General features: G+C 48.4%; 1 protein-coding gene, 2 long non-coding RNA genes and 1 other non-coding gene across 10 annotated transcripts; 1 reads left to right on the top strand and 3 right to left on the bottom strand.

Annotated features, from left to right (window-relative positions):
* Window positions 1–8,879: 8,879 nt before the first annotated feature.
* LOC123597417 lies at window positions 8,880–31,556 on the bottom strand. Its single transcript, XR_006712114.1, has 4 exons — window positions 30,556–31,556; window positions 29,565–29,632; window positions 10,110–10,288; window positions 8,880–9,185 (listed from the first exon to the last, which is right to left on the bottom strand). It is a non-coding gene; the product is annotated as an uncharacterized LOC123597417 (long non-coding RNA).
* Window positions 31,557–34,497: 2,941 nt separating this feature from the next.
* RPS6KA1 (ribosomal protein S6 kinase A1) lies at window positions 34,498–87,922 on the bottom strand. Of its 7 annotated transcripts, none has more exons than XM_045476197.1 (22): window positions 87,708–87,921; window positions 67,843–67,887; window positions 59,395–59,511; window positions 59,049–59,130; window positions 57,258–57,338; window positions 56,986–57,065; window positions 55,077–55,183; window positions 54,297–54,334; window positions 53,862–54,004; window positions 53,383–53,453; window positions 52,973–53,061; window positions 51,897–51,961; window positions 51,543–51,645; window positions 49,956–50,086; window positions 48,823–48,948; window positions 48,509–48,598; window positions 47,958–48,116; window positions 37,815–37,976; window positions 37,244–37,320; window positions 36,866–36,983; window positions 35,812–35,949; window positions 34,498–35,472 (listed from the first exon to the last, which is right to left on the bottom strand). In XM_045476197.1, exons 1-22 carry the CDS (start codon window positions 87,756–87,758, stop codon window positions 35,350–35,352), a joined length of 2,196 nt encoding a protein of 731 aa, XP_045332153.1. In that variant the 5' UTR covers window positions 87,759–87,921; the 3' UTR covers window positions 34,498–35,349. The 7 variants fall into 7 exon arrangements, with proteins under 7 accessions (XP_045332153.1, XP_045332152.1, XP_045332154.1 ...); XM_045476196.1 differs by lacking the exon at window positions 87,708–87,921 and adding an exon at window positions 74,040–74,229; XM_045476198.1 differs by lacking the exon at window positions 87,708–87,921 and adding an exon at window positions 62,235–62,406 and having other exon boundaries at window positions 67,843–67,877.
* Window positions 74,376–80,077, top strand: LOC123597418. Its single transcript, XR_006712115.1, has 3 exons — window positions 74,376–74,797; window positions 77,606–77,727; window positions 78,565–80,077. It is a non-coding gene; the product is annotated as an uncharacterized LOC123597418 (long non-coding RNA).
* A 19,475-nt stretch (window positions 87,923–107,397) lies between the features above and the next one.
* LOC123600184 lies at window positions 107,398–107,499 on the bottom strand. Its single transcript, XR_006713557.1, has one exon. It is a non-coding gene; the product is annotated as a U6 spliceosomal RNA (small nuclear RNA).
* Between the last annotated feature and the right edge of the window lie 3,000 nt (window positions 107,500–110,499).

Raw genomic sequence — 110,499 nt, 5'->3', positions numbered from 1 at the left:
GACATTCACTTAGACACCGTAAAAAGAGGAAAAACAATATAACGCACCTCATTGGTTTGTTGAGAAGCACTTAGCACACAGTTATAAGTAATAGCACTCACTAAAAGTCAGCTGCTAATAACATCGATGAAGTTCTAAGATTTAGTCTTTATAAATTTATCAGTGGGAGATTATTTAAGTCTTGTGTTTATAGATCACCTTTTTGGCATTATCAATATTATCCTGAATGGTGGCTTGGGTATCACTTAAGCAACTTTAGGATATCCCGATGCAACTAAAACTTATTTAGTAGCATCCAGGGAGCAATCTTGTGAATTCTACACCGTCAGGATCTTACAAGTTGAATTGTAGCACTATGCTGCGATTCCAGAGGTAAATGATATGATAAGATAATGTGAGGTGACTGTTGGAAGGGTGAAGAAAATAAACTTAATAAAATCTGGCAGACCGAGAGAACTCCAGCAGCACAACTTTGTGTTAATTGTTGAAAAGCAACAGCAGCTGAGGTCAGCCTTACGTTTCACATACAAGACACAGAGGAAATGGCTCATCTTGAGCAAAAGGTGTCACGAAGTCCAAGAAACCAACTGGGAGAGCTGGGTACAGAGACAAAGACAAGCCAACCAGTGATCTGATTACCTGCTTACCCTGGGAAAGTAGTTCTGTAAAAACGTTGCTATGTCACAGAGAATAAGGCTGACCTCAGCAGCATCTTCAACAAAAAGAAAACGTGTGTGACTGCTAAGAAGGACGATGAAGTTGTTTTAGCATCACACTTAATTCCTCTTGGCTCCTCCAACCCCAAAGGGAATGGAGAGGAGGCAGTACAGCTGTAAAGCAGGACAAAGCTGGGGCTAGATGAGTGACTAGAGCCAATGGCTTTACCTCTCCAGGCCTCAGTTTTCCCATCTGTGGAATGGAAATAATAGCATACATAGCATCATTGTGAGGCTTATAGCATTTTTGTGAGGGATTATAGGATAGGTTACATGTAAAATATACTTAGGGCAGTGTCTGACACATAGTAACTAATACATTATCAGAATACAGTTTTATTGGAGAAGGGAAGAAATTGTGGCCACGTGATGGTGTTTGCGATATAGCTTCTGCCATAGAGAGATAGCAACATTATACAAAGGGAATGGAGAGCCACGACCCCCACACACAAACGAACCCTCTCGGCACTAAAGGGCCTAAAGCTTAGAACTTAACATAATTTATAGAAGACCAGCGGAAATAGAATTGCAAGTGTCCTTGCTCCAAATGCAAGGGAAATAATTTCCCTTCTCCCTCCTTTGGTTCTGTTTTTTTTTCTTCATGCTTTAATCATTTTGACACCAAGCTGTACAAAAGTAATGTAAAATTAACATGTCTGACACTTGGTAGCTAGCAGAACCTGATTCTGAACCCTGCCCCCTCTCCAGGGCAGCCAGAAGTCTTCTCTGATTGGCTACTGGTCCTGCAGCAGCTGATGAAGGGCCCAGGAAAACACATCCAACAATTAATTTGCTAATTTAGTTTTCTGTTTAATTTGAAACCAGAAAATCCTCAATCACTCAGGAGCTTGGTTTTCTGGCTCAAGCATTGGCTTCTGAAACTTCTTGTTCGGTAGCGAGCAAAGAAACCGAAGAGAAAGAGAGAATGCTTACCTTTTTAGGTATATGCCATAACCCCATGCCCTTCACTCAAAATGGTTTTCTATAGGATCGCAGCTCACAAATCTTTTTACAAGAAAAATTGAGAGTAATACATTCATGTTCAACGTAAGTAAACTGCTTCTTCAGTTATGGGGAATTTCCAGACCAATATGTATTCAGGATTTAGAAAACTACCTTAGGGCTACAGACAGACTCTTAGAGGGTTTCTACCGCTAGAAAGAAACATTGCTCCGGGGCACCTGGGTGGCTCAGTCGGTTAAGCATCTGACTCTTGATTGCCTGAGTTCGAGTCCTGAGTCCGGCTCTCTGCTGACAGCTCGGGGCCTGCTTGGTATTCTTTCTTTCTCTCTCTCTTAAAATAAATAAACTAAAAAAAAAAAAAAAAAAAAAAAAAAAAAGTGGTATTGCTCTGTTGTGAAGCAGCTTTCAGGTTCCCTGGGAACTTTTCTGTTGATTTTGAAAGGAAGAGGCAAAGGCAATTTGTATTGGAGGTAGAAAAAAATTGTATAAGAGAGTTCAGTGAAAAGATACACACAGGTCTTTCTGGTAGTTTTTTTCCTTTCTGGAGAGAGTTTCAGAATTAAGAGGGGGCCTAGGGGCGCCTGGGTAGCTCAGTTGTTTAAGAGTCTGGCTTCGGCTCAGGTCATGATCTCATGGTTTGGTTCGTGGATTTGAGCCCTGCATCAGACTCTGTGCTGACAGCTCAGAGCCTGGAATCTGCTTCGGATTCTGTGTCTCCCTCCCTCTCTGCCCTTTCTCCACTTGCACTCTGTCTCTCTCTTTCTCTCTCTCTCTCTCTCTTTCTTTCAAAAAATGGATAAACATTAAAAAATTTTTTTTTATTAAAAAAAACACACACAGATTACTGGGTTGTATTCTCCCTGAGATTCTGTTTTGTTCAGTCCAAAATGGGACCCAGGAATCTGTATTTTTTGCAGGTGTTCCAGGTATAGCAGTCTCCTGATGAGAGTTGGAGAATCATTGCTCATAGCAAACAGTGAAAGAGTCACTCGACTTGAGTATGAAAATTTGGGTATAAACAATATATGTACTTATTTACATCACACAGTGACCTTATCAATGGGCATTGCCACTGCCAGACTTACACCTCAGGGCACAAATTGGAAGGCCAGATAACCTGGTTAACCTTTTGTGGCATCTGGTATGTTTGGAATCCAAATCTCCTTTCACCTTATGATTTCTTTGTAATTGCAATTGCAGAGGTCAGGTTGATAGAATTGACAACATTGTAGCTGGTTAGAAACGTGGATTCATTTCCCATCCTTTTCCATTTGTTGCAATCTATAGTATTTGAGGACTGATATTTACAGGCAGGGGGTCTTGGGCATGTGAAAAAAGCTGGTCGGATTCTGCCCCAGGCACAACGGGCAAAATTGGTAAAATGTGCCTGCCCAGTCCTCACCCCATATCCTAAATCCAGCTCAAGTGTTAAATGATGAAGGATTAAGCTGTGATCCCCTCCTGAGGTACTTGTGTTTCAGAGAGAATCCTCTGGAAGTGAGAGGAGAGGATTATCTTAATGACTCCCAACCTTACTTGATAGGCAGAGTGCCAGATCCCAAGATTTGGGGGAGCATTTTCTTAGAAGATGACCCCCTGAGTACCTCTTTGCTACCTTTTGTACTCTACTATCCTCAATAAACAATGACCATGAAAGTTTCCAGTCATTTTTCTCAGAGCTGAGGGAATGGGAGCCTTTTTGTTTAAATGTGGACATGTTGGTCTGCTGTGGCTGGTGTCAGAAGAAGCATCTGGGTCACAGAGTCCCATCGCCGTTTTGTCAAAATGCCATATTCTGAATTTTCCATATTCTTACACTACTAAATTCAAAGAGAGAGCCCATGAAGTGTTTTTTTTATTCATTCAACAAATAAATTTATCAAGTGCTATTTTTTTTAATGTTTTAATGTTTATTTTTGACAGAGAGAGAGAGAGAGTGAGCATGAGTGGGGGAGGGGCAGAGAGAGAGGGAGACACAGAATCTGAAGCAGCCTCCAGGCTCTGAGCGGTCAGCACAGAGCCCAACGTGGGGCTTGAACCCACAAACCGTGAGATCATGACCTGAGCCAAAGTCGGACGCTCAACCGACTGAGCCACCCAGGCACCCCTCAAGTGCTATTTTATCCCAAGTACTGTCCTATATTCTAGAGATACAACAATGAACAGATAAAATTCATGGAAGCTACATTATAGTGGAGGACAAGGATGAGGAAAGGGCAAGATATAAACAAAATAAATAGTTATATGGTTTGTTGAATGATGAATGTTGTGGAGAAGAAAACAGTCATAGAATGGAAATGAGAAGTGTTGGGAGGGGGGAATGTTTAAATTTTAAACTGAATAGGCAGGGAAGCGCTCACTGAGAAGGTGTCACTGGAGTAAAGACCTGGAAGAGGTGAGGGAGCAAGCCAGCCATATAGATATCTGGTTAAAAAAAAAAAAAGGAATTCCTGGGGCACCTGGGTGGCTCAGTTGGTTAAGCTTCTGACTTCGGCTCAGGTCACGATCTCACAGTTCATGGGTTCGAGACCCGCATCGGGCTCTGTGCTGACCGCTCAGAGCCTGAAGCCTGCTTCGGATGCTGTGTCTCCCTCTCTCTCTGCTCTCCCTTGGCTCATGCTCTGCCTCTGTCTCTCAAAAATAAACATTAAAAAAAAAAAAAAAAAAAAGAGTTCCTGATAACTAGTTTAATACCTCTCAGAGCATAGGTTAAGAGTTAGGACTTGCAAATTCTAACCTAACTCTAGTATCTTTGCTAAATGCACAATAATTTCCCCTTTGAAAGTTACTCAACCCTTAAAGCTATGAAGTCTTCTAAGGCTTCGTTGAAATTTTCATATCAAAAAGTAAATTTTATTCCCCCCCCTGAAAGCCAAATAGTACTACTGTAGTCACTTAGAGGTATGGAAATCCACCCAAAAAACAAACAAATAAAACTTCTTGCAGTTTTCAGCCCAAAGATTTTCATTTTGTAAATTTACTTTAACTTAAAACATTATTCACATAAATAATTAGACATTGGACTTTAAATGGATTATTTGTTTAAAACATGAAAAATAGTTTCTTTCATTCGGTTCTCAGAACAAATTGTGAAACGTGCAAGACTAGTATTATGCTCAGTTTACATAAGAGAATGCTAAGGCTCAGAGAGATTAAGTGCCTTGCCTTAGGTCACACAGCCAATAAGTGGTTGAGCCAGTGTTAAAACTCAAGCCTTTTGACTTTAAATCCCATGTTTCTTCCCTCTATCATAGCTGCCACTTCGGTTCCCAATTTAGGAAAACAGCTACACCACAGTATTTACTTACAGAATTTAAGCAGCCTCTAGATGCCCTGTGAAACCACATCTGTCACATAAAAAAGAAAAATATCAACAGTATATTGGAAAAGCTAGTTGCGAAGTTAAACTAAAAACCAAAAGGACAGACAGCTGGCACCAGTTCCTAAGGCCTCAGTTTTAAAGGCTGGAAGTCTAAATCACAGAAGAAATATTATACCTTTCTACCACTGGGCTCTGGTACAAGGAATGCTTTCCACCTTGGTCAGAAGAGATGCTGAGAAGCAGCATAATGTTCCATTAAGTACTAAAATTTATCAATACCCTAGTTCAGGCAAAAGGAGATCTAGATAAAGAAGTGGTTATATTTCTGGAATTTGGTTCTTTCCCCCCATTTCCAAAACCACTATAGTCAGGACCCTTGTCACTTATTCCTCACGTTTCTGTAAAAGCCTGCTATCTGGGTTTCCTAACTCTGTTTCACCTTTTTCTCTGACCTGTTTCTCAAACCTTTGTTGTACATTCTCCAGATTAAGCTTCCTTAAAGTACTGTCATCCTTTTGCGTGAAAACCTTTAATGACCCTAAAATATAATTAATTTCAATAAAAGAGGATTCAGTCTAGCATTCAAGACCTTATCTAATGTAACTTACTAAAACTGACACAAGATGAAAGAAAAAATGTGAATTGCCCTATCTCTATTAAAGAAATTGAATTTGTCATCAATTATGTTCCATAAAGAAAGCTCTAGGCCCAGAAGGTTTCACTGGCAAACTCTAGCAAGCATTTAAGGAAGAAGTGACATCAATCTAACACACATTCTTTCAGAATATAGAAGAAGAGGGCATATTTCCAACTTGTTAGAACTTCTCTAGCCAGCCAGATCTTTGACACTGTGGTCCCAACCACCGAAAACTTTGTGTTCTCTAATTGTCCGACACACAACATGTGGCATGCCTTTGCCGACACTTTCCTTTTCTTGGAATGCCCTCCCCACTCCCTATGCCTCTACAAATACTTTGGATGGATAAGATTCTTAGATGATTTGAAGCTGAGGTCTATCCTTTTGTGTCACCTGCCTGTAAAGACAAATACATCCTTAAGAAGTGAGCACAAAAAAATTGAACCCATCAGTGTTAGTACTATATATATAGACATTAAGCCCAGCATAGTGTACAGAAAAAAAGAGTCAAGGGATTTTCTGATTCAACAGGGAGAAGTGTTTCCACTCAGCAACAAAAGGCACTATAGAACTGTGCAAAATGCAAAGAAAGTGAGATTTTAAAAAAAGAAAAAGAGGGGCACCTGGCTGGCTCAGTCGGTGGAGCAGGTGACTCTTGATCTTGGGGTTGTGAGTTTGAGCCCCACATTGGGTGTAGAGATTACTTAAATAAAATCGTTAAAAAGAAAATTAGAAAGAATAGCAGCAGAATACCAATAAAAGCCTTTTATGTCACTCAGCCTTTCAACAAATATTTATTTTTATTGAGAGCCTACTGGGAGCCAAGCATTCTGCCAGGCATTGAGCACACTCTTGGGGGTCCCTGCCTTCATAGAACTTACCATCTAGTGGAAGAGACGGACGATACACAGGAAAACAGAATTATAAATTGTGATTAGCTTTCCTGATTGGAAAGAACAAACCCTGAAAGAAAGAATAATGGTGGGAACCTGGGAACCTGTTTTTAAATTGATGGTCAGGAAAGGCCACTCTGAGGTAGTAGTTTCTCGCAGGATCAGAAGGCACCAGCCATCCGGGTGAGGGCCATTCCAGGCAGAGAGAGGAGACTATGTGATAGTTCTGAAACTGGAAAGTTGTCAAGTTCTTTATCAGCCAGATAAGAAGGTCAAGGTGGCTGGTGGGTTGGACAGGTAGGTGAGGCTCCACCATGAAGTGTCTTCCTGGATTTGGAAGGAGTTTGGATTTTATTCAAAATACAGTGGGAAGCCAGGTTATAAGTTACAGGTTGTAAGTTAATGAGAAAAGTATTGAGAAGACATTAGATTCATAATATTTCAAGAGGCATCATTTACTCCCAGGATTCAAGGGATGTCTGTTGAGTATTGCTCTACTAGGTATTATTCTAAGAATTTTCACATCCCATTCAATTCTCACCATAGACCTGTGAGAGAGTTATTACTATCATCATCATCACTTTCTTACTGAAGAAACAGATGCTCAAAGAGGTTCAGGGACTTGCCCAAGATCACAAAACCCAGAAGCCATGGATTTGAGATTTCGTTTCCCCTGATTCAAGGCCTCTGCTCATCCCATTAGATTAATAGTTACTCAGGCCCAACCAACATCCACAATCTGCTTGACTCCTCTCTGTTTCTCAAATACCCCCATCATGTCCATCAGCAGTTCCTGGCACCTTTACCTCTAAAATCTAACCACTTGTCACCATCTCCATTGCTGCCACTCTGACCTAAGCCGCCATTGTTTCTTGCTGAGATTCCTGCAATTGCCTCCCATCTGTTGTTCTCCTTGCTTCTGCCCTTGTTCTCCCACCTTCTGTTTTCTACCCAGTGGCCAGAATAAAGCTTTTAAAACATAAATCATATCATAAAATATGTCATTTCTCCAGTAGCTTTCCATCTCAGAGTAAAAGCCTACAGTGACTTACAAATCCTTACGAAGCCTGCCCCGTGCTCTCCCACTTCCTTGACCTGTATCCTACATCTCTCCCTTGGCTGACTCTCTTCAACTACACTGGTCTCCTTCAAAGAGGGAACTCCTGCCTCAGGGCCCTTGCACTTGCTGTACCCTCTGCCTAGAATTCTCCTCCCTGTCATATTTGACTTTCTCCCTTCCTTCTTTTATGTCTCAGCTCAGGGAGTCCTTTCTGTCCATCCTTGCTAAACTAAAAAGCTCCGTTCAAACCATAATCCCCATCTCCCTTAACTCTTCTCTCTGATTCTTTATAATCCCTTTTACTATTTTACTTATTTGTTTATTGTTTGGCACCCCCGCCCCCCCCCCCACCCTTTAGAATCTAAGTCCCATGAGGACAGGAACTTTATTTTCTGTTCTTAGAACATGGTTTTCAGCTACTAGAACACCACCTGGCACATAGTAGGTGCTCAATGAACAGAGGCAGATGACTAAAGAACAAAGCCTATTTGTTCAAAGACTAAGGAAACAGAAAGTCAAAGTCAGTCTTCTGAGGATGGGAAATCACTTTGTAAATTAAGAAGTGGTGTGGAAGTTTATTTCTTCCAGTTGGTTCTTTGAATTCTAAGCCTTAAGAACCACTTCTGAAATCCTTAACTAAATTGAGTGGACCCAAATGATCTTGGTTTATGCAATGCTGCCTTTTGGTAGGCCACCAACTACATAACTGATATTGCCAGGGAATCCTGTCTTGCCCTCCTCGCCTTCACTGGAAAGCCAGCAAGGACCCCTTCTCTTTTCTAAGGCACCCTTGCATGCCTTTGGAGTTTTGGAGTTTTTATTCTGGGCAATGGGAGTGATGGTCGATGCTCTATCTGTGGTTGGGATTCTATACAGGGAAAGTCATTCAATTAAATCAAGCAGTATTGAATTCTTAATTGACACAAATGAGACAGACAGACAGCTGGAGGAGTGGGGGAGGGACAGGGAGCAGGTGCTCTGCATAATGGAGAAAGAGGAGGGGCAGAATATAAATTCAAACTGATGTTGGAGAAGCTCATTTGCGAATGTAGATTTTGTGTCACAAGAAAGGTAAGTTTTGCCACAGCTTGCTTTACGTACAGCAGAATGGATCAGGTGGTACCTTTGCCAAGGATAAGACAACAGGTTTCAAGTGCTCGTGCCATTTTGGCTGCCCCCATGGCCCAGTCTGCCTCTTTTCAGGTACTGTCATTTGTGAGAATCACTCTGGGTAAAACCTGGGTTTTGGTTTTTGGTTTTGTTTGTTTGTTTGTTTGTTTGTTTCAAAATAACCTTATCAGATAATGTTTGAATAAAAGAGACCACTTTTTAAATTCCATTTCTCAAATACAGGGATCCTTAGTGCATGAGTTAGGAAGGTAAAGGAAAACCTGTTTCCAGATCTTCAAATGCCAGATATATGGGGCATGCCTGCAGAGAAGGCATGTCCCTAGACAACTCTGGAATTTCCTCTGAGAATGTTGGGGGCATTTTTCCTCTCAGCACCCTCTCGATCAGAGCTTTGACTCCCCAGCTTAGACAATTCTTCTCTGTATCCATGGGAATTGCTCCCATAATTAGCAGTGTCTCCTGCCTGGAACACAGACAAGTAAATGTTCAAACCTGGCAGCTGATCCTGGGAAGGAGAGCTGATTAAATCTTCCCTGTTGAGAGGCACCTCTTTGATTTATATGTGACACCTACATCCTCCACCTCAGGTTTGTCTGAGGGAAGCAGTTTCACCCACGTCTTCATAACCAGGGACCCTAATATTTAAAGACATTGAATCTTAAATGGAGACTACTGGTTTCTCAAGTCAACCGACTTAGGAAAATGCATAGGTGATTTTTCCTCTCTCCTCGCCCCTTCTCCACTAAACACCACCCTGCATTTGCTGTGATGAAAACTCCTGCTGCACAGGTATCATCAAATGCCAGGGGACTTGAGAAATATAAAAGGAGCTCAGAGCACCACTAAGTACACATAAGTATTAACTACAAATGGAAGAGTGAAGGAGTGGGCAAACTATTTCTTCTTTAGAAGTTTTAGTAAGACAGGCTGGAACCGTCAGGCCGCAAAGTGAATACTCTTGGTGGTATTCCATTCCAGGAAAGCTTTCTACGGGAGGAGGTGGATTCTTATCTGGATGTAGCTAGGATTATGTGCTCCCATTCAAACATGTTCAGGAGAGACAATATCCATTTTCTCCTGACATCAAGGCAGCCTTTTAAGTTTATCCAGATTTATTTTGGTTAGTGCAATAAAAAAGCCAGGTTGGAGAGTTCTGTCTAACAAAAATAAAGCCATTGTATGTTTAAAATTTCCCACTGAAAGCCCGCTTTTAAAGCAGTTTGCTGCTCTCCAGCTCCAGCCAACTCGTAATACTTGCGTTCAGGCAGGTTGGCCGAGAACAAAGCAAATTTGCTTCGCACACAACAGCCTAAACCTACACTCTTAGGACAAAAGTTTTCCTTAGCAATGTTTTGTACATGGCTCTGGTTAAGGGCCATTCACTTACCTCCAACCTCTTTCTCCTAGGAGACAAAGGCACCTTTGGGCTGCGGTGACATGGGAGAGTTAGAATCAGATTTGTTATCGGCGTTGCAGCCTTCAATTTCAGTAAGAGGCTAAATGTGTCTATTCCGACTACAGGAAGGCAGTCTTTAGAACCCCTGGAGCACTTGGCCAATTATGCACCTGCAAATATACCATACAGGACATTTCAGGTTCCTAAGCACTTTGAAAACCGATACTTAAACCGTCTCAAGGGATCCTATCACCCACCTCGAATAATAGCTGCTTTGGAATCTGTTGTTGGCACCAGAAAAAGAAAGAATCCTCTGAAGTCATTCTAAAGCCATTTTTATTGTGCATTTTCAAACAAAGAACCTCACCAAAAGAACTCGTTACAAAATCAGGGTAGAAAGTCAAACTCATCTCATCTAAGAGTCAATTACCCTGGCAATTTTGTGAAGGGATGGGAAATGAGTGCTAGCGGAGAGAATTGTGGGGAGAGGGTGGGATTGGCTTTTAAAATCCCCTGGGTGAGGAGGGTGTTCCCACTGACTCTAAACTCTAACAATTACAACAGGAGGGCCTCTGTGACTTTCTGGCTATAAACTTTTTTTTTTATGATTATTAACTGGGGGAAATCTAGAATATGTGGAATTTCAACCTCCATTTGCTTCTTTCTGAGAAATTTGTTTCTGTACAGAGTACAATATAACCTAAGGCTCAGAATTTATATCGGCTACCTTGATATTCCTTGCTGAAAAGCCACCTTCTTATATGTCTTACTTCCAATAAGGAGGCAGATGCCCTACTTGCTGTTTATCTCAGGAAAGAAATACATGTGGGAAAAGAAGCAATTTTCTCCTCATTGCAATTAAATTAAGCCATGACCACCTGTTGTGGGATTATCCTGCCATCTGCTGGTCAGAAGAGAAATAACAACAGACAAACGAGATGGATGAGGTAGAATGTCCCTCAGCTGATTGAAGGCTTTTGGCATAGCTAAAATCTTCCTTCTTTTAAGAGTATCACTCTCTTTTTATTATTGTGAGGTAGCAAAAATGGGATTCATAGCAGGAATACTTATGGAGAGTCCAAGAAAGGCCGGTATAATCCTTTAACAACTGGCAATATTTTATCAAGAGTGGGAGAACGTTCTTCACCTTGACTTCGTCATTCCACTCCTGGAAACCTGTTCTAAGGGATGAATTCAAAATTCAGAAGAAGCCGTGTGCGCAAAGCTGTTCATCACAAAGATCGTTTTATGTTGGAAAAAATGTTTAAAATATGCAACCCAAATATCTGCTAGTTAGTAATTAGTCAAAACAATCCACTTGGAATATTCCAAAGCTGTTAAAAATAATTATATTAAAAAATTATGACTACACGATGAAGTGTTTATATTATAATACAACATGAAAAAAAAATGGAAAAAAAAAAGCAGATTGAAACCTAAGCATAGGGGTGCCTGGGTGGCCCAGTCGGTTAAGCGGCTGTCTCTTGATTTCGGCTCAGGTCGTGATCTCACGGTTGGTGAGTTCAAGCCCTGCGTCGGGTTCTGCACTGACAGCTCGGAGCCTGCTTGGGATTCTCTCTCTCTCTCTCTCTCTCTCTCTCTCTCTCTCTCTTCCCCCTCCCCCCTCTCCCCCCTCTCTCTCTGACCCTCCCCCACTCATGCTTTTTCTCTTACCCTCTCTCTCAAAATAAATAGATTAAACCTAAAATAAGAATCCTAAGCATGGAAAAAAAATTTTCTTGGGAGGGGGGGAAGCCACACCAAAATATTACTGGTAATTCTTTGTGAGGCCATAAGGGGCTAAATATTTTTTCCTAGGTTTTAGTCTTTTCCAAATTGTCTTTAACAAGTATATATTAGCTTGTGTAATGGAGGGAAAACTCGTTTCCCCTAAAAGATGCCAAGGTTCTTATTCATTCCTCATTTTACTAAAAAACATTTAAGGGGCGCCTGGGTGGCACAGTCAGTTAAGCGTCCGACTTCAGCCAGGTCACGATCTCGCGGTCCGTGAGTTCGAGCCCCGCGTCAGGCTCTGGGCTGATGGCTCAGAGCCTGGAGCCGGTTTCCGATTCTGTGTCTCCCTCTCTCTCTGCCCCTCCCCCGTTCATGCTCTGTCTCTCTCTGTCCCCCAAAAAATAAATAAACGTTGAAAAAAAAAAACATTTAAAACTCCCACAAATCCTGCGTGACCATCACAACTCACTTCAGCTCTATAGGGCTCTAGCCTTTTATCTGTCAATTGCTTCCCTCCCCTCCCAGGGTTGTTCAAGGATCAATCCAATAATGGATGTGAAAGTACTTTGAGGAATGTGATATTCCATATGATTTGTTATTAATAATTAATTTTGTCTACAGGTTCTCCCCAGTCTTATCCATTACCCTGGTTTCTTGTCTGAAATCAATAGGGAAAATACAAAACCTTTTATTTCCCCCTCACTCTTGGCAAAGTAATACTTTGTAATCTTGGTAAAAGGCACCACTCTCCATTCAGGAATCCAAGTTCTATGGGTGCCTCCCTTGAGCTGTTGATTTGGCTATTCTAAATGTCTCCTGTCTGATCTCCCTGTCTGGGGTGTCTCTTCCTCCACGTTGTTCACACTAGTGGCAGCCAGAACGATCATTCTAAAATGCAAGGTTGGCCAAACCATTCATTCCCCAGCTCAGAATCCTTCAGTGGCTCTCACTGCTTTATGGAGTTAAGTTTAAACCCCTAGTCTTGGCATCCAAGGTCTCCGTGTTGATCCTTCAAGTCTGATTTGTCAGGCTATTTCACACGTCTTTGATTTTGCTTGGGCTGTTCCCTCTGTCAGGAACGCCCTTTCTGGCTGTCTGCCTGATAAATCTGTCCCCATCTTTGGGAAGTCAGTTTAAGCATCAGCTTCTCTTGAGACCTTCCCTGCAACCCTGCCCCTTGATCGAACTGGCCATACCCTCCCTGCTACCCATGGCTCCCTTTCCCCACCATGCTTTACTAACGTCACTTATCATAGAGTTAGGTAATTTTTGATTTCCTTATCTGACTCCTTCACTAGATGAAAAGCTCCTTAGGAATTACAAATCTTGTACTAAGTGGCAAAGCTAGGACTCAAGCCCAGCTTTTCTAAAAGGAGGGAAAAAAACCCAAACCCTGTAGTAGATATTATTATTATTCTTGCTCATCCCAGATCCTCTCAGATCTCTTACCAGTCCATCCCATCCCTCCTTTGGTTGCTGTTTGCTTTTGCTTCTAAGAACCAGTACCTGAGGCTCTTCTAAGGAGGATGGTCCTCAGGCTACCAGAGTGGCTTTGATCCTTCCCTCGTCTTCAGCAAATGACTAATTGGATGTGAGAGTTTGAATGAGAGCCCAGTTTACTTGTCTCCAGTAGAATTTATGCTCCTGAGTTCCCTGAGGGATTAAGCGGTGCTTTTTGCAACTGCCTGAAATCTCGTTTGCTTGGCTGCTGCTGCTTCTTCCCTGTCCCACTTTTCCTACACCCTTACTGACTTGGAATATTTCTTTAAAAAAATTTTTTTGTTAATGGTTATTTTTTGAGAGAGACAGAGACAGAATGCAAGTGGGTTAGGGGCAGAGAGAGAGGGAGACACAGAGTCCAAAGCAGGCTCCAGGCTCCAAACTGTCAGCACAGAGCCCGACGCAGGGCTCGAACTCACAAACCGCGAGATCATGACCTGAGCCGAAGTCGGACGCTCAACCGACTGAGCCACCCAGGCACCCCGGAACATTTCTTTAATACATCTCTTATCCAGGAATCCTTGTCTCACGGTCTCCTTCTGAGGCTCCCCCGGCATCCACCTAAGCCTGTTCTCAGTTCCTACTATATGCTAGAAACTCTTGGATGTTGTATAAAAGCTCGGTTATTTGTACCTCACAAACTCACTATGAATAAAGCGTATGTATTTAACTTTTTTACACCCGAATAACAGACTCAGAGAGGCTGGGTGATTTATCCAAAGTCACACGGCACTTGGAAGAGTCAGAGTTGAACCTAGTCCCTTTTACTCCAAAGGTGTGTCTGGGGCACCTGGGTGGCTCAATGTGGGAAGCATCTGACTATTGATTTGGGCTCAGGTCATGATCTCACAGTGAGATCGAGCCCCATAGTGGGCTCTGTGCTGGGCATAGAGCCTGCTTAAGATTCTCTCTCTCCCTCTCTTTATGCCCCTCCCCATCTCATGCTCTCTCTCTCTCTCAAAAGAAAAAAAAAAGAAAAAGAAAAAGGAAGAAAAAAAAAAGAAAAAGAAATAAGAATAACTACCCTATAGGATAGGTTACACTATTACTACAACTGCTACTTATTCAACAGGTTATTCTCCAAAAGGCTGTTGATTAGTCCTCCTGTTCGTATGTGCATTATAATGCTCAACCACAGAGACTCAGGATGGGCAAAACACTAACAATGAACCACTCACATAAGCCCTGGATGCGACATACTAAGAAGGAGCCGCTGCTCAGATATCAATATTGTTATTTCCACGTGGGTAGATAAAAAATATTGACTTGTTCTCACAGTTCACAAGAGTAAATTCCTATTCCCCCTTGCGGCCATTCCTAGAATTACCACTGCCGCCTAAGTCCTGGACCTTACAGGACCAGACTTGTAAGAGTTCCTAGAGACCACATTGAACTCAGAGGCTACGGAGCTGGAGTCCCAAACCCCTACCTGTCAGAGAAGGTGCTAATGAATATTTTCAGAATTTCGAAAAAAAAAAAATCTAGCTAAAATCATTCAATTACCTGCGATGGGAAAAAATTTAACTCTTTTAATCCTCATAGCAATCCTGTCAGTAGGTATCCCGTTAGGATTCCCTTTTTACAGATAAGGAAAAGGATTCACAGAGTAACTTGTCCAAGTAACAAATAGCAGAGATGGGTTTGAATCCGGGCAGTCTGGCTCCAGGGCCTTACATGTTATCTACCCTGCTGTGTGGTTGCATTTATTCTAGCCCTATTTCCCCAGCACCTTCTATGTGCCAGAACTCAAACTAAGGTCACACCACATGTCCTCACAACTGAGCTGCATTTTGCAAATGAAAAGGCTCAGACTCAAAGGGGCACAAGGAAGCTTTTGGCAGGGGTGGGGGGTAAAGAATGCATTCATTATCTCTTTGTGAAGATGGCTTGACAGGTGTATACAAATGTCAGAACTCAACAAATTGTTCTCTGTGCAGTTCATTATTTATCAGTTTTATCTCAATAAATCTGCTTTTAAAAACAGCATGGAGATATTAGGTTAAAACATTAGACTGGCAAAAATTAGAAAGCTAGGTAATGCTAAGTGTCTGCCAAAATGGGAAGAATATAGGGGCTCTACTGGGAATGTTAAATTAGTGCAGCCATTCTGGAGAGCAACTGTCACTACACGGTCAAATTCATTTTGTCTATAGTCTAGGTCCCAGTAATTCTATTCCTGGGTCAATATTAAAAAGAGAAGAATCCCATCATAGTGAAACTGCACAAAATCAAAGAAGAGAAAATACAAAAAATGTACAGGTGAAGCAGACTTAAACTACCTGATATCAAGATTATAAAGCTATGGTAATTAAACAGTGTGGTATCATAAAGACATATAGACCAACAGAATAGAGTTTGGGAACAGAGGCACACGCATACAGCCAATTGGTTTTCAGCAAAAGCGCCAAAGAAAGGATGGTCTGTTTCAAAAAATGGTGTAGAAGCAACTGATGTACATAAGGAGAAAAAACAAATTTAACCCTTATCTCATGCCATACAAAAAATAATAATTTGAAATGGATCATAGACCTATGCACAAATGCTAAAACTTTTGCAAGAAAACAGAAACTCTTTGAAACCTTGGATGGAGAAAGTTTTCTTAAAACAAGAACATTAACTATAGAAGAAAAACTTGATAAATTAGACCTTAACGTTAAGATCTTCTGCACCTCAAAAGACACCATTTAGAAAATGAAGGCAATGGGGCGCCTGGGTGGCGCAGTCGGTTAAGCGTCCGACTTCAGCCAGGTCACGATCTCGCGGTCCGTGAGTTCGAGCCCCGCGTCGGGCTCTGGGCTGATGGCTCAGAGCCTGGAGCCTGTTTCTGATTCTGTGTCTCCCTCTCTCTCTGCCCCTCCCCCGTTCATGCTCTGTCTCTCTCTGTCCCAAAAATAAATAAACATTGAAAAAAAAAATTAAAAAAAAAAAAATGAAGGCAAGCTGCAAACTAGGGGACATCTGACAAGGGATCTGTATCCAGAATATGTAAAGAATTCATCAAATCAATAATAAGAAAACCCAATGAGAAATAGGCAAAAGATTTGTACAGACTCTTCAAGAGAAGATACAGGAACTTCTAATAAGCACATGAAAAGGTGCTCAACATTTATTAGGCATCAGGAAAATACAAATTAAAATTAAAATGAGGGGTTGGGCGTCTGGGTGGTTCAGTCGGTTAAGAGTCCGATTTCAGTTCAGGCCATGATCTCACGTTTCATGAGTTCGAGCCCCATGTCAGGCTCTGTGCTGACAGCTCGGATTCTGTGTCTCCCCCCCTCTCTCTGCCCCTCCCCGACTCGTGCTCTGTCTCTGTCAAAAATAAATAATAAATAAAACATTAAAAAAATTAAAATGAGGGGTGCCTGGGTGGCTCTGTCCATATAGCATTCAACTCTTGATCTCAGGATTATAAATTTGAGCCCCACCCTGGGTATATAGATTACTTACCTTTAAAAAATAAAAGAAAAGTGGGAATGCAAGCTGGTGCAGCCACTCTGGAAAACAGTATGGAGGTTCCTCAAAAAACTAAAAATAGAACTACCCTACAACCCAGCAATTGCACTACTAGGCATTGATCCACGGGATACAGGTGTGCTGTTTCGAAGGGACACATGCACCCCCATGTTTATAGCAGCACTATCAACAATAGCCAAAGTATGGAAAGAGCCTGAATGTCCATCGATGGATGGATGGATAAAGAAGATGTGGGATATATATACAATGGAGTATTACTTGGCAGCCAAAAAGAATGAAATCTTGCCATTTGCAGCTACATGGATGGAACTGGAGGGTATTATGCTAAGTGAAATTAGTCAGTCAGAGAAAGACAAAAATCATATGACTTCACTCATATGAGGACTTTAAGAGACAAAACAGATGAACACAAGGGAAGGGAAACAAAAATAATATAAAAACAGGGAGGGGGACAAAACAGAAGAGACTCTTAAAGATGGAGAACAAACAGAGGGTTACTGGAGGGGTTGTGGGAGGGCGGATGGGCTAAATGGGGAAGGGGCATTAAGGAGTCTACTCCTGAAATCTGTTGCACTATATGCTAACTAACTTGGATGTAAATTTAAAAAAATAAAAAATAAAATTAAAAAAAAGAAAATCTTTTAAAAAATTAAAATGAGATATCTGTATACATCCATCAGATAGCTATAACTTAAACAGAACGATAATACCAAGTGTTGGTGAGGAAATCGAACAACTAAACCTTCAAATGCCACGTGGGATTATAAAGTGGTACCTACAACTATTTTGGAAAACAGCTCTATAGTTTCTTATAAAATGAAACATACGCTTAACTTATGACCCAGCAATTCCACTCCTAGATGCTTACCTGAGATAAATAAAAGCATATGTCTATAAAAAGTCTTGTATATGAATGTTTACAGCATAAACCTAGACCCAAATTGGAAATAACCCAAATGTCCATCAGCAGGTAAATGGATAAATGAATTGTGGTATAATAAAACAAAACACTACCCAGCAACAAATGAAACTGATTTCTGCAGTAATATGGATGACTCTCAAAAACATTATGCTAATGAGGGAATCTAGACAAAAATGAGTACATACTATATTATTCACTTTACATGAAATTTTAGAACAGGCAACCCTATGTAACATCAAGCATATCAGTGATTTTCTGGGAGTGGAGAGATTAACAATAAAGGAGAATGAGATAATTTGGGGACTAATATAATTGTTCCATATCTTGGTTGGGGTGTTTATTTTATTTTATTTTATTTTATTCTCTCTTCTTTTCCTTCCTCTTCCTTTTTCTTCCTCTTCTCTTCTTTTCTTTTCTCTTTTCTTTTCTTTATTTTAAAGAGCCCCAGTGGGGGGAAGGAGCAAAGAGAAAGAGAGAATCTTAAGCAGGCTCCATGCTCAGCACGAGCCCAACAACACCCCCAACTGTATACTTTAAATGGGTGTGTTTTATTATATGAAAATTAAAACAGTACATTGATTTCAAAAATAGAAGGATAGAAAGGAAACAAAAGGAATAAAAGGGTATAAGGGAAGAGGAAAGAGGAAAGGGAGAAGCAGCATCACTCAGGCTCAGAAAGGGAAAGCGATTTACTTAAGGTCATACAGCTAATGAACTGTGGATTTGAGATCCCAACCTAGATCTGACTTCAAATCTCGTCCACTCCTTCCACTCTCTTCCACTGCTCCCATCAGCAAATGTGGTTTGATTGTAGTTCACAGGGTTTGAAAAGGAAAAAACAACCCAAAGGGGGCGTTAGTGGTTTTTAAACAAACAGAACCATTGGTTGGGTTTTATTTTTTTTTTAAATATATATTTTTAACGTTTATTTATTATTAAGAGACAGAGCGTGAACAGGGGAGGGGCAGAGAGAGAGGGAGACACGGAAGCAGAAGCAAGCTCCAGGCTCTGAGCTGTCAGCACAGAGCCAACGCGGGGCTTGAACTCACAAACCGCAAGATCATGACCTGAGCCGAAGCCGGACACTTAACTGACTGAGCCACCCAGGCGCCCCCATTGGTTGGGTTTTAATCCCGCATTTCTCTGGACAGTGATTTGCCCAGTGTCACATAGCTGGTAAATAACAGACTGGGATAATAACTCTGCTTCTGTGTTCTGATGATTTCTCCATGGGACACCGTTTCTTCTACTTCACTCCTTCATTTTTCTCTGTCTCAAAGAGTTAAGAAAAGTAGCTCACAGAGGTAAGGAATAGCAAAGAAGAATAAGAAAAAAAAGATGGAAAAGCAATAGTGAAAGAAGTGTTGCAAACACCAAAAATAAGAGGCGATAAGAGCAAGCAATTGGACTCAAATGGTTAAGAAAGGCTTTCTGGAGGAAAGCCTTCGATGGAAACCTGGAAACACAGCCATAGGAGGTTTGTGAGCAAGAGAGTTTAGTTACCAGGGAGCAGGTGGACTTCACAGGAATATGGCTTGGGAGGCACCCCACCATCCCATTCAGAGTTTTTTCCTTTGGAAACCTGCCAACGTCAAAATGTTATCATCAGAGCCTTAATTTTTTAGGTGGAGATCATGTCTCCAGGAGAATGCAGAGTTCAGTCCTTGGCTCTTCTATCATTTGATAACTTAGTGGTGATGCAGGGCATGAAGAGGTCTGGGGTGAGCAGTACTACCCTGGCCAGCCCCTGTGTGTGGACTTCTCAGGACCACAAAGACAGGACCTGTGATGCTTGGAGCCTGGGGATTGCCAACAATGAGAATGGACCCTTCATTGATCCCTTACCAGTAGTACTTCGTGCTAAAACAAACCAACCCACAAAACAAGTTTCTTTCTTGCTAACATAAAATCCAAAACAAGTGTCCCTGATTGACATGTGACCTTCTTTTTAGCATTGATTCAATAACCCGGGCTCCGTCCACCTCATGGCTCTGCCCATCTTCACTGCATGGCTCCCAAAGTGCCCAGGCTCTTCAAACCACAGGAAGAAGAAAGGGCATGGAGAGGATGATTTGGCAGACAGAGTATGTCTGTTCACATCCCATTGGCTAGAACTCTGTCACATGGCCACACCTAACAGCTAGGGAACATGGGAAATGTAGTCTGGCTGCCTGCTTGTTCAGGAAGAGGAGGAAATAGACTCAGGTGGGACATAGGCCGAGGGAACATTGCCTACAGCACCTAACAAATAAAATAATTACCATTGATTGAACAACTGCTTTACGCCAAACATGGTGCTGGGCACTTTATTTAATTAACTTGGTCCTCTGAAACACCTCTGCAAAGTAGGTGTAATATAGAGGGGATGATAGGGGTGCCTGGGTAGCTCAGTCACTCTCTCTTTCTCTCTCTCAAAATAAATAAACTTCAAAAAAAAAAACCTTAAAGCAAAGCAAAACAAAACAAAACACCATAAAACAAAACAAAGCTAAACTAAATCTCAGAGCTGTTGGGCGGCTTGCCCTAAATCACATTGTAAAAACAAGATTTGGAGTGCTTGGGTGGCTCAGTTGATTAAGAGTCAGACTCTTGGTTTTGTCTCAGGTCATGATCTCAGAGTTCATGAGTTCGAGCCCCGAGTCAGTTCATGAGTTTGAGCTCTGCATCAGGCCCTGTGCTGTCAGCTTGGGATTCTCCCTCTCTCTGCCCCTCCCCTGCTCGAGCAGCACTCGTGCTCTCTCAAAATAAATAAACATGGGGGGGGGGGGGAAGAATCATTATTTTAAAATAAAAAATAAAAAAAAAATAGAAACAAGATTTGAACCCAGGTCTTCAAATGCTAAGACCAGTTCTGGTACCAGAATTATCATTTGCCAACAGGATGATCTTCAGTAGGTAATTTAACCCACAGATAATTTAACCTTATACTCATAAGTAAAATGAGTATAATCAAAGCCTTCTCTCCATAGGTAAGTAAGTAAAGGCATTAAATACTAATAAAGCATTTGCTGCAGTGATTGGCACTCAGTAAACGTGAACTATTGATTAGGGGATTTAAGTTCTTTTATACCATTTGATTAAAGTTCTCTGACATGCCAGTGTTTTTTTTTTTCATATGTAAATGGAAATAATAATATCTCCTTTGCTGTTTTTTTAAAGTTTATTTATTTTTAATTTAAAAAAAAAATTTTTTTTTCAATGTTTATTTATTTTTGGGACAGAGAGAGACAGAGCATGAACGGGGGAGGGGCAGAGAGAGAGGGAGACACAGAATCGGAAACAGGCTCCAGGCCCTGAGCCATCAGCCCAGAGCCCGACGCGGGGCTCGAACTCACGGACCGCGAGATCGTGACCTGGCTGAAGTCGGACGCTCAACCGACTACGCCACCCAGGCGCCCCTATTTTTAATTTTTTTTTAACGTTTATTTATTTTTGAGACAGAGAGAGACAGAGCATCAACGGGGGAGGGTCAGAGAGAGAGGGAGACACAGAATCTGAAACAGGCTCCAGGCTCTGAGTGGTCAGCCCAGAGCACAACGCGGGGCTTGAACTCACAGACCGCAAGATCATGACCTGAGCTGAAGTCGGACGCTTAACTGACTGAGCCACCCAGGCGCCCCTTTAGAGTTTATTTATTTTTGAGAGAGAGAGAGACGGAGACGGGGAGAGAGAGAGAGAGAGAACACGTGCACGTGGGGGTGGGGCAGAGAGCAAGGGAGAGAGAGAATCTCAAGCAGGGTCCGTGCTGCCAGCACAGAGCCCCACTTGGGGCTCCCTCCCATGCACTGTGACATCATGACCTGAGCTGAAATCAAGAGTTGGACGCTTAACCAAGTGAGTCACCCAGGGGCCCCACCTTTGCTGTTTTGTGTTTTGTTTTTTAATTTTTATTTTTAAGTAATCTCTACACCCAATGTGGGGCTCAAACTTACAACCTGGAGGTCCAGAGTCACATACTCGAGCACCTAGATGGCTCAGTCGGTTGAGTACCCAACTTCGGCTCAGGTGATGGTCTTGTGGCCCGTGAGCTTGAGCCCTACATCGGGCTTGTTGTCCTCAGCCTGTCAATGCAGAGCCTAGTTCAAATCCTCTGTTCTTCTTCCCCTGCCCCTTCCCTGCTGTACTCTCACTCTCAAAAAAAAAAAAAAAAAGAAAAAGAAAAAGAAAAAAAAAGAGTCACCTCCTCTGCTGATTGAGCCAGCCAGGCGTCCCTCATTTGTTTGTGTGTGTTGTTTTTAATAATTAAATGAGTTAAAGCCTTTAAAGCCTCTAGTAAAGTGCTTAGCGTGTGGTAAATGGGAGGAAGGAATAGAGATTGCCTTTTAAGAAATACCAAACTAAAGTCATATTTTTTTCCTCCAAAAAATTCGCTGTTGTGTAGGTGCCCATTTGTTGACTGACAAATGAGCAGATGCCAACATCACTGTAATGTACAGCATAATAAATTCCATTTTTCGTTTTTTAAAATTTCATTTTTCTAAAACACGTTGCTTTTTAGGCAATCAGAACACTTGCCTGTCCCTAGTCAGGCTTTCTAGCTTCTTAGTTGGGGATCGGTAAATCATTTTCTTTTTGCCATAGTGTCCCTACAAAGGCTGTGGGGATTAGTCAAGACTCTCCTTTGAGATCCTGAAAGAAGGAAAGTGGCTCTATGACTGTGGTCATAGGAACAGTCAGCTACTTCTGAGTCTCCCTACCTCTTCAATTCTTAGGACACGTACCTAGGGCACACATAATTTTTTTTACTTAGGAGTTTGTGGCTTTTTTTTTTTTTTCTAGATTCGTAGCTTTATTTTAGAAAGTTTGTCAAATATTTAAAAAATACAAAGAATCACTATTAATATTTTGTTGTCATGGGGCGCCTGGGTGACGCAGTCGGTTAAGCGTCCGACTTCAGCCAGGTCACGATCTCGCGGTCCGTGAGTTCGAGCCCCGCGTCAGGCTCTGGGCTGATGGCTCAGAGCCTGGAGCCTGTTTCCGATTCTGTGTCTCCCTCTCTCTCTGCCCCTCCCCCATTCATGCTCTGTCTCTCTCTGTCCCAAAAATAAATAAACGTTGAAAAAAAAAATTAAAAAAAAATATTTTGTTGTCTATCATTTGGGTTTTTTTCCTATATGTATAAAATTGTAAAAATAAATTAATCTTATACTGTATTACACTTGCTTAAGACATTATATCATAAATATTTCCCCACGTTCTTAATAGTTTTCCCAAACAAAATTTTGTGTCTGTATAATATATCATCATACAGCTAGCTATACCATAATGCATTAAAATTTTTTTAAATGTTTTATTTTATTTTTGAGAGAGAGAGAGGGAGAGAGAGAGAGAACACAAGTGGGGGATGGGCAGAGAGGGAGACATAGAATCTGAAGGAGGCTCCAGGTTCTGAGCTGTCAGCACAGAGCCTGACGTGGGCTGGAACCCAGGAACCTCGAGATCATGACCTGAGCTGAAGTCTGATGCTTAACTGACTGGGCTACCCAGGCGCCCCCATATTGCATTTTTTGCATCACTGGTGTATATTTAAGTTTGACCAATTTCCCACCAATAAAATAATGCTGTGGGGTATAGTTGTACATAATTTCTTATTCTTATTCCTAATTTTCTCTTTAACATAAATTCAGTGGTATTCTGGAGCCTATTTGTACTGGCTCCTGAGAGCCAGCTGTGGGCATTGCTTCACAACTACACATTTATGTTAGTAGCTTCAAATTGGCCATTGTGGGAACATTTATATCACAAAATCAGTAAAGGCTACAAATCAAGGGCTGCTCTCCCTGCCCTTGTCAGTTGTTATTTTCCAGTATCCTAGTGTATAAATTCCTCAAAGTAGTATTTCAGAAGCAAAGAATGTGCGCATTTCATACACATTTTAAACATTTTGTTATTACCTTATTGCCCTCCAGAAAGGTGAGGCATTTCTACTGGCAACTTATGAGAACGAAGCAGAGTTGGTGTTTTAGTCAGCTTCCAGTGGAAGTGCAGATTTTAAGAGCAGAAATCAATGAAATAGACAATAGAAAGACAATATAAATTGTTGATTAAGCCAAAACCTACTTCGAGAGTATCGGCAAAATTGATAAATCTCTAGCCAGACAGATCAGGAAAAAGAAAAAAAAAAAAAAAGAGAAAAGACATAAATTACTAATATCTGGACTCAGACATTTCAGGGACTTGACTCTAGATACCACAGGCATTAAAGTAACAATAAGGGAGGGGCGCCTGGGTGGCTCAGTCAAGCGGTTAAGTGGTTAAGCGTCAGACTCTTAGGTCATGATCTCGCGGTTCCTGAGTTTGAACCCTGCATTGGGCTCTGCACTGACAGTGTGAAGCCTGCTTGGGGTTTTCTCTCCCTCTCTCTGCTCTTTCCCCGCTCGTTCTCTCTCTCAAAATACATAAATAGACTTAAAAAAATAATAAGGGTATAGTATGAACAACTTTATGCCAGTAAATTAGATGCCAACAACCTAGATGAAACGGACAAATTCCTTGAAAGACACAAACGACCAAAGTTCATTCAAGAAGAAATAGATAACCGGAATAGCTGTGTATCTCAGTAATGCAATGTTGGTTTAACATCAATCACTACATCAATAGACCAAAACAACAAAAACAACAAAAAACATATGATCATCTCAATAGCTACAGAAAAGGCATTTGACAAAATCCAAAATACATTCATGATCAAAACTCTCAGCAAACTAGGAAGAGAAGGGACTTTAGCCTGATAAAGGACATCTAGGAAAATCCCACAGATAACATCATATATAATGAGGAAAAATTGAATGCTTCCCCCTAAGATTGAGAATAAGGCAAAAATGTTTTTTTTTTTTTTTAATTTTTTTTCAACGTTTATTTATTTTTGGGACAGAGAGAGACACAGCATGAACGGGGGAGGGGCAGAGAGAGAGGGAGACACAGAATCGGAAACAGGCTCCAGGCTCTGAGCCATCAGCCCAGAGCCCGACGCGGGGCTCGAACTCATGGACCGTGAGATCGTGACCTGGCTGAAGTCGGACGCTTAACCGACTGCGCCACCCAGGCGCCCCAAAAATGTTTTAAAATTTAATATTGTTCCAGAGATTCTAGCCAATGCAATAAGCAAGAAAAACAAATGAGACACATACAGATCAGAAAGGAATAGATAAAACTATCTTTATTTGCAGAGGACAAGATTGTCTATGTGGAAAATTCTAAGGAATCTACAAAAACAGCTATTAGAACTAGTAAGTAAATTAAGCAAAATAGCAGAGTACATGGTCAATATATAAAAATCAATTGTATTCTTAAAAAAATCAATTGTATTCTTAAAAAAAAGCAACACACAATTGGTCATTGAAATTTAAGAAACAATGCCATTGACAACATTATTCAAAATATTAAATTCTTAAGGATGAAGTCAACAAAAGATATGCAACACTGACGTCTACAGAATTAAATAAAACCTCAACAGATGAAGATACACTGTGTTCATGAATTGGAAATATCAATATTGTTAAAATATTAATTCTCCTCAAATTAAGTTATAGATCTAATGCAATCTCAATAAAAACCTGACAGATCTTTAAAATTTCCAGAATAACCATCACCTGGGTTTGAAATTATGGAAGTCATAAAGTAGTAAATGTTAGGAGCAGAGAATTCCAAGATAGATGGACCTGAATTGAATCCTAACTCTGTCTCTTCCTAACTGTGGGCCCTTGAGTAAATTATTTAATTTCTCATTGTTTAGGTTTTCTCATGTTGTTAGGTACAATTTTCATTAAAATTATGGGTTTCCCTGGGGCATCTGGGTGGCTCAGGCGGTTAAGCGTCTGACTTCGGCTTAGGTCATGATCTCATGGTTCATGGGTTCAAGCCCTACATCGGGCTCTGTGCTGACAGCTCAGAGCCTGGAGCCTGTTTCAGATTCTGTGTGTGTGTCTCTCTCTCTTTGTCCTTGCCCTGCTCGCACTCTGTCTCTCTCTCTCAAAAATAAATAAAACATTAAAAAAAAAAACTTAAAAAAAATTATGGGTCTCCCTTAAAAGACAACTTTGTGACCACTAGACAGGTAAAACAACAACAACAAAACTTTTTGGATAGGAAAACATGAAACAAAATTAAAACTTGAGAAATGAATTGTAATTTCACCAAAATTAAAAACTTCTGCTCTTCAAATAAAATGTCAAGTCTCAGATTGGAATAGTCCCAATACGTGTATCTGACAAAGGTCTTGTACCAGAATATACAACAAATCCTTTACAATCGACAACTTAATTTTTAAAATAGGGCAGAAGATTTGAACAGATGAAAGAAAATATCAGAATAACTGCGAAGCCCATGAAAAGATATTCAGCATCACTAGTCATTAGAGAAATGCAAATTAAAACCACAAAAGGAAACCTCTTCCCACTCACTAGAATGACTAAAGCCGAAAAGACTAATAATACCTAAGATACCTGGAACTTTCATACATTGCTGGTCATAGTGTAAAATGTATTTTGAGAAGCAGTAATTTTTTGTTTTAATTAAAGGTTCTGTTTTGTTTTGTTCTTTGAGAGAGGGAGAGAAAACACAAGCAGGCTCTCGTATAGAGCCTGCTGCAGGGCTTGAACCCACAAACCGTGCGATCATGACCTGAGCCTAAGTCAAGAGTCAGATGCTTAACCGACTGAGCCACCTGGGCACCCCTGGAAAAAAAATTTTTTTTATGCAGTTAAACGTACACCCACTCTGTGACACAGCAATGCCACTTCTATATATTAACCCAAGACAAAGAAAAATTTTTCCACACAAAGATCCTACATGAATATTCCTCTTAGCCCAAGACTGGGTGGAAAAGTGCCCATCAACACATGAATGGATTAAATCAATTGTGATATATTCATTCAATGGAGTACTTACTATGCAGCAAGAGGGAATGAACCACTGATACACGCAACAGCATGGATGGATCTGCACAGACATGATGCTGCACAAAAAGAAGTCAGACACAAAAGAGCACCGGCCGTTCCGATTCCATGTGTACAAGTTCTAGTACAGGCAACACTACTTCGTGGTGACAAAAATCAGAACAGTGGCTGTCTCTGACATTGAGGGAGATTGAGAAAGGAACACGAGGGAATTCTCTGGGTTATGCAAATGTTCTAGATCTCGAGAGTGTTATGGACTTCACCAGTGTGTTTGTCAAAAGTCATTCAACTGTACAAAGTGTGTGCCTTTTACTGTAAATCAAACCTCAGTATGGTTGATATAAATACACATGTGGAATTTCCTCTTGGTCTGTCAGCCTGCGGTGGAGTTTAGGAAGGGCACCCCCCGCCCCAAGTCAGCTCACAATAGGGCTGTTTACAGTCAATGACCTGCCACCCACAGGCAGCTCCTGAGCAACCCCCCACCCCACCCCCACCCAGGTGTGCCCCTAGCCTCAATCTGGCTCCTTCCTGGTGTCTCCAGCGCTTTTCCTGCTGGTCTCAGGACCAGAGGGAACTCTGGCACGCAACAGACATGGAGGGCCCTCTACGGAGACACACAGGGGCTGGCTTTGCAGTCAGAGATTTGGGGTTCCAATCCTAACAGCGGGGTCCAATCCTGACAGTGGGCTTCCTTCAGAAGTGGGTGACCTTGGCTAACCGACTTAACCTCTTTGACGCGCAGTGCTCCAGAAAGGCAAGGAGGATTTATCTTCGTATCGTCAGTGCCCAGAACATTCATGTCTTCTGCATGAACTCATGCCCAGTGCTGGGACAGAAAGTCTGTCCTGAGTACTTGTAAAGTAAAAGTGCTAGTTATGTGCTCTCCTGGAGGCAATAGTTGTTAACATTTTAGGGGGTCACAAACACCTTTCAAAATCTGCTGAAAACCCTGTACCCTCTCCTTCCAGAAAAATACCAATATATATGCTGTCTTACATATACATATAATTTCCATATTCCTGGGAAGCTTAATGGACCCCGAGTTAAGATCCTCTGGTTCTGGAGGGTCTCACCTAGCTTTGCAGGTTCTATTAAGCATTCTTGCAACTTGGCTACCCTTTGCTCTACACCTAATCTCTGTCAGAGCCTCGATTCATATAACCCTTTGAGGATGGTTTGCAGATGAGAAAAATGAGACTCAGTGGCCAAATGACTTGCCCAAGACCACAGAGCTAGTCATGGCTGGTGTTAAGTTTTTACTTCAGTCTCGTGCCTTCTGATTCCAACCCTCTACTCATGCCTCCAGGTGAGAATTTAATCCCCTTCGAGGGCTCTCTGAAGCCCATGGAAATAGTCTGATTACTGTAAAGCTGGTCGTGATGGTAGGAATGAGTGACTCCAGGCCCATCACAAGCACAGCCCTCAGGCCCAGTTCAAGTATGTGTCATCTGCCCCTCAATTTCTCAATTTGGCCCACAGCCTGGGCAGTGGGTGTGGAGCAGAAGAAGGAAAGAGAAACAGGAAATTATTTAGAATAAGAAGTTTCAGACTGAGTCACACACATGAAGTATAACTCAGAGAGAGGCGCTGGGGTGGGAGGGGAAAAAAGAGAGGGCTCTATTCTCTCCCTGGGGGGCAAAGATGCTTGGATGGATGGACCTCTCTCTAGGCTTTGGGCGTGGCTCCCTCTACTTAAAAGGGTGGTGGGGACAGGGAGAAAGAGAGACAACTGAGGGGCTGTGGGAGGAGGGAATGGACAGTAGTCAACAAGCAATTCGTATGTGTCAGTAATTCGTATGTGTCAGGCCCTGGGCTATATGCTTCCGATGCATTACCTCATTTTACCTTCACCAAGGAGAAGACACCACTGTCGATCCCCACTTTAAAGATGAGAAAAATCAAGGCAGAGAAGTTAAATGACTTGCCCAAAGTCACACAGATAAGCGGTCAAAATTGGATTCTAACCCAGTACTGCCTGTATGTCAAGCAAACAGTTAAACAATAAAAACCAGGATAGCCTAACCCCAGAGTCTGCACTTAACCAGAACACTAGACGTTTTGGTTGCTGTTTGCTTGTAACTGAGAAGCTTGTAACTGGGAAGACACTTCACACACCATCTTTTAATGCTCACAATAGCCCTTTGACAGTTGACAGTTGAGGGAACCTCAGAGCAGTGCAGTGACTTGCCCAAGGTCACACGGCAGGTCGGTGTTGGGGCTAGAGTATGATTACAGGTCTGGCTCCACATCCGGTGCTGTTCCCACTACTAACTCGCTGCTGCTTTCACAGATGAGTTGGGCAGGAGTCAAGGCAGGAGGGAACAGGTGGGGACCCACTGCATGGGCCTGGGGGCTGGGGGTGGAGGGATGGCCCACGAGGCCCTCTTGCTCACCTCATAGGGTCTTTCTCTCACGGAGACACAGCCTTAGCGCCAACCTTTTGCCTGCTTCTGTAGCTACTGCCCTGGGGGTGAGCAGGGGTGCTCATTTAGACTTCTCTCCTATTACTGTTGAGTCATTTCTCCCCTGAGTCCCTTGGAGGTAGTGGGAACCCCCTCAAGACATAGAAGCTACTCAGAAGACCTCAAAGTGGAAGAACTTTCCAACCGTGCGGGGACTGCCTTGTGATGTGGTGGGGTCTCCGTCACTGGGGGTATTTGAGCAGAACAGGATAACCATCTATGGGAGATTCCTGTAGTGGGCGGAGCTTGGGTCTAGGTCTTCGAGAGCCCTTTTGACTGTGAGATTCTGTGAGTCACTGTGGGATGAAGTTCAGCCTGTGCATCAGGGTGGTATACTATGAGATCTGGGGCCAAATAGACCTGGGTTCAAAACCTGACTCAGTCACCTCCTTGCTGGGGGACTGTGGGCAAGTTTTCTCTCTTAGCCTCATAAGACGGAAATTTCAATACCTACCTCATGAGATTGCTTTGAGTACAGGTTTCCTCCACTATCCGAAAGTATGAATGTTTCTATGAAAGCTTCTGTAAGCCAAAGTGACATGTAAAGTGAAGAAACAATTAACGTTAATGTATATGGAATTTTTTTTTTTTAGCTTTCCCAGACCCCAAAAATAACCTCTTAGGCTTCTCTGATACCGTAGGACCCATCTTGCTAACGGATACACAGAACAAACCGAAATCAAGCACAGATGTTCACAGACCCAGTTCAAAGCTATGGTAGCTTGTGGGAGCCTGGCTAGCTCAGTTGGTAGAGCATGCAATCTTGATCTTGGAGTCCTGAGTTCAAGGCCCAGCTGGGTGTAGAGCTTATGTAAAAAAAAGAAAAAACAAACCTACAGTGGGTTGATGCTGAGTGTAGCTCCCCTGGGAGGAGTTTGGTGGGGCTGCTTTGGGGTGAGCACTGCCTCTATAAGAGCTCACTGCAAACAAACACTCAGTACTATTTATTTTCACTTTTTGCCTTTTTCGAATCGGTGAAAATCCTCTTTTGAAAAATGGGGGTAGCTGCCTGTGTATGTCGTGCTCCGTGTAAAGAAGGAACTCAATAAATCGTTCCTACTATTATGGCCATTAAATGAATGGCCAAATCACAGATTGGCAGGTCCTTTGGCAGTCTTTTATGAGGGCTGGGTCAGAGAAATCCAAGCGTTAACCAAAGTACCAAATGTTTGGATACCTAACATATGTAGGAAACCACCCTTTTTTCTGAGGCTGCCTGTCTTAGAAACAATCATGGAGAACATGGTACATAAAGGGGGTAAAATGCAAGAAACGCTCAGGGACTTTGATGTCTGTGCCAACAGTTGAGAATGTGGGTCCCTGGCTCAAGAGGAGACACATAGGCTATCTAAACAGTCCCCGGCTGGGAACAAAAATCTCCTGTAAGATCCTGACAAATCTCATTAGTTCTCTGTGTGAAGCCCAGGCAATGGGGAACTCACTACCTTCTGAGACCATCTGTAGGAAACTCCCCACATTTCCCAGCATGTTCTCCGTTGTTTTGCCAGCTGGGAACTGGAACTAACAACTACATCCTCTAATTGAGAGCCGACCCCATATCATAGGAACGTTTATGATCACATGGCTGGCTGAGGGGAAGAGTGATGACCCGGCAGATCTGTGGAACATTTAGACTTTGAACATTCTCAGAAGCACAGAGGTGGGACAGCACACTCTGTTGAGAGAGTTTCAGAATCACACAGACTCCGATTTGAGTTCTGCTCTGCCACTCACCCGTGTCCTTGGGCAAACTACTTAACCTCCAAGCCCCAATTTTCCCGTGTATGAATCGGAACTGATCATATCTCCTTCACATGAGGAGGGAAGAGTGACTTTGGAATTTAGGGACATATGGATTCACAGTTTGTTCCCCCCAAGCCAGGTTATTTCTATCAGTGGGCTTTGCCCAGGGAGTCAGCACCTCAGAGACGGAAATTCCTGGCTGAGGTGCTGCTGGTGGGGAACTGTGTTTCTGGAATCCACTGAGGTCCTGGGGAGCTGTCTTGACTTTGGGAACATTAGAACAAGCTTAATGGTACAAGCTATGCTTTTCATTTCCTAAACGTATGCATATTCATTTGCTCATTGATCTTCAGGTGACATGGTGAGATGGACATGAATTATATCCCATTTAGCAAGTGGGGAAACTGAGGCTCAGAGAGGCGAGTTATTTTGTGCTTTAGAGTTTAGCTGCTAAGTAAACACCTATGGGCTCCCATCCCACCCATCACCAATTCCTGGTTCTTGATTCTTCCCTTTGGTGCCTGGGGCCAATACGGAGCCCAGTATTTTGGGCCTCAGAGCACCAGCTTCTCTTCCTCCTCCCCAGATGCAGTTCCAGTCTCCTGCAACTCTGAGGGCATAGTTTCTTTCTTTTTTTTTTTTTTTTTTAAGTTTGTTTATTTATTTGGAGAGAGAGAGCGAGCAGGGGAGGGGCAAAGAGGGAGAGAGAGAGAGAGAAAATCCCAAGCAGGCTCTGCACCAACAGCACGGAGCCCGACGTGGGGCTCTAACCCATGAAGTGTGAGATCATGACCTGAGCTGAAACCAAGAGTCAGGCATTTAACCGACCGGCCGCGCCACTCAGGCGCCCCAAGGACATAGGTTCTATGCTTCCCCCAGTCCCACCATCAAGTCCCTATTCCTGTTTTCTCTTGTGCTCACCCATTCAACAAATGCTAGCTAAGGACCAAAATATTGTGGGCCAGCCCTGATGCTTGGTGCTTGGGGTACAGAAATGAACAAAACACGTCCACATCCTCAAGTTCACAGTCTGATGTGTGTGTCTGGTGGGGGGAAGACATCATCAGCTTTTTCCAAACAGTGTGATGTACAAAGAAATGGAGCATGATGAGCGTGTCTGGGGATCCCAAAGGAGGATTACCGGAGTCTGTGGGGTTCTTGGAAGTGTCATTCAAATTTTCCTAAAGAATGAGTAGGAGTCAACCAGAACATGTCGCAGCGGAATCCAGGGGAGGCAGGAGCATGGCAAGTTCAGGTTCTGTGAGCAGCCGAAGGGCAGGTTCTGAGAGCTGATGCTCAGCAGGGGCCAGATCCCACAGGACACTGTCAGCCTGAGCTCCATCTTGTGGATGATGAGGAGCCAATCCAGGCAGTTGCTGGGTCAGATTTGTCATTCTAATTGTTATTTTTTAAATGTTTGTTTATTTTTGAGAGAGAGAGAGAGAATGAGCAAGGGAGGGGCAGAGAGAGAGAGGGAGACAGAGGATCTGAAGCAGGCTCTGTGCTGCGGTGCTCAAACCCACAAACCAGGAGATCACGACTTGAGCCAAAGTTGGATGGTTAACCGACTGAGCCACCCAGGTGCCCCCAGATTTGTAATTCTAAATGGAGGGTGTTGGGGACACAAAAGACTGGAGGGAATTAGTAGGTTGTGGCAAAGAACAAAAATATGAGGACGGGGAGGATGGAGAGGGGGAGATAAATCCCCCCCCATATTTAGGAGACAGAATTGATGGGGTCAGGATGCAGATTGGATGGGAAGTGGGGGAAGGAGTCAGGGATGATGCCCAGGATTTCAGGTGGGGCGAGGGGGTCCAGGGTGAACAACCCTGGGTGGTGGGCAGGACAGGGAATGTTGGTTTCACTGCACAGTTGGGGAAACTGAGTCTTAGGGGAGTGGAACGTACCCAGGTCAGGGGCTCAGCACTCTGTGCGTCAGTGGGTGCTCAGGAGGGTTCCTCAGCCCCTGGGACTCCACTACTGCCTTCCCTGCTCCTATGGGGAGGTGGCTAGCTCAGAATCCGCATGCTTAGGCCAATTCTGAAGCTGGGCTGCTAGGGTCAGAAACTCCTTCTATCCTAACAGGATTTATTCACTTCTATGGCCCTGGTTTTCTAACCTGCAGAGTGGGAAGGCTGAGACATAACAGGAGCAAAAGCCCTGGTTCATAAGGCTTCGAATCTTGCCAGACTGGCAGGTCTCACTCGCTGGCTGTCTCCTCTGCTGGCTCTCCCTTCTCTGTGCCGCCCCGAAGTGTTAGCATGCTTCAGGGCTCAGTGGCGGTCCCTTTTCTTCTCTGCTCTCAGTCCCCAGAACAGCACTTCTCAAACTTCGGTGCGCACACAAACCATATGAGGATCTCGTTAAAATGTAGAATCTGACTCAGTAGGTCTGGGGATGGGCCTGGGATCCTGCCTTTCTAACAAGTTCCCAGACGCCGCCGCCGCTGGTCCGTGAGCCACTCTTGGAAAAGCCCGGCCTCTTGGCTCTACAAATTTCTTCCAAGCTAATGACTCCCAGATTTATAATTCCAATCCAGACCTCTCTCCAGAACTCCGACTTCTGGTTACAACTCTCAGGTGACATTTCTATTTGGAGATTTTAAAGATATCTCCCACAGGCGTCTTAAGCCTATTCCTCCACAACTTTCCCCTCAGTATTCAACTGCTCCAGTCGGAAATCTGGAATATCTCACGAATCTCCATTTTCTTTTAGCCTCTCTACCCAAACTGCCAGCAAATGTGGTCTACTTTACCTACAAAGCATATCCTACCTGCCCACCTCCTCCCCATCGCCTCTCTCACCGTCCTAGTCCAGGCCACCTCATCTCTTATCGGAGCCACTGTAGTAGCCTATAACCTGCTTCCTCTTGGAACTAAACCCTAACTCCTTACCCTGGGCCACAAAGCCCAGCATGACGGGCCCCACCTTCCTTTCCAGCCTCATCTCATGCAAACCTCCGGCCCTGATAGCACAGCCATATCGCCTTTTCTTTGGTCCTTCCCTGAACATGCTCGGGCTGTTTCCCCCTTGGGGCGTTTGTCCCGACACTACCCTGTCTCCCGGTCTTGGACAGCCGCTTATCATTCAATCTCAGCTTCTGGGTCACCTCAGAAGACCCCAGGGAGGTCTTCCTGATCATGCCACCTCGCATCCCAATTTAATTCTGCATACGTCTTATCCATAGCTGACCTCAGTTTGCCCATTTCCCCTGTTAGGAGAGAAGACCCATGAAAACAACGAATGACCTTATTTTCTACCTGGTTCGCCAGTGTCTGGAGCAGGGCCAGGGCAGGTGCTCAGAAAATACTTATTGTGGAGAAAATGTCATTCTCCTCTCTCGGCCCGTTTCCCCATCTATAAATGGAGATAATAAAAGAAGAGCATTTACCTCACAACATTAAGATCAAATGAAATATACATGTGAGACCCAGGCACAGTGCCTGACACTTGGTCACTGGTGGCTAATAACACCGTCACTATCACCAATACCATAATGGGAACCCCCGGTGGGAGTCCCACCTGCTCCCCAAGTGACCGGAGCTCTAAGCAGCTGGGCTCGCTGGCCCTGGCCCATTGTGGCTGCAAAGTCCTCAACACCCAACAGCAGAGAGGGCAAATTCAGGGATGAGAAGAGAGGCCAGTGTGCTTCAACTCAACTGAAAGTTTATTAGAAAGGCCATGGACAGGTGAACCCTGAGATACCAGCTGAGGAAGAAATGAAAAAGAGCCCCTGCCTCTCTTGGCCAGCCCCACAGGCCTCCTGCGAACTCTGTCCTGTAGCAGACTCCAACACAAGTCAGCCAAAAAGTGCTTTCTCGATCCTCCTCCTGGGGCTGCCCAATCTCGCTGCAGGGAACCCACTGGCAGGGCCGGTGTAGATGCTGGTGCCTGGAGCTGGGAGCCACGGAGTCTTGGTCCTCTCTTCTAGCAGGAAGAGGTTTAGACCCTTCCCCTGCCCCAGCAGAACAGAACGGAAAAGGAGCTGACTGCGGATAGAGCAAATTCTGCTAAACAGCCAAGGGCTTTGGAAGGTGGTGCTGGACTGCCTTGGAGGTATGTGCAGATGGCTACAGATGGCCAATCGTGGGGTTCCCCGGGGGAGGATGCCAAAGCTCTAAGGAGTCTCAGCCACAGAGAGCCCTAGTATGACTCAGTGCCCCTCCTGGGGCCTCACTGGCTATTTCTGCTCCCAGAAAGGCAAATGGATCTTGTAAAAATCCATGGCAGTTTGATGCCATTTTTCCCTTAAAAAAAAGGTAAGAGTCTGTACAGTGAATTGATTTCAACCAGCAGAGCATGAGCCGAGAAGAGTCCATCCCGGGGAAGGAGAAGGCACTTCTCACACCCTCATTGGGGGTGATCCGGGCTGGCTGCTTCCTGGGTCCCTCGGGGGCTCCGCTTCCTCTGGCCCCGTGACTCAGGCCTGCTCCCTCTGGGAAGTACGCTGCCTCCATCGAGCTAGCACCGCCCTGCGGCCTGGACGCCCTGGCCTCTCACAGGGTGGTGGACGGAAGCTTCCTCACCCGCCGCTGGGCCAGAATAGAGGACTCGATGGGCTTCAGCTGGGGGGTGGGCTTGTTGCTGTTGAGAGCAGAGTACGTAGCTGCCATGGCTCCCTGGGAGAGAGGGTGGGAGGTCAGATCACAACGGTGGGAGGTATAGGCGGGAGGGGTGACGTGTGCTTCCCAGCCTCTCTGTGTTCCACACCCGCCCAGCCATCTCTTAATTCAGCCTTGGCGTTCCTTCATGGTCATTAGTCCTGCCTCCTCCACCACACTGGAGGCTTCAGAGTCAGAGCCTATGCCCCCCCAGAGGACAGCTGACACTCTTGCACGTTAGACTGGGGCTCCCTGAGGACAGACAGATATGACACCTCCTGGCTGTGCCACCCAAGTTCTTACCCATGGAACCCTGGCCTGGACCACCAGATGCCCAGCAGCCCGGAGTGGCCATACCTTCACGAGCTGCAGGTCTTGGTGGGACAGCTGGCTCTGGGGGAGCTTGTCTTTCTGGGTGATCCATGGGTGCTGCAGCACCTGCTTAGCTGTGAGGCGCTGGTGGGGGTCCACATGCAGCATCTTGGACACCAGGTCCTGGGGGGGCACAGCAAACAAGAGGGCTGGTGGGAGGAGCTGGCAGGGGAGCCCAGGCTGTGTCCCACTGGTGAGAAATGGACAAGGCGGCCATCTCCCACCATCTCCTGCCTGAACCCTTGCAGGAGCCCCTGCGATCCATGTTCCAGATCCTTCCAAGGCCTCCCCAAGCACATGCCCTTCTTTGGGACTTCCTGGAACATCCTTTCCTTTCTCTTTCACCTTCTAGAAGCCACGCAGGAAGGTGGGGAGAACCTAAGACTGGGATCAGGTAGGCTCAGGTTCAAAACTTGATTCTTCTGCTGATCAACTGAGTATCCTGGGCAAATTACTTCAACCCTCCGAGCCTCAGTTTCCCCTCTGAGAAAGAGGGATAACAAATATCTGCCTCAGAAGTTTGATGTGAGGTACTATTGAGTAAGGGCTTAACCCATTGCCTGGCACAGAGGCTCCCTCAACTGGAAACTTGCTAATACTGAGAGCTCAAATGTTCCCTCCTCTGAGAAGGCCTCTGTGCTTCACATGGTCAGTAACTCTGCTCCATGCCTTTAATGCCTGCAGCCCTGGAGGAGGGCCTGCCTTTCTCTGCTGCCAGACATCTCCGCTCCTTGTGTGCAAGCCTGTATCTCTCCGCACGCCAGGTTCCCACAAGGCAGGGGCTGCGATTATGCAGCCTTCTGTCCCCCACAGGGATCAGAACATGGGAAGGGCCAGTGATGATCACCGAGGTGTCCAAACAAGGCAGGAGGGCAGTCCTCCTGGGGGGCTTCCACTTGGAGAAATATAGCAACAGGGATTTATGGAACATTCCACTCGGAGAAACCAGGTTGCAGGCCATCTGTTCATGAACTGCTAAAACACCCTAGGATGGGACCCTGCCTCCCCATCCCAGATGAGCTGGGCCTCACAGACTTACCTTGGCTGTCTCTGAAACTGTGTTCCAGTTTCCCCCACTCAGGGTGAACCTCCCACTGCCGATCCGGGACAGGATTTCCTCTGGTGTGTCACTGGGTCCATTGGCAAATGGAGTGTATCTGGAGAAAGGTCCACCCAGTTTGGGTCTAGCCTCTGGCCCCCATCCTGGGGCTAAGGGTGGGATGGGGGGGGGCTGTGTCTCTCCCCCAGGCTGAGTATTCCCCAGGGCGGTATCTTCCCCGTCCAGGTGAGGCTCCCGAAGGCAGGGCTACATCTGTATCTTCAGACCTTCCTGAGCAGAGCTGAGTCTCTCCCATCAGACCACCCCAGCCTGTGCACTAGGGCTGGAGGAATGGGCTGGGGGGAAGGGGACACTCACCCCGCCAGCATGGTGTACAGCAGAATGCCCAGGCTCCAGATGTCACAGCCTTCATCATAGCCCTGGCGTTTCAGCACCTGGCAGGAAGGTAGGGGAGGGTGGTTAGTCAGACGTGCAGCACCAAGTGGCCCCGAACACTTGCGTGGTCCCCACAGAGGGTAAGACAAGGATCCCAGCCATGGGCTGGATCCTCTCTCTCTCTCTCTCTCTCTCTCTTTTTTTTTAAAGTGTTATTTATTTATTTTTGAGAGACAGACAGAGAGAGTGAATGGGGGAGGGGCAGAGAGAGAGGGACAGAGAGGGAATCCCTAGCAGGCTCTGCGCTGTCAGCACGGAGCCCCATGCGGGGCTCGAACTCACACGCCGTGATATCATGACCTGAGCCAAAACCAAGAGTCGGACTCTTAACCAACTAAGCCACCCAGGCGCCCCAAGGCTGGATCCTCTCTTGGCACCTAAGCCAAGACCATACAGACTAGAATCCTGGATAGCGTGGGGCCTCTGTAAAGGGCACGAGGCTTCCTGTGCCAGGGCCCCTCACTCTCGCAGGTGAGGAGGCTGGAGCGCTCACCTCGGGTGCCACAAAGTTGGCAGTGTAGCAAGGTGTCATGAGGAGTCCGTTCTCAGCCCGCAGCTGCTTGGCAAAGCCAAAGTCACAGATGCGCAGGCACTCAGGGTTCCCAGACTCGTCCACGTACAGGATGTTGCTGGGCTTGAGGTCCCTATGAACAACCTAGGGGCAGAGGGTCCGGTCAGTTCTCCATGTGGGCAGGCTGCCAGGGGCCCAGGTCAACTGCCAGAGGCGAGAGAGTTGAGAGTTACGAAGACGGGCCCAGAAAGGGATAGAAGGACCCAGAATTTGGAAGGAAGGGGCTGGAATGGGGCCCTTAGTGCTGCTGGTACTGCCGACTTGAATTTCATGTCAGTGTCCGCGAGGCAGCCCTCATTTCACCTGTCCACCCCCGAACTCTCCTTATATATCCCTTCAGATCCGTTCATCACAGTTTATCCTAAAGACAGCTCCATTGATACTTCCCATTGCTTGGGTCAAAATCCTAAGAGTCATTCCCAATTCCTCTTTTTTTCTTATATTCCTCAATCAAGGCATCAGCAAATTCTGCTGTCTCTACCATTAAAATATATCCAGAGCTGAACCACTTCTCAACCCCTCTACTGGCAGCAGTGATCCCAACCAGGGACCCTATCCTCCCTCCCTTGTATGACAGCAAACACCTCCTCACTGGTCTCCCTGCTTCTGTCCTGCCTCCTACAGTCTGTTCTAAATACAGCAGCCACAGTGAACCTGTTGAATATAAGTCATATCATGTCATTCTGGCTGCAACCCCTCCAAGGTTTATCGTCTTAAGAGGCAAAGTCCTTACAATGGCCTAAGTGGCCCCACCTGATCTTCCGTGCCCCTCACCCACGTCTCTTGCACTCTGTTGTCCTCTAAGCACCCTCCTCCTTGCTCAATCAGCTTCAGCCACACCAGCCTCTTTGCACATCCTTCAACATGCCAAGCACACTCCTGTCTCAGGGCCCTTGCACTTACTGTTCCAGCTTTTAGGAACATTCTTTCCTCAGGCATCTGCCTCGCTTATTCTCTTGTTTCTTTCAGGTCTCAGCTCAAATGTCACCTTATCAGTGAGGCCTTCCTTGGACCATTCCAGATAAAATAGGAATCACCAACCAGTACTCCTTAGTCTCCTCACCCTACTTTCTTTTTATCCATAGCATTTACCACCATTTGACATATTTATTTAATTGTTTTTCTGAATCTACCCTCTGGAATATAAGTTCCATAAGTGTTTTTGCTCACTGCTATATCTCAACACTTAGAATAGTTCCTTGCGCACAGTTGGTATTCAATGAGTATCTGTTGAGTGGATGGATGACACTTTTTTTTTTTTTACTTTTTTAAAAATGTTTATTTATTTTTGAGAGAGAGAGAGAGAGAGAGAGAGCATGAGCAGGGGAGTAGTAGAGAGAGGGAGACACAGAACCTGAAGCAGGGTCCAGGCTCTAAGCTGTCAGCACAGAGCCCGACATGGGGCTTGAACCCACAAACCACGAGATCATGACCTGAGCTGAAGTCAGACGCTCAACCGACTGAGCCACCCAGGCGCCCTGAATGACACTTACTTCTGAGACCTGAAGCAAATGAGACCTCCGGCTCCCACATGCTCCTCTGTAATCTGAGGGGGCTGAACCACACTCCACTTTTCATCCTCCCCCCTCCCTCGGTATGGTTCTATGTATAGCCACTCTCTCAGATCGCTGACCCTAGCCCAGAACTTTCCTGAGTCCAGGCTCATATAACTGCTTATCAGATAGAAACCACTGAATGTTCCACAGACCTTCAAACCCAACACATCCCAGAGTAAACTTGGTCTTACTCTCGTACTCCTCCTCCCATAAGCTAACAGGGCATTGTCAAAAACCTTCAATGGCTCCCTACGACCTGCAAGATAAAGCCCAAAGTCCCCTTCCTGGTGTGGGAGGCTCAGCTATCCCTTTCAGCCTCATCGTCCACGACATCTCCTCAAGTGTTCTGAGCTCAGGCCAGCAGAGGATCCTTCAACCACAAATAACTGCATCTATCTATGGAACCCCTGCTCACCTCCAGCACCCAGCACGGAGCGAGTGTTAAGTGAACTCTGTGCAATGAATAAACAAATCACACCTCTGAAACACACAGAGATCTCGCAGGTTACATTAGTTGACTCTCACAGATTAGCTGGCTTTATGAGACGATGCTTCCATAGTCCCACCTGAGTCCCAAGCCCTCTAGCAGGTGCCTGTGGGGCGGGTAGGTTGAAGGGTAGACATGGCCCAGGATAGTCCACTTCCCCAGAGGGAACAGCGCTAGATGAGGAGGAGAGCGCTGTGCTGGTAAGGGTGGTCCCAGCTACGTGCTGCAAAGTGTATCCAGACCCATGGGAAGCCTCTTCCTGGGCAGTGCCTGACCAGCTCCTAGGGCTCTCCTTCCTAATACAAGTCTGTGACCCCAAAGACAGCACCCGGCCTCAAGGATGTAGACTCTCTTCCCTGTGGAGGGCCCAGCCAAGCTTCCCAGAGGTCAGGGAGGCTCAGCTTGGCTGAGGACATGGACTATCCTGTGCAAGTGATCTTCCTGGTTCACAAAGCACTTTCCTGACCATGATCTCACGGGGGCTGCTGGTTACACCTACGTAAGTGGGCAGGGCAGGGACTGCTGGCTTCTATTTTACAGAGAAGGAAACCGGGGCTATGAGAAGAAACTTGACTTGCTCATGTACATAAGAAGCAGAGGTGAGACTTGAACCCGGTTCTGACCTTCATTCCACAGCCTTTTCAGTTTAGTGTGACACAGATGACACTTTCGGGAAACAGGGATAGGGAAGTTTTCAATCTTTATCCCGCTCTAACACAACACAGAGAAACAACAAACTCCTTCAGGTGACCGTGGCTCACTATGGCAGGTAGCCCCACCGGTGACTCTGACACCTGTCCCCTAGGCGTTTGTGCAGCGGAAGGGGTAGCAGATGCTCGCACATCTCTGCACCGAAGAGCACAACAGGCTGGGCAAGCAATGAGCGAAGCCAGGCTGAGACGGAGCCATGCCAGCCAGTCTACAGGGGCACCTGCTACTTACTCCAGCTGACAGTCACCCACGTAGCAACTCAGGCCCAGGTTTCAAAAGCAGCCAAACTACCCAACTCAACCAAACCCCAAACAAAAAACCACCCGACATCTTGCAGGCCAAACAAAACACGTATTCAGGTCAGATGCAGCCCCTGAGTAACAGGCTGTGGCCTGTGGCAGAGTTGTGATTTCAGTCACTCCGGAGTGTGAATCCTGGCTCTACCGGCAGTAGCTGTGTGACTTTGGGCATGTCACTTAACCTCTCGAGCCTTCGGTTTTCTCACCTGGGGTTGAGAGATGGGGTTGGTGACAGTGCTGAGGCAGGAAGGAGCACATGAGTTACGTACCAGGGATATTTAGCGCAGGGCCTGGGAGATGACAGCTGCTGTCATAGTAACTCCAGCACTCGCTGGGCTGAACCCACCAGCATGCCGGACATTAAGATGCAGTGAGTGCTTGTTGAGAAGCACTTACAGGGGCGCCTGGGTGGCTCAGTCGACCAAGCATCTGACTTCGGCTCAGGTCACGATCTCCCAGTTCACGGGTTTGAGCCCCACGCTGGGCTCTGTTTCGACAGCTGAGAGCCCGGAGCCTGCTTCGGATTCTCTGTCTCCTTCTCTCTCTGCCTCTCCCCCCACTCGCACTCTCACTCTCAAAAATAATGTGTAAATGGGGCGCCTGGGTGGCTCAGTCACTTAAGCGTCCGACTTCAGCTCAGGTCACGATCTCGCAGTCCATGAGTTCGAGCCCTGCATCGGGCTCTGGGCTGATGGCTCAGAGCCTGGAGCCTGCTTCCCATTCTGTGTCTCCCTCTCTCTCTATCCCTCCCCCATTCATATTCTGTCTCTCTCTGTCTCAAAAATAAATAAATGTTAAAAAAATAATAATAATATGTAAACATTTTTTAAAAATTAAAAAAAAAAAAAAAAGGAAGCACTTACAGATCAGAGGACGTCAATAACAGGATAGGGAAGCCAGGTTAGCTGTGAGACTTTTACTTACTTCTGGAGCCTCAGTTCCCTCACTTGTAGAGTGGGCACAGCAACAATACCCACTTCCAACTGTCGGAACAGCTAAGTGAGTTGACCTATAAAGGGCTTGGATGTGTCTGGCCTGTGGGAAGTGCTGTGTGATGCTGGCTACCAGAGCAGCAGCCCCTTTTGTTTTCATCACCATCGCTGGAGGATGTGCATTTCGGTGCCTCTGACCAGCCACAAAAAAAAAAAAAAAAAAGCTTTTCTGTGTAAATCATCTGGTTAAACACAGAAGCCAAAGTGTGACTCCCTACTGAGTTCTCAAACAGGGTGACAACACGAGGGAAGCTAGGCTCAAAAGGGCTCCGTGTGTGAAACAAAGAACGCTGGCCAAATAAGATGAAAAAGGCAGACAACCCGATTTTTAAAAGTAAACATAAGACTCGAACAGGCATGTCACGGAAGAAGCTGCCCAAATGGCAAGAGCCACGCGAAGAGGTGCTCCACTTCGCTGGCCCTCAGGGAAAGGCAATTTAAAACCACCGTGGGGCGCCTGGGTGGCTCAGTCGGTTAAGCGTCCGACTTCGGCCCAGGTCATGATCTCACGGCTCATGGGTTCAAGCCTCACATCGGGCTCTGTGCTGACAGCTCAGCGCCTGGAGCCTGCTTCGGATTCTGTGTCTTCCTCTCCCTCTCCCACTCCCCTGCTCACTCTCTGTCTCTCTCTCCTTCAAAAATAAACGCCTGGGTGGCGCAGTCGGTTAAGCGTCCGACTTCAGCCAGGTCACGATCTCGCGGTCCGTGAGTTCGAGCCCCGCGTCAGGCTCTGGGCTGATGGCTCGGAGCCTGTTTCCCATTCTGTGTCTCCCTCTCTCTCTGCCCCTACCCCGTTCATGCTCTGTCTCTCTCTGTCCCAAAAATAAAAAAAAATAAAAAAAAAACGTTGAAAAAAAAATTAAAACAAAAAACAAAAAACAAACATTAAAAAAATTTTAAAAATAAAACCATTATGAGAAAAAACGCCACATCTATCAGAATGGCTAGATTAAAACGACACAAAAGCCCATGCTCTGGAGGGGTGTAAGCTGGCAGAACAGCTTTGGAGAACTGTTTGGCATCACCCACTAAAGATGAACACACACACACACACACACACACACACACACACACACAGAGCAACCTGGCGGGTCCACTGCCAGGGGTGCACACAGTGTTAAAACCCACATGTGTGGTCACATGCCACAGCAGCATTATTTGTCAGAGTCAAAAACTGGTAACAACCCAACATCCAATAGCAGTAGAATAGACAATTAAAGTATTGCCTGTTCATACAGCAGAAATTACACAGCAATGAGGATGCATGAACTGTAGCCACACAACGCCGTGGATGAACCCCGGAGAGCCTGTGGCATGGCAGAGGCCACGTATAACAGAGTATATTGATATATGATTCAGAGACAGGCAAAACCAATCTAAGCTACTAGCAGTTAGCTTAGAATGGTTATGCTTGGGAGGGGGCAGGGAGTAGAAGGGATTCTTGGTCTGGGTGCTGATCACCTGGCTATATCCACTTTCTGAAGATTTACTGACTTGTACATTATGATTTGTGTTTATATAATACTTCACTAAAAAGGCAACATTAAAACAAATAGGAGGTCCCAGTGGACCCTGCTCCTGGTCACCCCCTTCCCGTCCCTCTATGAGATTCCCAGCTTCTAGACCACAGAAACTGCAATTCGTAATTAGCCCAAAGAATCTCCCTCCAAATACCTCAGTGAGAGTTTCCCATTTCCTCATCATCTCCCCTGGTATTTGGAAAGGGTCAGAAACTTTATTTAAAAAAAAAAAATTTTTTTTTTAACATTTATTCATTTTTGAGAGCTGGAGACAGAGCGTGAGAGGGGGAGGGGCAGAGAGAGAGAGGGAGACACAAAATCCAAAGCAGGCCCCAGGCTCTGAGCTGTTGGCACAGAGCCCGACGCAGGGCTGGAAGCCACAAACCGTGAGATCAGACCTGAGCTGGACTCGGATGCTTAACCAACTGAGCCACCAAGGCGCTGAGGCACCCTTAAAAGGGTCAGAAACTTTAGAGACCCATGGACTCATGGCTTTGGGGAAGAGACAACTTTCTCCCATCACAGTACCACCAAGTGGCTGTCTGTATTTGGAACTTCTTTGTCCCTAGTCGAGGGGGCAGTTCTTACTCTAGAAAGTCCTTCCTCGCTCTGAGCTTTAGGTGACCCGCTGGAAACTCACTGCTTTGGCTCTGTCTTCTAAACCTTCTTGGAGGGTAACTTTAACAACCACTCACTTGAGAACAAAGCAGGAAAAGGAAACATTTACTATCTGGCCTGACATATTTATTCTTTTTTTTAATTTTTTTTTTCAACGTTTATTTATTTTTGGGACAGAGAGAGACAAAGCATGAATGGGGGAGGGGCAGAGAGAGAGGGAGACACAGAATCGGAAGCAGCCTCCAGGCTCCCAGCCATCAGCCCAGAGCCTGACGCGGGGCTCGAACTCACGGACCGTGAGATCGTGACCTGGCTGAAGTCGGACGCTTAACCGACTGCGCCACCCAGGCGCCCCTGGCCTGACATATTTAAATATTAGTCTATTTGCACTGGCCATTTCAAAAACCAAAACCACTTCAAATATGAGCATTAAAAACGGTACATGTGGTAATCAAATTGAGGCTCTGGTTCTTTTTTACAAAAGAATCCTCCCTAATAAATCCTCCCTAATGTCTGATTAGACAGAATCAGACATTGCCATTTTTGCAAACCCTAATGAAACGATTGATTCAGGCAAAGATCCTGAAAGGATGAAGTCATTACCCATCCCTAGACTCTTACCGCCTGAGAGGACTAATGACTAAGGGGGGCACAGGGGATGTGCCTGGGGATGTGATGTCATATGAAGTACACTGCACCTCCCATGAAGTGGTTTTTTGTTGTTTTTAAAAAATGTCTATTTATTTAATTTTGAGCACGGTGGGGGGCGCTGGGGAGGGGCAGACTGAGAGCGAGAGAGAGAATCCCACGCAGGCTCCATGCTCTCAGTGCAGAGCCCGCCACAGGGCTTGATCTCATGAACCCTGAGATCATGACCTGAGCTGAAATCAAGAGTCAGGTGCTTAACCGACTGAATCGGGTGCCCCCGCCCCATGAAGTCTTTTCTAACTCCCCGCTCCCAAAAATAAGTTGAATTAAGACTTTAGAAATACAGGCGCCAGAGAAACAACTAAAATGATGCCCCAAGAAAGCAGACACATTCCGAATGTGGGGCATTCCAGTGGCACAGAAAAGGGAAGCTGGGGTGCCTGGGTGGCTCAGTCGATTAAGTGCTCTGCTGTGAGTTCGAATCCCACATTGGGCTCTATGCTGACACCATGGAACCTGCTTGGGATTCTCTCTCCTCTCTCTCTCTCTCTGCCCCTTCCCTGTTCTCTCTCTCAAAATACATAAATAGAACATTTAACAAAAAAAGAAAAAAGAAAAGGGAGGTTTTACTATGGAGGTTATGTAGATGTACACATGTAACAAAAAAACTCATCAGACTATACACTTAAGATCTACTGTATGCAAATTTTATATCAGTATTTTTTTTTTTTTTTTGAGAGGGCGAGAGTATGCACACGAGTGAGCTGGAGGAAAGGGGGCAGAGAGAGGGTGAGAATCTTTTTTTTTTTTTTAAGTTTATTTACTTATTTTGAGAGAGAGAGGGAGAGCATGAGTGGGGGAGGGGCAGAGAGAGAGGGAGAGAGAAAGAATCTCAAGCAAGTTCTGCACTCTTAGTGTAGAGCCGGGCACAGGGCTCGAATTCACGAACCATGAGACCATGACCTGAGCTCAAATCAAGATCATCTAGATGCTCAGCCAACTGAGCCACATGCCCCTGAGAGGGGGAGAGGATCTTAAGCAAGTTCCACGCTCAGTGCAGACCCGATGTGGGGCTCGATCCAACAACTCTGGGATCACGATCTGAGCCGAAATCAAGAGTTCAAAGCTCAGCCGACTGAGCCACCCAGGCGCCCCTTATCTCAGTTTTTGAAAAGAGACTTAAGGGGTTTAACAAGTGACTGAAAGGAGTAAATCCTGCAGAGACTGGGATTCCAATACACTGATGGCAAAAAGATTTTTTGAAAGGACAACAGGGAAATGTGTCTATTGATTGGGTACTATGTGAACACAAGTAATTGTTAATTCTGTTAGTTGTTACAAAAGAATGTCTTTTATAGAGTTACAGATACACAGCTAAGATTATGTGAGGTCTGAGATATGCTGTAAGATACTTTAGGGGTTGTGAGATGGGGACCCACCTCAGGCTCCACACTGAGCGTGAAGCCTGCCTGGGATTCTCTCTCCCTCTGCCCCTCCCCGTCTCGTGCTCATTCTTGCTTTCACTCTTTCTCTCTCTCTATAAAACCCTTTAATTAGAGGTATTTATGGGTCAAGGGTCATAATGTCTGCAACGCTTCTCAGTTGCACCCATAAAAAATATATATTTATATGTAGATAAGGGTATAGAGATAGAGGCAAAGACAGAGAGAGAGAAAGCAAATGTGGCAAACTGCTAAGATCTGGTGAATTTGGAAGGGAAATCATTTTCATTGTAATATTCTTTTAACTTTTCTATAGATTTGAATGTCTTCCTCAGTAAAAAGTTGGGAGAGATACTTCAGCAACAACAAAAAAAAAAAAAGAAAGAAAGAAAGAGAGGGAGAGAGGGGACAGAAGAAAGAAGGAAAGAAGGAAGGAAGGAAATGGGGGAAGAAAAGGAAAAGAGAAGGAAAGAAAGAGAAGGAAGAAGGGAGATAAAAATCTCAACAACTCTTTAATCTGGGAGATGGGTGTCTGAAGGTTCATTATACTTTTCTCATAGCTTTGCATATGTTTAACATTTTTGATAAAAAGTTAATTTAAAAAAAAAAAAGGCACACCTGGGGCACCTGGGTGGCTCAGTTGGGTAAGTTTCCAACTTTGGCTCAGGTCATGATTTCACGCTTCATAGGTTCGAACCCCTCGTCGGGCTCTGTGCTGACAGCTCAGAGCCTGGAGCCGGCTTCGGATTCTGTGTCTCCCTCTCTCTCCCTCTCTGCCCCTCCCCGGCTCATGCTCTCTCTCTCTCTCTCTCTCAAAAATAAATAAGCATTAAAAAAAAAAAAAAAAAAAGGCACAGCAATGATCTGGCCCTATTTCCCTTGAAGTTTGTGCAGCATTTCCCACGGGGCTGCCCCGGCCCACAGTGCCCTCCCGGAGCGGCGCCTTGCTTCAACCCAATCCACCCTGCGAGGTAGCAGCTCCCTCGATCCTGAGTGTGCCGACGAGGAAACAGCTCAGAGGTGAGAGCCCTTCCCAACCATATACACAGAACTTGGACACAGCCAGTCGGATTCCAGAGCCTGGATTCTTAACCCCCACAACCGTCTGACTGGAAGCGCCCCAAAACATCATCTCGTCCAGAGAGAAACTCATGCTAACTCTGTTTCCAGCTTCTATACACCATCAGGAAAATTTCCATCTCCATCCTAGGCAATGATAAAGGCCAAGTCCTCTCATTTGGACAAATACCTCTTCTGTAGCACCTGCTGTGTCTCCAGCAACATTTACTCCTGCATTCACTCCCTCTGTCCTGGCAGCTGAACCCACAACCAGATTCACCTCCCTGCTGACCCTGCGGCTTCCCAGCTCAAAAACCCACTCCCTGTCTGCAGCTCCCCAACCACATCCCTCAGTGTGACCTTGGGCAAGTGACCTCACATCTCTGAGCCTTGGTCTTCCTGCCTGTAAGGGGGGGGGGCCCATAACAGCACCTACCTCATAGGGTTGTTGTGAAAATCAATTGAGGTAACGTAAGGAAACAAGTTGGCACGGTGCAGGGCATACAGTAAGCACGGTGTAGACACTCCGTGTCACAATCCGGCCTCATCTCTCGCCGTTTCCCTTCCTCGTATCCGTCTACTCACCCACCCACCATCCCTAGTCTCCCTAGGGATGGTCTGGCTGGTTGAAGACCGCTACTGCCTGGGCCAGCCCACGGTTCGTGTACTCTACTGCTGGTATGACCCCTGGCGGCCCGCCATCCCCACCGGGCGCCCCCTACCCCAGACTTACCCCCTGAGAGTGCAGGTACTCCACTGTCTTGCTGATGGTGTGTAGGACGAAGCTGGCCTCCCGCTCTGAGAAGAATTTCTGCCGCAGGATCTTGTCCAGTAGCTCGCCGCCCCGCATCAGCTCTGTCACCAGGTACACATGTTTGCCATCATCGTACACCTGCCAGAGACCTCACCGTCAGGTCCCTCCCCTCCGTGTCAGGCCGGGGCCCCTCGGTTACCGGTTCACTGGGCCAGGAAAGAATAACATGAGCCTTGGACGTGGGTTCTGCTCTGTGCTTCCATGGTCCTGGCAGGGCCTTCACCTATCTGGGCCTCTGTCCTCCCCCTAGACGGGAGGAGATTGGCATTGGTCCCCCGAGGGTCAGGGAAGCTGTCAGAGGATGCCTGAGTCTGAAGTGGACGGCCTTGGGGCATCGCCAGACCCGAGGCACAGAGATCCTTCGCTCCCAGGAGCAGAGGAAAATCAGAAATCAAAGGAACGACGGTCCTGAGACAGATCCCGGAGTCAAGTTCCCAGCCCCCATCTCAGTCTCAAGGACCCCCACTCACATCTTTCAGAGTGATGATGTTGGGGTGCTGCCCATACCGCAGAAGAATCTCAATCTCTTCTGAGGGATCCCGCTTGCTCTTGTCGATGACCTGAGGAAAGGGGGTACATGGGAGATATCAGGGGGACAGTCTCCAGAGTCCCTCCCTGCCACGGAGCCCACACTGCAGGGCTTGGGGGTCTTAGCCACATGCCTTCCACCCACCCACAGAGCCTAGGGCACCAACCCATCCCCCGACTCCCACCGAAGGACTGAGGCTACAGGGGCCTCCCCCTGGCCCAGCAGCCTAGGCCGAGACGTGGTCAAGAGGCCCACCTTGACAGCATACTCCATGTTGGTGGCCTTATGGACACAGCGCTTGCACACGGAGTAGGACCCCACACCGATCGTCTCCTTTACCACGTAGCCATCACTAAAAACCAGGTTCTTCCCATGGAGTTGCTGCAGAAAACCAACAGGTGGGGCTGGCCCTCTGCTCTAGAATGCAGGGCTCATCCTCCAGTACCCAAGGCCTTGGCTTCTGGGCCTCAATTTTCTACTCTATACGGGCACACTCACTGGCTCCCGCACTGTGGTCAACAGAAACGCAACACACGCATCGAGGGGTCTGTGGCTCTGAGAAAGCTGGGTAGGCCTGAGAGACACGGGAGCCCTGAGCTGGGTCCCGGCTCTGCCACATCCTGTAAACTTAGACGAGTTGCCTCCCCCCTTCTGGGGCATCACAGCCCACGTCATGACGTGTCTAAAAGTTCTGAGACATTAACAACAGCAAATGCTTCTGTGGTGCTTATGTGCGGCAGGCACTGCTCTCAGCACTTTACGGCAGGTGACCACACGCCATATGACAGCCCTGGTTTACGCCTGTTGTCCTTGTATCCGGTCTGGTTTAATATTTGTCCCAGACAAAGATGTCCCAGTTGTAGAATAAATTACACAGTCACCTTAATTTTACACATGCAACAACCTATGGAGAAAAGTTCTATCATCACCCCCATTTACAGATGAAGAAACTGAGGCACTGGGAAGGTAAGTGTCTCGCCCAAAGTCCCTCACCTTGGACAATGGGCTCCAGAGTCTACCTCATGCCTCTGAATTCTAAATCTCCCACGGAAAGTGTACTAATGGGAGACAAGTGTGAGGACACACGAGCCCTCGGCCACCCGTCCCCGTCAGGGATCTGACAGCCACCCCACAGCACCACCACCCTGGGCACCGCCTTGCATTTATTTATCCAGGCTCCACAACGTCCCTGGCTCTGTGCTAGGAAATCTGTTATACCCATGTTGCCATCCCTGTTTTACAAACGGAAAAAGTAGGGCCCAAGGAGGTTTGGAGGTCCAGTGGGCTACACGGTGGCAATCAGAGTTTGAACTCTAGAGCCTGTGTTCTCTGCCTTTGTGGCTTCTGGGTAGAGAAGACAACGGAGCAGCAGTCTCCTGCCCCCTCACCTGTACCACGGAGTGCAGGGGTGCCTGCGTGGGCCGAGGCTTGCCATCATCCTCCATCAGGCCAGTGGCCACGAAGCTGAAGCCACGGAACAGCTGATGGGCGCCAGCGCTGGGAGGGATGCCTGGGGAGTCTGTAGGGGTGGGAGGAGGATGTGACCCTGAGAAGGTGCCCTTGACCCCGAGGCAGCCCAGAAAAGGGAGACCAGGGCTGTGGAGAGGGCTTGGGCAGGCCTCTCGTGCCAGACCTCAATTAGGCCATCTGTTCGTGTGCGTTTAGACCAGCCCAGTTCTGACACACAAGAAACATAAAAGACACCCCACGATGGGCATTCGGCCCAGGCCAAGACACTTCATCCCTTTCTGGAAGCCTCCCCCTTGCTTCACTGCCTCGGGTCTGCCCCTTCAGGTCCATCTTCTGCCCAGGCAGCGGGAGGGATGGTCCCAGCTGCAAATCTACCCCCTGCCAGAACCCTTCAAGTGCTCCTCTCTGCCCCAGAAGAAAGCCCAAAAGCCCAACTTCTCAGCCTGGTGACTGAGGTCCTTATGATCTTAGCCTCCTCTCTTCCCACTCTACAGCTCAGCCACGCCAGACTTCCCAGATCCTTAAAGGAGACCCTGAGCCACCGCACATGCCGTTCCCTCTGACCAGATACTCTACTGTTTGTCTGTCCTTCACGGTTCAGCTGGCACACCCTCCTCTGAGAAGCCTTGCCTGAGCCTGCTCCTCCAACTCCTCACCCCTATGATGCTGCACTTGCCACACCGCCCAGTAGAGTTTTCACACCTCTCCCCCCACCACAGTCTAGGCCATAGGAGGCAGGGCAATCCCCTCATGGCTGATCAGGGGCACACAGTAGGAAGCTGGTATGTACTGATCAGGTAAGCGAATAAAGATGAGACCAACTGCTTGCGAAGTGCTAAGCTCCCTGTCATCAGAGCTGTGCAACCCGCAGTGAGAAGAGCAGCCCCTCTGCTAAAACCCATCCATCCGGGAAGCCTTCCAGAACGAACACTAACCCCCGATATCTGACCAGAATATTGGGATTTACCAAACTCCCTCCCAGAAGCCCCCTCCTTGGCTTCTTGCAATAACCCCAGGGACTGAGTGGGTCTGTGACCGAGCCCATGTTCTAGATGAACACACTGAGGTCCAGTGATCAGAGCAGCCAAAGGCGTTTCCCACACTTGCCCCTGACCTGTGGGCGCTGTCACCTCTGCTCTGACAGACTGTCTCCACCTCATGTTTTTGCTGGGTCAGATTCTTTAGCCCTGACGTGAGTGTGAGCCCCATGTGTTTGGTCTTCCCAGTGGGCTGGAAGATGCCCGGGGCAGGGGGCCTGACTTTTCTATTGTGGCCTTAACCACCCACTCCCCCCACCCCCTCACTCACATACAAAGAGGCCCATAGAGCCCTGGAGTGGGAGAGTCAGGCAGAATGAGATGGGGACAAAGAGTCAGAGACCCACCCTTCAGTCTGCCCACACACCTGGGCCTGCCAGAGTCCCTGACCACCCTACATCCCAAGGGGCCCCTGACTCCCTGCTTCCCTCCCGTGCCAGCCCAAGACAAGCCAGACAACCGACATACCCTTGGGTGTGCGGGACGTGAATTCAGTGTCAAAGTAGAAGGTGTCATCAGGTTGTGCCACGGCTGGCTTGAAGGGGGGCTTGATCTCGCGACGGTACAGCTTCTGCAAAGGTGAGGTGGCCACTCCGGTCACCATGGCCCACCCCCAACAACCCACCAGGAGCCTCAGGCAGGAGAAGGTAACTAGCCCTGCCTATGCAGGCTATACAGACGGGGCCATAATCGCTTGCCCGGGGGGAGGCCAGCCCTTGCTTCCAAGGCCATGCTGTCACCCTCTGCTCCACATCGGAGGAAGCCCCCTCCCACCACCGGTGAAGCCCTGACTGAGGCTGTGGGGTGGACAGACACACTCACATTCCAGTCAATGGTAGAGTAGAAGACATGCCGCTTGATTTCCTCTGCCCCATCAGGGCCGGAGCCTGAAAGAGCCCAGACGAGGGGTCTGCCCCTGGATGGTCCAACTCCCAGACACCCACCCTGTCTGCTGAGTGACCTCACCGTGGTCTGGGACCAGCGGCTGCAGCTGTCTACTGGGAGCAGGGGGGACGATAGGCTCTCCCCGCCCCAAATCCACCCAGCCGTCACCCCAGAGGCCTATTGCCCACTCAGCGTTTTCCACTTTCTGGAGACCGTTATGATCAAGCTCCAAACGTACTCATGGAAGAAGAAAGGCCCAGAGAGGTCAGGCAACTTGTCCAAGGCCACAGAGAACAGAAATCAGACTTATTCTGACATCTGCAGGGGACTCCCATCTCCCTCTCAACCCAGGCCTCATCTCTATCGCTTTTATCCATCCCATTGCCCTTCTCAGCCACCAGGCAGACTCTCACTCCATTTGACCCCAGGGACCTGAACTGGGACCTTACAAAGCTGGTCATGGTCCAGATGAACCCAGGATCCAAGGGGCCAAGACATACTGAAAAGCTACTACATGCCAGGCATGTTCATGCAACTGCATTCAGTCAAGAGGGATCTGGATCATCATCTCCCGTGGAGACGAGGACCCAGAGCTCCGGGAGGTGAAGTCAACTGCCTTGGGTCACTTAGCTCATAAATGGCACTCACTCAACAAATATTTATGGAGGAACCACTGTGTGCAGGGCGGTGAGGACCTGCCATGGGGACAGGATTGGGACCTGAGCCTTCTGACTCCTGAGCTCATGCCTTCTCTGGTGCCAGCAGCCTTGGCGGACCTGTGTGGGGGCCTCTGTCCTTGTCCCCAGGGGGAGTAGGGATGACTCAGTTCCTGCCTTCCCCCTATACACAGGTCACCCCCCCGCCCCACACACCACACATGGAGCCAGAAAGCAGGGTGGCCGGCGGCATTGTCTGCCCACACAAAGGACAACGGCCCCTTTCAGCCCCAGATGTGACGCTGTGGCCTAGGCTGCAGCTGTACCCCGCTCCCCTCCCAAGCTGGAGCTGCTTACCGAGACGGTTGGCAGGATTCCGCTTGAACAGGGCCCGCAGGAGGCTCTGGGCTTCCGTGCTCAGAAACTGGGGCATGCCTAGCTTCGCCCTAAAACAGCCCCCAGGTCTCATCAGGGCTGAGCCCGCCCCAGAGGCCCATCTCCCCTCCCCGCTCTGTCCAGGTCTAATTTCCAGTTCATTCCAGACAAACCATCCACTAACTCACCTCCCAAAGACTCACCTCCCAGGGATTCCCCACCCACAGGCCCTGATGGATGAAAAGGGGGCCCCAGAAAGCATAATGCTTAGCCCAGAGGAGGGTCTCATTGATGGGGAAATCTGAGGCAGGTACAGGATATTATTCTGGCCCCCAAACTGGGGCCAGACATCAGGGGAGACCCTGAGGTGTCAGGGCAGGGCTGGTGCTTACTTTAGAATCAGTGTCATGGTCTCTTTCCGGTCCTTCCCCTGGAAGGGCAGGGAGCCCGTCAGCATCTCAAACTGTAAAAGACAACGGTCTGTTAGGCTCTGGTCTCCATCTCCCATGTCCCCCACCTCCTCCCACCCAAACCACTCAGCTTCACTCCCAGGATTCCTGCTGGCCTGTGGCAGGACCACCCGGATCGAGAATTGTGACTGTCTCTGGTTCCTTTGTCAATCAGAACACCGAAAGCAGCACTAGGGGCCTGAGGCTGAGGAGAGGCCCAGTCCTGGGGCGGGGGCAGCCCAGGTGGGGCCAAGCCTGGAATCTTCCTAAGGAAGGAAACTGCAGCTGGGTGGACATTGAGGCAGCTTGGCTGGGAGAAGACAGGAGGAAGTCTTAGAGACTATCAACCCCCTCACTGTTCAGATGAGAAAACTGAGGCCTGAGGCATGGGCTGAATGCTTTTCCCCTGTCTGGCCACTCACCATCAACACCCCATAGGACCACCAGTCTGCACTGTGGGTGTGGCCCTGGCGGTTGACGACCTCGGGGGCCATGTACTCCACCGTCCCGCAGAAGGAATAGGCTTTCTTCTCATGGTCAATGGCCTCCTTGCTCAGGCCAAAGTCTGTGGCAAGGAGGGCAAGAGGACACATCTTTAGGAACCGCCCTCCCTTGCCTTCCTCGCTGCCAACCCCTGCACACCAAAGCCCCCTGCCCACAGGCCTGAGGGCATCACTCCCATGGGGCTGGGGTTCACACCCAGGCCATCCCAAGTCTAGGGTCTGGGCTTTTGACCACTTCCGAGCGCCTGGCACAGCCTCTCAGGAAGAATGGATCCCCTAGCGCTCAGCCCAGGCCCGTCAACAGCCCATCCTGACCTCCCCTGGGAATTGAGGGGGCAGGTGCCTTCTACTCACCGGTGAGTTTGATGTGGCCCTCCTCATCCAGAAGGATGCTGTAATGGAGAGATGGGAGTTGGGGCCCCTCAGCTGTGGCCCCTTGGGTTCTGGTGACACCAAGGGGGCCGTGGGGGTTGGGCCCAGCCCAGAGAAGGCGATCCACCCAGATCCATCCGGTGAATGGCAGGTGGAGCAGGGTGGTGGTGGTGCCATGCAGATGTGTGGCCTGTGTTCTTTGCTAATCCTCGGAACAACTGGATGAGGTAGGTGCTATTATGGCCCTATTTTAACAACGAGGAAACTAAAGCTCAGGGAAGTCAAGCAACACCCCACGGTCACAGAGCTAAAAGGTGACGGAGACAAGATTTGAATTCAGGTCTGCCTAACTCTAAAGCCAGATCTCATTTCAGCCCAGCACCTGCCCCTGGCTGTCAAGTTACCATTTGAGGATGTTTAGATATTCAGGAAAATTCTAGAGAGGACCGTATCAAACAAAGAATGACCTTTAGTGGTGGCATCTCAGACATCGCACTGGATTAGCAAAAAAAAAAAAAAAAAATGTAGGCAACGTACCTGCAAGGAGGTGTCCAGCCCTTTTAACGGACACTGGTAATTAGGCAGACCCCTAAGAGGGCCCTGCTGCCACCACCACCACCCGTCCCACCCACCTATCCACGGGGCGGCCACACACAGGGAGACTTTGTTGGGGAGAGTTACACCCACCCCTGTCAGGAGAGACCCCAAGGCCTGCCTCTGCCCTGGCTAGGGAGGCTGGGGCGGAGCTGGGGCTTCACTCACTTTTCAGGTTTGAGGTCTCTGTAAATGATGCCCAGGCTGTGCAGGTGGTCCAGGCCCAAAGCTAGCTCAGCCAGGTAAAACTTCACATCCTCCTCTGTGAACATAACCTACGACAGGCGGGAGGGGACGCCAGCTGCGATTGCCTCTTCCTCAGGAGCTCAGGTACTGCAGTCAGCAGCTTCCTGGTCTCGAGGGTCCACCTCGGGGGGGACCCTTAGACACCCCAGGGCCACACACCATGCTCTGTATAAAGGGGTACGAGGGGCACCTGGGTGGCTCAGTCGGTTAAGTGCCCGACTTCAGTTCAGGTCATGGTCTCGCGGTTCGTGGGTTCAAGCCCCGCGTCAGGCTCTGTGCTGACAGCTCAGAGCCCGGAGCCTGCTTCAGATCCTGGGTCTCCCTCTCTCTGTCCCTCCCCCACTTGTACTGTCTCTCTTTAAAAATAAACGTTAAAACAATGAAAAAATAAATAAAAATTAAAACAATATGTAAAGGGGTTTGAGGTATGACATGATTAACATATGAGTCACTCATTGAGGCGTTGTTTGGAAATAGCAAAAGGGCTGGGCAGAAGACTGGGATAAACCATCTCTCCCATGTGTAATGGAGTGCTATGCAGCCATAAACTAGAACAAGGAAACTTCCATGTTCTGATATGGATCCATCTCCATGATCTGCTATCTTGAATAAGGCAAGATAGAGAACAGATACATAGATTAGTACTTTTTATGTACGGAAATGGGGGTTGGAATTCAGAACATGTATGTATCAGAATGGGTGGTATTACCAAAGAAACATGGGGCGCTTAAACAAGAAATCAGTAAAAGTGTTTACCTATGGCGGGTAGAGGGACTGGGGTGGGAGGAAGATTTCTCAATGACATTTTTCTTTTTTTTTTTTTTTTATTTTATTTTTTTAACATTTTATTTATTTTTGAGACAGAGAGAGAGAGAGAGCATGAACAGGGGAGGGTCAGAGAAAGAGGGAGACACAGAATCCGAAACAGGCTCCAGGCTCTGAGCTGTCAGCACAGAGCCCGACGAGGGGCTCGAACTCACGGAGTGCGAGATCATGACCTGAGCTGAAGTCGGACGCTCAACTGACTGAGCCGCCCAGGCGCCCCAACATTTTACTTTTCAATCATGTGAGTATATTGACTATTCAAACATTAAAATAACATTTAAAAAATTTTTGGGGGTGCCTGGGTTGCTCAGTGGGTTGAGCGTCTGACTTTGGCTCAGGTCATGATCTCACAGTTTGTGAGTTCGAGCCCCACGTCAGGCTCTCTGTGCTGACAGCTCAGAGCCTGGAGCCTGCTTCAGAGTCTGTGTCTCCACCTCTCTCTGTCCCTTCCCGCTTGCACTCTGTCTCTCTGTCTCTCTCTCTCAAAAATAAATAAACATTAAAAAAAATTTTTTTTTAATTTTTTTCTTTTAAAGTTTGTTTCTCTTCTGAAGTTTGACTTGTATTAATGGTCCCATTTTTATATCTGGCTCGAATTCTTTTATGTCAGTTAAAATCCTTTTGATTAACACATGGGACATAATGTTAAAATATTTAGCTTTCTGGGTGGATTTAAGCTTCTGCCCAGCCTCACAGCCCTGCCCAGGGCAGCCTTGGAAGAATGGAGGCAGAGAGATAAAAGATCCCTTAGCTCCTGGGAATCAAGGAGACCCAGGGCCTGATCCGCCTCACCCATCTTGGGAGGAACGAAGGCTTTCCCAAGCTGTACGCTCTGTCCCAGGGTGACACTGGGTGTCAGTTCCTGGGCCAGGGACTGCTACGCAGGCCTGGGTAGTCCCAGGTCCAAGCCACACCAGACAGGTTGTTCACAGGGCTCTGGGATGGGATGCCTCGTTGTCCCTCCAGCTCCATCTCGGGGCCCTGGGGCAGTGGGGTGTTAGCTCACCTCTTTAGAGAGCCGTGTGAAGAGGTCCCCGCCTCGCAGGAAGTCCAGAATAAGATAGAGCTTTCCCTCAGTCTGGAAGGCTGGGGAGAGGGGAAAAGGCGATGGTGGAGCCAGCTGGGTCCTGGGCCCTGCCCCTTTACTCTAAGCTCCCTTGGCCTGCTGGGGGTGGGGGCAACATACGGGGAAGGCAGTGGCCCACAGGCAAAGGCAAAGGCTGGCAGGCAGGGTGCGAACTCAAGTAGGCTGCGAACTCAAGTGGACTGCGGTCTCACCATAGTGGAGCTTCACCACAAACGGGTGGTTTACATCAGCTAGGATGTCTCTCTCCATCTTGGTCCGAACACGGTCACGCACTGGCCAGAAGAAAAAGACAGTCACTAAGAGTCTAGCCCCTCCCCCTAAAGAGTCAGCCCCAAGCCCTGTCTAAGAAGGAGGGCTCTCTTTTCCACGAGTTCCTCACATCACATGGCAGTACTCAGGGCTGGGCCCTTAGCCCCCTGCACATCCCTCTCGCCCTATCTCTCCCCCCAGCCCCCATCAAAGGCCATCCAATCCAGCCAATCTCAGCAACCTGTTTTGTCCTGTGTGCCCTTAGCCTCTGCCCCTGAGGCTCCCCCTGGGATGCCTGTACCAGACCCTTCCTCACCTGGCACAAAAATCCCTAGTTCCAGTCTGGGGGGATGGAGAGAACAGTCACTTGGGAGCTAGTTAGGCAGAGTCATTGGGCCTAAAATTCAGACTCGTGTGTCTGAGCAGACACCCCCACATACTCTTTTTTTTTTTAACAAATGAAAGTCCCTAGGCATTCTGATCACCAGCAGGTTCTTCTTTGACTCAGCTTAGGCCTCGTCTCCTCCAGGAAGTCTTCCTTAAACTGCCAAGCTAAATTAGGGCCCTCTCTCCTGCAGGGCTCGTGCTTGCCCCTTCAGACCACTTTTTGCCTTCTATTTTAATTTTTTCGTTTCCCTTGCCAGGTGTGGCATGGACCATGCTGGAGTTAACTATTCCTGCCGCTGTTGGCCAAATATACCTTACGTTTTTTACACTTTTGCTCGGGCCAACAGCTTCTCCTTCCTGGGGAACCCTCCCTCTACTATTTTCATTCTGGAGAACTCCTCACTGATCCTTCAAGGCACAGCTCAAATGGCTACTCCTTCTGTGAGGCTGCAACACACTCTCCCCTGGGCTTCTCACTCACAGCACCAAGTACACCACGCTGCAGGGTCAACACAGCCACTCCCGCCCCAGCCTGGGGACCTTCACAGCAGTGACCAAGTCCTTCATCCTTTTCCCTCATGGCTCCCATCACCCCTGCTGGGGAATGACTTCTACCCCTACCAGTCTGGCCTTAGGGCACCAAAACCACAGTACCCCACAGACAGCACTTTATGGGCCACATGACCCCAAAGTCCCTAAGGCCAACACTTCTGATCCTCCCTCCCTCCCCTCAGCCAGGGCCTACTCCACCTGGTCAGGGTCACTGCCAGCCCAGAGTCCACTACCAACCACAGCAATACACTTTGTGAGCCGTGGAATTCTAGACCTGGCCTTGGGCTCCCTTCTGAACCTCCCTGCTGTCCATCTCTGTGGCCCTGCCTCAACTCACTCTCTCCTGCCTGCCCTAGCTGCTTGCCTGGACTCCCTGCCTCTTCCCCAACACCTTTCTCCACCCTGAGAGGTCTCCCTCATGAAGCAACTCTGCCCAAGTAACCTGAGTATCAGGGGTGTGAAGGCCCCTGCCACAAACATACTGCACTCACCCCCTGCCTCCTTCCAGACATTCACCTTCGGCTATGGTAATTGGTGGCCGGCTTGGGGTGGGGGAGGGGAAGGATGCGGTTATTCCCCAGAAGTCTTTTCTTCGAAAGGGACCCTGTCTTTGCAATGGGGTGGGATAGGGAGTAAGGGGTGGCTGAGGACAGGCCTGTTTCTCCACCTTCAGACCAGGTACTCCTGGAGATAGAACTGCCTTCTCTGTCAGACCCAACACCTTGAGAGCTGGGCTGTCTCCCACAATCTTGGGCCCAGTCTGGGCTCTGCATGGGGAGGGGACCTCCACTCACCTTTCAGCGTTGCCTTCTTTAGTACCTTCATGGCATACAGGTGCCCACTGTCAGGTCGGGTGATCTTCCGCACCAGGAAGACCTGAGAAAGCAGTGGGGAAAAAGCAGAGGAGAAGCTGGGGAGGGGGGCCGAGCCCATCAGCTTCCATCCTCCAGGGCACAGGCTGACCTCTGACGTCCCCGAGTCCCGGGTTGACCTTTTGCCCTCCCTGGGTACCAAGGTGACCTCCTGTCCTCCCCTCAGACCCACCAACCCTTGCCCTCAGATCCTGAGCCCCAGGGTGACCCCTCATCCCCACCTCTGACATGACCAGTGCTGCCCTCCCAGTTGTGGGTCAGAACTCACTTTGCCAAAGGATCCCTGGCCCAGAACCTTGAGCAGCTCAAAATGGGATGGGTCGGCCTTCTCAGAGCCAGCCTTGACGTGGTGCGTGATGGAGATCTCCTTGAGGATGCCCTCATCCTGATAGAGGGATAGAGCTGGTGGGCATGGTGGGTTTCATCCGGGCCGGCCGGGGGAATGGTCCCCATCCAAGCCCGCTCCCACTAGACCTCAGCAGACAGGGCCCTGCCAGCAGCACCAGACAGCTATGCTGAAGGGGCCAGCCTCCTGGCTCATCAATACCAAAAGGGCCTCAAGGGCCGGGGAGGGTCAAACTACCAAGGTGCTGAGTCAGGTGAGGCACTGCTCCTCTTGCTCCAGCTGTGCTGGCCTGGAGAGGCCCAAAGGGATGCCCAGGCACAGCCAGGTGGAGCCAACCCCAGGCTCTAGCTGAGGCCCACAGCTCTGCGCAGGCCCTCCCTGTGGGGCTCCCCTCCCCTGCTGCAAAGGTTTTGGTTCTGCCACAATAGGAAGTAGAGTTTGTGCTCAGGCTGGGGAGGTAGAGCTGGGCTTTTGTTCCTGGTCAGAATGGATGACAGGACCCTTCTGGCCAGAGGGACAGGGCTGAGATGCACAGGGACCCAAAAGTCACCAGAGGCTCCCCCGGCCAACCCAAGTGCCAGTCTGGGGTAGAAAGGAGCAGAGCCCAGAGACTCCACGATCCACCCACAGAAACTTCCTTCATAGAAGTCTACTGAAAACCCCTTGCCCGGTCTTAGCTGTTCTAGGACCCTTCTGCCCTCCCTCCAATCTGCTGGTATTGCCCCAGAGCCCCGAAGTGCCTCCTCACTTCCCTAGGAAGCAAACCTGGGCAGGGTCCAGTCATCCAGCAGGGCCAGGCCTGGGCTTGGAGAGTCCACAGCCAACTGAGGCCAAACTGGCTGCCCAGGCACCTGCTCCAAGGGCCATAGCCAGGCCAAGACCAGACATCTGGGCACACTCACCGAGTCCTGCCTGGGGCCAGAGCCAGGGCCAGGGGCAGGCAGAGAGGTTTGGCTGATCCTGGGCCGCTGCTTCCTGGGCAGCCAGGGGAGCAGGGCCCAGAGCCGCAAGCGGGGCGGCTTGGGATCCTGCTCCATTCGCCCGGCAGGGCCGAGGCACCATGGCAGGAGCAGGCAGTGTCAGGGGCTGCCTCGGAGGTGGCCAGGCCCAAGGCGGATGTGCAGGGTGAGGGCGGGGGCTGGGCCCTGCTCAGGGCCGCCAATCACTCAGGGCCTGTGGTTTCCCAGCTCCAGGCCTACAATCTCACCACGTTCCCTTCCTCTCTTTTCCCCCCTCCCCACTGCCTGAGGGCTGCCCTCAGGCCCTTCCCCCCAACCCTCCTTGTGGGTCCCAAAGGGAAAGCCCCAGGCCAACCCAGCTGCTGAGGGGTAGACAGGTACCCAACAGGCAAAGACAGACACCCAACATGTAGAGGCAGATAAAGAGGGTCACCCAACAGGCAGAGGCAGGCATCAATAGGTAAAGACAGATGAAGGTGGGCATCTAACAGGCAGAGACGCATGCCCACAAAGCACGGATGGATAGGGACACATGCCCAGCAAGGGGAGGTAGGAAGAATACATATCCAACAAGTACCCAACAAGCAGAGGCCAGAGGGAACTCATATTTAACAAGCAGAGGTGCATGGGGACACATATCCAACAGGCAGAGACAGAAGGGGATACAAACTCAACAGGCAGAGACAGATGGGGACCCAACAGGCAGAGGCAGATGGGGGCTTGCATCCAACAGGTGGAGACAGATGGGACACGTACTCAACAGGCAGAGACAGAAGGGGACACAACCCAACAGGCACCCGACATGTGAGATGTACCCAACAGGTGAAGATAGGCACTCATCAAATGGAGACAGAAACAGGAACAGAAGCAGGTGGGTGGCAGAAAGAGACAGTGAGGCCCAAGTAGACTGACAGATACCCAAGCCATACACACAGGCAGGAAAGACATGCAGAAAGTCAGACCCTGGACTCAATGGCAGAGCTCTGGGTTCTTGCTGGTCTGCCAGGGGGTGGGAAAAGAGGTACAGAGACATCACCTGCAAACACCCAGCGCTGGGGGGGGGGGGGGGGGACAGTCCAACATTTGTGGCAGACACACCTCTGAGGTCTCTTCCTATGCCAGGGCCCTGGACTAAGATAGTGGACTGAGAGGAACATCTCCTGAACGCAATCCGATGGCTTTGACTCTGATCCAAATTTCCCAAAAGCTGTTATCCCCATTTCAGAAACAGGAAACCGAGGCCCAGAGGACAGTGACTCACCCAGGCCGAAAGTGAACCAGTGGCAGAGCAGGCTTAAACTCAAATCCTTCCTCCAGTTACTGCCTGGCCTGGGGTCAGCGGGCCTCAAGTGCCAGGAAAGGGTGGGCAGGTAAGTCAGTCAGAGCCATGCCCTGCCCATCCAAGCCCACCCCCTCCCTCAGTACTGGGGTCGGTCCAGGGACTTCCCATTCTAGGTCTAGACCCTGACAGACACAGCCCCATCTTCAGGGGACTTTGAACAGTCACAAAAGCTGCAGCTCTAAGAAGCTGCATGCTAATCAGGCCCCTGAGTATAACCCTGTGTGGGACAGGCAGAAAGCCTGGCTCAGAGAGGGGCTGAGGTGAGCCAAAGCCACACAGCAACCCTTGCCCACCCCGCCCTGAGGTTTGAGCCTCCACTTGCCTGTCCGCCTCTGAGAACACTCCCTCGGGACAGAAGCAGTCACCCGGAAACCCCAGGGGACAAAGCCACTCCCAAACCCATTCCTTGCCCAGGGTCATGGTGACAGACGCTGCTGGAGGCAGGCCAACCCTCTGCTCACCTTTCTGGGACAGGGGAGTGAGTCTCTCTCAACCCTGGGGAAATCTGCCGGGGTCTGCATGGTGGGGCTCAAGCCGGTGGCCAGAGGGCCCTGTTACTCGTCTACTTCTGCTTTTTCAGCCTTCCCGGCCCAGAAGGCAGGGTCCCTGACCCCCTCCTTCTCACTTCCCCCTCTGCAGGGAGGAGGGACAGAAGATGGGTCAGGCTCCCCTGCTGAGGAGGGGACACTGTAGACCCCAAGCCCATGACTCCGGGGGGGGGCCCAGGGATAAATCCTTCCTCGACTCCTCTGATCCTAAGGAGGGGAGACTAGAACACAGATAAAAGTCACAAAGCAATGAGGCAGCGACACATTGGGCATCCCAGCACCTGCAAACATCCCCTTGAGAGAATGTGGGGCAGAAGTCAGCAAGGCCACAGACTCTGAATGCCCCAGCCCAGAGTGCAGGAGCTTCTTCCCCCCATAGTGACCTTCCTGTGGCAGCCCACAGCACAGGCAGCACCGCCCCCAGACCTGCCTTGCAGAAGCCCGCCAGTCCAGGGCCCTGGGATGGGCGGGGTGGGGTGGGGGTGGGCAAAAGGGCCTAGCAAGGACCTCACAGAAGTCTGAGAGAAGGAGCAGGTAGCAGTAGGGCAGGGGTTGACCAGGCCCAGCCCCCTTCCACGTGGCCTGGCCGCACCAGTCCCACCAGTACACCCACAGGAACTGGCACGCCCACAAATATAAACAGGCTGATGATCGGAAACCATTTCCACAGACATGTGGAAACACACGCTCCCACGTACACACGGACTTCCCCTTCCAGTCCTCAAAGGGGCTCCAACGACAGCCTGATGACGGCCTGCCGCGGGTTGTGAAAGACGTCTCCTTAGACAGACAGCTCGCTGCACCCAGCTTCTGCAGGCAGGGGTCTGGAGGATGGGACGGCCCTGGGAGCCCCAAAGTGCTCTGGGCCAGAGCCAGCTGGGCCCCCTACCAACCCTCAAATCCCTCAGAAGCAAAGGAAGACTCTGGCCAGCAGGGTACAGGAAGGGGCAACAGGAAGGAAACAGTCTCAGAGCTGCCTTCGCTGAAGGGTATGTGCTGGGGCTGTGAGGCCTCTGGTGGCAGGAGTGGGGGAGGACAGGCACCAGACCACATCCCTTGGTCCCTGCCCCATTCCCCCCTATAGATACTTCCTCTTATCTACTTCCTCCCACAGGGCAGCTGGGAGAGAAGCCCAGAGCCCCCTGGCCTGATCCCTGGTCCCTAGGGTCCCCACCCCAGGCCTCCCTCCACCAGCTGGAGCCCAGCTGCCAATTCTGGCTGTAACGGACACCCACAGTCCCTTCCCCGGCTGGCAGTATAGGCAGGGCCTCCCAGGCCCGCCCCCTCTGGTAGGACAGATAGCTCTGGCTATGCCTCCTAGCAGGCCTCTGGGGAGGTGAGGAGGGGGCCACAGTTCCCAGGTGGCCTTGCTGCACTGGGCCAGGCCTGGCATGAGTGACGACGAGAACTATGCTCCTTACAAACTGAGCAAATACTGCACCAGGGTCATCCTTTCCTTCAGCCTCTACTGGTATGGGTTCTGCCAGGCCCTGTGCCTTAGCTCCGAGGGAGATACTGTCACCCCATTCCAGAGATGCGAAAACTGGACTCAGAAAGTGACTTGTCCAAGGCCACATAGCTAGAAAGGGGGACTGAAGCCTACACTCAAGCATTTCATTATCACCCTCCCTGCGAGCCTATTTCCCCTTTGGGCATCGCTCACAGATACTGGGCTCCTGCTCGGTCCCCAAGCCAGGAAGCCAATCGGAGGAGGGGCACAGACTCAAGCCTTGTTCTCAGGCAGCTCCTGAAAATATATAACAAAACACAACTCTCAGGCTGCAGTGGAGGTGCTGTAGGTGCCCAGAGGCAGTAACTATCTGCCTAGGGTGAGGTCCCAAAGTACCTTCCACAGAGAGGGCGGTCCAGCTAAACCCTGAGAATGAATAGGAGTTGGCCAAGCAGAAAAGAGGAAAAAAAGACACTCCATGTAGAGAGGCACCAGCATGAAGAGGCTGAGGCCAGGAGTACAGGGTAGGAAGTTAAGAACTGTCCACTCATTAGCTGAGTGCTACCAGGCAAATTCACTTCCCTGTCTGAGCCTCAGTCTCCCCCTCTGTAAAGCAGAGGTTAAAGCTAAATGTTCAACCCTCGGAAGGCTGTTACAAATAAAGCGGGCCACAAAGACAAAGGGATGTTGTAAACAGGACTTCTCCCTTGATAAGATGGGCAGTCTTCCTGCGGCAGAGTTCCCTTGGGCAGTCCGAAGGGACACAGCCCAGCCACGTGGTTCCAGGACCTGGGAGGGTGGGCTAGCCTACCCTGGCCAGTCCAAGGGAAGTTCCCCCCCAACACCTGAGGCTTCCAAGGCTCCCCGAAGTCCACAGTCACATCCTGCTTGTGCTCCGGCCAGGGTAGCATGAGGGATCCGGGATGGATCAGGGTTTCATAAACAGGAAGAGAGGAGGGGAGGGGGGAAATGCTCAGCTCTCAAAATAGACCTGCAGGCGCTTCAAAGGGGTCCAGCTCCGGAGATAGCCGGGGGAGGGGGCCTGGGATGCCTGGTCCACTGTCATGGAGGGAGGGAGGGTGAGTGGAGCCCCAGTGTGCCTGAGGGCACCAGGTGCGCAAGGGCGCGGAAGGGATCCTGGGGCTCTTGCCCTAGACTGCTGTCTATACTATGGCTGCTAAAACCCCAATCCCCCTTTCTGCCTAAAATAAATAAAATAAACACGCATTACACCAAACTTGGGGGGCCTGGCTGGCTCAGTTGGTGCAGCGGGCAACTCTTGATCTCGGGGTTGTGAGTGAGAGTCCCATATTGGGTGTAGAGATTACTTAAAAATAAAATCTTTAAGGAATAAAACAATCACACCAAACTTTGTGGGATTAATTTATGCCATGTCACATTCCCTCCTCCAGGTGGCCCTGAGGGGTGGACCCTATTCTTCTTTTACAGGAAAAGCACCTGACCCTCAGAAGGGCAAATCACTTGCCCAAGTTCTGCAGCAAACAAGAAAGAGGGGCAGGATTCTGACTTCAGAACACCTGACTCCCAAGTGCCTCTTCTCGTCTCCTCTCTGCCTGGAAGGCCCGATTCTCTCTGGCGCTGCCGAATCCTGCTTTTCGAGGCCCGGCCAAGTGCCAGTTCTGCAGGGAAGGTGGCCTGGTGCCCTACAGCCCACCACAACTCTCCTTCCTCTGCCACACACAGCAGTGACCATCCATGTGGTCCATGCTCAGCCCTGAGCGCAGATGCCCCTGGCTGGCCTCCCCAGGACGTGCTCATCTTACCATGTCACCGGGAGAAATGTGGGTACCTGGAAAGTGCCCAAAATGGGGCCTGGCACAGAATGGAGATTCTCTGTGCCTACGGTCATGTTCTTCCCCATCACAGTGCCCACCATACAGCTTTCCTGTCTCCATCCTCTCCCTAAGTCTGCAAGCTCCCTGGGGCTGGGGGTATTAACCTCATTTTAGGGTCCCCTAGTGCCGCTGCAAGGTGCATCAAAAGTCTGATGAAGCAAAGGATAAACTGGCCTGCTGCCCCTTCATTCCACTGCACAAAGCGATGAGGTCCTGACCACGGGCTGAGCGCCCCCTGGTGTGTGGAGCCCAGAAGTGGGCAATGGGGATACTGTGAGGTTCTAGGGGAAACAGAAAAGATAGATGAAGCAGATGCCCGGAAATGGTGAAACCTGGGATCACAGGGATCCAATATGCCCCCTCTTCAGCACGCAGCGTTCTCTGGGCTGGGAGAAGTGTGAGCTCTGTGGTCAAGCAAGACCTGACTCCATTGCTCACCAGCTATGTGACCTTGGGCCTCAATTTTCTCATCTGTAAAATGGGGACGGTAACAATTTCTGTATCAGGGGTGTTGTGAAAACTAAACGCAAAGCTCCTGGTATGGGTTAAGCTCTTTCTATCCCTTAAAGTGGCATTCAAAGCTCTCCTTGCCTATCCATCTCCAGCCTTGTCTCTCTTCCCATCCCAGGGTCTTCTGCCAGAGAGCAAGGGTCATAGGCTTGGGATCAAACGTAGGTTACCTGGCGGGGTAAGCTCCCACTCTTTCCCAACAAGTCCCTCTAGCTCCTGAGGTGAGAAGCTATACTTACCCCCTGCTCCCCCAAAGCTGCAAGCTCTTCTGCAACCCCCAGAACTTAAGCCCCAAGATCTGAACATCCTGGTTCTTCTTTGAACCCCTTCATTTTGTTACTAAGCAACTAGCAAGCGCTACTTTGTGGGAGGAGATTCTCCAGACGTGGGGCCGAGGCAAACCAAGGGACCCAGTCCCCTACCACTTGGTCTGGCCTCTGGTGGCCAAGGTGGCCACAGTAACCATCAGAGGAGGGGGAAGGAGCCTACTGATCTTACCTTGCCCTATCCTGGGAAGCTCAGCTCCCTTATCTTAGGAGGATGAGATAAGACAAACATCAGGACCAGCCCTGAGTCTATTTCAAAGGTCAAGCTTATGGCAGGTGTAGTGCCCAGGCCAACCCAGATGTAGAGGGTGTGGCCACTGGAGGGAACTGAAGCTGAGTGCTCACTCACACTGCTGGTGCTGAAATCAGTGTGCCAGGCAGTTACTACCTCATCTGTCCTTCCCATCACTCTTGTGAGGTAGATACCATTATCCCCAATTTACAGATGAGGAAACGGAGACTCAGAAGGGAGAAGACCTCTGGCCAAATGGTGAGGGTGGAACCAGGACTTGAACGGTCTGCTCTACTGCCAGAACCCATCCTCTGTCCTGCCCAAGCAACTTCCAAAGCACCCCTACCCCAGCCAGTAGTTCTGGAACCTCACAGCTCCTGAAAACTGGGCACAGAGATGAGAAAGCCCAGCCCAGAAAGCACAAAGGACCCACCCAAGGTCACACAACTGTCACCCAGCCCCTGGTGCTTTTGTCAACACACAAAACCAGGAACAGGGGTTGAAGGGCTAAAGGGAGGTGCCCAGGGAAGCAAAGATAGTAGGGGTGAGGGAACCAGCCTAGGGCTGGGAGATGGGAACCCAGAGAAATGGCCGATGGGCCACAGGCCAGGCACTGGGCCCTGGTTAGACATGATGGCCACCAGATTCCCTTCCTTCATGTACCAGCACCATATACCCAGACGATTCCAGGCCTTCATGAAAGCCCAGCTGATCTGAGCCTCTCCCATCACCCCTTCAGCCCTTTCCTTACTTCTGTGAGTGAATAAACCAAGGAAGTGGCCTGAGTAATGAGAAGCCAGAGTTCTAGCCTGGGTTCTGCTCCTGACCCTGTCTGGGCCGCAGTCCCCTCACCTAAGAAATAGGAAGGTTGAGGGGCACCTGGCTGGCTCAGTCGGTAGAGCATGTGACTCTTAATCTTGAAATTGTAAGTTCAAGCCCCACGGTGGGTGTGAGATTACTTAAAAAAATAAAGTCTTAAAAAAAAAGAAAGACAGAAATAGGAAGGTTGGAACAAGTGATCTCTGTGCACAGGGTCACCTCGAGGATTCCGTGGGACCAGAGAGGAAGGCTGAGCTGGGCAGGCCTCCCTCCTCCTCCAAAGCCATGCAAATGGTCCCTTGCTCAGGGTGCCTGCCTTGGTCCTCACCTTGGACGGCTGCAGTCCAGCTTCTTCCCCCAAGGCCTGTCCATTCTGGAAAAGAAAAGGGAGATAGGGAAACATTACCAGGACTTACCAGTGTGGGACAGAGCGAAAACAGACCCTGCCAGAACCCATGCCCATGGCTGCCCCCAGTAGCTAGGGAGGCCATGTAGGCAGGGGCCCTCCACCTCCATTTTCACTGTAAGGGCACAGGTATCAAGTGCCCTCCTGGGACAGTCCCTCACCAGCATTTCCCAATCCTCCCTCCCTTGTGCTCTCTACCTAGCAAACCCCTCATCTTTGAAGACTGAGCTTAAATGTCACCTCCCCCCAGTGAGAAGGAAAGGACGTGTGTGGCTCCCAGCTCTGCCGGAGACAAACTGCGTGATTCTGTACCAAATAATCAACAGCAAGAGGCCTCAGTCCCCTGACCTGTAACATGGGGATAGTCACACCCACCTCCCAGAATTGCTGCAGGGATGTAAGGGGACAAAGTCTGGGAAAGTCCAGCCTGGAGATAGTAGCTACCCTGTCCTTGCCCCACTCTGGGACCCCTTCCCTGTCCTTGCCAGGCAGAATTGCTGCTGCCCCACTGTGCCCCTGCGTTCCTTCACTGTACCATGTGCCACGCTGCAGGGACTATTTACACATAGGCTCGCCCTTTCTAATAAACGGGGAGTCCTGGGAGGACAGAGATTAGGACTTGGTGCTAACAGCTGCTCTCTTCTAAGCCCCTGCCACATGCCAGGCCCTGGGCTCGCTGCCTCACACCTGTGGTACCGTTAAATCCTCATGACCTGGGAGGTAGGCCCCGGCCCCATTTGGCAGAAGAAGAAACTGAGGTTCAGAGGGGCGTATGATGGCACCTAAGGTCTCATAACTGGTAAGTGGGGATTCAAAATCTGGCCTCTGACACCCAGGAGGTGCTCAAAAAAAAAAAAGGTCTGCTGAAAAGGAGCCCACACCCCAGCGGGGGAGCTACCTGTAGAGAGGTGGGCAATGGGCCACTTTCTAGGTAGTCCTGCTTTTTCCATCCCCTAGACTTCGCCCTCAGGGGTACACCAAACCCAGCCCATCCCTTTCCTGTGTGATATGAGGTGAGTAACCAGGCCTTGGGAAGCAGAAAGGAGCTGTCCCCACCCCTCTTGGCAAGCAAAAGTGTGGTGAGGCAGACAGAGGCTCCTACCGGTAGCAAGACCCAGCCTAGGGCAGGTCAGGACTTTGGAGCCAGGGGCTGGGTCCACAGGGCAGCTGTGGCTTTGCTTGGCAGAAGCAGGCACAGCTGTGCTCTGTCCATTACATAATCTCCCTGCTCCTGGAGCAGCTCCTCCCTGCCGCTCCCAGGACATCCTGCCCCCGTGAGCCTCTTTAATGTCCCCAGTCCTCCCCAGGGACCACTGTTCTGCAGGCCCCTCCACACACACATACATATACATGCTGTCCTCTCTCAGCGACCTGGGGAGAGGGCTGGGTTGATCAGGGCCAGGGAGGAGGGGTGGGGTGCACGGTGCATTTATATATTGAGTTCCATTTCACCCAGCATTCTAGACTCTTGACATAATTCCACAATTATGGAAATGTGGAATCCACAGATGGTCACAACAGCCTACATGCACACCAGCCCCCTGCCTTCCCCATTCCAAACCCCTATCCTTCTTAAAACTCAACTGTGACCCTTGCACTTGAGCAATCAACTCTCTTGGTGATTCATTCCTTATTGAGAACCTTCTATGTACCAGGCCCCAAACCCTTCCATGACTTCTCACTGTCTATAGAATAAAGACCCAGCTTCTTGGCATGACATCCAAGGCCATCATCCCAACTGCCCAACACAGGTGATTAGTATGTGAGTTCTAGAACCTGACCTTCTGAGTTCAAATTCTGGCTTCTACTGCTGCATGACCCTGAGGTTATTTCATTTCTCAGGGCTTCAGTTTCCTCATCTGTGGAATGGGGATAAAAGTAATGTATCTCACTGGGTGGCTATAAGAAGCAAACAAAATAATGCCTATAAATATCTACACCTGACACATAACTGGTTCACAAACAATAGCCATTATTATTACTGGGCCCTCTTCTTGAGCTTAACTGAATGACCTGGGACCTTGAGAAGACCAGCTTGTTTCATAGCCCCAAGCCATCTTCATGGTGGCTCCTAATACCAAGAAAACCCTTCCTGCTTTGTCCCTTTGGCAAATTCCTGGTCTTCTTTCAGGACTCACTTCCAATGTCCTCTTCTCTGTTCACAAAGCCTCAAGTCCTTTCCTCCTCCTCTGGGCCCCACAGCACCGAGCAAGCCATAGGTTAACTCAGGAAGAAGCATAGCTTATCCATCATTACCTCCCTAGCACCCAGCTCAGGGTCCAGAGCACAGTTTGTCAAATGAAAGCTCGGCTCAGTAAAGAGAGCAAGAAGGCCAGAGCAGGGTCTATTACTCCTATTTTTCAGATGAACTCAGAGAGTTAAGGGACTTACATGAGGTCCCTTGGCTAGCATGTGACAGACATGGGGCCATAACCCAAAGTCACATGGCTGCAAGCCTAAATCCCCAATGAGGGGTGTGATGAGGTCATGGATGTACCCAGAAGTGTGGGCTTACTGAGCAGTATCCTGCATGATTCAAGGAACCCCACAGGCCTTGTTTGGCTGCCTCCAGCCCCAGGGTCTCTGGCCTGGGTGTCATCCTCATGGAACCCCATGCCTGTAACAGCTGATGCACAAGTCTTCTAGAAGGGGATAGGCAGCCCTGGAGAAAGGACTGGGAGTGCAAAGAGACCACAGGTGAGTATCCCCCCCCCACCCTGAGCCAGGGTCCTGAGAAGGCAGGGTCCAAGTGCCTCTCTGGCCTTACTACTGCACAGACGGTGGAGAGAACACAGTTCTGCAGCAACGAAGACATACTGCTAATCCCAGCTCTGCCAGCCACACACTCTGACCTTGGGTCTGTCATATCACTTCTCTGACCCTCAGTTTTCTCATCTGTATTACGAAGACAGGTCTGTCTTGTTCACAGCCACACTGTTGCTTAGCATAGAACTTGTCACGTGACAGTACTCAATAAATATTTGCTGAATGAATGAGTAAATGAATGAAAGGGGACAATGATCTTGACCTTGCAGAATACTAATGAAAGACCTCGTCTAAAACATCTGGTATAAGAAGGGTTCTCTGACCTCTCCCACTCTCCCTGCTCTTCCTCAGAGAGCACTGCTCATAGGAGTGCTCTAAGGCCCCCAGACCACTGTGCCCCCTCCCCAGAACTCAGAGATGGATTCCAAAAGGCATCCTTCCTTCCCACGCAAGCAGCTCTGCCTTGAGAAGAGGGGCCCAGGGCAGTGTCTGGAGAGGCCGGGCAGCAGATGGACAAAGACAGCACGTGCCCCACAGGCAGGAAGCAGCCCCAGGAGCTGGGTTCAGAGCCCAGCACTGGCAGCCTTGCACGCTGCTGGAGGCTGGGGGCCAGGTGCCAGGGCTGGCTGGCACCACCAGCCCTCCGAAAAGGCTGGACAGAGGCCCCGCGGGACATGGAGAGTCTGCCAACATCCGGAGCCTCTCCTGGAGTACCTTCCACCTGGGCCAGTGTGATCCCAGCCCTTCCCCAACTTTGCCACCCCCACCCCCACCCAAAAAAACTTGGTGGAAGACAGTGAGAGATCTGGGTTCCCAGTCTGTCTCTGCATTAATTCACAGGCAAGTTCTTCGAGTTCAGCTGTTCCATATGAAAACGGGGGTAATAATCCCCCCCCTTTTTTTTTAAGAGGCTCTTCACCTAACACGAGGCTTGAACTCACAACCCTGAGATCAAGAGTCGCATGCTCTACTGACTGAGCCAGCCAGGCCCGGCAATAATCCCTACTTTGAGAAGTTGTTTCAAGAATTATTTTATTTTAATGAGGTGACATAAGTGAAGCAGGGTAGGTGGCACACACGGAAGCTCTGTGCACAGCAGGGCTGGGCCTAAACACAAGGTTACTGCTTTCAGCAGGGCCAGGGAAGGCCCGGGCAGAATCCTCACCCACACTTCCACCTGGGCCAGGCCCTGCCTCCCAGCAGCCCATTTTCGGCAGCGTCATGGGGAGGACAGGGCAGTCTAGATCCCAAGCCTCTGCCAAATGCCCCCACCGGCCCCTTGCCTGCCTCATTCCTGGCCAGGAGCTGGTGGGAGCGTCTGTACCTGTAGGTCAGGCTACTATATCACTTACATGTCACCTGGCTAAGAACAGCGAGGCCCTGTTCTCCAGTGAGAACAGTCCAACCGGTGCCCTGGCTGCCCCATGGCTCCTATTACCCAAACAATAACACCCAGTCGCCTGGCACTTCCATGGAGTGGGGGAGGGGGAGAAGAGGCAGCAGCGCCCAGGGCTCTGCACCTCTCAGGCCCAGGAAGCATGAAGCTAGAACCCAGCCCTGGCCACTGGAGGAACAGAGGTGCAGAGAAGCTAAGGACCGACTGAGGGTCACACAGTCTTCCCAAGGTGAAACTCTGAGAAATCATGACCCCCCCCCCCCCAATCCTAGGAAGCAAACCAGGCTTCGCCTCTCACAGAGCTCAGGTGCAGTAGTACTCAAAACTGAGTTGAGTTTCCTTTTTAATCCTGGTTAAGCTGGCCCCTGCCCCAGGATTCCCCAAAGGGAAGCAGGAAGTAGTGCCCTGCGCTGGGTGTCTGCCTTCCTACTAGTATAACCCAAGGTAAGTCCTTGGGTTAAGTCCTTCCCGGCCTACCTTCCTCTAGGGAGGCCTAAGTCTCAGGGGCATGCCAGGGCAAAGGAATCCACCTCGGAGCGCCCCCCCTCCAACCTGGCCCTTATACCCCAGGGCTGCGGCGGGGGGGGGGGGGGGGGGGGTACTGCAGAGGGCAGTGTTCCTCACCTCAGAGGGTGAGTCAGCGAGAGAACCTCCGAGAGTCGTGCAGGGCCTGTAAAAACCCCATGGCAGGGATCCCAGAGCAATTTACTCCAAATTGCACCTTCAGGTTGGTTACCTAATCCTGCCGCGCCCACCCTCCAATAGCCAGTGTCAGCCATGACCGTCCCTTTAAAGGGGTAGGACACCTGGGGTGCTGAGGACCTGGGGTCCTCAGTCTGATCACAACCTGTGGCCCTGAGAGGCAGGGTACCTGGTGGTTGCCCCAGGTAAGAGAAGGCAGAGGAGTGCAGCTAGGCAGGGGCTAGGGACCAAAGCCAGGAGAAAATCACGTTGGCTCCTGGGCTCACTGAGGTCTTCACACCCTCCCAGTATACCCCCCACATCCCCTCTGGAAAAGGAGTGTCGCCTGCCTCCTTCCCAGCATGAGGCTGAGGGGGAAAGTTTTCTCAATCTGCTGGTTCAGGGTCTTGACCTTGACCCTGAGGGTCAATGGGCACAGGAAGCACTGGCCTTCTGCATCCCAGCGCCTGGCACCACAGAATCCTCAGAGGAGGGCAGGAGCTGCTTCTGGTAGAGGTTAGGTGACAGAGGCCAAATGCCCCAGGGGCCCAGCCCTTCCTAAGCGAGGGCTCCCAAGAAAGGAGGCAGGCACCGAGGTCCTCCCTGACTCCAGGAAAATCTTCACAAGGTCTAAGGGCTTTTCCCCACTCTCTTCACAGCCTGGGGTAGGGGATACAGGTGTCCTCTGGCCCTAGCCTCGGGGCAAAGAAAACCAAGTTCAGCCCTAGACGGTGGTGTCACCCCACATTCCACAACTGCCAAGGGTCAAGAGGGGTAATCCTGCTAGGGTCAGCAGCGGAGACGCGGGAGCTCTTGGGGTACGGCACTGGGAGACGTCAAGGAGAAGTGGGGTTCCCATGACCCTCTTCTCTTGGAGAATCCCAGACATCTGGCACCTCAGCCCTGCCCATCTGCTCTGATAGTGGAAGCTCCGACAGTTCCCGGTACGGGTCCTAGGTGTGTGGGGTGAGGTGGGCAGATCTCACGGCCCCGCGGGATCTTCTCTCCAGGCTAAAGGGGTCCTGGGCGCTTGGAGGAACTGTCCCTCGCACACACACACGCACGCACACACACACACACACACACACACACGGACACGCGCGCGCGCGATATGGAGGGGGCGGGTGGAGCCGAAGAGAAGGCAAGTGATCGGAGTGCACTCGCGCCCTCGCGGGCGCCCGCCAGGCTGCAGAGGCTCCGCAAGCCGCCCCGCCCCTGTGGGGACCCAGGCTCGCCGGCCGCCCGCCGGCGCCCATCCTCCGCCCCGCTCACTCACCTCCGGGTCCAGCGGCACCAGCTCCATGAGCGGCCAGGGCTCCTTGAGCTGGGCGAGCGGCATCGCGCCGCCGCCGGGCCGCCCGCGCTCCTCCCGCGGCCCGGGCCGCACCGCCTCCCGGGTCCCAGGGTCCCTGGCTCTGCGCCCTCGCGCCCCCCGCCCCCCGGCGAGACCCTCACGCTCGGGCAGGGCCGCCCGCCGCCGCTGCCGCCGCGGCACTCGCACTTCGGCTCACTCCGTCACCCGGCACCGCCGCGCCCATTGGCTACCTGCGCGAGGGGCGGGGCCACCTAAGCCCCGCCCCAGCCCCCGCGGCGCGGCTTTCCCGGAGCGGACCCCCGCCCCCGGCGCGCGGGAGCGTTGGCCCCGCCTCTACCGCGAGCCCCTGGCCGGTGCTCTGCTACGCCTTAGAAGAGGCCTTCCTGACTCCTCCCTCCCAAACCTTGTCCTTCCTTACGGACCACGCCAGGGTCATCTGTTTCCCCTCATCTGTTAGTTTGGGATCGTGCCCCAGATATTCCTTCTCCCTCCTGAGGGAATGAAACCCCCTGTTCCCCTAGCCCCCATCCACCGCCCCCCCCCCCCCACCACCACCACGCACTCATTCACACACAATGTCCCCGGGCCTGACCCAGGCAGAGGCTTGAAAAGAGCCCGGGCCCCACTCTTCTCAGGCCCTCACCTCATGAGGCCCTAGAGATCCCCCTACACGGAAGCCAACACTGGATGCCCTGGGGATCTTAGCGCCCCAGCTCCAGGTAGGTTCCTATTCTTCTGTTGCCACCATCAGTACCCACAGCCTCCCCGGGGTGATTTCTTAATACGCATTTTTTGTAATCTGTGCTTGAGGGGGCCTCTTTCAAGCCATGTCTCCCCAGAATCTCTTCAGCTTCAGGCCCAGCTCCGCGTTGATTTGTGTTTGTGCCCACTCTGAGGAGGGCAGGGACCAGACTCCCAGGGTTGACAGACACTTGGGCTGCACCTGGAGTAAAAGGCCAGGGAGAAGGATTCCTCTTGGAGAGATTCAGCCTCCACCTAAAGAGCTGTTAGGGGTCCAGGTGTGGTGAGATTTATTCACAGGTGAGGCCGTGGAGGGATGGGCTTGCAGGTTTCATGGGTGGGGAAGAATGGCCAGTTATTTGCAAAGCTCTTCTAAGGCAGGGGGATGGAAATGATTGTTTATCCAAAACCTGTGAACCAGCTCTATCGACCTGTGATTTCTTTGAATTGTCACCACCACCTAGTTTACAAACCATAAAACAGCCTCCCAAAGATGAGGTGATTTACCCAAGGTCACACCACTGGTCAAGAACAGATTAGGCAGACTAGGAATTTTTTTCTTTTTTTGAAAGAGAGAGAGAGAGAGGGAGAGAGAATACCAAGCAGGCTCCGAGCTCTGTGCTGAGTCCGAGATGGGGCTCGATCCCATGACCGGGAGATCATGACCTGAGCCCAAATCAAGAGTTTGACGCTTAACCAACGGAGCCACCCAGGCACCTCTACACTCTGATGTTTTTAAAGTCCTGATCTGTTCTTGGGGTGCCTGGGTGGCTCAGGTGGTTAAGCGTCCAACTCGATTTCGGCTCAGGTCCTGATCTCTGGGTTGGTGAGATGGAGCCCCGAGTCAGGCTCTCGCTGGCAGTGAGGGGTGTCTCCCCCTCTGTCTGCCCCTCCCCTGTGCTCGCTCGCTCTCTCTCTCTAAAATAAACAAAAAAAAATCAAAGTGTATGAGGATTTCTCCTAAATCCAGATGTTCCCCTTATTCCATGACTTTCCCAGGGTAGCACGTTATTGAGTTTTCAGTGGAAAAGACTATGGAACCCAACAAATTTGTTTTGAAGTAGCCCCACACCCAACATGGGGCTCGCATTCATGACCCGGAGATCAAGGCTCACATGCTCTACAGACTGAGCCAGCCAGTTGCTCCAGAACCCAACAGATCTTGATTTGAATCCTAGCCCTATCACCTGCTTAACATTGGGAAACCAACTCACTTTATGTCTCTAAACCACAGTTTCCTTATCTGTGAAAGAATTATAATGCAAATCTTTCAGGTATATGCTGAGGACTACATTCATTTTAATTCAATAAATACGTATGGCCATACATTACATGCCAGGCCCTCTTCCTGAGCATATATTGTATACCAGGACTGCTTCTAGATGCTGAGGATATAGCAATGAACAAAACAAAGTCCCTGTTCTCGTGGATTTTACATTCAGTCTGGTGTGGTTAAATAGACTATCACAGCTAATATGAACCTCTTACTATGGAACAGGCACTGTTCTAAGCACTTTACCTGTCTAAACTCATTTATTTAAAAAAAACTTTTTTTTTAACATTTTATTTATTTTTGAGACAGGGAGAGACAGAGCATGAACAGGGGAGGGTCAGAGAGAGGGAGACACAGAATCTGAAACAGGTTCCAGGCTCTGAGCTGGCAGCACAGAGCCCGACACGGGGCTCGAACTCACGGACCGTGAGATCATGACCTGAGCCAAAGTCGGCCGCTTAACCGACTGAGCCACCCAGGCGCCCCCTGTCTAAACCCATTTAATCCTCACAACAACATTATGAGGTAGGTGCTGTTACTGTCTCCAGGGTACAGATGAGGAAACTGAGGACAGAAGTTAAGCATCTCAGACCCGGAGAAGGGATCTCTCTCTGAGGTTGCATAGCTAGAAAATGGCAGAGCTGAGAGACAACTCTGGCAGCATGGGCCCAGACTTTGTTCTCTTGTTCACTCACTCTCCACCTCCCCGATGAGAAAAGGCTGGGGCTAAACCAGAGGCAGCTTGGACCAGGGGATGGCAGCCATTATTAACATCGGTGTAGGTGTCAGTTCAGTTGCCTGGAACCAGTTTGCAATGCCCCAGGACCTGCTGCTCTGGGCTAACATTGTAAAATGTGGACTTACCTAGACTAAAAAATTGTTGCTGTTTATCTGAAATTCAAATTTAACTGAGCGTCCCGTATTTTGATTTGCTACAGCTAGTAGTCCTACTCAGGGTACAGAACAGATGACACACAGGTGCCAAATATCTGACCACAAGTCGGGAAGAGACACTGAGACCCAGAGCATTAGGGCAAAAGACTGGGTGAGGGAGATGGAGTAGATGGGCAGGAGTAGAGGAGGTGAGGGGAAAGCAGGAGTCATTTTGTCTTCTGTCTGCCCCTTTCCCGGGACCCCTGGCCCTCTTCCTTTCCCTTCTTAGAGGAAAGGATTCCGTATCAAGTGCATCATCTCCACTTGAGGACTGAGTAGTGATGGTGCTTTTCTGTGAATAAGTTTCACTTCCTGTGTCCCTCTCCCAAGGGTATTGGAAAGGCAGTGGTGGGTCATTCTGGAAAAGGGAAGCCCGGAAGACACCCGGGCCCTGCCTGGGCAGCTTGGGCAGGTCGGCTTGCCTATCTACGTTCTAGTGAAGCAGTCACTCAGCACAGAGCTGTGGAGACCTAACCAGCACCTACAAGGCGGTGATCCTGCCACAGCCTCAGCTCACAGTTCTCACTATTTCCCTCTAGACTCCAACCACACTGACTTTCCTTCAGTTCTCTTGCCGCAGGGCCTTGGAACATGCTGCTCCTTGCTCTTCTTCAGACCAGCTTGTCTCCACAATCGCTTCCTCCAGGACATCTTCCTTTAGCTTCCTGTTACACACACTCATAGCAATGGATACTTCTCAAGGTTGTACCTTTACATGTGTTTTTGTGATTATTTGCTTAACACTTGGCTCTTTGGTTAGTAAGCTCTGAGAGGGCAGGAGTCACGTTTTCTTGGTTCTTCATGGTCTTCCTGGCACCTGGCACACTATGTGGCACATAGTAGGTACTCTGAGAGGCTAAGTGATACTCTGGAATCATCTAGGTATGAAACGGTAAATGCAGGACTCAGACCCAGGCAATGCAACCCCATGCTCTGAAATGCTGCACTCTGAGTAGTGGATAAATGCTAGCTATTATTATTATTATTAATAATAATAATGGGGTTAGAACAGGCTGTTCTGGGCGGTCACTTGAGGTGTTTGTTAAATGAATGACTCATGAAAGGGCTTTGCTGGACACAAGTGAGGTTATTATTTTGTATCCTGTTGAAGAGATTTTTCTGGCATGGAGCAGGGGGGTGAACTACAGGGGCTGAGGACTGGGTTTTGGGTCTTTCGAATGCATCCTTGCACATATAGCATGTGTTTGCTACAATGTTCAAGAGCAGAGCACAGGGCAATGCCGCAGGAGGACAGTCTGTCCATATTCTTTCTTAGCCTTTCAGTAGAGGAGGGTCTTGGCATCCGTGTCTCCGGGCAGCAGGTGGAACACAATGAGAGGGATAATCATAATGGTAGTTGTCTTTAACAAGTGATTACAAAAGGCCAGAGCTTGGCTAAGAATTTAAATAATAATCACCAGCCATGAGGGCTTATTGAGAGAGTACAGTATGGCCTGCCTGGAGCTGTTTTATGGACGAGAGCTCACGCAGTCATCCCAACACCACCGAGAGATAGAAATTATTATCCCTATTTTCCAGATGAGAAAACTGAGACGCACAGAGGGACAGGATTGCCGGTGGTCAGATAGCTGGTAAGTATTGCAGCTGGTCTGGGAACCCAGTGCTCAGACTCAAAGCCAGTGCTCTTGATCACTTCACTACACTGTAAGCCCAGAAAGGGACGCAGGGGTGGACGGGGCACAGGCAGTGGGTAGTGGTGAACAGGTGAGGGGGTGGAGTCTCTAGTCTCCCTCATCCAGGTCTGGGGGATGGGGGTGGCATCACTCCCCTGCTTGAAACGCTCCTGTGGCTCCCCAGTCACATTTTGAACAAAACCCAAAGATTGCTGGGCCCCCCAGGACCCAGCCCCCTGCTCCCTCGGGCATCTCCTCTCCTACCGTTTGCTCACTGCCTTCCTGCTACCAGGCATCCTGACTGCTCACTGACATGCCAGGTAGCTCCCATCTCAGGCTTTTGTTCCTGCCATCCCCTCCACATGGAGTGTTCTTTTCCCAGCTCTCAGAGTTCGCTCCCTCACTACAATCACACCTCCGCTCAAATGTCACCTCTCCAGAGAGAGCTGGCCCTATCTAAACTAGCTCCCCATCAGTGGCATCACCTATGCTATCCTTGCTTAATGGCATGCCTCTACCAACAATCATATTGCCTATTACCTGTGTTATTGTTTCTCCCAGTAGAATAAAGCTCCATGAGGCAGGACTTGTCTGCGTTGTCTACTGCTGTATCCCTGGATACATCTGGCATATTGCAAGCCCTCAAAATATACTTTTGAATGGAGCCACACCAACCTGGGCTCTAATCCCAGCTCTCCCACCTCCTAGCTGTGTAACTCTGGGCATTTAGTGAACCCCTATAGCCTCAGTTTCCACATCTGTAAAAGGGGTGGCTGTGAGTATTAAGTTATATCGGGCAGTAAAGATCTGTGTGGTGCTTGGCACATGAAGGTGCTCAATAGAAATTAGCCCATCTCTCTTGCCCCCTAATTCTTGCCCTGGGCAAAGGAGGGGAGGGCAGGAGACTCGGACTTGGAGGATTCACGGGGTGGACTCTCTGTTGGTGTGAGAAGAGACTTCAGTTTAAAGGAAGTCGCATGACTGTGATCACAAGGCTGGTAAAGAATGAGGCTAAAGATGTGGTGGTCAGAAAGGAAGAGGAGGGACAAGCGCCTGCAGATGGGACAGCCCCAAGGCTGCTGGAGAATTGGCCAGTAGTCTCCTCCACTGACCTGGAATCTAGGGGGGATGCAGAAGCTTGCTCCTGTCTGTTAGAGAGTGTGGAAAAGGACTCGGAGGTCGAGGGACAGAAGAGGAAGCATAGGTCATCAGTAGGTACTTATCGGGCACCAGCTATGTGGCAGGCACTGGGGATACAGCAAAGGAATAGACAGAGAGGGTGTCTGCCCTCTAGGATAGGGGTGGGTGAATTAGGGCCCATGGGCCAAGTCTGACCGACTTTTATTTGACGTGTTATTATTATTACTTTATTTTGAGAGAGAGAGCGCGAGCATGCATGCAGGAAGGGCAGAGAGAGAGGAAGAGAGAAAGAATCCCAAGCAGGCTCCGCACTGTCAGCACAGAGCCCGATGCGGGGCTAGAACTCACACACCTTGAGATCACGACCTGAGCCGAAACCAAGAGTCGGGTGCTCAACCAACTCAGCCACGCAGGCGCCCCTGATCTAGTACTTTTGCATGCCTGCGAGCTAAGAATGGTTTTTACATCTTTAAATGATTGAAAAAATTCAAGAGAAAAATATTTCATGACATGTGAGAATTATATGAAATTCAAATTTCAGGATCCACAAATAAAGTTTTATTGGCACACAGCCATGCTCCATTTACGCCATCTAGGCCTGCTTTGCACTACAACAACAGAGTCGAGTAGTTGCAACACAGACCATATGGCTTGGAAAGCCTAAAATGTTTACTAGCTGGCTCTTTAGGAAAAAAGTTTGTCAAGCCCTGCTCTAGGAACTTGCATTCTCTTGGGGGAGACAGTTAAACAAGCAGGTAAGCTAATTTGGGGATGCTTCTGAAGAGAAGAGCCAGCTGGCATAAGCATTTCCTCCCACTCTGCTTTTACCTCAGCCACCTACCCCCTGAAGGGAAATGCTCCATCCAGCTGGGTCACATTACAGGCACAGAGGAGCTGGGGTCATTGTGATCAGCTCTCTGCTGCTGGACCAAGAGGAGCGAGCCTTTTCCTAAAAGGAAAAAGTCACGCTCAATGATTTGCGAAGTTCAGCACCCACTGGATCCCCTTCCCCTCGCTCAGATCCTCAATGTAAGAACGACTTCTGTGTAACTTCAGAGGAACGTCATCGCCTTTGTCATCAAGGCCTGCCACGGGTCCACCTGCCACCTGTGTGCAGTGCCTCCCTTTTTATAAAAAGGCTTCTTCCGGGGCGCCTGGGTGGCGCAGTCGGTTAAGCGTCCGACTTCAGCCAGGTCACGATCTCGCGGTCCGTGAGTTCGAGCCCCGCGTCGGGCTCTGGGCTGATGGCTCAGAGACTGGAGCCTGTTTCCAATTCTGTGTCTCCCTCTCTCTCTGCCCTTCCCCCGTTCATGCTGTGTCTCTCTCTGTCCCAAAAATAAATAAACGTTGAAAAAAAAAATTAAAAAAAAAAAAAAAAAGGCTTCTTCCACCCTCCCTCATGGAGCTCTTACAGGGATAAGTCACAGGTTGGGGTTATTCCCATTTCACAGAGGAGGAAACCGAGACTTAGAGAAATTACCTGAACTACCCAGGGTCACACAGCTTGAAATAGCTTGCAGATCCAGAATGAGAAAATAGTGGAGTGTCAGCTTTGCAAGGGCCTTTGGGACTCTCTTAGCGAGACATGGAAAACTGGTGGCCTGGGGCTGAGGTGAATCAGGTAAGGGTGGTGGCGAATCTTCCATGTGCAAGAAATAAGGCGTGCATTGTCTGTGAAGAATTTAAAAACATTAATGAAACCGGGTAGGTCTGCTTTTTATTGCTATCACCATGCCTTGGCAACTCTACACAACGTTGGTGATAAAATCCTCCCTCCTGAAGAGATCTTTCTGTCAGTCTAAGTTCTAAATAATTGCTGTGCTTATTACGAGTTTTAAGAGTATACTATGTATGTAGGCTTCAGATTAGTACATTTACGTTACCTCATCTTTGAGAAATAATCTATATTACGTGAAAGCTAAGTTGGAGAGCTCCCAACTACACAACTGGGCCCCAACAGATGCCTTCAATTGGCAAGTTCATAGCAGGTCAGAGTCATTGGGGCTCACCTCAGGAGCCCCCCCATCCCTGTGTGCAAACAGCAGATGTGAAGCCAACAGTGGTGGAACAGTGATTGTAAAAACAAAGGAACGAAACTCGAGTGACCACAATTCTCTCGCTCTGTGCAAATCCTCCTCTGAACCCTGCCCGGCTGCCTCCTTTGGAGGCACTTCATGGGCAATGTGTGTGCATGTTCCTTTTTGTAAAAAACAAAAAAACTTTCTGTACCTAAAAACTATTGGTCCATTACTTTTTTTCTTTTGTGTTGTAATTTTTATTTATTTATTTTTTAAGCCTTCATCAGTCTGAGTGTGTAATACGAAGTCCATAAAAGGAAATTTTTACTGTGTTTCTCTTCTGGTCATTATTGTTTGTTTTGTTTTAATTTTTCTTCATGTTTTATTTATTTTTGAGAGAGAGAGAGAGAGAGAGAGACAGTGCTCGAGTGGGGAAGGGGCAGAGAGGGAGAAGGAGACACAAAAGGGGAAGCAGACTCCAGGCTCTGAACTGTCAGCACAGAGCCTGAAGCAGGGCTCAAACCCATGAACTGGGAGATCATATCCTGAGCTGAAGTCGGATGCTTAACTGACTGAGCCACCCAGGCACCCTATTATTTGTTTTATTTCATGATTATTATTGAAGATAATTCTGTCATGTTGGGGTTAAAAAAATGATCCATTCTGGCTGTCAGATACATGAGCTTTACCACTGACCTGAAGACGGGACAAGGCCCACAGACAATGACATCATCTTCTCAACCATAATCATCATTATTATTTTACTGAGCACCTACTTGGTGCCAGGCCCTGTTCTAAGGTTTGACATGTATCATCCCCTTCTCTCTCTGTGTGTGTGTGTGTGTGTGTGTGTGTGTGTGTGTGTGTGTGTGTGATTCAACAAACATGTATTAATATCCTACCACATGTGAGGCACCATTGTAGGTGCTGGTAATATGTCAGTGAACAAAGTCAAATGCTTGCTGTCTCTTACCCTTGAACCACTGGGCCTGGCGGTGGGATAGGTTTTCTCCTTGTGTGCCATCTCACTTTAAAAATGAAGACAGGATGGGGCACCTGGGTGGCTTAGTTGGTTGAGTGTCCGACATTGGCTCAGGTCATGATCTCATGGTTCGTGAGTTCGAGCCCCACATCAGGCTCTGGGCTGACAGCTCAGAGCCTGGAGCCTGCTTCCAATTCTGTGTCTCCCTCTCTCTCTGCCCCTTCCCCGCTTGAGCTCTGTCTCTCTTTCTCTCAAAAATAAACATTAAAAACAATTTATTTTAAATATTGGGTCTCTTAATTGTTGAGTTTTTTTTTTTGGTGTCCCCCTTAAAGTTTGTACCCAAGGTGATTCCTCATTAACTTTACCCTATTCCCATCTTTGCTCATCTCGCCCTCACAGCAATTGAGTGAAGACGGTGCAATAACCCTCCCCATCTTACGGATAAGAAAAGTGAGGCACAGAGAGGCTAAATGATTTGTTCAAGGACACACAGATATTAAATGGTGGGACTGGCACACGAACATCTCTTACCGTAGAGCCCATGTTCTTAACCCTGCTTTACATCTCTGTTTGGTCCACCCAGGTTGCTGAATAACTCCAATAACTTGCCATAGCTTTAATTTAAAGTTAAAAATATAGCTTTCCAGCCTTTTTAAAAGTCTGGCAACCTGGGCTCACATTCGTGTTTTGTAACCATCAGCAGGGGGAGTGGCAGCCCTTCTGAAATAAGGCAAGCTCATTAGATAGCCACAGCCCCCACCAAACGCTATTGTCTCAGCTTCTCTCCCACTTCACTCTCTGTTTACCAGCCTGCTCCTGGGGACATCTGGAGTGGGACCCCTGATCTAGCCATTTCACAAGTGGAGGAATCCATGCTCCAGCGAGGAAGAGGCTTACCCAACTCAACATTGCACTTTTAGGACAAAGCTGGGCTCCAAGCCACGCCTCACACAGCCCCTCAGTGACAGGAGACAATTCGTGAGTGACTTTACATTTAAGGGAAGTTCAGAAAGGGAGCTCCTAGACTCAGATCCGGCTACCACTCCTTTCCTGAGCACCTCCCAATGGCTGGCACTGAGGTGGGCGTGCGCATGTCCACACACATGACTCCCAGCAACTCTGGCAGGTTGACCTTGATAATGTCCATCTTGCAGAAGAGAAACTGTGGCTTGGGAGGTCAAGTGACTTTCTCAGGATCTCACTGCAAGTTTGTGGCAGACCTGCCTAACTTCAGTTCACTAGCTCTTGACAGAAGACCAGAGGAACTTACTTCCTGCTCCCTCCCTGCAGCCCCCTCTCTCACTCTTGCTGAGATTTTCTTGGGCTGAGGCTGTAATCACCCTGACTAAATTTACTCTCTTCCAAGCGGATGTTACCACGGAGCCCCTGAGAAGCAAGCCTGAGTCGTCAAAAACACCTGCTATATGGGGGCACCTGATTGGCTCAGTTGGTAGAGCATGCAACTCTTGATCTTGGGGTCATGGGTTCGAGCCTCACATTGGACATAGAGTTTACTTTAAAATTTTCTTTTAATTAAACCTTTTTTTTTTTTTTTTTTTTTTTAAGACCTGCTAGGGGCGCTTGGGTGGCTCAGTTGGTTGAGCGTCCAACTTCAGTTCAGGTCATGATCTCACAGTTCGTGGATTCCAGCCTTGTGTCAGGCTCTGTGCTGACAGCTCAGGGCCTGGAGCCTGCTTTGGATTCTGTAGCTCCCTCTTTCTCTCTCTGCCCCTCCGCTGTTCACGTTCTGTCTCTCCTTCAAAAATAAATATTTTTTAAAAAGTTAAAAAAAAAAAAAAAAAAGACCTGCGATATGCCAGGCATGTGTTAGATGCTTTTCACAAGGCTTATATTCCCTTCTTTGTGTTTATCTGCATCCTCCAAGCTTCCTACAATGAATACATTTTACTTCCGGTACAAGGAGTTGCTTGATCTAGGCCTGGAAATGATTCTACTAAAGATTTGGAGAAGTTAGAGATCAGAATCCCCAGTTTGCAATTAAGGAAACCGAGACTCAGAGGGATTGCCCAAGGTCACACAGGTTAACAAGTGATGGAATCATGATGCTGTCGGAGTCCAAGGCCTGGGCTCTTTCCACGCCACTGTTCTGCCTGCCTTTTTTTCCACACTTTGTTCCACAAAGGAGTTCAGGCAAATTATAAACATACATAAGAGAAACCAAGCATTTATCCTGTCTTGTATAAACTGTATTTCAGGAATATCAAATAATGAATGAAGAAAATTTCTTTAGGGAAGAATTCCAAGTAATGAATGCAAAAAGGAATGACAGACTTAGAGAATTACCTTTTGGGGGCACCTGGCTGGCTCAGGAGGTGGGGCAGAGCATGCAACTCTTAATCTTGGGGTGGTGAGTTTAAGCCCCACATTGGGTCTAGTAGAGATTACTTAAAAATAAATAAAAGCTTTAAAAATATATTTTAAAAAATAAAATTACCTCTTTGTACCATTTAATGAAATGCTGGATCATAAGTGGATGCTCAAACTAATAGATTAAACGTTGATGGGGAATTTTGTAATGAAGAGAGCAGGCCAAGAGCCCTGACTGACAGATCAGTCAGTAACAACGTTTTAACTAAATATTATGTGCCTCCAGATGTGCCTCAATAATAAGTACACAGCACAAGGGTGCCTGGGTGCTCAGTCAGTTAAGCATCTGACTTCAGCTCAGGTCATTATATCCCTGTCCATGGGTTTGAGCCCCGCGTCGGGCTCTGTGCTGACAGCACAGAGCCTGGAGCCTGCTTGGATTCTGTGTCTCCCTCTCTTTTTACCCTGCCCCCACTCGTGCTCTGTCTCTCTCCATCTCTCAAAAATGAATAAACGTTAAAAAACTTTTAAATGTAATAAGTACACAGCACCATTGCCAATAAGTTATTCCTGCCAAAACCATTAAACCTAATATAATCAAGCCACTAGAGCTAACTGTTAGTTTACTGGAATACAAGTGACAGAAGAACAAGTTAAACTACACCATCAGGAAGCAATCAGCCAAATCTTCTGTGACTTGGGAAACATTATAGGACAAATGCGCTGGGGTTTTTTTGTTTGTTTGTTTTTACAAATAAATAGCATTTTTTTAAAAAAGGGAAAGAAAGGTGGAACTGTTGCAGATTAAAAATTACTTCAGAGATATATATCAGCAAATGAAGTGCGAGGGGCACCTGGGTGGCTCAGTTGGTTGAGTGTCCAACTTCAGCTCTGGTCATGATCTCACGATTCATGAATTCGAGCCCTGCATCGGGCTCTGTGCTCACAGTTCAGAGCCTGGAGCCTGCTTTGGATTCTGTGTCTCCCTCTCTCTGTCCCCCCCCCCCCCCCCCCCCGCCATGTTCTGTCTCTCTCTCTCTCAAAAAATAAACATTAAAAAAAAATTTTTTTTAACACAAAAAACAAACAAGCAAAAAATGGAATGTGTGACCCTTATTTGAATCCTGATTGGAACAAATCAACTATTAAAGTTTGAATATGAACTAGGCATTAAGTGACTTTAGGGAATTCATATTAGCTTTGTTAGCTATGATAGTTATGTTTGCAAAAGCCCTATCTGTTAAAGATATATGCTAAAATAATTTGGGTGAAGTGATATGATGTTTGGGATTTGCTTTATAATACTCCAGACAGAGGGAAAAGCAAGGAGGTAATTGAAACAAAACTGGCAAGATACTGATAATTACTGAAGATGGGTGATAGGTACATAACAATTCATTTTATTCTATTTTTATGTATGTTTGAAGTGTTCCATAATAGAGACGTTTTTTTAAAGGCTAAAAGCAAATAATTAAGAAAATTGGGACAAAGAGAAAAGACAGATGAAGAAATAGAGAAGTTCTGAGCTTTTTAGCAGCCAAAGCAGAGAGAGAAACAAGAGTCATGCTAGCCAAGTATTGAGAAAGGCAACCTCTTGCCTGCAGTCCTTCGATCCCCACTCAGGCTCCATAAGAACGGGCCATAGGACTGGAACACTTCCTAACTAAGAGATAAAGAGCCCACACAACTTGTTCTGGGTTTATCACCTTGTGTGGGATTATCTTTCCTTGTCTTAAGTGCAGTGAATATTTTTTTGTCTCTTCTTAGAGTGTGCACATCATATGGCGACTGGCCAACTGCACTGCTCTGTCTGTTCTCTGGAAGGGGACAAGCCCCTTCCACCACTGCACGAGAAGAGTGAGCATAGGCAAATTGCCCTGTGTCCACCGCTGGGAGAGATCCGCTGGCCATACGGGACTAATGCCCCAGATTGAAGGTGATCTCACTCTATCTCTTCGCTATGTGAGTGAAGCATTGTTCCATCCAATGCTTGACTGCATGCGTTTACTTTGGTGACTCAAATACCAAGACTCAATGGGTTAGAGGGTTTAGAGTTCTCCCCTGGGATTCATAACAGGTGCACAGTACTCTGCTCTCTTGGGGTTGAGAACTGGTGCCACGTACTTTGGTCGACACCAAGAGATTTAGAAAACCACCAATCCAGCACAGTTTCTTACAATAAAAAAGATTCCAGTGGTGGCAAAATTGCCACTTAACATGGCCTACCAACCAGGTCATCAGTAGGGGGGCCGGTCACCTGTCCAGACTTTGGCTACAATGAGGGACTTGCAAAGGGGTGGGCCTTAGAGAATGAGGGAAATGGAGAAAGACAGGGGACAGGGGAGAGGCGGGGTATTCCAAGTGGAGGGCACACAGAGAGCAAGGGCAGACATGCAATTCCATTTTTGTAAAAGAAAAAAATATCATACAAAATGCATGTGAACCCAAATAAAGCTGGACTTGATTGTTCCCTCCTCACCCAAAAGAAATTGATCCAACTCCAAAAAGCAGTCAGAAAACAAAAGTCTTCACCAAAGGTCTGCAGAGGACATTGCAAAGGAATTACACATCACATACCTCACAGCAAGACAGCCTTTCAGAATCTCCAAAATCTCTCTTCCTCAACATTCCACGCTATCAGAGTAGCTCCCCAAACCTCTTCTTTCTTCCTTTTTCTTTTTTCCACATTCCTGACCACCCAAATTCTGCCAGCTCACTCCCTTCCCATCTCCCAGGAGCAGCTTTTCCTCAGTGGGATGGGAGGAAATTTCACGAGGTTGCTCCACTCTTTTGCTTAGGTCTGTTCCTCTCTCTGCCCTCCTTACAAAGACTCCTTAGAACTAAGTCTGGGAAGGAGGAAAAGCCATGAATATTTACATGCAACTATTTTTGTCCTGTTGCATAGAAAAAAGGTTGGAAGGAAATTCACCCAAATGTGAACAGAGACCAGCAGAGCCTTGGAACCAGATAAAGTTGGGCCCAGGTCCTGGCTCTGCTGCTTCGTAGCTGTGTGACCTTGGGAAAGCCTCACTGGAGATATTTCTGCAACCCTCAGATTGCTGTTCTGTGAATTACTCACATGGTATCTGGCATATAGTAATTTTTCCGTAAAGTGTAGCTTACAAAGTAAAGGCGTTATTTCTACCTGGTAGGAATATGGGGAACTTCATTTTATCTTTATCACTATTTCTTTTGCCTTTGTCGCTACTTTTTCAAAATTTAACTTTTACTTATTTTAATATTTATTTATTTTCAAGAGGGGAGACAGAGCGTGAGCTGGGCAGGGGCAGAGAGAGGAAGACACAGGATCAGAAGCAGGCTCCAGGTTCTGAGCTGTCAGCACAGAGCCCTATGCGGGGCTTGAACTCACAGACCGCGAGATCATGACTTGAACCCAAGTCGGATGCTTAACCGACTGAGCCACTCAGGCATCCCATATTTTTAAAAAATTTTAAATGAGCACATATTTGTAACTTACAAAACACCATCAAGATTATTATTAACATAGGGCGCCTGGTTGGCTCATTCGGTTAAGGGTCAGACTTTGGCTCGGGTCATGATTTCCCGGATTTCCAGACCGTCGTCGTGGACATGACTCCAAGACTCTCCGCACCGCAGTCCTCTCTCAGTGCGGTGAGCTCCAGCCACTACTCGGTTGGCAAGAAGGGGTTAACGACAGCACCCTGTCTTCAGCCCTCAAAGTCCACCCTAGCCAAAGTCCTCTTTTGCAAGGGCTGGAACAGAAAGGAGCCAGGTTGCTCCTTCCTTCCTCCCGATGGGGACCGCTCAATACCTCCGCTATGGGGGGTAAGATTTGCGGGAGCCGTGAAGAAGTCTGGGAGAAGAGAAGGCCCTGGGGCTTGTGGCCCCGGAGACTTCCGTCCTCCCTGAATCTTGTTGAAATTGAAGAAGGGGGAGGGCTCTGAAGGTACAGCTGGGCGTCGCTGGGTTCTCAGGGTAGGGCCCGCCCCTCAGCGTGTGGAGGGAGGGAGCCGCTAAGTCCTCAAACACTTGGGGGACATGCCTGAGCAGTTCCTGCAATGCAGGGGAAATGAGTGCGATGACACACCGGGGGGCCCTTATCAGCGGGCTCTATAAAACCCTCGCCTCCAGATCTAGCCCCCAGATTGAGTCCCAGGATATCCTGGCTGTTTCCAAGAACCCGGCCCGGAAAGTGGGTGGGGTTCCTGCCTCCTCCACTCCCCCTTCTGGCCCTTCTTGCATTTGGGCCCCAAATCCAGTCCATCCCCACCGCCAGCCCATTCACCTCCCAGTTCTACTCTACCGCGCGCTCCCTCAAATCACCACGGGTGCCAGCCCCGCCCGGGGCAGACCTCTGCCCCGCCCCCCAGTCCTGCACCTCCCCCCACAACCCCGCGCCTCATTTCCGCATAGTTCCCGCTCCCGGCACTCCGCGCGCGCCTCGCGGACTCCGAGGTCCGCTGGAACCTAAGCCCGCGGATCCCGCCCCGAGACCCCGCCCCCTACCAAGGCCCCGCCCCTCCACGTGCCCGCGCGTGCTCCGTCAGGTTCTCTGGCCTGCAAGGCGACCCCTTTGGAAGTCAATCCTTGTGTCTGTCAGTCCTCAGAGCCCCCGTTCGGCTGGTTGAGAAGGAGGGCGTTCTGAGAAGCTCGGAGAATATGCATGCCCGAGGCGGAAGCAGAGGGTGGAGTTGACCGAGGTCAGGGCGGTGAAGGCCGCAGAGCTCGAGCCCACGCCCACCTCCTTTCCTCCGGCCGGCTCAGTTGGGCCCGGCAGGCACGGGGCCCGGGTCTGAGCATGGATTGGCTTGGTCCCCGCCAGGTGCGCTGAGCGAGTTGGCAGCGAGGCGGGGCGGAACCCGGAACGCGGGTCAGGGTGGAGGGCGAGTCACGTGAGCCGGGAATGTCCGATCAAGGATATGGAACCCAGAGCCCTAAGGGAGGTATAGACGTGAGCTCAGGCCCAGCGGCTCTCTCATCGTGAATGCGGTGACCTGCCCTGGCGGGGATGGGGAATCGGGCCCAGGAGGCCCTACTGATGGGGCGCTGCCTCTCCAGCGCCTCCCAGGTATGGAGGAGCTCGGCTCTGCGCTGCCACCGTGTGGCCGCAGGGAGCAGCGCCCGCCTAGCACGCGGAGAGGACTCCAGGCTGAGAAAACAGACCCTGCTGACCAAGGAGCAGGCCGCCGTCGGGGGGAGACCGGCTTTCGACACCCCGCCCGTCTCAGAACCGGTTTCTGGGAATGGGGTTGAGGTTGCCTTGGCCGTCCTTCTTTCGGCCACTGTGAATCCGGATCAGGACCTCGTGGGACTTGGGTGTGGATACCCCGAGCCCGCCCCCATCCTGCTCACCGAGTATTTGTGAGGAAGAGCAGGATCCCTCCCAAAGGCAGCAATGCCACCAACAACCAACCAGCTTTTCCTAAGCGCCTGCTATGTGAAAGACACACAAAAATAAATAATTAAAATAAGTAGAGGGGCGCCTCCGTGGCTCGTTCGGTTAAGCCTCCGACCCTTGATCTTGGGTCAGGTCATGAGCTCAGGGTTTGTGAAACAGCCCAGCGTGGGGCTCTCTGTGCTGCCGGTAGAAGCCTGCTTGGGATTCGCTCTCTTACTCTCTCTGCTCCTCCCCTGCTCTTGTGTGCTCTCTCTCTCCTTCACAAAATAAATAAACATTAAAAAAATAATAAGTAGAGAAAGCCCTCTCAAATTCGTGGCTCTCCATTCTCACGAAAATGAACAGGTAACATTTAAGGAGGGCTTGCGGTGTGCTATGCCCTTACTGAGTACTTGTATATGCATGAGGACATGAAAATCTCACCACAGCCCTGTAAGGCTAAGCTATTTAACAGATGTTCCTATTTAACAGATGAGGAGTTTGGGGTTCAGAGAGGTCAAGTAATTTGTCCAAAGTCACACAGCTAGCTAACGTTTGAATTTCTGAGTCTTGGCTTTTTAAAAACAATTTTTTAATGTTTATTTGTTTCTGAGAGAGAGAGAGAGACAGCGCAAGTGGGGGAGGGACAGAGAGGGAGACACAGAATCCAAAGCAAGCTCCAGGCTCTGAGCTGTCAGCACAGAGCCCAACATGGGACTCGAACTCATGGATTGTGAGATCACGACCTGAGCCAAGATCAAGTCAGACGCTTAAGTAACTGAGCCACCCAGGGGCCCGCCCCCCATATTCTTTTTTAGGCAAAAATTAGACATACACATGGTTTAAAGAGATTAACAAGTATTAATAAGGTTTTCTATGAAAACAGAAGGCAGCCCATCACACTCTTCCCCCATTTCTACTTTCCCTGAGGCACCTATTTTCAATTCTTTCAGCTGACTGTATTTTACATTTATCTCCATTATCTCTTAAGTAGCATGCTTGTTTTGCCTTTTTTTGGTGTTTCAGTTTTAAAGCACTATCTCTTGATTTTCTACCAAGGAAGACAAAGTTTTAACTCTTTCGCCATCACGTGCCTCACCATACACATAATCCCACCTCCCCAAACGGCCAACATTTTGGTCGGTTCAGTAATCCCTGTGTACGTTAGTATATGTAAGCTATGATTACTTTCCCTTTTCGTACAACTTGCCGTTCTCCCCAGTTAATAATTGTCCTGTTTTGTCACTTGCTTAAGTTTTTATGTATCCCACTCTCCACCAGTTATCTAAATCTCTTCCCAAAATGTTCACACACATCAGGTGCCTCAGGTTGGTATCCCTGGGGGCGGACAGGGAGATAGAGATGTTTATTTGGGATGGGAAAGCTGGGAAAGGAAGTGGGCGGAAGCAGGATTGGGCAGAGGGATATGTGGGACTTTGGTGAGGCCTGGTAAAGCCTCCCCCAAACTGGCAAGGAGCTTTGGAGCAAGTGTTGCCCGTCAGAGTGTCCCAAGCCCGGCTGAAATGGTCAGGCCCTTAGACCCTGCGAGGCTCAGTCACATCGTGGGGGCTGCCCCAGGGAAGAATGCTGTCTTGGGCAAGGCTGCTCTGCATCTGGGGCTGACCCTGAAGGAGTTGACAGTTGGGAGTAGTCTGCTGTCCAAACCTCCTGCTGCTGGGCAGCAAGCCCTTCCTTGAGGTGGCCTCTGGGGACACATCTCTATCTCTGTCTACCACTTCATGTATTCTGTTAAGTCCATCTCCTTGAGGAAACTTCTCTTGAAGTCTTCCTGGAACTTTCTGTTCCAATCTGGAGTGTTGTCTCTTTACACCTGGTGAACAGTTAGCACTCTGGGCAGGGAAAGATCTGGAATTTGTAGGGTTTCAAGTTTTAAAGCTTCTGCAAGCTGGGGACTCTTCGAAAACAAGAATACGAAATTAGGTATAATTTATTTAGATTGATAAGATAAACCAATAAATCCCCGGAGCTTTGAATCCCTTAGACACTCGGGACCTTTTCTTCTGAGCTCTCATCAGGCAATCTAGCAGAAATGCTTTCTGATTACAGCTTGGCTTCTGACCACCCAGAACACTCTACAACCCCCAGCCCTCACAGGGCCCCAGGGAAGTGCAGGAACCTGGAGCTTAGGGTATAGGAGCTTCTCAGGAAGTTCTCCTCTGATCCTGAGATCTTCACAATCATCCCAGGGACTGGGCTCACCTATGTTGGGTTCTCCTGCAATCACTTCTTTCTTGATTTACTCCATCCTCTTGCTGGAACACCCATTCCAGTAGTTTCTTAGGAAAGAAAGAAATGTCACTTCTTGGGACCTTGTATATTTTGCAAATAACTTCATTTTACTTTCACCCTTAATAATATGGCTGGGTACAGAATATATTTTAAAAAAAAAACAACAACTCTTAGGGGCGCCTGGGTGGCTCAGTCGGTTAAGTGTCTGACTTTTGATTTTGGCTCAGGTTGTAATCTCACGGTTTGTAGGCTCGAGCCTCATGTTGGCCTCTGCACTGACAGCACAGAGCCTGCTTGGGATTCTCTCTCTGTCCCTCCCCAACTCATGCTTTCTCGCTTGCTCTCTCAAAATAAATAAACTTAAAACAACAACAACAACAACAACAACAACAAAAACCTTTAGAACAGGACCTAACACATAATAAGTACTATAGGAGTTTTGCTATCACTATTATAAAAAATTCTAGTTGGAGATTATTTTCTTTAAGTGTTGTTACTGAGAAGTTCAAAGGCATCCTGATTCCTGGTGCTTTGTATGGAATGTCTTTTCCACTTTGGAAGGTGTAGGATCTTCTTTTTTTCTCCAGGGTTCTGACAGGTCACAACAGTATCTTGATACTGGTCTGTTTTCATCCATGCACTGAGCACTTTGGAGATATCCTTCTTTTCTTTTTTCTTTTTATGTTTATTCATTTTTTGAGAGAGAGAGACACACCCACACAGAGCACAAGCAGGGGAGGGGCAGAGAGAGAGAGGGAGACACAGAATCCCAAACAGGCTCCAGGCTCCAAGCTCCTAGCTCCTAGCTCCCAGCTGTCAGCACAGAGCCTGATGTGGGGCTTGAACTCACAAGCTGTGAGATCATGACCTGAGCTGAAGTGAGACACTTAACCAACTGAGCCACCCAGGCGCCCCTGTTCTTTTTAAATAACATCCTGCTCTTGCTTCATGGATGCACGATATTCTCTTCTCTCTCTGAAGATATTAACAGTAGGTCTCTTTGGCCTGGTCAGATTACCTTTGAGAAAACTTTTTCTGATCCCCTGCCTGGAGAGCAAAGTCTTGGCTGCCAGCTTTCTGGGGGGGGGCCAGCTGGGAAACAGGGTTGGGGGGTGTCCAGCATTCACAGCATATACATTCATGTCACCGCCTGACTTGGGGAGGACGCTCCCGCCCTCCCCTGCACCTGCAGTTTCCCCATTCCAGTGAACCTTTTTCATCCTGTCCAGAGTAAACCTCCAGTCTTCTGCCAGGATTCAGGAAGGAACCTGACAATTCTGATTTTTTTTTCCAAGTTTTAATTTAAATTCTAGTTTATTAATATATATGGTAAAAGTGGTTTCCGGTGTAGAATTCAGTGATTCATCACTTGCATATAACACCCAGTGCTCATCACAAGTGCCCTCCTTAATGCCCATCACCCATTTAGCCCACCCCCCACCCACCTCCCTTCCAGTAGCCCTCAGTTTGTCCTCTATAGTTTTATGAGTCACTTATGGTTTGCTTTCCTCCCCTCTTTTCTCCCCCTTCCCCATGTTCCTCTGTTTTGTTTCTTAAATTCCACATATAAGTGAAATCATATATTTGTCCTTCTCTGGCAAACTTATTTCGCTTAGCATAACATACTCTAGCTCCATCCACGTCGTTGCAAATGGCAGGATTTCATTCTTTGATGGATGAGTAACATTCCATTGTGTGTATATATATATATATATATATATATATATATATACCACATCTTCTTTGTCCATTTACCAGTTGCTGGACATTTGGGCTCTTAACATAATTTGACTATGGTAGATAATGCTGCTATAAACATTGGGGTGCATTTGCCCCTTCAAATCTGCATTTTTGTATCCTTTTGTAAATAGTAGTACAATTGCTGGGTCGTAGGGTAGTTCTATCTTTAACTTTTTGAGGAAACTCCATACTGTTTCTCGGAGTATCTGTACCAGTTTGCATTCCCACCAACAGTGTAAGAGGGTTCTCCTTTCTCCACATCCTCACCAACATCTGTTGTTTTCTGTGTTGTTGATTTTAGCCATTCTGACACGTGTGAGGTGGTACCTCACTGTGGTTTTGACAATTCTGATCTTAAAACGGTTTCCAAACTCTTTTTATTTCATACCCCGCTATATTTAAACAGGTACCTGTGTGTGTGTGTGTGGGGGGGGGGTGTCTGTGATCCTTCTTCCCCACATCCAGCGTAGGCTAAGATTTCCTTGCATTTGCTGTGTAGTTATTCCCCAACCATCTGTTTTCCAACTTCCCGATGCTATGCTCTGGTCTCTTCCCTCATTCTCCTCGTCTTAGTGAGTTTGTGCCTTAAACAAAATCTCTTTACTGTAGTTTTGGTGGGGTTTTGGGAGGGCATGATGACATTAGGTCCACATGTTCAATCTGCCATAATTTTCAGAGCTTCCATTTTTCCTAAACCAGTAAGCAGGTTAATAATTACAGACTGTGAAAGCTACCGAGGGAAACAAACCTGAGGCCAAGATGAACACAGCAGGCAGGAGGACTCAGACTTAAGAAACACAGATTTGTGTCTTCAAACTACTTCCCTCGTTCCTGTGAAGAGAAGAGGCCATCCAGGAACACGTGTGCAGTCGGAGCAGGTGAGGAAGCCACCGTGAAGATCAAGGTGAATGCAGGGTGGTTTGCAATGGTGATGGCTGTAGGGCTGGAAGGAGCCATTTGGGACAGGTGCCATGAGGGGAGACACCGCGTCTGTTTTGTGCCCTGCTGTGTGCATGTCCAGAGCTTACCAATGTCCCTAGCTACCAGAGACACTTTATAAAATGTTTGTAAATGGACACAGTGGGGTGAGGGGGAGGTGAGGAAGGGAGGAGATGAGGACTAGCAGGTTTCTCCTGCTAGTGTAGACCTTGCTAGTGTAGACCTTGGAGGCCAACTATGGGCTGTGCAGTGTGTGGCCAAAGGGAGCCACAGAAGATGTGGGAGCAGGGGAATGACCGGGTGAGAGTGGGTCTCTACCTGCACACAGGACCAGTGTCACCATGCACCTTCCCCTTCCGGCCTGTTTTCCTTTACACCCTTTCTACTCTGATCACTCCTGCTGCTGCCTGACACATCCTCTCCCCAGCCTCACCTCTTCTGGCCACTCCTCACCTGCCCCTCCCCCCTCCCCCTTCTCCCCATCCCCATTGGCCCCAGTCTGATCCTTCAACCATATTCTTTTTCTGCAGACTCTTACCTCAGTCTGCAATTGTGGCCATTGGTGGGATCCCGTTTAATGTCAGATTCCCCCATAGAAGGTGAGTTTGCAAGGGAGGGAATCTGCCTCTTTCGCTTGTCATTGTGTCCCTAGCACTAGGACTGGGCCTGGCATGCAGAAGTGGGCTCGGCAAATTTTTATTTTTATTTATTTATTTATTTTTTAATTTTTTTTTCAACGTTTATTTATTTTTGGGACAGAGAGAGACAGAGCATGAACGGGGGAGGGGCAGAGAGAGAGGGAGACACAGAATCGGAAACAGGCTCTAGGCTCTGAGCCATCAGCCCAGAGCCTGACGCGGGGCTCGAACTCACGGACCGCGAGATCGTGACCTGGCTGAAGTCGGACGCTTAACCGACTGCGCCACCCAGGCGCCCCGACAAATTTTTAAAAAAATTGTTCTGGTGTCTTATTGAGATACAATCGATTAGAACGTCGGATTGGTTTTAAGTGTACAACATAATGATTCCATACTTATATATATTACAAAATGATCGGGACACCTGGGTGGCTCGGTTAAGTGTCTGACTTCGGCTCAGGTCGTGATCTCACAGTTCGTGAGTTTAAGCCCCGCACTGGGCTGTGTGCTGACAGTTCAGAGCCAGAAGCCTGCTTCCGATTCTGTGTCTCCCTCCCTCTCTGCCCTTCCCCCATTCGTACTTTGACTCTCTCTCTCTCTCTCAAAATAAGTAAACATAAAAAAGAAAAAATGATCACAATAAGTCTAATTAACACCCATCACCACAACAGTTACAGTTTTGTTTTATTTTTTTGTGATGACAACTTTTACCATGTACTCTCTTGGCAACTTTCAAATGTACAGTACATTATCGTTAACTATAGTCACCTGCTGTACGAATAATTATTGAAAGAACCAGATGAAAACAGGTGTCATCTTGCAGAGATGGTGGGACAGAGAGGTTGAAGGGGAGACCGTAGACAAGGTATGTGACCTGGGAGGGAGAGGATACAGCCTGTGCACAGGCGAGGGACAGAAGTCCTGAGAGAGGAAGTGATAGGTCTCAGGGCCTGGTAGGGCTTCCGTTGAATGAAGCCATCCCTGAGCCATTGCTTGGCGCTGGGCCCTGGGCCTGCCCCCGAGCTCTGCAGTCTTGGGGGTGTGTGAGTGTCTGTTTGACTCTGGAGTGAAACAAGCTGTGAGCCGTGCTATGGGCAGGTCACACCTGGTGAGGGCATCAGGGAGGGCTTCCTGGAGGAGGATGCCCTGGAAATGGATTTTGAAAGCCGTGGGGGACACAGCCTGGATGGGGAGGAGTGATTTGAAGGCCGCCAAGGTTCTGAATCTGATGAGTGGTTGACTAGTGGGGCCACAGGCAGAGGCAAGGGACATGGGTTTCAGATACACTGATCAGTCTAGGGTGTTGGAGGATGCTCAAGGACCTGTGAGGGGCCAGAGTGAGAGGCAGGGTGTGGCACGCACCTCAGGCTCACTCCAGGCCACCGAGGACACCAGGCCGTGATGGTCCCATTCCCCACCTTACTCTCAGCCTCTCCCCGGGTGGCCTGCCCTCATCTTCACTCAGGAGTTTCTTCCCCTCACTTCAGCTCCCCTGAAAGTCCTCTAGGAATTTTTTGTGCTGGGCACTTTTCCAGACCTCTCTCTTATCCCCTTGTATTTGGTCATATACCCCAAATTTTAAGGATAGGTGAACTGGGGCACTGGGCTGGCTCAGTTGGTAGAACATGCAATTCTTGATCTTGGGGTTGTGAGTTTGAGCCCCACATTGGGTGTACAGATTCACTTAAAAATAAATAAACAGGGGCGTCCAGGTGGTTCAGTCGGTTAATAGTCCGACTTCTGCTCAGGTCACGATCTCAGTTTGTGAGTTTGAGCCCCGCGTCAGGCTCTGTGCTGACAGCTCAGAGCCTGGAGCCTGCTTCAGATTCTGTGTCTCCTTCTCTCTCTGCCCAGTTATGTTCTCTCTCTCAAAAATAAATAAATAAGCATTTAAAACAAACAAACAGGGGGCGCCTGGGTGGCGCAGTCGGTTGGGCGTCCGACTTCAGCCAGGTCACGATCTCGCGGTCCATGGGTTCGAGCCCCGCGTCGGGCTCTGGGCTGATGGCTCAGAGCCTGGAGCCTGTTTCCAATTCTGTGTCTCCCTCTCTCTCTGCCCCTCCCCCGTTCATGCTCTGTCTCTCTCTGTCCCAAAAATAAATAAACGTTGAAAAAAAAAAAATTTTTAAACAAACAAACAGGGGTGCCTGGGTGGCTCAGTAGGTTAAGCATCTGACTTCAGCTCAGGTCATGATCTCACTGCTCATGAGTTCGAGCCCCGTGTCAGGCTCTGTGCTGACAACTCAGAGCCTGGAGCCTGCTTCCGATTCTGTCTCCGTCTCTCTGCCCCTCCTCTGCTCGCTCTCTCTCTGTCTCTCTGTCTCTCTCTCAAATATAAAAATAAAACAAAGTAATTTTAAAACAAACAAAAAAACAAACAAGGTATAACTGAGCTCACAGAGGAGAAGTGACTGCCCACAATCAGTAGAACTGATCTGGGAGTTAAATCTGGGTCTGCCGATTCTGAAGCCTGCTCTCCTCATTGCACCCTAAAAGCCAGGCAGGCAGGAAGCCTTGGGGATTAAGGGTGCTTCTCATAGCCAAAGCTCTGGGTGCCCTGTGTGTGTGTGTGTGGGGGGGGGGGTCATATTGTACTACACAGAAGAAGTAAGAGCTTGAGTAAGAGCATAGACCTAAGGGCCAGAGTGCTTGGGTTCCAGTAAGATCTGCTGCCTCCTATACCTCAATTTTGCCTTCTGCAAAATGGGATGATAATAGTACTTACCTTATTTGAGTATAGGTAAGTGTTATTATCTCCTTTCCTGAACTCCCTCTGCCTAGTGGGGGTCTGCTGTTTCTCATACTCTGGTTGGTGGTATCACCAGGGAGTGGGGGTTTCCTCTCTGCTCTAGCCTGGAGCAGGAGGAAGGATACTTTCTTATCTCCATTTTATTAATGAGGAAGCCAGGCCTCAGAGAGGTCATACAGTCAGGGACAGAGCCAGGATTAGAAACTGGACCTGCCCAAACCCCAAGCCTGGCATTTTCCTGCTGCATCAGCTGTGTCCCCAGCATGTTGTTGACCCCTCTGCGGGCAGGGTGGAAATGCTTTCTTCATTAGGAGACCCAGAATGCTCTTTTTCCAGATCTAAGGTATGCATAAAACTCCTTATCTTCAGGAGTGAGGTTCAACCCCTACCACATCTCCAGTGCTGGGCCAGAGCCCTGCCCACCACTGTAGCTCAGGAGCTACTGACAGACCTACCCCCAGCCCCATCCCAGTGGACCCTGGGGATGTCCAGACATGGGCAGTCAGGGCACAGAAGTCAGGCCCAAGCTGATAAGAAGAGTGGACCATGGGTTTAAATTCAGCTCTGTCACAAATTTACCAGGTGACTAGGCTAGATCATTTCATCTCCCTGAGCCCCATGTCATTCAGCTGTAAAATGGGTGAAATAAAACATCTCATTAGGGCTCTTGCAAGATTGTTGTCTTGAGGTTGGTGCCAGTAGGCGCTCAGTACATGTGTGTTGAGTGACCCAGCTGACTGATCAGATGCATATAAAAGGTTTGTTAGCACAGGGCCTGGCTCGGAAATGGTGGCCTCTGAGGATCGGCTTCTTGGTACCTGGCCCTGTCCTGTGCTGCCCCTTACGTGCAGCCTCCTCTCCAGTCCTTTTGTCCTACCTTGTGTGGGTCCTCAGCCTGCCAGGCCACCCCGCACCCCCAAACCCTGTTTGTGGTCTCTTTCCAGACAACCCTTCCCCCAGCTTCTGAACTTGACAGCTCGGAGCCTGGAGCCTGCTTCGGATTCTGTGTCTCCCACTCTCTCTCCGCCCCTCGCCCAGTTGCAGGCCCTGCACATCTCTGATCCTGCTTATGACCTCAGACCTAAAGCTTGTCTCTTTTGGTTCCTACATAGCCCGCAGTGGTAAAGACCAGGTTGAATAACTTACAATACATTAATACCATACAATACCGGGTATCCATGGTTGTACAGGATGGTTGCACCTGTGGATGCACTCAGAATGCTTGAATTCAGATCCCACCTTGACCTCTTATTTGCTCTGAGACTTTGGGGAAGTTATTTAACTTTTCTCTCCCCCAGTTTCCTCATTTATAAAATGGGATAATAATAGTATGGGCCTGATAAAGTTATAAGAAATTAGCAAGCCAGCATGGAAGTTTGATAAGAGTGGGATTTGGGTGTGTTTTGTTCATTGCTGTATCACCAGTGCCTAGCCCAGTGCCTGACACATATATGCTATTCAACAAGTATTTGTTGAACAAATCTATGGAATAGTGAGATCATGCATATAAAATAGCACTAGTGTCTGATAGAAATACAGTGCAAGCCACTTATAATTTTGAGATTTCTAGTAGCCATGTTAAAAAAAAGTCAAAAGAAAAAGGTGAAATTAATTTTAATAATATATATTTTATTTATTAAAAATATTTTAATGTTTATTTATTTTTGAGAGACAGGAGTGTGAGTGGGGGAGGGGCAGAGGGGGGGGGGTACACAGAATCCGAAGCAGGCTCCAGGCTCCAAGCTGTCCGCACAGAGCCCGACGCGGGGCTTGAACTCAGACCGCAAGATCATGACCTGAGCCAAAGTTGGACGCTTAACCGACTGAGCCACCCAGGTGCCCCAATAATATATATTTTAACATAATGTATCCAAAATATCATTGCAACATGAAATCAATATAAAAATTATTACTGAGATTTTTTTAAAGCAGTCTCTATGCCCAACATTGGCTTAATTTCACGACTCTGAGATCAAGAGTCACATGCTCTACTCACTGAGCTAGCCAGGCACCTCTGAGATGTTTTGTTCTTTTTTTTTTTCCTACGAAGTCTTTTTTTCTTTTTAATTAATTTATTTTTTTTAATATATGAAATTTATTGTCAAATTGGTTTCCATACAACACCCAGTGCTCATCCCAAAAGATGCCCTCTTCAATACCCGTCACCCCCCCCCCCCCCCCCATCAACCCTCAGTTTGTTCTCAGTTTTTAAGAGTCTCTTATGCTTTGGCTCTCTCCCACTCCTACGAAGTCTTTAAAATCCGGTGTGTATTTACTATAGCACATTTCAGCTACATAACAATAATATCGTAAAGCCATGTCCTACCAAAAAATAAAGCTGTATTTAACAGACAAATATTTTTGTTTTTAAACTTAAAATAATTAAATAAAATTTGGGGCACCTGGGTAGCTCAGTTGGTTAAGTGTCTGACTTCAGCTCAGGTCATGATCTCACAGTTCCTGAGTTCGAGCCCCCAATCGGGCTCTCTGCTATCAGCACAGAGCCCACTTTGGATCCTTTGTCCCCTTTTCTCTGTGCCCCTCCCCCACTTGTGCTCTCTCTCTCTCAAAAATAAACGTTAAATAAATAAATAAGATAATTAAGTAAACTTAAAATTTGGGTCCTCCGTAGTACCAGCCACATTTCAAGGGCTCAGGAACCTCCTGTGGTTAGTGGCTACCAGATTGCAGACAGCACAGATACGAAGTGCCCGGGGGCACAAGTTCCCAATGAAGTTCAGCTATTCTTATTAGTGATCTGGAAGATATCTGTACTTTGGGTTGAGTGAAACAAGAAAGTCACTGAGCACTGTGTACAACATGATTTCACTTGTGCAAACATAGAAACCCCCCGCCCCCAAACTATTTATATATGTTAAATATGTAACCCAGATGTTAACAGAAGTCTCCTCCCCTTATGGGAGCTCCAACCCCAATCCATGAGAGCAGCAGGAAAAAATGAAATGTGCCACAGATGCCTGCTCAGGAGAGTGGGCCCAGAACAATGGGAGGCCTTTGTGTTAGCTCCAAGAGGAGTCTGATGGAGGAGCTGGGGGACTGAATTGCTTGGGTTGGGAAGGGAGGAGGATTTTAATTTCCCCAGTCAGGGAAGAACGGGTAAGGGCCAAGGTGGTGCAATGCATGGGGCAAAGGGCCAGGGAGCACCCCTCCCCGGGAAGGAGGATGGCTGAAAGGATATGAACCCATCACAGAGATGATGCTTAAAATTGTTTGCTACCTTGGGTACAGTGTGAATGCTTCGGGGACCCTCGAGCCCTCTGTGAAGTCTTTTCGACTGACCAATGTCTGTGTGCATGAGTTTTAGGGTAGAATCCAGAAAGAAGCTGAGCTTTTCATCTGGGTCAGGGAAAAGAAGTAAGGGCAGAAGCAAAGACCAGGGACTGAGGAGACCAGACACATAAGGGTCCCCTTCTTTTTCCCCAATGCCATTCTTGGGACTCAGAGAGGTGACTTTCAGCCTCCCATGATTCATGGAGGTGGAGGTGGGAGCCCAGCTCAGTTTGCCCGCTATATCTCAGAGGCAAAGAGGCCTCAGAAGACATCTGGACTCCTCTGTGTTTGTAAATGCCCAGGAAAAAGCCTGGAAGGGTCCACATCAACATGACTGTGGGTGCCTTTGGGAGGAGAGTGGGTTTGGAGAGGTGAAGAAGATTTTCACATTCGCCCTCTATATGTCTGTATTGAGTTGTTTCAAAAAATGTTTTCATAGCAAGCGGGCAAGACCTTTATGTTTAGAAGGAAAGGAAAACACCGCCCCCGCACCTTCCTCCCAGCCCACCCAAGGAGTACCTGGCTAGTGTGGAAAATTGAGAATGTGCAGGCAGGTAAGTAGGAATACGAAGCAGAAGTCATGAACTCACTGCCTAGCAGTGACCACTCTCCCAGTCGCTGCTGAAACTCTGGGGAAATGTCTGGCTTCTGGGCTGGCCCTCTGCAGTGCAGGCCCTATCAGGTCTCACCATTTTGCCCCAGCCCCAGAGTAACCAGAGATCAGAGTAGCCAAAAAGGTTGTTTTAGGGCCCAGGGCTGTGAGGGGTCTTAGCCTTGTGCCTGAAGTGCCCTGGTGGAAAATGGGGCCTTTGCTTTGGCATGGGGCAAGCCGTGGGCCTTGGATGGGTCTCAGTTCAATTTGGGGGCTATGCTGGGAACACGGGAGCCCCCCTGTGGTACTGAGAACCCTGCCTTCTCGTGGTGAAGAGGTCAGGAGTTTGGCCAACTTACTGTGAGCAAGTTACTTAGCCATTATGGGCTTCAGTGTTCTTTTGTGTGAAATGTCATGAGGGTTCAAAATGAGATAATGTATGCCGTACAATTAGCACAAAGAAACTTGGGTAAGAATAAGGATATTCTAAGAACCAGTCTTTGCTCAGCTAAACCCTGTAGCCCTCATGAAGGAGGTGAGAGGGGATGAAGATTTTTCCTGTTAAACGTAGGGAAATCGGGGATGGGATCCCAAGGGCCAGTGTTCTGTCTGGTTGGAGCAGAAAGAGACAGTTATCCGAGTCCCTGTCTTGGGGCAGTGGCAACTTCCAGAAGTTGAGTGGTAGAACATGGTGGGTAGTGGGGTGGCAGTTGGCAGCTTTAAGGGCTGGGGCATATCGTGGGGATCAGACCAGTGTGGAGGCAGGGGTGGCTTCTAGTCTCCATTCTGCCATTGGCGTGGTCCAGGGCACGCCACGGGGCCTCAGAATGGTGTGGAGGTTTCTAGTGCAGCCTTCCTTCAGGCTCAGCCCATCCAAGTTCAGATCAGGTGTAGTCGCTTGCCAACTATGTGATTCGGGGCAAGTTACTTAACACTCCGGTGCTTCAATTCTCCCATCTGTAAAATGGGAGCCACGACGACACTAACTTGTGAGAAGGAAACGTGATAAGTCAAATAAATTACTTAGAGGGGCGCCAGGCTTATCGTGAGGGCCTGTTAACGAGGCAGACCTGCTGGTATTTCCTGTCTGTGTTGTGGATGTGGCAAGTGACCCCTGGGGGTTCTTTCTGGTTTTGGAAGTCCTCCTCTCTCATGTCTGACCCAGCTTCTTAGAGGGCAGTGTAAGGCCAGCCCCTTTCTGTTCAGTTGTACCTGCAGCCCTGAGGAATGACAAAGCTCTTGAATCACTGAGAACAGGGTCCTCGACCCTCGGCATTTTGTGTGGGAAAATGAAGGGAGTGTTTCTTCCGTGGTCAGTCAGTAATGCTTCAACTTTTCAGTCCAGGGCCCTGTGCGGACTCTGATGGTTTCCATTCACATTTTCAAGCCCAATTCATTAATTCACACAGCAAATACTATCTGAGTATTTGCAGAACAGAGTCATGGTTCACAGAGTGGGCCCTAGAGCCAGACGGGCCTGGACTGGACTCCTGGCTGGGCCACACTGGGTCTCCAAGGCCCTGTGTCTTCACTTGTAGAATGGAGAAATTAATTCCCACTCCTAAGTTAATGTGAGGATAAAGCCACACCATCTACTGAGTCATCGGGGGCTGTTTTTAGCTGCAAGTAACAGATCACCTGGCAAAACCAATAAGGGCGTTTCATTCTCTCACGTGTCTGGATTGGGTAGTTCTAGACTCGGCTGGGCAGCTGTCTCAGGTTCTTTTTGCTCTGCCATCTTCAGTGTATTAACCTGATGATCCCAAAGTGGCTGCTGCAACCCCAAGCTTCATGTTCTCGCACAACACAGTCAAGCAGGAAGGCGGGGGTGGGGGCGGCAACAGGCCTTCTCCTCCAGAAACTCCTTTCCTTCCTCAATCTTTCTCCAACTTTGGTGGGTGCAAGAATCATCTGAACAGCTTTTAAAGCCAGAGTCCTGGGCCCCTTCTCCAGAGATTCTCACTCCGTGAGTCTGGGGCAGGGCTCAAGAACTGCCCGCTAACAAGTTCACAGGGATGCTGAGGCACTGGTCCCAGAATTATTGGTGCCTTGCGTCTTACCCTGGTGCTAACTTTGGCCCTCAAGAGAGAAGAGGCTGAAGAAGGGGTTAAAATGCTGGTACTTTATTTGGAAGGTGCAAGCCCAGGGAGCCGAAGGCGAGGAAGGGAAGAGGCAAAGCAATGAGATGTGGTGCATTATGTCCTGGTTACTACTTCTCAACAAGCTGCAAAGAGACATGGTAGGTCACTCAGCAAGTGGATTAATTGGTACAAAGACTTTTCTGGAAAAGTGAAAGGAGAACTTTTGGAGAAAAGGAAGAAGCAGTTAGCCTAGTTCCCTCCCTTTCCATCCACCATTTCCTATTTTTCAACGTTTATCTCTGGGGAGCTAACGTCTCCACAGTTCTGGACTGAATTAGCCACTTGGCTGCCTCTGAGGAAGCCAGATCTCATGTCCCTAGGAGTGGTTTTTCAACCAAGTGTGAAAATGGAGGTGTGACTTAATGCAGGTGGGGCCCAAATGAGAGCACTAAAGACGCAGTTGAGGAATCTACGGGAACCCATAGGATTTGTGTCATTCATTGCAGGTAGGTGGCAACTTGGGTCCAAAGCAGATTTTAAAAATTGAGCCAAGAGAATACATTGATGGATTGATAATGGAGTGTGCGGGAGAGGGAGAAATTAAAGGTTTGGTGGATGATGGTGTTTACTTAGATGGGGAAAGCTTGAGGGGAAGTTACTTTGCTAGGAAAATTAATTTTTTGCCCATGTTAAATTGGTGAAGTCTATTAAGTGGTCTAACTCTGGATCTGAGGGGTAAGGTTCTATCTGGAGATCAGAATTTGAGTTACTGCCACATGCATGGTATCTAAAGTCAGAATACTGGTTTTGGACACCGAAGAAAAGAGACTGGGTGAAAAGAGACAGGAGTAGGGCACCTGGGTGGCTTAGTCGGTTGAGTATCAGACTCTTGATTTTGGCTCAGGTCATGATCCCAGGGTCATGGGATCGAGTCCCATGTCAGTCTCTACACTGAGCATGAAGCCTGCTTAAGATTCTCTCTCTCTCTCCCTCCCTCTCTGCCTCTGCTCCTCTCCCTTGCCCTCTCAAAAAAAAGAAGAAAACAGAAAGGCAGAAACTTTGGCAAGATACACACCATTGGTGGCCTGTTTAATAGATGGTGGGGGCAAAAGCCTCCTTATCTGGGTGGGTGGAGGAGAGAATGGAGGGTTGGAAATGGTGATGGAGAATATGCTTCTTTGGGGAGCTTTGCTGTAAAGGGGAGAAAAGAAATGGGGTGGTGGCTCAAGAGAGCCAAAGGAAGATGCTTTCAAGGTGTTTGCAGGTAGGAATGACCCAGCAGAGAAGAAATGGATAAGGCCAGAGAGACAGGGGACAACTGCACGTGGGTTTAGTCTCAGAACGGAGAGGGATGGGTCCAGATCACAGGTTGAAGGCTTGGACTTAGAGAAGAGAGAGGGTCCCCCCAGAGTAGGAGGGGATGTGGGGTGTGGCCACACTACACTGTAGGTAGTAGAGGAAGAGGAAGACGAAGTCACTCCGTTCTGACTGTGTTGTCTAGAACTGAAGTTTGAAGGGAAGTCATCGAAGAGGGTGTTGGAGACGGGAGAGAAGATGAAGGTGGGAAGTAGGTTATCCGAGCGAAGAAAGGGGAGTGTTTCAGGGACACGTAACAGGAGAGCTTGGCGGCGCCGAGGGCCCACTTGAAGTGCGGTCCTACCCATGGTGTGAGTCGGGTTAGCCTGGCGGTGGGTGCTCTGCAGTGTTGAGCTGTGTGGGTGCGGGTGCCGGTGAGGTGCCGTGAGTGTGAAGAAGAGGAGGGAGCAGAGCGTGGCTTCGAGCCAGGCAATGAAATCTGAGCTGAGTCAGAAGGAGGAGAGGTGAGAGAAGAGGTGGCTGGTGGGGAAAAGGCGAAGAGGTAGGGTCAGTGAGGCTGGAAGCAGTGACTGTTATTCTATAAAGGCAGTAATAATATAAAGTTAACCACTGGATGAAAACACCCAAATCAAACAGCTAAAAGAAAAACAAAAAGAGAAAAAATAATAGACAACGTAAGGACTATATATAAAAGACAAGGAATACATGTAAATATAACGCGAAACAGTATGATGGGTAGAGGCCAAACATAGTTACCATTTTGCGTTGCTGTGTAAGAACTGAGGAATGTCCACGTCTCTCCAGCACACACTGTTGAGTGAATAAGGAGGGTGGAGAAATGTATTGTATGCTGTCTTTATAGAAAAAAGGGGAACTATGCCATACTTATCTGTTTAAATTTTTAAAAAGATGGGAATGATTAAATCGAACATAACAGGCCACTAAATGGGAAGGGAGGGCGTAAAGTGGAGGACAGAGGAATAGAAATTAGACTTTGAATCGATCTTGTTTTGTAGATTAGACTTGGAACTATGTCAATAGTTTACATAATTAAACTGAAATTCTTTTTTTAATTCTGTAAGGAAATGCGAGTTGACATTTTCTCATTTCTGAGATCTGTAGAAAGGACGTATTTGCATATAGAATTTCCAGGTGTAACTCAGCTTTGCTCACATGTCACAAAAGGCTTTACAGGAATATTCTCACAGTGAGATATCACATTTTCATTATTCAGGGCCACACGTTGTACTTTGACTCTCATCATGTCCCCCGAGTTAACCCACAAAGGGTGGCAGGACGCTGGAGAGCTGCCCGAAGTATGGAAGCTTTACGAATTTGCGTGTCATCCTTGGGCAGGGGCCGTGCTAGTCCCCTCGGTAGCGTTCCAATTCTAGTATATGCTGCCACTGAAGCAAGTGCAAGAAACTCTTAAGAAATGGAAAACTAAAACAGGGAGGTTAATGTAAATGCGTAATCCAGTTAGTGGCAAGCCACACAGAGAGGAACTATAGCAAGTTTAATTTTTTTTAATGTTTATTTATTTTTGAGAGAGAGAGAGAGAAAGAGAGAGAGAACGAGCGGGGGAAGGACAGAGACAGAGGGAGACACAGAATCCGAAGCAGGTGCCAGGCTCCGAGCCCGACACGGGGCTCGAACTCACGAACTGTGAGATCGTGACCTGAGCTGAAGGTGGACACTTAACCTATTGAGCCCCCCAGGGGCTCCAAGTAAGTTTAAAACACAGTGAACTATCCCCCAAACAAAGAACTACAAACAAAACCTTAAACTCCCTTTTGTTATTCTGATACTGTTGTGTGATATGGGTTTCACACCTGAATAACTGGGATAATCTAATGTCATAATTCAGGTTACAAACGAGAACTGGGATTCTCAATGTTGAGGAAACAATACATAAGATAGTAAAGAAAAAGCTTTTAAGTCTTCAATTTGGATAGAAAGTATGAACATGTGTTATCTTAAAAAGAAAACGGGTCCTAGCTTTGTATCCCAAAGGCCTAGAAACGACGACCAACACAGCAGCAATGGGCATTCTAGAGCCTAGATTTTGGTCGTGCGATACCATCCACCACCAAAAGGAATGCAGGATTTTGTTTTTTTCTTAGAAATAGCTGACTCCAGGTCTGGAGCAGAAGATATACAAGATAAGGCTGGAACATCCTATCATACTAGATAACAAGGAAGTTACCAAATGCTACCTAAACTACCAAAGGACTGTATCAGAAGGGCTCAGCAGCCACTTGAAGAGGTGGCCCGTTGGATAAAAGTAACAATTTGAGCATCATGAAGTTGAATAAACGCAATTAATTCAAACACATAAAATATGTTTAATTCAGTGATCATGATACCTAATGATGCTAAAAAAACAATCCACTGGTCACTTTTGGAGGATGCTGGTAAACCAACTCGTTACTTTGAAAACTGGCCAAAACTCATTACTTTGAAAAGTGGGCATTGTATCCTCTTTTTCCAGTATGAACTGTAATTCCTAGTAACCAAATGGCAGACGAGTAAAAGTTTCTCTTTACAACAATATTTCGGGTATTATATGAAGAAGGAATGGCAAAACTAGAATATCATCATTTTGCAACCCCTGATGAATTAATGAATCTACGTATTATGCTTCAATGGCTACAACATACGGAGACACCCAACTACGATGCGTCTCTTGATGAAAGCACACAATGCTGAGGTTTTCTTATCACTGTATATGAATCCAATCATACCTCTGGATCTATTCCTATTTTTAATAGGAAATACAAAGGATAAAGAAACCTATGAAATGACACCAGAGACGTAATAGCAAAATCCAGACTGGGAAACAGAGATGGAGGGAATCTACAGGCTCCGAGATTACAAGAATATGCCAACCATTTACCCCCCATAGACCCCACTTGGATTCCCATTCAAACAAAAAAACTACTGAAGAAAATAAGCAATTAGAAATTTAAGAATTTAAGTATTTCATAATATTAAGGAGTTGATGTTATTTTTTGGTATGCTAATAGTATTATGTTTTAGAAGTTCCTATCCTTTAAAGACACATATAAATATTTATGGATGCAATGATATATCACCTTACTGTAAGGGGGAGGAGCCAGTGTTATAAATTAAGCAAAATTAGTTAGGAGTTTATAATTGCTGAGGCTGTATGATAGGTACATGGGGTTTTGTGGTCCTTTTTTCATATATTCATATATATATATATATATATATATATATTTCCATATATATATATATATGGCAGCAAAAGACTCCGTTTTTATAAGTTTATTTATTTATTTATTTATTTATTTATTTAGAGAGAGCACGCCTGCGGGAGGGGCAGAGGGAGGGAGAGAAAGAATCCCAAGCAGGCTTCCCACTGTCAGTGCAGAGCCTGATATGCGGCTTGAATTCACAAACGGTGACATGACCTGAGCCAAAACCAAGAGTCGGACACTTAACCGACTGAGCCACCCAGGCGCCCCAGGCTTTGTCACCTTATTCTTTTGCACATATTTGAAATTTTCCATGACAAAAAAAATTTTCCAAAGCCAAGTCACCACGATTTAGGCTCTCACTGGAAATGTATGATGATGGGGAGGGAAGGAAGTATCTGTCGTAACTTTCAGGTTTCTTGCTCGAGGAATGGAATGGGTGGTGGTGTTTTACCAGATCTAGGAAAAGTAGGGGAGGTGGGTTTGTGAACAAGAAGAGTTCTATTTTGATCATGTTGATTTGGGGTGCCTGTGGTATATCTGGGTGGGACTGCACAGAAGGTTGGTGGAAATACTCAAGAGAGATGTGGGCAGGGAATGAAAATGTGAGTCACTGGATGACATCATAGGGAGAAACTGTAGAGAAGGGTGCACAAAGGGATTTGAGGAGTGGTCAACTAGACTTACAGTATCTTAGAAACTGGAGGGCCCCAGAGAGGTCTAGAACAGCTTAGATATATAATTTATTTTGAGAGAGAGAGAGAAAGAGCACGCATGAGTGGGGAGGGGCAGAGGGAGAGAGAATCCCAAGCAGGCTCTGCGCTGCAGTACAGAGCTGGATGCAGCGCTCAATCTGGCAAGTCACGAGATCAGGACTTGAACTGAAATCAAGTCATACGCTTAACTGAGCCACCCAGGCACCCCAGGACAGTTTTTTTTAAGTTGACTGTTTTAATATAATTTATTGTCAAGTTGGCTAACATTCAGTGTGTACAGTGTGCTCGTGGTTTTGGGGGTAGATTCCCATGATTCATCACTTACATACAACACCCAGTGCTCATCCTAAGTGCCCTCCTCAATGCCCATCACCCATTTCCCCCTCTCCTCCACCCTCCCATCAACCCTCAATTTGTTCTCTGTATTTAAAAGTCTCTATGGTTTGCCTCCCTCCCTCTCTGTTTCTATTTTTTTTCCC

The sequence above is a fragment of the Leopardus geoffroyi genome, chromosome C1 (assembly GCF_018350155.1).
Source record: "Leopardus geoffroyi isolate Oge1 chromosome C1, O.geoffroyi_Oge1_pat1.0, whole genome shotgun sequence".
NCBI lineage: Eukaryota > Metazoa > Chordata > Mammalia > Carnivora > Felidae > Leopardus > Leopardus geoffroyi.
This window is presented reverse-complemented; position numbering and strand designations above follow the sequence as displayed.

Bases quoted from the DNA above. Each gene is read 5' to 3' on its own strand.
- RPS6KA1 (XM_045476194.1), bottom strand. From the start codon at position 60,534: ATGGTGCCTCGGCCCTGCCGGGCGAATGGAGCAGGATCCCAAGCCGCC. The intron at 59,529-60,374 runs GTGAGTGTGCCC...CATGCCCACCAG, and splicing joins CTGGCCCCAGGCAGGACTCG to CTCTATCCCTCTATCAGGAT. The intron at 57,339-59,048 runs GTGAGTGGAGGT...TCTTCTGGCCAG, and splicing joins AAAGAAGGCAACGCTGAAAG to TGCGTGACCGTGTTCGGACC.